Genomic DNA, 126,458 nt, shown 5'->3' with positions numbered 1-126,458 from the left:
CCACTAGGTATATTTCTGCCGATTCTCTACAATCTCTTGGTTTATTTGACAATGTAGTTGCATATCTTGATGGTATGGGTTGGATGGAATTTGTGCATAAGCAGGAGATAGTTTGTCCAACTCTAGTTTTGGAGTTTATTTCTTCATTCTTTGCTACCCTCAAATTGCATGATGTAGACCATAAGCCAATTATGAAATTTAGATGTTTGGGGCAAAATAGAGAGCTGTCATTGGACCAATTTCATACCATTTTTGGTTTTGCAATTGATGGGTTATTTCGAGTGCCACATACTGGAGTAGAGGTAGCAAACAAGGGTATTTGGAATGCTGCACAATTCTGGAGAATCATCACAAACCAACCTCAGACTTTCTCTGCTGGGAGATCCAAAACTTCTCAAATACTAGACCCTGCACTTAGGTTTATTCATAGGCTGATTGCTAGCACCATATTGGGCAGAGGGACTAGTTCTGGTGCTGTGGGGAAATCTAAATTATTTATGTTATGGTGTGCATTTCACAAGGTCAAGGTTTCTCCTGGTTATTTCTTTTGTGAGCATGTGTTGCATATTGCCACTAAATCCATAGGTGACATTGTCCTAGGTGGGCTTATAACAGTTATAGCTAAGCATTTTGGTTTTAATCCTGAAGAGCACCCAATACCAGCACTTGTGGACACTTTATATTTTGATGCTGCACACCTATCTAAAACAGGGTTCAGTTTGCCACATTCTGATATTGCACAACCTGCAGCAGAAACTGAGCCCATTGCACAACCAGAAGCCCAACCTTTCCCATCAGTCCCACAGCACTCTACTGAAACTACCCCACCCCCTCAGCCTGCACAGGACACCCCAGCAGCCTCTGCTCAGCCCATACCTCCTACAGCTGAACCTTCCTCATCCACAGCCCCTCCTGCATTCAACACTAAAGCCTTATTCACCTATCTTGAAAGGCTTAGTAATGATATATACTTTGTGGATAGGAAGCTTGACACTGGTCTTGATACACTCAAGGATCGTCATGATCACCTATTTGACCTTGTCATGGAAACCAGGGACAAGCAGAAAGAATTGAAGGAGATGGTGAAGCAACTCATGATCTTTCTGGGCATGCCACCCCCACCTCCATCACCTCCTCCAGCACCATCATTTCGACAAAGTGACGTGACCACTTCTTAGCAACATCCTTGGACAAGGGCAAAACAATAGAACTAGATTAGTTTTTGTTTTACTTTTGTTCCAACTTGTAGGACTTTTCCTTTGTAAATATGTTCAAACATTTATAGTTTGTTTTGAATTATGTTTGTTTGTTTTGAATTAGTTTATTTTAAATTCCGTTTTTCTTGAAGTCTTATTGGATAGCTATTACATTAGTTTTCTTTGATTTTCATTGCACTTATTGCCCTTTTGTGCATATTTGCCCATACTCTGTATACATTTCAATGCTTCTACTGCTGGTTGTACATTTCCCCTTGCTAATCATCATGCAGCAGCTTTTGTATACACTGCACAGGCTATGAATTTCCTTATGCAAATATTTTGCATAGCCTGTGCAACCCTTTCTGCTACTTATGCAGAACTGCACAGGCTGTATTCCCCTCATGCAAATGTCCTGCATAGCCTATGCAACCCATATTGCCACTCATGCAGAACCGCACGGCTTATGCACCCTACTTATGCACTTGATCTGGACAGCATATTACTCTGCCTAACCTGTGCAGTTTCTTATGCATCCCTTTATATCTTGAATTCTCCTCTGCTCCATACCAGGTAACTCTTTCTCTTTGCTCTTAATTTTCACAATTCCTGGTAAATATTATTTGCTTTGAGTTTTGGTTATCTACTACTTGAGACATTGAGGACAATGTCCAATTTTGAGTTTGGGGGTGCACATTTTGATTTTTGATTACATTTTGATTTTTGCTTCATTTTTCACATTTTGAGTATAGGAGCATCTCATCCCATTCCATTTACATATATTGTAAATATTTACATACACATCCATACATACATATACATTACACATTTACACACACATTTTACACAATTTAGAATTGTACACATTGCACACAAATAGACAAATAGATTTCCTCCATTTAGTTAATGTAATACTCATTTTAGAAATCATGCATCATGCATTAAAATCTTTTGCCAAATCCCTTGAGTTTTGAAAAGTTGCCTATGAGAGTGATTTTACTCACCCTTTAGTTGGGTTTGTGGATTGAAAGTTTCCTAAGAGGTGCAAGGTTTTGAAGTGTCTATCTCTTGCCCATATCTTCTGAGCCAAAAAGCCACCCAACTAGTCATTTGGAGATGGAAGTGTTTAGAGGGAGTTATTGGATATAAGGTAGTCAAATGATGTCTCACCAATTCTAGAACAAATTTTCTAAACCTTTCAATGCGAAATACCAGCTTGTACTTGAAAAGAGAGATGATTAGGCATTCTTTGATTTAAACCTTCTCATTTTAAACCTTTGGCCCTTCTTCCTAATTAAAATTGACCTTTGAAAACCCCTTTGAGCCTTTTTATCCCTAATTTTTCTTGAAATCCTTATTGCTACCTAGCCAATGAACCAAACACTCCAACCCTTTCCATGAGAATAATATTGAATATTAGGTACACTTTCTAAAAAAAAATAAAAATAAAAATAAAAATAAAGAAAAAAATATACAATAAAAGGGAGAAGAAGTGCTTGTCATCTTGTAAAAGTGCTAGTATATGTGCTTTTCACTATTGTCATTCAAATTGAAAGAAATCCACCCAAAGTATTAAAAGGAATGAGTTTGGGGGTGGCAATTTTAGGGACAATCATAAAAAAAAGAAAATGCAAGATACAAGTTTAAAGTATCAAAATGTCCCTCCATTTTTATGTGTTTTGCTAGCACTTGACAATTCTCATTGTGTACTTCTCTCCTCCATATATACAAAAAAAAAAAGAGAAGAAAAAGAAAAAATTATAATAAAATAAGAAGTGTACCTTATGTTGTTAAGATTTGAAATATTCTCATGCTTTGAATCCTTTTTACCCATTCTTCTTAGCCTCATTTTGAATCCCATGGCCCCATTACATCCCTAAAAAGACCTTTGATCTCTTGATAGTATTTGCTACATTAGTGGAGATAGGAATAGGGAATTTGCCTATGGGATTGGAAAATTATCCATTCATTCATTTAATTCCATCATTCTATATAGAGACACTTTGACTATTGATTGTTCTAGAATTCCTTTTGAGCATGACTCTCTCTCTTTTGATTGGTTGGTTTGGGGATTTTGAATGATAATTGACTTGATGGCTAAGCGGTGAAAGCTTGGATAAGCATTAGATTCTTTGCATTTTGAAGGATGGGTATATGGATTGTTGGTATGGCTAAAGGTGTGTTTAGTTACTTTAATAGGTAATTTTCATAGCTCTTTGGATAAGGCACCCCTAAAAATTTTGCATCACATTCTAAAGTTTGCTTGAGGACAAGCAAAAGCTTGAGTTTGGGGATATTTGATGCATACATTTTGCATAGTCATTTAGGTCTAATTTCATAGCTATTTTATTCTATTATTAGTTATTTTTTTAGCTAATTTCATTAGTTAATTAGTTAGTTTTCCATAATTATCGATTTTGGATTAATTTGTATCTTTTACTTTGTTTTGTAAGAAAAATGGTGTTTTTGAAGGACTGAAGAGAAATTTTGCCATTGAGGAGTGACTTCTACAGCCAAAGATGTCAAAAACAAGTTTTCAAGCTGAAATATGCATTGATCAAATTGTGCATAACTTGCCGCATAAGCTATGCAGATCTGCATAAGGAGAAAAATCACTGTTCCAGAACCAACCGAAATGTGCATAAGGAGACTGCATAGCTTATGCACATTCTCGCCTCCCTTATGCACCTTCACGGAATTTTGCATAGCCTATGCACCAAGTCATGCAGTTTCGCATAAGTGAACCAGAATCGTAAGCGCATAAGGGATGCATAACTTATGCGATCCACTTATCTGATCCCATAAAGAGTTCATTAATGAGCTGGCAGAAGATTCCCTCAGATAATTCCTCCTAGAACATACCATTTTAGGGCTCCATGTCAGAAAAATGCTATAAATAGTCTCATTTTCCCATTTTAGGGGAGGAGACAAGGAGCAGAAAAGGAAAGGACAGGAGAGGCAGAATTTAAAGAGTCACTTTCACCTTCCACACCATTTTCAACCAAGATTTGCAGATTTCTTTCTTCCCTTATATTTTTCTATATTTCTAGTATTTAATTTCTTATTCCTTAGCTTAGATTAAAGCTTTATTTCCATTTAAACTCAATATATCTTGTAAGCATTATGGATACTGAGTAGTTTTACCTTTGATTCTGGAGTAAGGGTTGTAATATTTGAGATATTTTGTGGATTTTGATTGGGTAATCCATATTTTGTGGTCTTAATGAGTTTTATTCATTTCTTGTGTGCTTAATGACATGCTTAGTGTAGGATCCCATTTAGTAATGTTCTTAATTCATGGTTGAAGCACCGAAAGGAGAAGGCCTTGTGATAGATAATCAAGAAATTGGATTTAATTAACTTAGACCTAGAAATAGGCTAAGGATTAAGAGGATTCACAGATTAATTAAAGAACTTAATGGGTCTTAATTAATTCTAAGTCCACGAAAGTAGGATTAGATTGATTAAGGCACTCTTTGTCTCACTCGAAAGGGAATTCAAAGGATTTAAGAATTAATCTCCTTAAAACCCATTAGTTTCACAAGATTGAATAACCAATTAAAAATCCCAAAATAGCTCGAATATGAAATCCCGAACTCCGGAATCGCCTTTTTATCATTGCTAATTTTCAATTGAATTTAATTGCTTGCCATTTTAAAATCTTGCCATATTTGAACTTGCTTATTTCAATTTGAAGCAATTTTAGTTTAATTAATACATTGATGAATAGAATATTAATTTTGCACATATAGATTTCACATTCTCAATACCCATTAATTCATTACTTTAATTTCAAAAAAATACTTCGATTTAGTCAACTTTTATATCAAAAATTCAATCATTAACTCAACTCCTCGTGGGAACGATATCTTTACTGTATTACTTGTACGACCCGTGCACTTGCGGTTGGGCCACATCAAAATTTATTATCTTTGTAGCCACATAAACTATCAAATATTAATGAAAGAATAGGCCGTATTACTTGACTTTATTGATAAAAAATTATTATTTATATTTAAAAATTTGGGATGATATATATATATTCAGGGTATTCCCTATCTCACTAGTCTTCTCTCGTGTCAACTCTTGTGTCAAGGTGTGATTATATTAAAGTTCTTTCCATAAATAACAACTCCACTATTCAAATCTACGTCCAAACATGAGGTACAGGCGTAGGATGTTATTTTTATTTATGATTTTTATCATTGGAGTAAAGAGAGGAGGAGAAGGTACAACTAAAATGCCTTGCCTGACTAGCAAAGAGCTGGGTATAAGCCTCATAGAAGCATATGAACAACAGAGCCATATTATAAATTTGTTTGGTTTCCATCAGTGAATGTATGTTAGAAGATTTGATAACAACATATGCTGCCAAAACAATTTTTCTTTTATGGGATTTGAGAACTTTAAATAATTGTTTGTGATGTGTGCCTGTGTCTTGCTCTTTTAGAATTTGATGTCTAGACAAGTACAAGGAAAAAAAATTTAGTTCCTAGAGTTAAAATTATTTTTCAGAGAAAAAGCACCATTTTAAATATTATCAAGAAAAACTAACAAATAATCTCCAACAAAAAGCCAATTATACACTAACAAAAACATCATTGAAACTACTTATCCATGGGGGGCTGACTGGCTGAGGATCAACTCCAGCAGAGTAACTTTAACTTGAGCATTAAAAAGGAAAGGAAAGAGAAGAAAAAGAAAATAATTTAAAAATAAAAAATAGAAGAGAGGAAATTTCTACAAAGAAAGTCCAACCATTGGAATGGGGTCTATACCATGGCAGAATCCAGTTTTGCTTCTCCTGGAAACTCGACTATAATACCAGTAAAAACAGTAAGCCATAAGATCGTTAAGATAAAGTGGCTACACCTAAACTAGCATGGCTCAGTACAGCAAGATAGAAGTATCCGAGCCAGTAGAGACAGTAAGCTACATGGTCTGGTTGTATGATGTAATGAAGACACATTTCGGCCATCTAAGAAGGACCTTGGATTCACACTGCTGTCTTGATGTCGTATTCTTGGAACGATGCTGTCCAAAAGATCACACGGCCTGGCCATGTAAAACGCCACTACAATGTAGACATCAATTGATATGAAGCTTTCCCGTCTAGAAGGTTACATGGCCGTATTGACATCGAGACTTGGTTTTATCTAGTGACTGCTTTACTCCTATTTTGATTAGGAATTGTAATTGTAATGAGTCAGGGCTAAAGAAAGCATAATTGTATTTTGAGACCCTCCCTAGTTATACAAAAGGGCATGGTGTTCTAGTTATATAAAAGGGCATCCATCAACACCATGGTAAGCACCAAGGAGAATATTCCACTTCTTCCACCAAATCATCCAATAAAAGACCTCTGAAACTAATTCTATGAGAGCCTAAGTGAGTCTTAACTAATTATAAGCACTACAATCTCAAGAAAAAGCTTCTTGACGTCAAAAAGGCAGCATAGAGACTACTTGGGACTCGTTTTCAATTGATTTGACATCTAGGACAAGTAGGAATTCATATGGACAACTACAACAGTTTGTGAACAAGAAACAACCAGTAGTAATCAAACTAACAGAAGAAACAGTTCCTAGGGTTTTGTTTGTAGTGCTCGAATCTGTTAACGCTACCCAGACAATGTGTTTTGAGGAAATTAATAACATTTGATTAGGTTTAGACAAAAGGTATTTCAGGCATGAATTGTTATTAAGTTTAATTTATTAATGATTATCACATTCAAGTTTCCTTAGGCATCATATCCACCATTGAATTGCATCAAATAATTCAAAGTAAAATTCCTGCAAACTTCCACTAATTTTTATTCATCAAATCTTATAATAAAGCAGCACAAGCATAGATATGAATAAAATCAAAATAGCTGAACAGAACTTGTACTTCTAATCTTGATTGCACTTGCACTCCAAGTACTAAATTAGGAAGATTGAAATAACTAACTACACATAAAGATCCAATTGAAGTATTGAAAATAAGAATCAATGCATTATGGTCAAGCTGTTCCAGCAAAGTATGGAAATTACCATGATATTCTTAACCCATTGTTTAGAACAAATGAATTCCTTGAAATGTCATAGAACTAATTTATATATCAATCATATATGGAACCTTAAAAAAAAAAATCATTTGACATTTGATGTATTCAATTCCATGGAATTCAATAAGCTTAGAGCAATTCTGCAAAAAAAGGATAAACTTTTTAACTGAATTCCATACCACCAATGGTGGATATATTTTGGGCTAATGGCAAGAGCTCCCGATTAAAATATATAATGCATTTTTTAATCCCCCATTGCTCTAGGAAAAAGGAATATTGAATTCAACAATAAATTTGCTATAAACAGAATTTTCATTTGAAATTTTTATACAGGAAAAAAAAAAAGAATAAATATTAAGTGAATTATATATGAGGGTTCAATAACATATGAAATATATTCTTATTGATTTGCTGCCAAATGAAGTCTAAATCCTAAAGTTATAAAATAAAAAAGGCCAGCAACTGATTTATTAAAACAAGCTTATATAGAGCAGTGTAAAAGGACTAAAGTCTGAAAATTACTCTATAATATCCCAGATCACCAATTAAACCTCAATGTCAAATCTATATCATAAATCTGAGTTCCTTCTTAAAATCATGTTGCTACACCCAGAAGTTTGTGGAAGCAAGAGCACATATAAGCTCTGGAATAAATAGAATCTATTTGATTGTCCATCTCAGCCAAGAAGCTAGGCATACATACTTCTGCATACTAGACAGCACCACATTGTAAGTGTTCCACCCTGAAACAGAAACAACTTTGCCTAGTTTGAACAACCACGATTCGTTTCCATTAACATTCATGAAATCAAAATCCATTTCCATTTTGTGGAATCTAACTAAACTTCACTCATGCACATTATGAAATCCTAAACTAGTTTAAAGCATTGCAATTATACATTTTTGGGCATCCGATAAAACACTAAATCATGCAATTCAGACAAGCCTGCTTCTGCAAGTGGATGAATCAGCGTTAAGGTACCAATCAAATTCAAAACATGCTCCTACTCAATCCACTGAAAGATTCGCTTCAGAAATTTCAAGGAAAGCAACCCTATTTTGGTTGATAAAAGGAGCTAAGTGTTACACTACTTAGTTCAACTAAACTAAGCTTTTATCCGAAAAATTTATTGGGATCAGCTATATGGATTCTTTTTCTCCACTCTAAACGATTTTGTGTTAAATCCCCGGAAATGTGTAATGCTTCTAGGTCATGTTATACTACTCTCCTCCGAGTCAGTTTAGGTCTACCACTTCTTTTCTTTCTATCCTCTAATCCAACGTGCTCTACTTGTCAAACTGGAAACTCCATATATCTACGCTTTACATGACCAAACCACCTCAATCTCCCTCCTCTCAACTTATCCTCAATTAGCACTACTCCTACCTTTTCTCTAATACTCTCATTACGGACTTTATCTAGTCTAGTATGGCCACTCATCCACCTTAACATTCTCATCTCTGCAACTCTCATCTTAAAAAAATGTGACTCCTTCATTGCCCAACACTTACTGGCATATAACATGGCCGGTCGTATGACTGCACGGTAAAATTTTCCTTTCAACTTATTGGAAATCTTACGATTACATAAAACTCCCGTGGCACGTCTCCATTTCAATCATCCGGCTTTAATCCTATGACTAACATCCTCCTCACATCTCTCATCTGCTTGAAGAATTGAGCCGAAATATTTAAAATGATTACTTTGGGGCAATACCACTTCATCTAAACTAACTCATTCCCGATAACCATTTTGGCCTTCAATAAACTTGCAATGCATGTATTCTATCTTCGTTCTACTTAACTTAAAGCCCTTTGACTCTAGAGTACTTCTCCAAAACTCTAACTTTCTATTGACTCCTTCTCGTGTCTCATCTATCAGAACTATATCATCCACAAGCATTATGCACCAAGAGATACTCTCTTGTATATGTTTCGTCAATTTATCCAGAACTAATATAAAAAGGTAAGGGCTCACAGCTGAATCTTGGTGTAATCCAATTAAGATAAGAAAATCTCTTGTGTCGCCTCCCACTGTGCACACAATAGAAGTTGCTCCTTCATACATATCTTTCAATACTTATATGTACCTAATAGATACCCTCTTTTGTTCTAACACTCTCCATAAGACATTTCTTGGGAAATTATTATAAGTCTTTCTCCGAATCGATAAAAATCATATGTAGATTTTTTTTCATATCTCTATATTTCTCCATCAAGCTTCTAATAAGAAAGATTGCTTCCATAGTTGAACGACCCGAAGCCAAATTGATTGGGAGAGATAGAAGTGTGATGACATAGTCGATGTTCCACAACTCTCTCCCGCAACTCTCTCCCTAAGTGTTACACTATTCAAACAATATATCTCATAGGAATGCAGGAAAGAACTTCAATTGCAAAATGTATATGTACCCATGGAGAGGCAGCGAAGAGCGGAGAGTAAGAATGAAGAAAAGACAATAACCAAGAATAATACTAGGATCAGCGAGTGTATTGCTTAGGCAATAGTACTACATATGCTGAAGCATATCCATAGTTTGAGTTTGAGGTCTTCATAAAAGACCAGTAGCATTCCAGATCATTTATGGCACTTGATGTCAGTCCAAAAACTAGAAATTTCTGGACAGTTTCTCCAGAGCATCCATAACCAGAGCAACTCTCAAAATTTAAGTGGTAAGCTCAATGTTTCATGATACGTGTTCCCAGAAGCATGACAATGATATCTGTGGTATCTACAATTCATTTTTTTTCATTTATTTTTGTTTTTATTCAGTGGTCACCAACTATACCTCAAATATATGACATAATTACAAAGGCTAAGATTTTACGATTATTCAGTTGCAAGCAAGAACCGACTACATAAAGAATTCCATAAGGTATGCTTATGTGAATATGTGACCCAGAATACTAACGATTTCCATATGATTGAAAGCCAGGCAGGTTACAGGCATTGAGCCTTCAATAACTTTCTGAAACCTCGCTAGGATTTCAGAATCACTTCATTCCTTTACCATCTATCTCTACTCTGTGGCTCCAATTACATGATAAAACAATTAACATTGTTTTAATAAAGTTAAAAAACCACTCAACTTTAATGCTTAAGCTTATAGGTATAGAGAATGGGTTTTCAATCTTTCTAACACAGCCCATGACAAGAAAGTCCAATTGGACTGAAGAAAGAGTTATTCCCCTAAAAGCTCAAAATTGTGGATGAGGACCCATGAAAGGTTTTAATCTCTCTACCAAGAAAAAAAATTTGAATACCAGATTCTGTAACTACACTCTTATTATCATCATCTTATTCTACAAAAACAGATAAATCTACTGATAAATTAGCATATGATTGTGCTACAGACTCATTAAGTCATTCCACAAGTAGCCTGTTAAATCCTGCTACACAAGACCAACATTCAAGTAACAAGATCACTTCTCACGTTATGCTCTACAAGGAAGAAGGGGGAGGAACAATTAATTTGGTTGCTAGTTACCCAGGATATATCCATATTTCAGATCAAAAGATCATATGGCCATTGTTTGAAATCACATAATGACAAATGAACTTGGGGAAAAAGGGCACACAAGGAACAAAATCTACCATTCATTAACATAAATCACCAGCTAATAACATACAGCCTTAAATTTTCACATGAATCTCAATCTAAGTTGCAAACTCAAAATATCAAAGAATGCTACAACCATACAGAAAACACAAAACTTATTTTAACAGAAAGAAGAGAAACTGAAGCACAACAATCTGTAACCAAGCAGCCAAGTTATTTTATTTGTCAATTGCACGTATAAACCCCACTCTGATAACTGTGACTAACCTCATAAAAGTCTGTTTTACCCTCAGTAGCAGTCCGTAGACAGACCCCAGATAATGAAGTAGTCCCTTGCATGGAAAATTTAACATAACCAAAAGCCTCAATTTCTTCATCACCCTCTCCCTCACTAGAATCGACAGGCATCCTTGCCCTCAACTTCCCAGGAGAATCTTTGAGTGGAATCTCTGGGACATGCCATTTTAATTCTCTCTCAGCCCTATTCAACACAGCTTTAGGAGAAACTTTCAGCAATGTTGGGTCAACTGGTAATTTCAAAATAAATGTTACATCACTAAGTGGCACTTGCAAGTCTGGGTTTGAAGCATACTGAATCATCACCGAAAGTAAAGTCCCACTACGACGCTGTATGAGACGAACTCTCAATGGCAATGGGGTTAATCTAGGCAGCAGACTATACTTCAATATTGGTAAAGGCTCTTCGGATGGTGCAGTCCTCACATGAAACATGCCATTACCCAGGCTGCTAACCTTTGAACTCTGCATAACGAATCTTTTAACTGCACTTGTGTTATCAACCCGAAATGAAAACTCAGTTTCTTTGTCACCAGCAGTTTTTGGCGGCAATGTTCTCAAGTAAACAACACCCATTAATCCAACTCTAGCAAGCAATGACTCCCTAAACTCTGCACTAATTTCTTCAACAATGTACATTTCAGGACCTTTCATTTCGGTTTTCTGAACCAGTTGATTCTCAAGAGGAGTACCTGCTGCTCCACTTGCAGCCTTTGCTGCAGCAGCCTTATCACCACTATCCCCAGTTTGCAGCAATTCAAGTCCACCAAGACCTTGTTGTTTTGGGATTTTCTTTGGTCCAACAAACTCGGAAGCATCCAATCCTCCACCCCAAGCATCACTGAACCCTTCAAAAGTTTCTCCCAAAGAAGCCTGCTCGCCGCTGAACTCAATGCCACCATAATCCCCTTCAAATCCCTCCACGCTTATATGTGTAGCTTGCGTTGCCTCTGCAGGTGGCAAGGTAGTCACTTCCAGCCCCGCCAATGCAACTGATAAATCTGATGACTGATTCTTATCCTTCTTAAATTCACCCACCAAATCTTCCTGCTTGTTTATTGAATCACTTGCCGCAAACGGATCTTTTGGTGCCTCAGGTTCCTCCTGTTTCTCTGGCTTCTGATCCTGCTGCTCACTTGCCACGGGTGCAAGACTTGCCGCAACCTCATCCCCTGCAGCAATCGTCTCCGCTGGCAACTCAAATCTTACACTCGAAAATGCATCTATGCTGGCCTGATGCTCAACAGCGTGCACTTCCACTGCAGGCCAAGTTTCAGCGCCTCGAATTTTATTCTCTGTATCTAAAGCAGAGTGAACCATTTTAGCAATACCATCTCCGTGCATCGACGCGAGCATAGCCGCAAGTCTAATATTACTCACACCACGCAGTACAATATCCAACGCCATGTAGATCTCCGCATATTTTCGATTCAGCTTTTCAGGTGTGACATCTACGCCTCGGCAAGCGGTGACAATGACGCTGACGGATTGATTAACGATGTGGATGCACTCAAATACGTTGATGGAATTGTCCTGATCGGCAGTGGTGATGCCCAGCACGTAGATTCCATTGACTAGGCGGTAAACGACACGGTAACGGCTCTCAACGCCAACAATAAGCTGACCGCTAGAAGCGGCAAGGGGGTCATCGCCGATGGATTCGGCAGCAGAATCATCGGAATAGAGGTGGTTGGGGTTGTTAGGGTTATGTTTGGTGGCGGCAAATGCTAAGCGAGTTTTCCGGAAGGCGGAGGTGGCGACAAGGGCGCGTGCAGGCGGGAACCACTCCCGGGTCTGGATGAGGATGTCGGATCCGTTGGCGGGTTGGAGAGAGAGAGCTAGGCAGGACATAGTGTGGATCTGAAATTGCGAGGTAGGGATGATCCAGAGTGGTTTTGTTCAAGCAATTTGTGGATTTTTGTAGGGATGTCTAGGGTTTGATTAGGCGGAGATCTAGAATTCAGTGTGTGTATTAGTTGTTGCAGGAAGTGACGATTGAAGCTTCCTCCGTAAGAAGAAGAAAGGAATCTCCGGAGAAGGTAACTATGGGCTGAGATCAAAGCTCCGATATGTTCAGCCGGATTCAGTCTCGGATCCGGTCCTTCTTTTTAACGGGAAAACATGATAACTCATTTGATGGTATGTTTACAAGGCCCTAAAGCCCACAATAAAATAAACTTTGCTGCAACACTCACAACCCAGCCCAGGATATAAAAGACCCATATCCAACTATAAAGAAGCCTTAAATCTACACGGGTTATAATTCGAAAGCCAAAAGGCTCATTTTTGCCTTTTAACTATTGTCCGATGGTGAAAAAAAACTTCTAAACTTTTCTTAAGTCCAATTAAGCCCCTAAACTATTTAAAATAGAACATAAAACACCAAATTTAACATCGTTAAATGTCATTGAATGGGAAAGTGGAGTATGACCTGCATAATAACTAGGGCAGTTACAATTCTTGCGTTATATAACTATAATGGCAAAATACCCATTTTACAATAGTAAAAACACAAATCATAGTTTGAAACTTTGAAATTTCTCATCATTATTGCCATTGTTATTGAGGGAAAGAATCATATTGTTGAGAGATGAAGATTGATAGAAGTATAGGATGAGGACGATCGTATCGGTGGCATTATCTTAAAAGGTAAACCCATTTTACATGTACATAATTAGTCATTTTCAAAAGCATGCAAATGTTTTTCTTTGGCTTTTTTACTATGTTGTGTCGAATGACTGAGAAAATTAGTGTACGGGTGTTTATATAGACATGGGTGGAAAGGAATTTATGACATAAACATGTCTCTCTATGGGTATATGGCTATTGGGTTGAATGTGGTCCCTCCTTTGTTTTGGTGTGAGTGAATATTTTAGAATTGGCAGTAAAAAGTGATTAAAAAAGGCTTAACAATGATATAATATTCAAATTTGTTTAATGAAAACTATTTTAAAAATATTATTAATTGATTTTGTGTTTTTTGATTATATGTGTTGCAGAAAGTTAATGGATTTGGGTGTTGATATAATATTTCATCATGGAGGAAAATTTATTGAGAAAGAATATGTTATTGAGTTTGTAGGAGGTGATCTATATATTGTAGATAATTTCTGTAATGGCCCGACCCACTGGCTAGTATTGTCCGCTTTAGCCTAGCCCATACTAGGCCTCACAGATTTGTCCCTTGGACTTTTACACCCAAAAGCACGCTAACTGTTGCACTCATTTCATATAGGCATTTTAGGGTAGTTTTGTATCCATTTTGCCCTTATATTTTAGTATATTTTATGTTTTTAGCTTATTTGTTAACTTTAGTTACTTTATATTTGATTTTTATAATTTTATTATTTTTAATAGGTTTTTGTGGCAAATTGAGGGTCAATGAGTGCATTAGACAGTGATTTGAAGAAATTTAAAGCACCTTGAGCATGGAGAAAAGTTAAAAAAATCAAGCCTTGAAATATCAAGTTAGTCAAAATTTGCTTGAGACTTTGCTTATGATGTTGCATATGATATATCATATTGCTTAACCTTAAGCCTAGTCAAGCCGCAACCCAAGCACAGCTTAAATCCCACACATTCAAGCTTTCATCCCAAAACCTGTCGAGAATTGCTTAAGATCCTGCTTGAGATCCTGCTTAGGGTAAGCAGCAGTGCTTAAGGTGCAGCACAGGTCAAGCTGGGCAACAGTGCTTAAGGTGCAGCACAGGTCAAGCTGGAAGTCAAGCATGAGCAGAAAAACCCATTTTATTCTAAGCCGGCTGAGATTTGCTGAGGGTCTGCTTAACTTTAAGCAGATAGTGCAACTAGAGGCCGAAATTTGCTAAAGAAGCTGCTTAGGGTTAAGCAGTACCCCAAGCAGACTACCCAAAATGTGAATAATGCTGCTGACTTGGATAATTTTACACCTCATTTTCTATCCACTCCTTGGCTCTTATCTATTTTTAGGGCAACCTTTGGGACCATATAAAAGCATCTTTTTTTAGCTTTTGCGATAAGAGGAAACGAAAAGAAACAAAGGAAAGAAAAAAAATTATAAATAGAGAGAGGAGGAGGATGCCATTTTTCTAAGGGAGGAGCTGCTGCAACTAGTGGTGGCCACGGTCTGGTTTGGAATCAGAATCGAACCGAAATCGGACCGGTCAAACCCGGACCAAAACTGGTCAAAACCAAAACCATTATTAAACTGAACCTAAATCGTTCCTCCATGGTTTAGTTCAGGTTCAAGATATTTTAAAACTGTTGAACTGTCGGTTTGATTCGAATTAAAACCATCGGTTTAATTCGAATTAAAACTGTTGGTTTGATTCGAATTATAACTGTCTGTTTGAAATCGAATAGAACTGGCGGTTCGATTAAAATATGCACAGTACACACTGCAGCAGTGCAGCCCAACCGCCCACCTACTCCTGCGCAGGCCCAGCACTCCAAAGCAGCCTACCCCTGCAACCTGCAAATGTCCATTCAAATGTCATTTCTTTTTTTTTTAAAAAAATTATAATCATTTATTAAATTTCAAAATCAATTGTTTTTATTTTTTTAATCTCAAACGGTAAAAATATTTACTGTTACAGTTTTTTTTTTAATTATAAAATTACCTTTTAGTCCCTAATAACAGTAAAAAAAATAGTTACTTTTTGGGGATAATTTTAGAAATAAAAAATTTATAAAAACTCTATAAATACCCCAATTCATCCACTTAATTCATTCACATAACTTTTAAATTCTCTCCAATCTCTTAAATCTCTCAAATTCTCTACACAATTATTCTCAAATCTCACTTTAATTCTCAATATTCTCTAAATTTTTACACTTTATTTTTTTTTTACACTCATAAAAATTTCTTATATCCCATTATTTTATTCAATAACTCTATTATTATTTTTTTATACTATCATTAAAATTTAATATTTTCTTTATTACTCTATTTTTTTATATACTCATAAAAATTTCCACTATCTCTACTTTTTAATTTAAAATTTTACACTATTTTTTTTGTTTGCAAATTTCTTTTTTCTTTTTTTGTTATCTTCTACACTTCTTTTTTCAAATTTCTAGTACCTTCTATTTTTTGTTATCTCTACACGATTTTTTTTTTCAAATTTTATCATAGTATTGTACCTTTTTTTTTTTTTTGAGAAAATGGCAAGTAGTGGATTTGGAAGTTCATCAAGTAGCAAGGGGAAAAGTAAGGTTGGTGAATCAACATACCCAAATCCAAATGAGCTTACTATAGTTGATTTAGACAACATAATGGAGCAAATTGGGGATGATGATAATGATGTTGAAGTTTAAGAGTTATTCCACCACACTCAAGAAAGCCAAAATCAACAAGCTGAGAAAGATGAAGCAAAAAAAGCACTCACATCCGATATTTTCAAAGTCCACTTAATAAAAAAATGAAGATCTGAAAATACATTTGATGTAATTTGCAATTACTGTGGCCAAGTCTACAAGTTCAAAATGGGAGGTGGATATAACACATTCAAAAGGCATTTGGAGCAAAAGCATCCGACCAAAATTGGGTATGATAAGTCTCAAACTCAAATATCCGGGTACACAAATTCTAAATCTCAATATTTATTTCAATATTCTGATCAAAAAAATAAAGAGGAATTAGGAAAAATGATTTGTGTTGAGCATTTATCATTTAATTTTGGTAAAAAACTTGGTTTTATTAATTATTGTCAAAATGTTTTAAATCCTAATGCAAAACGTATTCCTAGAAATACTTTGAAATGGAATGTTTTTTCTTTATTTAAAAAAGGAAAAAAAGAATTGCAAGAAATTTTTTTAAATATGATGTACAAGTTTCTATTTGTAGTAATATTTGGAGTGATCATTGGCAAATGCATTCATATATGAGCATAACATGTCATTGGATTAGTGATAATTGGATCATGCAAAAAAGAATAATTGCATTTTGTATTTTTTTAGAGAGACATACTGCTGATAATATTTATAGGATGATTAAAAATATTTTAGAAGAATATAGATTAGTTTATAAAATTTTTTCAATTGGTTTTGATAATGCTGCTGCAAATTCTGCATCAATTAATGACCTTAAAAAAATTTGCCAACCCAATTTTGGGGAAAATTTTTTCATATTAGGTGTGCATGTCATGTATTAAATTTCTGTGTGCAAGATGGTTTAAGAACCCAAGATGAATTTATTTCTTCCATCAAAAAAGTAATTTCATTTTTATGGGGACATCCTCAAATTATGAAAGAATGGGCTAAATTTTGTAAAATAAATAATAAAAGACCAAAAAGATTTCCAAGAGATGTTCCCACTCATTGGAATTCAACATATGAATTACTAAACGAGTCATTTGGATATAGAGATTTATTATGCATATTTATTAGCAATAATGTGCCACAAGTTCAACTATATCCACAAAATTGGGACATTTGTACAAAACTTTTGAATATTTTAAAAGTTTTTAATGATGCTACATATATATTGAGTGGTGTTTATTATCCTACATCTCATTTATTTATGATTGAATGTCTTAATATTATTGGTGCATTGCAAGACCATGAAAATGATGTTAATTTAAAAGATTGCATTTCTAACATGAAAAAAAAATGGTTGAATTATTTCAAAAATATTCCTCCACTCTATCTTGTTGCTTGTGTTTTTGATCCTAGATGTAAATTAGATGGTTTAAATGATTATTTGTCTCTTTATTATTCATGTTTAAATCTTGATAATGAGATTGATTTTGATGTTCATGCAATAATTGTTGAAATTAGAAAATTAATTTTTGATTTATATAGTGAATTTTGTTCTTCTAGTTAACAATTAGTTTCTCAATATCAGCCTTCTAGTCAAGTTTAGAATGAGCCAACCTCTAGAATAAGCATGGGTGATCGTGCCTTATTACAAAGGCAAAAAAGGCCTAGAGGATCCCTTGGTAATAATTATGAATTTGATATTTATTTAACCACTATTTTCGAATTTTGTGATAGTAGTGCAGGTAAAGAATTTCCAGTACTTGATTGGTGGAGTCGACATACAAATACTTTTCCCACCCTTGCACTAATTGCTAAACAAATCTTAGTAGCACCAGTCTCCACAGTTGCAGTTGAACATGCTTTTAGTGCAGGGGGTAGTATATTAGATAAGACATGATCTAATATAGTTCCTGAATCATTAGAAGCTCAAACATGTTTAGATGATTGGATTAAGGCAGCCTTAAGGCAACAAGAGATCACACGTGAAGGAAATGAAGATTTATATGACATAGGAACTGATAGAACAACAACGGAATCGAGCGGTTGTGGAAGTGATTAGGGTAAGGGGGTTATCTAACTCTAAATAGAAAGTAAGAGAACTATGTGGGCTTTGATTCCTCTAAACCCCAAGAGGATATGTAGGCAACTTAATTTCTATAAAATTAAGTTCAAGCCTTTCTTCCTTTTTTTTTTTAACTAAAATTAATTTAATCTCTTTTCATTTCTATAATTTTTTTAAATTAACTCTACACATTTCTTATTAATTTTTATTACAAATACAAATCATATCATTTTCTTCTTTTTTTTTTCTTTTGAAATATTTATTTTACCAAATTTTTTTCTCTCATTTTTTGATCAAACCGTCCTAAACCATCTCCCAACCTCCTCTTGAACCACTCCAAACCGCCTCTTGAACCACTCCAAACCGCCTCTTGAACCACTCCAAATCGCCCAACTCTAAACCACCTATTAAACCATTTTAAACCGGGGCTCGAACTGAAACCGGCGGTTCACGAACTGCCCTTCAATCCATCTCTTAGCGGTTCGGTTTAGGTTCAATATTTCTCTGAACCTAAACTGGCGGTTCAAGAACCGTAGCTGGTGGTTCCTGAACCGTGGCCACCCCTAGCTGCAACCATCTTTGGGAGCTTCAGAAATCAGAGTTTTGAGTTCTTCCACCTGGATTTTTCTATTTTTATTCCTCTTATCATGTTTTTCTTTACTTTTCCATCAATCTTTCTTGTAAATACCAATATGAGTGAGTAAACTCTTTGGATTTCAGAGTTGAGGAAACATGTTTTAGATTAATTTGTGGATTTGGACTGGTTATTTTCATATTTTATACAAATATGAGTTTTGATTCCTTCCTTGTGTGCTTGATTTACTTACCTAATATTGGTACCCATTAGGTATTGTGTTAATCTTTGATTGAAGGATCGAAAGGTGAAAGTCATTGATAGATAATCAAGGATTGGAACTTAAAATTACCTAGATTTAGAAATAAACTAGGATTTTAAGAGGAATTAATGATTGGTTACAAAACTTAATGGGTTTTAAAGTAATCAAATAACATATGAAAGTAGGTTTGGTTATTTTAGAACATACTTTGGTTTGCTTGAAAAAGATATCAAAGGAATTTAGAGTCAATCACTTTCAAACTCTATTTTTCCCTAAAAATTGGAATACCCAAGACAAATCCCAATTAATTTATGCATAAACCCCCAACTCTGGACTCACTTTTAACATAATTAGATTTTGATTTAAATTACCTGTTATTAATTTAGTTTAATTATAAACTAGATTTAGAATTTATTTGCTTGCTCTTTACCCATTCAAATTAGATTAATCAATTTACTTTGCTTTACATTTACCAATTATTCATTAATCATTAGCCCAAATAATCATTTCATTCATAGTTTGGTACTCAAATGACAAATCCTAGTGGGAACGATACTTAATTCATCACTCTATTACTTGAGATGACTCGTATACTTGCGGATACGCCCATCACCAACCAGTGTTCCAAGACCACCCAATTTAAGTCCAGGATCTCTCCCATGGTTTGCTGATGTGGGATTTGCCTAAGGGACCTTTCTCCCCCCTTTTTGGGACTCAGCGTCCTCGCTGAGGTTTGCCCCACCCTCGCTCAAGAGGTCACGCGAAGTGATCTGATACCAATTGTAATGGCCCAGCCCACTGGCTAGTATTATCCGCTTTGGCCCAGCCCATTGATTTGTCCCTTGGGCTTTTAAATCCAAAAGTGCGCTAACTAGTGTTCTAAGACCACTCAATTTAAGTCCCGGATCTCTCCCATGCTTTGCAGATGTGGGATTTGCCTAAGGGACCTTTCTCCCCCCCTTTTTGGGACTCAGCGTCCTCACTGAGGTTTGCCGACTACTGCCCAAGAGGACACGCGGAGTGCTCTGATACCAATTGTAACGGCTCGGCCCACTGGCCAGTATTGTTCGCTTTGGCCCAGCCCATACTAGGCCTTAGGGATTTGTCCCTTTGGCTTTTACGCCCAAAAGCTCGCTAACCAGTATTCCAAAAGCACCCAATTTAAGTCCAGGATCTCTCTCTTGCTTTGCCGATGTGGGATTTGCTTAAGGGACCTTTCTCTCCTCTTTTTCGGACTCAACGTCTTTGCTAAGGTTTGTCCCACCCTTGCTCAAGAGGCCACGCGGAGTGCTCTGATACCAATTGTAATGGCCCGACCCACTGGCTAGTATTGTCCCTTAGGTAAATCCCACATTGGCAAAGCACGGAAGAGATCCGGGACTTAAATTGGATGGTCTGGTTAGCGCGCTTTTGGGTGTAAGCGCAAGGGACAAATCCGTGAGGCCTTTGGGCTAAAGCGGACAATACTAGCCAGTGGGCCTGACCGTTACAATTTGGTATCAGAGCACTCCACGTGGCCTTTTGGGCAGTGGTAAGGCAAACCGCAGCGAGGTCGCTGAGTCCCGAAAGAGAGGGAGAAAGGTCCCTTAGGCGAATCCCACATCAGCAAAGCACGGGAGAGATCTAGGACTTAAATTGGATGGTCTTGAAATACTGGTTAGCGCTCTTTTGGGTGTAAGCCCAATGGACAAATCCGTGAGGCCTTTAGGCCAAAGCGAACAATACTAGCCAGTGGGCCGGGTCGTTACAATTTCGAGACAAATTATCTAGGATATTTGAACAAAAAGGATACTATTAATGATCACTTGAAATATCCTAGTGTGTGTACTATGTGGATAGTAGAGCCATTTAAGTCTTTAAAGGATGGTTTAATTCTGTTAGGTGATGATAATGCTATAGTGCATATTAGGTAATATTTTGGGACTATTAAAGAACTACACTTTTATGTTGAACATCCTATTGATGAACCTAACTTAAGTTATGATTTGCCTACATTGCCTAGTATTGTGAGTAATATAGATATTGGTTTGAGCATGGAAAATTAGAATCTTAGGGATGGTGAAAGTATGGGGAAAAGGATGTCTAGTCAGGGAATAAGAGAACCTGTTGGTTTTGAAAATGTTTGCGGGACACAGGCTAGTGGGGTTAACTTTGACAATTATGATGGTAATAACTTTACAGAAATAAAGCCATATATGGTAGGTGCATCAAATGGTCTTAAAAGAGGGCAGGACATTAGTCAAGATGAAAACTTACCCATAAACAATAAGGGCACTTTAAGTGATAAGAGGAATACTTTAGGGAAAAAGCTTGAACAAAGGAGAGGTAAGAAGCCATTTTCAAATAGAGCTGAGAAGGATGCAGGGGGATCTGAGTGAGAGCCAGTTGAAGGGAATGGGCAAAGTAGTAATAACAGTGATAGTGATGCTTCAGTAGGAGAGAAAATTAATGATAATAATGAAGAAGATGAGAGTAGCAGTGCAAGTAGTGATAATGACAATATTAGGAGTGAGTATGTATCATCTAATGATCCTCGGTCTTTTGAATCAAATGATGAAGACACTGATGAGGAAAGAGATGAGTTTGTAAAGAGGAAGAGTAAGAGACCTAAGTATGATGGAGAAGCACAACAACCATTTTTTAGTCTAGGGATGGAATTTTCAGATAGAAGTGAGTTTAGGACTGTAATTGCCAATTATTCTGTAAAATTAGGTATGTAAAGAATGAGCTCAATAGAATAAGGGCAATATGTCAAGAGAAGTGTCCATTTCTAATTTTTGTTAGCAGAAAGAATAAGGATGATCCTTTGGTTGTGAAAACACTGCATGCTTCTCATAAATGTTACAGGATATTTAAGAATCCAAGGGTGAGTGCTAGGTATTTAGCAAATCATTTCAAAAGTAGGATTTATCAGAATGTTGACACAAAAATTAGGGAGCTTAAACATTATGCTAAGGTGGAATTAAGGCTGAATGTGAGTTATTCAAAATGCAAGAGAGCCAAAAGACTATTATTGAGAGAGATGGATGGAAGTTACAAACAAGAGTATTAATATATTGAGGCATATACAGCAAAGATTGTAAGATCCAACCATGGATCTATGTGTCATGTGGAGATAAATAAGGAAGGCTTGAGACAAGGTAAGAGGATATTTGATAGGTGTTTTGTATGTGTAGTAACTTGTAAACTGGGATGGCTAAGTGGATATAGACCTATTATTAATATGGATGGGAGTTTCCTAAAAAGGTTGTGTAAAGGGCAGTGTTGTGTACAGTAGGAAAAGATGGTAACAATCATATGTATCCTATCGCATGGGCTATGTGTTTATCAGAAGACCAAGATAATTGGAGGTGGTTTCTCTAGTGGCTGGGTGCATTGCTTGACTTGGGTGATGGTTCAAAAATTACAATTGCTTTAGATATGCAAAAGGTAATATGCTATTAATTATTTGGTAGTTTACTATATTATATAAATTGAATATTATTTATTTTATAATAATAATAGTAATAATAATGTTATAAATATTTTATTTATAGGGATTAATTCCAACAACAGAAGAAGTACTTCCTCAAGCTGAGCACAGATATTGTGCCAGACATATTTATGCCAACTAGTGTAAAAGACTGAGAGGTGGAGAACTGAAAAAGAAATTTCTCTCTTGTGTTTAGAGCTACTATGAGGAAGAATTCAAAGATAATTCAAAAAGATTGGCCACTCATGGTAAGCAATGTGTTGAGGACTTGCTCCATTATCGTCCTCAGCGCTGGGTTAAAGCATATTGTAGATGTAGGTATAAGTCTGACATGGTTGATAATAATGTTTCAGAGACATTTAATTCATGGATCAAAGAAGCAAGAGATAAGCCAATTATCTCCATGCTTGAACAAATTAGGATTCAAGTCATGAATAGAATTATGGAGTATAGGAAGTCTGTGAATAAATGGATCAATCAATGGAGTCTAGAATGCATGAGGAAGTATTAAGAAAACTTGGAAATTTCAAGCCAATGTATAGTTTTTTTCAATGGGGATGATGGGTTTAAGATCACACATAGAGGGGTTAGGCACACTGTGTTCTTGAAAAGCAGGGTTTGTACATGCCAGTTTTGGGATTTAATTGGAATTCCCTGCACACATGCAATATGTGCATTATACCATGATAAAAAGGACCCAAGGCAATTCATTGATCACTGGTATCACAGAGATACTTGAACAGTTATAAGTTTGCTATTCAGCTTGTCAGGGGAAAGCAGTTTTGGAGGGTTGATGAGTTTGAAGCTATAGAGCCACCTACTTACAAGAGGCAACTTAAGAGACCAAAGAAGAAGAGATTGAAAAGCAAGGATGAACCAAAGAAGTTGTCCAGATAAGGCAAGATGTCAAAGAAAGGGATAAAGATGAAGTGTAGCATTTACAAGCAGAGTACTGTTAACAAGGCAACATGTCCTTCAAAGCAATCAATAGAGCATGTTACTGAAGCATCAGCAACTGTCACAGGAGTGCAAGCTTCTAATGCTCAACCAGATTCAACACCAACAGAAAGGATTGATGTTCCTTGTTATGTGCACCAATCTGTATCAAATGAAGCAAGCCCATCTATATCAGCACTAGTTTCAGCTCCAATAAATGTACCACAGTTGAAGAAAAAACTACCTACCAAAAGACAGACTTCAAATTTGGTATGTTTTTAAATTTTTGTATACCATTAATTTTACTTTTCATTTTACATTTGTTGCTATATACAAGTTAGTTTGTATATAATGATGAATGCAAGAAATATTAGTTTTAATTCTAAAAGATATTAATTTTTTCTCAAGAAAAAGGACACACTGAGTCAGCACATGTACTTAATTCACAATAGTATGGCTCAATTTCGCAGCCACTTTTCACTTCCCAAACAAGTAGCCATTCACAATCAAATGTTCCTTCTTCACAACAAGCATCAAATTTGGTAACTTTTTTACTTTTTCTACATATTCATGTTATGGATTAAATGTATATTACTAAGTTTTGACTTCATGTTTCTGATTTTATAGAATGTTAATGACATAACACAAGGTGCTATTACTAAAACCAGGTTTAAGTCTACTGGTAAACCACCACAAAGTAGAAAACTGGTACATTTTGCATGACTTTTCATTTTAGTGTTGTATATGCATTGTCTACATCTTGAATAATTTATATTTTCTGTCTTGATTTAATTTCAGAAAATCAATGAGAATTCTGCTAAGAGCTTTAGTGTCAAATGTTATAGGAAGCCAAGAGGTGCTGATATGGGAATGGGTCTATATTATGATGATTCATCTGGGAGTTTGATTTATAAGGTATTTTCAATCACAAAAATTATATGTAATTAAGTTTATAATTATTTTGTTAACATTCAATATTTCCTAATTGTTACAGCAATCAATGACATCTACCAATGTTATTCATGATGGAGCGGGCAGCAGTTAAAACATTGGTATGCATATTAGGACTAGTCAACAAACTCCAAGCACAAATACATTACCTTCTAGTGGTGTAAGGCAAGTTGGAGTATTCAATGAAAAATCTGTTAGACAGCCTCTAGTCAATTTGGGTTTTAAGGCTGCTGGATTAAAATCGGCAGGACATCTATGTGTCACAAGTAGGCAGTTCAATGAGGAAAAAGAGAAAAAAAAAATTAGACAATCATCTAAGAGGGCCAAGAAGAATGACAATTAAGAAGAACACTTCTTTATGTTTTGGAAGCTAATATTCTAGACAACATCAATTTCTTAATGATATGTTTTTGGGTCCTACAACACTGGACAATCTAAATCTTATGTTAAAATCTTTTTGCTTTGTTTATTTTTTGTTTACTTATGTGTTGGCCAAGCATCAAATAGTATGCTTTTCTGTTGCTGGTACATGTTATTTGTGCAATAGCTTGGTATTTTGTTCTTATGTTAATGTAAACTTTGGCTCAATTAGATCAAATGTACTCCATTTGGCATATTCATATAATGAAGCTTTATTTTAAATTTACAATCCAATTCAATTCCAAGTTTTGCTTCTCTTTAATTTGTTATCAACCATTCTTGTCATTTTTGTACAATGCCTTCTATTACTCATACCTAATTGAGTTTCAATCAATTTTAATAGATCACATAAATGTGTATCCTTCTTGCACATTTTCATAGTTGCAGTAATTCAACCACAAAATACAATGAGATTGAAATTGTAATTGAAAGCAAAGTCTAATTTTAATTGCAAAGCACTGATGTCATTACATACATATCACCTTAAAAACTGATTACAATAATTCATAGCTCTAACAACATATACAAATAAATGAGTTCATGTTAGTTAACTATTGCATCCTCAACTTTTACAAGCAATCCCAAACCACGAAAAACTTTTACAATTATTAGCAAAAAAACTCACATCCTATCCCAAACTACCTTATATACAACAAGAATACAAATATCTCTCATGACATAATTAGTGCCAACAAGTAAATCCTTGCACTCTTATTCTTCTTTGTGTTGCCCTAATCATCTTCATTTCTCTTGCCTTCTTTTAATTATTTCAACTCTGCTCTAACTGCCTCTATTTCATCCATTATCAAATCATCCCAATGCAACTTCCTTAACTCCATCATTTCGGCTGCAATCTTCTTTTTCTCATTTAACAATTCATTAATCAGATTTGTTGCCCAGACTAGAGCTTCTACATCAATCCATTAAAAAAACCCACAACCTCTACATTTCGCATTATGTACTAATATAAAAAAATGAAATTCATAAATTATCCACTCTAATTTCAATCCAACCACATACATTAAAATCAATTACAATAATAACTCTAACTCGCCCAAAAATTTGCACACCTGAAGAACCTTTGGCCAGTATTTATCTCCTTCCATGTTATCCATATTTTTGTTCATACTTGATAGTAGTAACTTACCATAGTCTCATCATCGTCAACTGGTAACCTTCTTCTCAAACTCTTAGCTAAAATAAATGATCTCCCCACAGATGAAGAAGAATCCATTTTTTTTTTCTCGATTATCAGGACTCACGAATGAAGGATGCTAAAATTGAATCCCTAATAAGGTCAATCTTTCTTATTTATCAAATGGAGAGAAGATGATAGTTCATTGGTATTAAATGATTGTTGATCATCCCATTAACTGGTGTTAGATTTTGGTTTAATTTGAACTGAAAATTGTTAAATTTGATGTTTTATATACTATTTTAAATAGTTTAGGGGCTTAGTTAGACCTAAAAAAAGTTTAGGAGTTTTTTTTACTATCGGGCAATAGGTAAAGGGTGAAAATGGGCCTTTTGCCAATATGAAATCTCATCAGTAGCTGCCTTAGTAGAGATGCTTCCACATTTTTTTTAATGCAAAAATAAGGGCTTTCTAGGTATGATGGTCATAGCCTCCTTAGACTCGAGGCCTAGGATCATCGGTTGACATCCTCAATTTAATTCAACCCTATAAGAAGGGACCTACCATCGAACCCGAGGTGGCATCCAATGAGACGAACCATTAGACAACCTATTGCCTCTTCTTATTACACTCCTAAGAAGAGATAATATTTAGTCATCATGCTAATGCAGAGAGTCGAACCGGGATGGAAAAAGGCTATCTCACCAAGTTAACCACCATACTACCACGCTCGGTGGTCCTTCATATACTTCAGTAAAGAAATGTTAATACGTTTTACCATATGTCCTAAAAATTTATTTTAAATACGATAATTATTTTCAAACTCATATACCACTATGATAATTTTTATTATGTTAATTTAACAAGACTTGAATTTATTGCCCTTGATATTACATATAAGAACTATTTTTGATGGATTCTACATTGAATTTAGTAAATTTGATTGCACTTTATTCCTTGAAGTGAAACTACTTTTAGTCCCTCAAATTCATCTATGGTATTGCATGGAAGCATATTTTTGTAACTGGAGCACAAGTGTTACCATGCTAAATCCGGCTGTAAGTGCATATCTCATTCCTTACTACTGCAACTCACATCACTCAAATCTTTTATCATATGATTGATTTTTTTTTTTTTTAATAAGGTAAGAAATCAACTAAAGGAGATTACTTAGGATTTTAACCATTCTTTAGAAAGAGGTGAATAACTACTCTAAACTCCTTAATTTCGAATTTTGTTTTGGCAAATTTGTTAACTTGATTAGTTTATTAGAATATAAAAATTAAATTCAATGTCTTTATTTGATGTATTTGTGCACATTATATGATTGTGTGAATTTGAGCACATTATATAATTGTATTAATTTGAGACAATTTGTTGAGTATCTATTTAATTAATGCATTTTGCAATCTTTATATAAAAATAAAAATAAAAAAGCAAGTATGATGAGGCAAGATGGCCCTGTTTTAGTTGAAGACTACATGATGTTTTGTTGGTTTAATTTGCTGCTGCAGGAAAATATAGTTAATTGATTGGTGATGTCCTTGTATGTAACACCCTAATTTTTAAATTTATTATTTTGTGAGTAATATTAATATTTATTTTATTTAAATTTTAGGAAATTATTTGAAAATTTTCAGATTTTAGAAATCAGGTTCGATTTTTCAAAAATATAAAACTTTGATAATTTTTAAAAATTAATTTAAAGACCACGTGACAAAACTAAAAATATATTTGAACTCTACGAATTTTTATAAGTTTTCTAGAATTTTTTCGGAATTTTTGGGCTTCGTTTTCGATCGCAAGGCAGAGTAAAAATTTAAAATTTTGTATCTTGAATCAGACCGGCCGAATCTAATCGGACCGATCAAATCGGATCGGCCTTTTCTTTTTCTTCTTCTTTCTACCTCACGTGCTCACGATGTCCCTCCTTCCCCTCCCGTTTTCTCTCTTCTCCCTCCTTCTCATGCCGTGCCGCCACCACCCAGCCCTCCCCACCTCGCCGGCGCGCCATTCCAGTGTCTCCCACGGTCGGCCAACATCCCAAGCGGCCGGAAAACGCGTGCGAAAACCCACCTGTGTGCGCCAGCTGTTTTTGCTTCCCGGCCAAAATCTGGCTGATCCGGCCACCGTTTGGGCCGGGTATTGTATCAATCCTCATCTACACCTCGACAGCTTTCCATAGACACTAAAGACACCAAAATCCATCTAGCTGTTTGCCAGATTTTTGTCCGGGAAGTTTTAGTCTATTTTGACTTTTGGACTAGATTTCTCGCAAACCGTGAACCCCACAAGAAAACCGAGAATACCAGAGCGCTCCACTCGTGGAGAGCTTCGCGGCAATATAAATTTCAAAATTTTTCGACACCGTTTTTCGATGGGTCCCACAAAACTTCATAGTATTTTTTCGAGCACTAAATGAGCTTAGAAAATTTCGTAAAAATTATGTACTGACCCTCGTGTTGTGGGCTTCATGTAGGTACCTTTAATTAGAGGAAATTCGACGGTTGCTCGGGTCTGTGAATTTCTGGCTAGACAGATAGGCTACCGAAAAAGTCTTGGAATTGGGTCGAGATTTTGGCTACCCCACCATTGTCAGACGTCCCGAGCACGTCCCCAGAGTTGGAATCGGCATAGGTAAATCCGAACCTTGCTTTTTCTTAATTTTCTAATGCTTGAATTGGATTAAAAATTCATAAATTATTCGTGGTAGCTCAAAAAATTATAATTCCTTTTGCATTAGCTTAGTAATGATGCTAAGGACAGCAGGGCTAAGTTTTAGAATTTTTAGAACTCGTTTGGGTAGTTTTTGCAAAAGGGTTAAATTATAAGGACTAAACTGTAATTTTACATATTGTGATTGATGACTGTTTGGATGGGCTCAGGAGGCGCTATGTGATGTGATTGAGTTGTGGGTGTATAGTTTGTGGTTATAGAAGTGCGTTTTAAGCCCTTTTGTAGGTTGGGTAGGTCCTAGGTATAGGAGAGACTCTGCCGGATTTTCGGTACGACTTAGGACATCTTTGGTCTTTTTCTTAGGTTGTATTGAGTCAAATGTACTAAATAATTGTAATAAAAATTGTCAAGTGAGCCGGGAGAGCCTTTCTCGTCCGCCCACTACAGTGACTGCGATTAAGTCTATAAGTAAAATATTAATTTTAATTGTAATTTTAATATTATTATATGTTCAAGCAAGTCCATGCATCACTTATATGTATGTATCTATGTAGTTAAACACTAGGCACGTTTTACATTGCATTTATAAATGTTGAAGTACCATGGATGTTGTTTGTGGTGATTTGGAGCAGTGTGTGTGCGTTGGCGTATGTGTGATATAGTGTTGGATATGGACAGGACGGGTAGACACGGCTTGAGATTTTCGCTGGGACCAGGTCCTTCTAGGTAGACACGGCTTGAGTTCTTCGCTGGAACCCCGTATTGGTTTATTAAGCGAAAGTCTGGCTTGAGATCTTCGCTGGCAGAGGTTGGATTAAGAGGGCTGTATAGGGGATCAGCTCCCATATATGTATTGTTTGACAGCGTTGGGTGTGTGAGTGCTCCAAATAGCCTTTTTGATGTGATTTGTATGAAATTTATGACGATGTTGCATTTCACTCCATAGGGTGCATTAGCTTTAGATATCTATAGAGATTATGGTTAAAATTGATATTTTACTCTCTGAGTCGAACGCTCACTCCTATTCATTATTTTTTCAGGCTACAGGAGGATTATTGTTGTGGTTAGCCTACTTTTCTTCTTCGCAGGTCGTCTATTAATGTCTATAATATTTGTATAATTCTATTAACTCCTAGAATTTCCTCATGTGTTAGAAATATTTATTTGATTTGGGTCTGTAATATATTTACCATGTTGGACCTGTAAACTTATTATATGCATATATGTTGGACTGGATGAGGGAGCTGAGCTCCGATTGGACTTTATGTTATTATGAGTATGTGGAGGGTAAGCTGAGCTCCCCAATTGATTATATATTGTGTTTACAGGTCGGGTGAGTCAAAAACTCCCCGTTAAAAGGTTAATTTTATGGCCGGACTCTGTCTGGTTGAATTCTTGAAATTAAGCCCAAATGGGCCTTATAGTTGGGTTGAGGAATAGTTATGCTTACTACGGGCCTCGGGGGCTTTAGGCTGGCCCAGTTCCTAGTGCCAGTCTGGCCCATAGGTTGGGTCGTGACAAATGTGGTATCAGAGCTTAGGCTCCAGATTCATAGGGATATTTGTCTAAAGTGTTGGGAAGAGTCTACTAGGAGTTACATGCAGAAAATAGGGTCCACATTCGTCTTGCATTGTCATCTTTGCTTCTAGTTTCTGCTTTATATAATTGTGTGTAAATATGAGTCTATAGAGCTGTGTAACATGCAGTTTTGAATTTTGTGGGCTAATGCTGTTGAATTTCAGGAAAATGCGTGGAAGCAGAAGAGCTGCCACTGCACCAGAACCAGATGTGCCTGATGAGGTGTAGGCACAAGATGAGGCGCCTGCCCCGAGGAGGCGGGGTAGGAGGCCCAGAGCTGCTTAAGTAGAAGAGCAACTGCCACCAGTTTAGGATCAGTCTTTTATGGCACAGGGTCCCATGGACCCAATGGTAGCTACTCTAGCTGGTTTGCAGAGAACCATCGATATAATGGCACAGTATATGGTCCACCCTCCCCAACAGCAGCAGTCCACGGCATTACGAGGGGAAGCTTACAAACAAATAATTAATTTCAAGAAGTTGGTGCTAGGTACTTATGATGTGTCAGACGATGTCTATCGGTTTTTGGATTACTACAAACAGGCAGGGATGGAGTTGCAGCTGACTGATAGGAGACTTATAGAGTGTGTGCAGCGTGTCATGGGGCCTATGCCTAGACAATGGATGAATGACTACATATTACCTCGGATGGAAGGTTTGTCATGGACCGAGTTTATGGAACTGTTTATCAACAGATTTGTACCAGAAAGTTTTAGAGATCAAAAACAATGGGCCATTGAGGCCTTAAGGCAGAATGGCAGGTCTATAGATGAATATGCTACAGAATTTATGGAACTGAGCAGATATGCCCCTACAGCAGTGGCTACAGAAAGTATGAAGGTAAAAAGGTTCCTAAAGGGGCTGGACAGGAGATATGCAAACCTGGCCATGATGTCTGATCAGTCTTTTGATGTGGCACTTGATCGAGCCCAACAGATTGAGATTAGCTATACAAGAGATGACAGTGGAAGGGAAAAGAAAAATAGAGCAGAGGGTTCTTCAGGTATTCCCCACTGGGTATTACAGATAGCGGAGGCCAAAGTCATTATAGAGGAAGAAGTAGGAACAAGAAGAGTGGTTTTAGACACAAATCTCAAAGATTTAGACTAGGGTACGGATCCAGCAGTGGTCACAGTTCAGGGTACAGCAGTTCTGGGTCTGGTTCAGGATCCTCCTTTGCACCTTGTGCACAGTGTGAAAGAGGACATTCAGGACCTTGTATGATGGGTTCAGGAGTATGCTTCAGGTATGACCAACCAGGTCACTTTGCTAGGGAATGCCCCATGTTCAGTGAGCCACAGATGGGGTCACAGGGTTCTGTTGCTAATGTTCCTCGTCAGTTGTATCCTAGTACTTCCAGCATGGCAGGCAATCAGTTCAGTGGCCAACAGGGCTGAGGACAAGGGGGACGTGGATTTGGAGGCAGATCAGGAGGTAAAAGTCAGTATCAGGGTTTTGCAACCCAGGGTAAGGGTCAAGCTCGGGTTTTCACCTTGACCCACTAGGATGCTCAGGCTTCCAATGCAGTTGTGGCAGGTATTCTTCTAGTCTGTTCCTATGAGGCTCGTGTTTTGATAGATCTGGGTGCTACGCACTCATTTATCTCCCCAGTGTTTGCCATGAGATTGGGTAGGAACCCTATAACTTTAGAATACCCTTTGTCTGTAGCTACCCCACTTAGTGATAACATAGATGTAGATATGGTTTTTCCAGGTAGCCCAATAGTAGTGGATGGAAGAATCTTTCCAGCAGACTTGGTTCCTCTACCAATAATGGATTTCGATATAATTTTGGGAATGGATTGGTTGGCAACTCATTATACCACTTTAGACTATAGGAACAAAAAGGTGTATTTTCACATACCTGGTGTGGAAGAGTTTAGCTTTGATGGTGACCGAAGTGTGGCTCCATATAATTTGGTGTCAGCAATTAGTGCTAGGAAAATGTTGAGGTGTGGATGTCAAGGGTATTTGGCATTGGTGAGAGATACATCTATAGAAGGTGTTAACGTTGAAAATGTTCCTGTTGTCAGAGAATTCATGGATATCTTCCCTGAGGAGCTTCCAAGGTTGCCACCTGGAAGAGAAATAGAGTTCTGCATTGATGTTGTTCTGGGTATAAACCCCATATCAATGCCACCTTATAGGATGGCACCAGCATAATTGAAAGAGTTAAAGGAGCAACTATAGGAGCTTTTGGAAAAGGGTTTCATACGTCCGAGCACTTCACCTTGGGGTGCTCCTGTTCTATTTGTGAGAAAGAAAGATGGGTTATTGAGGTTGTGTATTGACTATAGACAGCTGAACAAGGTGACTGTGAAAAATAAGTATCCACTTCCTCGGATTGATAATCTGTTTGATCAGCTCCAAGGGGCTACATTCTTTTCCAAAATAGACCTACGATCAGGTTACCATCAGTTGAGAATCAGGAATGAGGATGTGTCCAAAACAGCATTCAGGACAAGATATGGTCATTATGAGTTCTTGGTGATCTTTTTTGGACTCACTAATGCACCAGCGGCCTTCATGGACTTGATGAACAGGGTGTTCTGGCCATTCCTAGACCATTTTGTCATCATATTCATAGATGACATTTTGGTATACTCTCGGACCGAGGAAGAACATGTGTGGCACTTAAGGATGGTGTTGCAGACTTTGAGGGAGCACCAGCTATATGCCAAATTTTTAAAATGTGAATTTTGGCTAGAAAGCGTCTCATTCTTGGGACACGCGATTTTTAATAAAGGCATTCAAGTGGATCCCAAGAAAATTAAGGCTATAAATGATTGGCTTAGGCCTACAATAGTTATTGACGTGCGAAGTTTTCTGAGCCTAGCTGGCTACTATAGGCGTTTTGTGCAGGATTTTTCCAGGATAGCAGCTCCCCTAACTAAGTTAACTCGGAAGAATGTTCCATTCATTTGGACAAATGACTGTGAGGAGAGTTTCCAGAAGCTTAAGGAGTGTCTAACCACCACCCCTGTGTTGACACTACTGACGAGTGGTGAAGGATATACCGTGTACTGTGACGCCTCCAGAGTTGGCTTAGGGTATGTTTTGATGTAGAATGAAAAAGTAGTGGCTTATGCTTCACGGCAGCTGAAGAGGCATGAGCAAAACTACCCCACCGATGATTTGGAAATGGTGGCTATAGTCTTTGCACTAAAGATCTGGAGACACTACCTGTATGGTGAAGTGTGTGAGATATACACCGACCACAAGAGTTTGAAGTACATCTGAGATAGAGGAGATGGATGGAGCTTATGAAGGACTATGATTGTACCATCCAATACCACCCTGGGAAGGCTAATGTAGTAGTAGATGCTTTGCGCAGAAAATCTTCTGGCAGCTTGGCGCACATATCAGCGAAGAAGAGACCGTTGATTCAGGAAGTACATGAGTTAATGGATCAAGGTCTGATCTTAGATCTTTCAGATTAGGGGGTATTGTTGGCTCATTTTTTAGTGAGACCAGACCTGCGAGACAGAGTTAGAGTTTCCCAGCACAGAGACCAACAATTGATGAAGATCATAGAAAGAGTACAGCAGGGTGAAGGTGGTGAGTTTGGATTTGCCAATGATGGCGCCCTTATGCAAGGTTCCAGGATATGTGTGCCCAATGTGGACAATCTCATAAATGAAATCATGCGAGAGGCACACTATACACTATACCATGTCCACCCAGGCTCCACCAAGATGTACCATGATGTGAAAGATAGCTATTGGTGGAATGGCATGAAGAGAGACATAGCAGACTTTGTGTCCAAGTGCTTGACTTGTCAGAATGTGAAGTTTGAACACCAGAGGCCATCAGGAAAGCTGCAAGAGCTCCCTATCCCAGAATGGAAGTGGGAAATGATTACTATAGATTTTGTGACTGGGTTGCCTCATACCATGCTAGGGTATGATTTGATATGGGTAATTGTAGACCGCCAAACTAAATCAGCTAATTTCTTGCCTGTGAAGATCACATATTTTGTTGCACAGTACGCCCAGCTCTATATTCAGGAAATAGTCAGATTGTATGGAGTTCCTGCTTCCATAATATCTGATAGAGGGCCCCAGTTCACTTCTCGATTTTGGAGGAAGTTGCAGGAGGCACTTGGCACACAGTTGAACTTTAGTACCACTTTCCACCCTCAGATTGACGGGCAGTCCGAAAGGACAATCCAAACGCTAGAAGACATGCTTCGCATGTGTGTTTTAGATTTTGGAGGTCAATGGGATGATCAGCTACCTTTGGTAGAGTTTGCCTACAACAACAGTTATCATTCCAGCATAGGGATGGCACCCTATGAGGCACTATATGGCAGAAAGTGTAGGTCTCCTCTGTGTTAGATGGAAATGGGAGAAGCGAAGGTGCATGATGTAGACCTAGTACAGTACACTTCAGAGATAGTTTATTTAATCAGGGAATGATTGAAAACAGCTTTCAGTAGGCAGAAGAGTTATGCAGACCCCATACGGGGGGATGTAGAGTTTGCAGTAGGCGACTATGTATTCTTGAAGGTTTCTCCGATGAAGGGAGTCATGAGATTTGGAAAGAAGGGCAAGTTCGCACCTCGATATATTGGACCTTTTGAGGTTACTGATAGAGTTGGAGCAGTTGCCTACCGGTTGGAGTTACCACTCAACATTTCTCACGTTCATCCTGTATTTCACATCTCTATGCTCAGGAAATACATACCTGATCCTTCTCATGTGCTACAGCCAGATATAGTATAGCTGAAAGAAAACGTTTGAGGAGCAACCTATAGCCATAATGAACTACCAAGTGAGGCAGCTAAGATCAAAACAGATCCCTATGATTAAGGTTTTGTGGAGGAGCCAGTCAGTGAAAGGTGCACATGGGAATCAGAGCGGGACATGCGTAGCAAATACCCTTATCTATTCAATGTGTAATTCTGTACTTTATTCTGCCTTGTATAAAATTCGAGGATGAATTTTCTATAAGGGGAGAAGAATATAACATCCCTAATTTTTAAATTTATTATTTTGTGAGTAATATTAATATTTTATTTTATTTAAATTTTAGGAAATTATTTGAAATTTTTCGAATTTTAGAAATCGGGTTCGATTTTCTGAAAATATAAAACTTTGATGATTTTTAAAAATTAATTTAAAGACCACGTGGTAAAACTAAAAATATATTTGGTCTCTATGAATTTTTCTGAGTTTTCTAGAATTTTTTCGGAATTTTTGGGTCTCGTTTTCGGTCCCAACGCAGAGTAAAAATTCAAAATTTTGTATCTTGAATCGGACCGGTCGAATCGGACGGACCTTTTCTTTTTCTTCTTCTTTCTCCCTCGCGCGTGCCCCACGTCCCTCCTTCCCCTCTCGTTTTCTCTCTCCTCCCTCCTCCCCACTCCGCACTGCCACCACCCAGCCCTCCCCACCTCGTCGGCGCGCTGCCCCAGTGCCTCCCCACGGTCGCCTAACGTCCCAGGCGGCCGCAAAATGCGCCCAAAAACCCACCTGCTCCCGCGCGTCATTTCGGCTTTCCAGCCAAAATTTGGCAGATCCGACCACCATTTGGGCCAGGTCTTGTGTCAATCCTCATCTATACCTCGAGAGCTTTCTATAGACACCAAAAACACCAAAATCCATTGAGCGGTTTGCCCAATTTTTATTCGGGAAGTTTTAGCCCATTTTGACTTTTGGGCTAGATTTCTCGCAAACCGTGAACCCCACGAGAAAACCGAGAGTACCAAAGCGCTCCACTCGTGGAGAGCTTCCCGGAAATATAAATTTCAAAATTTTTCGACACCATTTTTCGATGGGTCCCACGAAACTTAGTAGTATTTTTCCGAGCACTAAATGAGCTTAGAAAATTTCGTAAAAATTATGTACTAACCCCCGTGTTGTGGGCTTCGTGTGGGTACCTTTAATTAGAGGAAATTCGACGGTTGCCCAGGTCTGTGAATTTCTGGCCAGACAGATAGGCTACCTAAAAAGTCTTGGAATTGGGTCGAGATTTTGGCTACCCTACCATTGTCAAATGTCTCGAGCGCGTCCCCAGAGTTGGAATCGGCATAGGTAAATCCAAACTTTGCTTTTTCTTAATTTTCTAGTGCTTGAATTGGATTAAAAATTCATAAAATATTCATGATAGCTCAGAAAATTATAATTCCTTTTGCATTAGCTTAGTAATGATGCTAAGGACCGTGGGGCAAAGTTTTAGAATTTTTAGAACTCATTTGGGTAGTTTTTGCAAAAGGGTTAAATTATAAGGACTAAACTGTAATTTTACATATTGTGATTGATGACTGTTTGGATGGGCCCAGGAGGGGCTGTGTGATGTGATTGAGTTGTGGGTGTATAGTTTGTGGATATAGAAGTATGTTTTAAGCTCTTTTGCAGGTTGGGTAGGTCCTAGGTATAAGAGAGACTCTATCGGATTTTCGGCACGACTTAGAACATCTTTGGTATTTTTCTTAGTTTGTATTGAGTCAAATGTACTAAATAATTATAATAAAAATTGTCAGGTGAGCCGGGATAGCCTTCCTCGTCCGCCCAATCGCCACAGTGACTGCGGTTAAGTCTGTGAGTTAAATATTAATTTTAATTGTAATTTCGATATTATTATATGTTCAAGCATGTCCATGCATCACTTATATGTATGTATCTATGTAGTTAAACACTAGGCACGTTTTACATTGCATTTATAAATGTTGAAGTGCCATGGATATTGTTTGTGATGATTTGGAGCAGTGTGTGTGCGTTGGCATGTGCGTGGTATAGTGTTGGATATGGACAGGATGGGTAGACACGGCTTTAGATCTTCGTTGGGACCTGGTCCTTCGGGGTAGACACGGCTTGAGTTCTTTGCTGAGACCCCGTATTGGTTTATTAAGGGAAAGTTCGACTTGAGATCTTCGCTAGCAAAGGTTGGACTAAGAGGGCTATATAGGGGATCAGCTCCCATATATGTATTGTTTGACAGTGTTGGGTGTGTGAGTGCTCCAAATTGCCTTTTTGATGTGATTTGTATGAAATTTATGACGATGTTGCATTTCACTCCACATGGTGCATTAGCTTTAGATAGCTATAGAGATTATGGTTAAAATTGATATTTTACTCTCTGAGTCGAATGCTCACTTATGTTCATTATTTTTCTAGGCTACAGGAAGATTATTGTTGCGGTTAACCTGCTTTTCTTCTTCGCAGGTCGTCTATTAATGTCTGTAATATTTATATAATTCTGTTAACTCCTAGAATTTTCGCATGTGTTAGAAATATTTATTTGATTTGAGTCTGTAATATATTTATCATGTTGGACTTGTAAACTTATTATATGCATGTATGTTGGACTGGATGAGGGAGCTGAGCTCCCATTGGACTTTATGTTATTATGAGTATGTGGAGGGTGAGCTGAGCTTCCAAATTGATTATATATTGTGTTTACAGGTCGGGTGAGTCAAAAACTCTCCGTTAAAAGGTCAATTTTATGGTCGAACTCTGTTCGGTTGAATTCTTGAAATTGGGCCCAAATGGGCCTTATAGTTGGGTTGAGAAATAATTAGACTTACTACGGGCCTCAGAGGCTTTAGACTGTCCCAGGTCTTAGTGCCGGTCCGGCCCATAAATTGGGTTATGACACTGTAATTGTAAACTTTTTTTTAGATAGTGGAATTAGTATTTGTTTGCATTAAGGTTAAAGGTTTAAAACTACTTTTCATAAAAAAAAAACATCATTTTAATATCATTGAGAAAAACAATTTAAAAAAAATATTTTATTATTTTAATATTTTTATAATTAAAATTTATTAAATTATTTTTTACTACTGTCTCAGTATATTTTAAAAAATATTTTTGTTTTCAATAACTCTAATGATAATATTAAATAGACTTTTAGTTCATTTAATTGGTATTTTAATATTATTATTATTATTATTGTTATTGCAGTTGCTGTTGCTGGTGGTGGATACATCACGCAGGCCCGTTGTAATTGTTCTGGATCCAATGCTAGAAAGCTCTTATCATGAAACTGCAGACCAAGTTTAGAACTCATTATTCGAACTTAATCCAATGTTATTGGGGCTTGCCTGCCTTTGAAAATGTGGAAAGCTAAATTTGCAAAACTAAAAATAAATTTGGATGCTTCTTTATTCATCTTATTTTAGGCATGCTTTTCTGGTTTCTCTCAGGCAATACTATATTTTTAATTCTTTTATTTAATTTAATTTAAAAATTTTAATTTAAACTCAATTTAATTTAAAAGTAAAAAAAAAAATAAATCTTCTTAATTTTTAGGTTTAAATTAATAAATTAAAAAATTTAGTTTCAAAATTAAAAAATTTAACTTTTTAATTTTTTATTTAAATGATAAAATCAAGAAATTTAACTTATAAAATTTAATTTTTAAGTTAAATCGAACTTAAGTTGAAATTTATAAACTAATTTGAATAAAAAGTTAAAATAGCTTAAATTTAATTTGAATAATGTTATTTTTTTAATTAATTAATTAATTTATTTTTTTAACTAATAATATTAGTATCTTCTTTTGTAATTAGATTCTGTAATTAAATATTTTGATTATCGTATTTGATAAAGTGATTAAAGGTATAAATGTGAGATTTTAGTTCTCATTTTTTCAATCCCTTATAAAAAAATATTTTAATCAATGTATTATAATAAATAAATAACAAATTTTATATTATTAATATTAATATGCACATAATTAATATATTAAAATTTTATTTTAATCAAATTAGTTAATAATTTTAATAATTATTGATAAATAATTTTTTTTTATAAAATATAAATAGAATATTTTATATTATTAAAAAACATAATTAGATATATTTTTAATATGAATATTTTTTTTTATTAATTGCATTAAAATTGCGCGGGACATTAGAGCTCCTAAAACTCTTGACTAAATAAGTAATATTAGTAAATTCTATATTACAACCCGAAGTTCCCTCAGCATTCCCTCTTAACTCTCTTAGGGCCTGTTTGGATTAACGGTTGAATACAACTGATAGCTGTTAGCTGATAACTGTTACTGTCAGCTGATAACTGATAACTGATAGCTGATGATAGCTGTTTTATATTAAGTGTTTGGTAAAATTATATTTAGCTGTTGCTATTAATACGTGAAATGACTAATAAGGGTATATATTATATAATTTATTATATTATTTAAATAAATATAAAATTATAAATTTATTATATTATATTATTTATTTTATTATTAAATTAAATACATAATTATTAAATTAATATATTATATTATTTAAATAAATATATAATTATTAATCTTTTATATTATATCATTTATTTTATTATTAAAATAAAAAAATAATTATTTTTTAAGATAATTAAATAATTTTAAAAATATAAATAAAATAATAAAATAATTATTATTATTAATAGAAAAATTTATAATTAATTTTAAGTTTTTAGATATAAATAAATATTTTATATTTTATGTTATTAATAAAAAATATTTTAACAAAGTTGAAATACATTAATTAAAATATTAAAATTATAAATAAAAAATAAAAATATTAATAATATTAATTTTTAAGTTAAATAAAAAAAGGATAATATGATCAAAATAAAAAATAAAATCAGATCAGCTATCAACTGATGAGAAACAGCTCTAAAAATAAAAATAGAGCTGATATAACACATGCTATTGGCGAATAACATCGGGATCGCCTTTGCTCGGTCCACGAACTCGACCCCAAGTATGCATGGAGAATCATCCATAGAGACAACAAAGAAATCTAAGGTACCATGCCAGTCTCCAATGCGTACCTTAGTGTCTCGGGCTACACCGTGTATCAGGTTGGGTGTGGAGTTGACTGCCTTCAACCATCCCATCTCTCTCTCATACGGGATGCCCAACCTCTTAGCTTCCTCCACCGTCAGGAAGTTGTGGGATGCCCCGGTGTCCAACAATGCCCGCAGCTTTTGTCCTCCCACCTGGATTTGGACAAAAGGTCGCCCCTTCTCCACATTCATGGTCCCTCTCTCCTGGACCTTCAGGGCACTCAGCTGCAAGGATCCCATGGTCGCCTCCCTGGGTTGGAAAGGTCTCTCCTCCCTTTCCTCGACCAACGCCGAGAGCTTGCTCTTCTTTGGGCACTCTCGCGCTCTGTGGGGTCCATCACAAAGAAAGCACGAAAGAGGAGGGCGTTGCATACCTCGGTCTTCCCTCTGACTCTTAGGATGCACCTCCTTCGGCTGGTGGGATTTGGAGCTTCCATCCTTGCCTTGGCTGTTGCCTCCCTCGCTCCTGTCATACGTGGGTGGTTCTGCTCCTTTCACTCCTCTGGAACTCCACGAGGGATTCAGCAATGGAGATGGCGGTAGCTAGATCTCGTGCTCCACGCCTCTCAATCTCCATTCGGGCCCAAGTCTGTAGGCCATCGGTAAAGGCAAAGAGAGCTTCCGCATCGGGGTAGTCCGGGATCTCCAACAAAGTCTCCATAAATTCCTTCACATACTCCCGAATACTTCCCCTATGTGACAGACGCCTCAATCTGGCCCTTGCTTCGTGCGCGGCATTCTCCGGGTAAAACTGCCTCTTGAGCTCCCTCTTGAACTCATCCCATGAGGCAATGGTGCAAAGCCCTTTCTCCATGTCGCCGTGCCTCCGTCTCCACCAAACCATAGCAGTATCCACCAAATACAAGGGCGCATGGTCCACCTTCTTGGCATCATCCGTTATGCCAATCGCCCTAAAATACTGCTCCAAGCTCCACAAGAAGTTGTCAATCTCCTTCGCATTCCTAGCGCCACTGTACACACTTGGCTTCGGAACCTCCACACGCGAAGGGATAACAAGACTAGCCCCGGAAGTAGTGGCAACTCCACCACGTGCCACAGCCATAGCAACAAGAGACACTTGCTGCTCTACTTCCTTCAACTTCCCCATGGCCCATTCCAACTGTTCCTTTAGGGACCTATTCTCATCCCTTAAGGCAGCAATTTCCCCCATTTGAGAAAGGCGTAGGGACTCACCTTCACTAGCCAGCTTGTCGAATGCAGCGTTCAAGGCACCCTGCATGTCCCCTCGAAGCTCTTCCATCCTCTCATCGAGCTCCATCAAGCGGGTGTCCACCTCCTCGAACCTTTCCTCTCCATCCACGAGGTGCAATTCGACCTTGGCGAGACGTTTCTCCAAGTCCCCCAAGTCCTCCCTTGACCGGCTAGGATCCCTTGACTTACCACGGCCTTTTCTCCTGCCGCCTTCATGCTCCACAACCGTAGGAGCAACACCCACACCAAGGGTGATCTCACTCTGGTCCGCCATTGTCACCTTCAATATCAAACCAATGCTCTGATACCACCTGTCACGGAGTAAGAAGTCTGCTCACCTCAAACTTACTTCAAACCGTGCGGCCTTAGTCTTCCCCCAAGACTAAGTCAGCCTTCCCAAACTCAAAGTCTATATAGATAGACTAATAAGGGTGACAAAGGGAAAAATGGTGAGAGAGTGAGTGAAACACAAGGAACAACTTTGGCAAAGGGAAAGTAACTTTACTACTCAATAAAAATAGCTTTACAAGCCTAAGGCTCACAAGAGAGCAATAAAGTGGGCTAAATACACAAAAATACACTTGGAAGCTTTGGTATGGCTTGAGAGCATGTGGAGACTCTTGGTTGCCCAAATGAAGGCCAAAAACCCCTATTTATAGCCTTCATGCCGACTTGGAGTGATTTGGGCGGCCAAAATTGGCGGGTTGGCAAATGCGGCGGAACCTCGTTTGGCGCCGGCCGGGGTGAACCTCGTTTGGGCTGGCAGCCAGCGCAGCGCTCGCGCGCCTCGCTCCCGCGCGCGAACCTCGTTCGCTGCGCGCGCGCTCTCGAGCGCTTCGGAAGCTTGGCGGGCTGAACCTCGTTTGCCCGCGCCGGCGTTCCGCGCGCTTTGAACCTCGCCTGCGCGTTCGGCCTCCGCGCGCTCGTCTTCCGCGCGCGTTTGAACTCGTTTCCGTCTGCGTCCCGCGCGCCGGCCTTTCCGCGCGCCGCTCCCGCGCGATGAACCTCGTTTCGCGCGCCTGCGTCGCTCGCTGCTCCCACGCGCCCGCACGCCCGACGGGCCCATGCGCCAGACTTGGCCCGTGAACCTCGTTTTGGGCCTCCCATCGCCCGGCTTGCCCAGCAAGCGCCCAGCACGCCTCCAGCCCCTCTGAACCTCATTTTGGCGTGCAGTAGGCAGACTTAACCTCATTTTGGCCTGCACCTCTCGGCAACTCTCCTGCTTGCCCGGTTGGCCTGTTTGCCCCGAAAATCAACTCCCGCAAACATTGCCTCCCAGCAATGCACCTTCCCTTCGCCCCACAAGGATTTACACCTACTGAACCTCCCTCTGTAGGCAACCTCGCGGAAAAAAATTGGACTTCTCCGGGAGACCAAATTTGTGGGGTGACATTCTCCCCCACTCAATCCGCACGACGCCCTCGTCGTTTGGACCTCCTCCCATGCCTCCCGGCATGCACCGCTGTGTTGCCGGCTTGCTTCAATCGTGCTCGCAGCACTCCCTCGTCCCTGTGGCTAAGTGCACTAGCTCTTCCCTCGGCTTTGCACTTCCGCCGGCTCTTCCTCGAGCGATGACGCCTCGGACCCTCCTGCCTCGGCGAAGACTCCTTACTTGGACTTCTGGCTACTGCATCTCCCTTGGCACAGTCCACCTTCTCCCTTGGTGGATGCCCCTTCCGCAACTTCGGAGTGTGTCCCCTCTTACACTCCTTCCGATCCTTCTTCGGAGTACCACCTCCTTTCCCATGCTGCTTCTCTCCCTGAGCAGCTGACGAAGGATCATGCATCTCAACATGCATGGTTGCAAGGGTGTTGGACGCCTTCCCTCGCAACAACGGCACCACACATGTACCACCTCCCTCCGTGATACACATGCTATTGGCGAATAACATCGGGATCGCCTTTGCTCGGTCCACGAACTCGACCCCAAGTATGCATGGAGAATCATCCATAGAGACAACAAAGAAATCTAAGGTACCATGCCAGTCTCCAATGCGTACCTTAGTGTCTCGGGCTACACCGTGTATCAGGTTGGGTGTGGAGTTGACTGCCTTCAACCATCCCATCTCTCTCTCATACGGGATGCCCAACCTCTTAGCTTCCTCCACCGTCAGGAAGTTGTGGGATGCCCCGGTGTCCAACAATGCCCGCAGCTTTTGTCCTCCCACCTGGATTTGGACAAAAGGTCGCCCCTTCTCCACATTCATGGTCCCTCTCTCCTGGACCTTCAGGGCACTCAGCTGCAAGGATCCCATGGTCGCCTCCCTGGGTTGGAAAGGTCTCTCCTCCCTTTCCTCGACCAACGCCGAGAGCTTGCTCTTCTTTGGGCACTCTCGCGCTCTGTGGGGTCCATCACAAAGAAAGCACGAAAGAGGAGGGCGTTGCATACCTCGGTCTTCCCTCTGACTCTTAGGATGCACCTCCTTCGGCTGGTGGGATTTGGAGCTTCCATCCTTGCCTTGGCTGTAGCCTCCCTCGCTCCTGTCCTTCTGTGGACTGGTTCTGCTCCTTTCACTCCTCTGGAACTCCACGAGGGATTCAGCAATGGAGATGGCGGTAGCTAGATCTCGTGCTCCACGCCTCTCAATCTCCATTCGGGCCCAAGTCTGTAGGCCATCGGTAAAGGCAAAGAGAGCTTCCGCATCGGGGTAGTCCGGGATCTCCAACAAAGTCTCCATAAATTCCTTCACATACTCCCGAATACTTCCCCTATGTGACAGACGCCTCAATCTGGCCCTTGCTTCGTGCGCGGCATTCTCCGGGTAAAACTGCCTCTTGAGCTCCCTCTTGAACTCATCCCATGAGGCAATGGTGCAAAGCCCTTTCTCCATGTCGCCGTGCCTCCGTCTCCACCAAACCATAGCAGTATCCACCAAATACAAGGGCGCATGGTCCACCTTCTTGGCATCATCCGTTATGCCAATCGCCCTAAAATACTGCTCCAAGCTCCACAAGAAGTTGTCAATCTCCTTCGCATTCCTAGCGCCACTGTACACACTTGGCTTCGGAACCTCCACACGCGAAGGGATAACAAGACTAGCCCCGGAAGTAGTGGCAACTCCACCACGTGCCACAGCCATAGCAACAAGAGACACTTGCTGCTCTACTTCCTTCAACTTCCCCATGGCCCATTCCAACTGTTCCTTTAGGGACCTATTCTCATCCCTTAAGGCAGCAATTTCCCCCATTTGAGAAAGGCGTAGGGACTCACCTTCACTAGCCAGCTTGTCGAATGCAGCGTTCAAGGCACCCTGCATGTCCCCTCGAAGCTCTTCCATCCTCTCATCGAGCTCCATCAAGCGGGTGTCCATCTCCTCGAACCTTTCCTCTCCATCCACGAGGTGCAATTCGACCTTGGCGAGACGTTTCTCCAAGTCCCCCAAGTCCTCCCTTGACCGGCTAGGATCCCTTGACTTACCACGGCCTTTTCTCCTGCCGCCTTCATGCTCCACAACCGTAGGAGCAACACCCACACCAAGGGTGATCTCACTCTGGTCCGCCATTGTCACCTCTAATATCAAACCAATGCTCTGATACCACCTGTCACGGACTGAGAGTTGATCAACCCCAAACTCAAACAACCCGTGATATGATGGTATCATATCAGTTACCCATCAGCTATCAACTCCATTTTTTAAGCTTATCAAACACCACAATTTACAATTTAAGTATTTAATGTCTATCGACTATCACTGAACCCACCCAACACATAAACCAAACACTCCCTTGCTCTCAAGCACACGCCGCCCCCCATCTCCCTCTCTGAACCTTCTGGATTCCCTCCCTCACGGCCTCACTCTCTGTTACAGACCTGGAACTCCTCTCTGTCAGGCGCTCTCTCGGCTGTTAGGAAGTATCTGGAAGGCCTTTCCCTTAGCATCTCTCTCGGCCGCTGCTCAGGAGTCGGGACAACGTGGCAGGTTAGTTTCAAAATGGAACTTTTGTGCATTTATATTGGCTCTATTTTTTTTAGATTTTTTTTCCTATGAAATGGCTTATCTGGTTTCAATTTGTTGATTATAGTTGTTCTTAAGCTAAAAGGAATTGAGTGATTATCAATCATGTTTTCCTGGTCTTGTTTTTCACAGTATGTTTGTTGAACACATGAATTCTTGTTTTACTTATTTTGAGCATTAATATTTCTTTAAGGTTATATTTCTGCTTCATGTGATGACTTTTCTCGTTCTTAATTTGTATTTAGTATATTTAAGATAACAACATTAAATAGCAATGAAGCTGTGGAGAGTTGTAAAGATACCACTACTATTTTTTCAAATAGCAATGCTCCTTATTTTTGTAATTATGTTTGCTAATGTTGTTCATGTTTCATGATTATGATAATGTTGATGAACTTGATAAACTTGGATTGATTATGTTTCATTTTAATTAGTTAATATTGTTTGTTTCATTTATTTTTAACTTTATTTATAAATTTCTTTTATGATTTAATTCATGAAATCAATGTATGAAATGAAATTATAGTATTATTTTTATTTAATTTTTAAAAATTTTAAATTTTTTCATATATATATATTTTTTATTTTTTGGGTTCAGGTTCTGCTATGGGTATTTGACCCATGAATCTATCATAGATTAAAATTTCAGCAAAACTATTTTTAAAAAAATCAGGTTCGGGTATTATGTGGGTAATGATAAACGGGGTTTGGGATGGGTACAAGTAGTGAAAGGTCATTTCTAATAGGGTTTTGAACGGTTTTGTATATTATAAATATATTTGGGTTTGGGTACCCTGAATTTTGCAGGTACACTACCCGGTAGTACCTGCACAGTTCAACATTGGTTCTGCTGGTTCATGCATACAAGTAACTGTGTGTGCAGTTTTTCAAAAGTTGGAGAATCGCCTTCTTGACAACATTTTGTTGCTCCATTTAGTTGTTTTAGCAGTTTAAAAATTCTAAGAAGTCTTTTTCCAGAAAATTCTAAGAAATAAAGTCAACAAAAGCAAGTATAATTGACAAAAAATTTGGGAATTTATCAATTACATAGTGATTGTTCCAAGTTGTTTGAGCTCAAGGTCCTAATTATGTTATTTGGCTAGGTGGTATTTGAGGTTTAGCAATCTCAATGTTCATTAGCTTATAATTGAACTGTGCACTTATTGATTGTAGGTTTTAGCTAGCATATTTGATACATTCTGTTCATTGTGGTACTTCAAGTATAAAGTTGGGCTAGACCCATAATTAACTTTAAAAGTTTTTAATATCACAAACTGAAAATTCTGTTTAAATTCAGTTAACCAATATGTGTTTAACTGAGAGAAGCTTCAGCTTTGGTTTTGTAGTTTGCCATAGTGAAAGGGATTGGTTCAGTCTGAAAAATGTGCCTATAAATAAACTATTGGCACCTCAATTGGTTATGATCAAGAAATTTATGAATTTATCAATTGGCATATGTTCTTAGTTTCGAATCCATTAGTCATAGCTAGCTAGTTTTCTTTAACCAAGTTTTAGTTCAATGTATGCCTTTCAACAATTTCAAAAAGTTGCTACCTTATTAGCTTTATTGTTGTATCTGCTTGAATTTGTCAAATTTCTTTGATAACTTAGGAATTGATGGTCACACGAGGTATTTACAAGTGGCTAATGGGTTTGGGACAATATGAATGGATGTGTATTCTTTGGCTTAGTACGACTACTTGGCTGTGGAACAATTTCACAATAGCTTTCCCTAGGGAGAATTCTATTGGAACATGATGAAAGCTAAGTAAAAATTTGCCCTTCCTGTTATGGGGACTTGTATTTACAGAGTTGGACAACCAATGTTTATGTGACACGCGTAAATCCACTACAAGTGGGCTGTCTAAATCAATGACATCTATTTCAAAGTTCAATCAGGTTATCTTTAAAGTAATAATAGCTATGACATATAGAAGCCGACAATAGCTATGGATGATTAGTCAGACTGACATAGTAGATAGTCCATTCGACCTGCTCATTTGAGGTAAGCGACTATGCCGACTTGTTGGCGGGAGATATTTTGACCTAAACCAGTTGGATGGAAATAGAACTTGGATTCGAACTCCACTTTTATCTCTGATCATACTTCCTCAAGTCATGTGTTGGTCTTTTTAATGAATCCCCTGACTTTACTAGGGCGTCGTATCCTAGATCAGATAAGTCTTCTGTTGTTCCAAGTTCTTTGCATCAAGGCTACCTTGTAGGGCTTATCTATTTTAAGGTGAAGGAATGCTGTAAATACTATTTATCAGGAATAGGGCTTGTGATTCTCTCCGTTCTTTGGCTCACTAGGGCATTATTAACATTAAGGCAAGTTAGGTGCCCTCATTTGATTCAGGGTTGAAGGTGAAATCTGGCCTAGGGTGGCCGTATTATAGATTGGGCCTAAGGTTTAGGTCGGGCAGAAGTTACACGACCCCTTTTATGACCTATGATCATGATACAACCTCATCCGTCGGTTGTTTAGAGTGCAAGCGATCTCTTCGTAAGGGTATGCATACTTCTTATTCATAACCCCTTCACATCATGAACATTTCCGACTTCCTGTATACATGATACATTTGTCTTTCATCTAGGGGCCCGTTTATTTTATAGTGTATCACTGTTGACTGGACTTATTTTATTTGTCAGCTTAGCCTACCACATGTGAGTTTAATTAGTGGTGTGAATTTAAATTTCATTAATTCACAAATGCCTTGCTATTTTAATTTTTTCTATCATATATATATATATATATATATATATATATATATATATACACACACACACATTATTATGCTATTAGAAAGTTAGCAACTTATGTTTAATCCAAATTTTGTAACTAGGATCCAACTGTAAGGGGAAAAGATCTAGTCATCAGAAGTTCAGTGGAGGTGCATTTTACAAAGCAATAAGGTTCTTCAGCGCAATTTTATACTATGTACTATGATTCATATATTTCTCATTTGTACATTAGACGTGGGTTATCCATGGATTTCAAGGTTTAAAATTGTGTAGTAATGTAGTATACTCATTCTTATCCTTATGTTGTCCCATTGCAGTGCAACTGTATCAGCTTGGGCCTTACTGTAGGAGCCATTGCTGTTGTTCTCTCACACAAGGACCTTGTAGCTTCTGTCCTCTTCTTTCTTTATCTTAAACATAAGCAGGTGTTTTTCTGTTTCCTTTCAATCTGCTTGCTTTAGTTTTGCACCTAGAAAAGAAAAAATTGCTGCACTTTTAGCTCTTTATTGTCATTAGTTGATCATGGATTTATAGTTCTATTTTGCAACCATTATAATTTTTGGATAGAAATTTATCCTTCTTTCTGTTATTGAATTGTTTTATTAATTTTGATGCAAATCCAAATATTTTCAGCTTTATGGATTTCACAAAACTAAGTAACAAGTACTAGTTTCACAAATTTCATCTTGAGAGCAGAAATTACTGTGTAAGAGGGCTAAGCCATGATCCATATTTGTCAACTCTTGTGGGATTTCATGATGGTGTATAGTTTAGGATCAGTTTTTGCTAAAACAATCCTTGATCTTTTAAATTTTGCACTTCTGCATTGAATTGCTGCAGTTTAATATTTAAATCGTACTGTTTTGCATCTTCATTTCTGCACTTTTAGGTTAAAATCCTGCAGTTTTGCCTTGACTTGATTTCTTAAGTTGCTTTGATTGAGTAGAAATCATTGATTGATTTCTCTGGCCACCAGATTATTGGAGAACGGAATTATATCCAATTTAGCTGTTGCATCCATAGTTACAATTGATTTCTTTTATATTTTGTCTATTTCTTGTTTGTTTATGTCTAAACCTAGAATTCCAAATTAGAAGTGGAAGTAGCTATGGCTGATGAGCAGCCGAAGCGAAAGCGGAAGGAGGAAGAGGATGGGGAGAAGGCGGAGAAAAAGGTGAAGAGTGAGAGTGGGATTATGAGTGTAGAGTCCTTTGACTCTTTAGGATTATCTGAACCTACTCTCAAGGCTATTCAGGAGATGGGATTTCAGTATTTGACTAAGGTATTTGTTTCCTTTTCTCTCATTTTGAATGACTGATTTGATTTTTGAAGATTGAGATTATGCTTACTTTAGCTGGCTGTGTCTAATGAGGTCTATCATCAGTTTAATTCTCTGATTACTTGATGGGAAAATTTCTTTGGGAGAGAAAGGAGAGGGTGTTGGAATGAAACTTTTGAATATCTGAGGAATGCCAAAGTTATTTGCCTAGGGAAGTTTTCTAGAAATTTTGATGCCTCATTCAGTTTGAACTTGGAAGTTTTACTGATAACCATGTAGGCCTTCCTATTTAGATAAGAAAGCAATCAATGCAAAGAGATCTCATTCAATTTGATGTTATTTGAATTTCTGATGAGCCAGATTTATATGCACTATGTTGGTTATAGCATGTCCGCTTTGGAGATTTTATTGTTCATATATTGTCTCTAGGTTTATATGGACATCTCTTGGAGAATAATGTGATTCATTTTATTTTTGAATTTTAAACTTGGAATTAGATTTGCGTTTTGCAAAGGTGTGACTGCTAAGTTTCTTTTTCCATCATCTAGATCTCTTCTGTCCTGTGTGTAGTATATGAACTTGCTTACAATATCAATCTGTGATGCACACATTTTGCATAGTCATTTAGGTCTAATTTCATAATCATTTTATTTGGTTATTAGTCATTTTTTTAGCTAATTTCATTAGTTAATTAGTTAGTTTTCCATAGTTGTCAATTTTGCACTAATTTGTAATTTTTACTTTGTTTTGTAGGAAAAATGGTGTTTTTGAAGGACTAAAGAGAATTTTGCCATTGAGGAGTGTCTTCTACAGCAAAAAGATGCCAAAAAAACAAGTTTTCAAGCTGAAATATGCATTGACCAAACTGTGCATAACTTGCCGCATAAGCTATGCGATTCGCATAAGGAGGAAGAACACTGCTTCCAGAACCACCGAAATGTGCATAAGGAGATCAGACTTATGCACATTCTCACCTCCCTTATGCAGATTCACGAAATTGTGCATAACCTATGCACCAAGTCATGCGACCGCATAAGTAACCCGAGAATCAGTAGAAATGTGCATAAGGGACTGCATAACTTATGCGATCCACTTATCTGATCCATAAAGAGTTCATTAATGAGTCAGAAGATTCCCTTATTGTATTCCTCCTAGAACATACTATTTTAGGGCTCCATGTCAGAAAAATGCTATAAATAGTCCCATTTTCTCATTTTAGAAGAGGAGAAAAAGGAGCAAAGGAAGAAAGGAGGAGGCTAAGCAGAATTTGAGGAGTCATTTCACCTTCCACACCATTTTCAACTAAGATTTGCATTTCTTTCTTTCTTTACACTTTTCTACATTTCTAGTGTTTAATTACTTACTTCTTAGCTTAGATTAAAGCTTTATTTCCATTTAAACTCATCATATCTTGTAAGCATTATGGATAGTGAGTAGTTTACTTTTGATTCTGGAGTAAGGGTTGTAATATTTGAGATATTTTGTGGATTTTGATTGGGTAATCTATATTTTGTGGTCTTAATGAGTTTTATTCATTTCTTGTATGCTTAATGACATGCTTAATGTAGGATCCCATTGAGTAATGTTCTTAATCCATGGTTGAAGCAGAAAGGAGAAGGACTTGTGATAGATAATCAGTAAATTGGACTTAATTAACTTAGACCTAGAAATAGGCTAAGGATTAAGAGGATTCATAGATTAATTAAAGAACTTAATGGGTCTTAATTAATTCTAACTCCACGAAAGTAGGATTAGTTTGATTAAGGCACTCTTTGTCTCACTCGAAAGGGAATTCAAAGGATTTAAGAATTAATCTCCTTAAAACCCATTAGTATCACAAGATTGGATAACCAATTTAAAATCCCAAAATAGCTCGAATATGAAATCCGAACTCCTAATCGCTTTTACCATTGTTAATTTCTAATCGAATTTAATCATTTGCCAATTTAAATATTGCCATATTTGAACTTGCTTATTTCTATTTGATGCAATTTTAGTTTAATTAATACATTGTTGAATAGAATATTAATTTTGCACATTTAGATTTCACACCCCATTACCCATTAATTCATCATTTTAATCTCGGAAATACTTCAATTTAGTCAACTTTTATATCGAAAATTCAATCATTAACACAACTCCTCGTGGGATCGATATTTTTCTATACTACTTGTACGACCCGTGCACTTGCGGTTGGGACGCATCAAGTTTTTGGCGCCGTTGCCGGGGAGTTGTTTGTTTAAGATTGAATTCTTGATTATTTTAGTTGTTTTTAGTTTTATCTTTGTTATCTTTTCATTTTGTGTTTGTTTGTTCTTTTTCAGGTACTTTAATCTTTTATGAGAAGAGCTAGAAGCTCAAGTGACACAACCTTACTTTTCAATCCTGAAATTGAGAAATTTTGCAAGGCCAACAAGAAAGAAACCAGAAAAAGGAAGGAAGCTGAGAGAGAAACCGAAATTGAAGCAAATATGGCTGATGAAAGAATTAGAATTGGTGTTGGTAATGCTGGAAATGGTCAAAACAATGAAAATGAAGCCCAAGGAGAAGAAGTTGTTAATGCAAACGTGCCTAGGGGAAGTATGATGGATCATGCTTTTCCTCGTTTTGATGACTTGAGAGAGAGCATAGCAAGACCAAGGATTGATGCGAACAGTTACAAAATGGATTTTGGAGTTCTTCAAATGATCCAAAACTCTCAATTTGGAGGACATCCTTCTGAAAATCCACACACACACCTGAAGAAGTTTGCTATGATTTGCGACATGCAAAAACAACCTGGAGTGTCTGATGATGCAGCAAGATTGAAGCTATTCCCATTCTCTTTGAAAGATAGAGCATTGGATTGGCTTGATTCTTTACCTCACAACTCCATTACAAATTGGGAGCAACTAACTGATGCATTTCTTGCACAATATTTTCCACCTGGAAAAACTCAAGAGCTGAGGAATCAAATGACATCTTTCAGACCAAGAGAAGATGAAACTCTCTATGAATCATGGATGAGATGGAAGGAATTGGAAAGATTATGCCCACATCATGCCATTCCAAAATGGATGATAAATCAGAATTTCTACACAAATGTCACTCCTGCAATCAGAGGAATTATTGATGCTCAAACAGGAGGAGAATTCATCATTAAGCATGAAGATGAAGCTTATGAGTTATTAGAGAAAATTGCAAAGAATACTCATCTTTGGAGTAGTCCAAGAGGACCAGCTCCAACTCAGAAAAGGCAAGCTGCTGGGATGTATGATCTTGATCCATTCAACATGATTAATGCAAAGTTTGATGCACTTACAAATGTCCTTGCTAAGAAGATGGAAGATTTGAGTATGTTGGTTAGTTCAACATCATCAGCTGGAAGTTCACAACAAGTGGCTTATGCAGAGGAAACTACCAGCTGTGGAGTAGATTATGGAGAACAAGCGGCATATGTTGGTAATTATGGAAACAAGCAAATGGGGAATCCTTATTCTCAAACTTATAATCCAAATTGGAGGAATCATCCCAACTTTTCATGGGGCAATCAGCAAAATCAAGTTCAAAATCAGAATTTTCAACCACAACAAAGAAAGTCACGTTCCATATCAACAATATAGGCAACCATTGCCCTATTTTCAGAAAAATATGAACCCCCACCAAAACAAAGAAGAACGAAATTCCACCATCAAGCTTTATTGCAATGATTCTTGCCAATCAAAATAAGCATGATGAGGAGATGAGAGAGGTGAAAGCAAGGTGGAACAAATGCAAACACACAATGTAATCTTTGGAAAACCAGATTGCACAACAAGCATCTTCCTCAAGTGCCAAATCTTTTGGAAAGCTTCCAAGTCAACCAGAAAATCCAAGAGAGCATTGTCAAGCTATTACTTTAAGAAGTGGTAAAGTTATAAATGATGAGAAGAGTGAAAACAGTGAGAAGAGAGAAAATGAGAAAGGAACTGATGAGAGTGGAAAACAAGAGAGTGCAGAAAAATGTAAGGAGAAATTTGAAGAAAAAGAAGAGAAGTATATACCTCCTGAGCCCTACAAGCCACAACTTCCCTTTCCTCAAAGATTTCACAAAGCCAAGCTTGATAGGCAATTTGGGAAGTTCTTAGAGGTTTTGAAGAAACTTTACATAAATGTGCCTTTTGTTGATGCTCTTTCACAAATGCCCTCTTATGCAAAATTCTTGAAAGAAATTCTCTCAAATAAGAGAAAACTTGAAGATGATGAAACTGTAGCTTTGACAGAAGAATGTAGTGCTATCCTCCAGAGGAAACTTCCTCCAAAGCTTAAGGATCCAGGGAGTTTTTCAATTCCATGCCACATTGGAGAGTCTTGTTCTACAAAAGCTCTATGTGATTTAGGGGCCAGCGTTAGCCTTATGCCCCTTTCTATCTATGAAAAGCTCAACATGGGAGATCTAAAGCCAACCCACATTTCTCTTCAGTTAGCTGACAGAACAATCAAGTATCATGAAGGGATTTTGGAGAATGTGCCTCAAGGTTGGAAAGTTCTATATACCGTTGACTTTGTCATCTTGGACATGGAGGAAGATTCTAATATTCCAATTATCTTGGGAGACCCTTTCTAGCTACAAATAGGAGCATTGATTGATGTGAAAGGAGAAAAGCTTACTCTTAGAGTTGGTGAAGAGCAGTTAATTTTCAATATCAATAACACTATGAAAAAGCATCATTCTGAAGCTGATACTTGCTTGAGAGTTGATATTATTGATGAGCTGGTTGAAGAACACTTCAGAAAGAAATATCCAGAAGATCCACTTGAAAATTGTTTGGTTCATGGAGGAGGCATAGACTATGACAACCCTCATGTAGCTGCATATACTCAACACTTAGAGGGAAGTCCACCATTCATTTCTGCTCCAGTTTTTCAACTCACACAAAAGGAAAAAGCTGAATTTAAGCAATCATCATTCAAGGAAGAAGATGCACCTAAGGTAGAACTTAAGCAACTTCCTTCTCAGCTCAGGTATGAATTTCTTGGCACTAATAACACTTATCCAGGAATTGTAAATGCAAACTTGAGTACTTTAGAGGTGATAAGTTGTTAAGAGTGTTGAGAAAATTTAGGAAAGTTTTGGGATACACCATAGATGACATTAAAGGAATAAGCCCACATTTTTGCATGCATAGAATCAGTTTGGAAGAAAATTGTAAACCATCTATTGAACATCAAAGGAGGTTGAACCCAAATATGAAAGAAGTTGTTAAAAAGGAGATTTTGAAGTTGCTTGATGCAGGGATCATATATCCCATCTCGCATAAAGACTTTGGGTAAGCCGGTACATATTGTCACAAAGAAGGGTGGAATGACAGTGGTCAAAAATGAAAATAATGAATTAATTCCCACTAGAACGGTGACTAGTTGGCGAATGTGCATAGATTACAGAAAATTAAATGTTGCCACTAGAAAAGATCATTTTCCACTTCCCTTCATTGATCAAATGTTGGAAAGACTAGCTAGGCATTCTTACTTTTGCTATTTAGATGGATATTCGTGTTTTTTCAAATCCCTATCCATCCAAATGATCAAGAGAAAACCACTTTTACTTGTCCATATGGAACCTTTGCTTATAGAAGGATGCCATTTGGGTTGTGTAATGCACCAGCCACTTTTCAGAGGTGCATGATGGCAATCTTCTCAGATTTCATTGAAGACATAATGGAGGTTTTTATGGACGATTTTTCTGTTTATGGATCTTCTTTTGATATATGCTTAGCTAACCTTTCTAAAATTTTGCAGCGATGTGCAGATACTGACCTTGTGTTAAACTGGGAAAAGTGTCATTTCATGGTTCAGGAAGGGATAGTGCTTGGACATTTGGTGTCTAACAGAGGAATAGAGGTTGATAAAGCCAAAGTTGAAGTGATAGAGAAGATGGCTCCTCCTACCAATGTCAAGGGAATTCGAAGTTTCCTAGGACACGCCGGGTTCTACAGACGCTTTATTAAGGATTTTTCTAAAATAGCTAAACCTTTGTCTAATTTGTTAAGTAATGACACACCATTTGAATTTGACCAAGAGTGTTTGGATGCCTTTTGCAGGTTGAAGCAAGCTCTCATCACTGCACCAATCATGCAACCACCTGATTGGAGCCTACCTTTTGAAATTATGTGTGATGCTAGCAACTATGCAATTGGGGTTGTTCTTGGTCAAAGAAAGGACAAAAGGCTTATGCTATTTATTATGCTAGTAGAACCTTTGGATGAGGCTCAAACAAATTATGCAACAATGAAAAGGAATTTTTGGCAATTGTCTTTGCATTGGAAAAGTTCGACCTTACATTATTGACTCAAAGGTGGTTATATTTTCAGATCATGCAGCCATCAGGTATTTGCTCCGTAAAAAGGAGGCCAAACCGAGGCTCATTAGGTGGATTCTGATGCTACAAGAATTTGATTTGGAGATTAGAGATAAGAAAGGAGCTGAAAATGTAGTTGCTGACAATCTTAGTCGGTTGAAACTGGATGGTGAAGAATTGGATGAAATCCCTATTGATGAGTTTTTCTTGGATGAACAACTTTTCTCTCTTGTTGCTAAACTACCTTGGTATGCAGATTTTGTGAATTATCTATCTTGTGGAATATTACCTCTAGGTATGACATGGCAACAAAAGAAAAAGTTCTTGCATGAAGTGAAGTTTTATAGATGGGATGATCCTTTACTCTTTAGGAGATGTTGTGATGGTCTAATTAGAAGATGTATTCCAAGAGGAAATCCAGAGTATTTTGCATCATTGCCATGCTTCGATTATGGAGGACATTTTGGCATCTCTAAGACACTAGTAAAATTTTGCAAGCTGGTTTCTTTTGGCCAAATCTTTTTAAGGATGTGAGGAAATTTGTGTTGGATTGTGATAAATGTCAAAGGAGTGGAAATTTGTCAAAAAGAGATCAAATGCCCCTAAATAATATTCTTGAAGTGGAATTATTTGATGTTTGGGAATAGATTTTATGGGGCCATTCCCTCCTTCATATGGTAATAGATACATCTTAGTTGGGGTTGACTATGTGTCAAAGTGGGTGGAAGCTATTGCAACTCCAACTAATGATGCTAGAGTGGTAGTAAAATTTTGAAAAAATTTGTCTTGAGCATTTGGAGCTCCTAGGGCTATAATTAGTGATGGGGCTCCCATTTTTGTAATAAGCAATTTGAGAGCTTAATGAGGAAGTATGGTGTAGTGCACAAGATAGCTACCCCATACCATCCTCAAACTTCGTGACAAGTTGAAATTTCTAACAGAGAGCTCAAGCATATTTTGGAGAAAACATGAACAATTCTAGGAAAGATTGGTCTATCAAACTAGATGATGCTTTATGGGCATATAGGATCGCTACAAAACACCTATAGGAACTACTCCCTTTAGGTTGGTGTATGGTAAGTCTTGTCATTTACCCGTGGAGCTAGAACATAGAGCATATTGGGCCATTCGGACCTTGAATTTTGATCTTAAGCAATTTGGTGAGAAAAGGTTGTTACAACTTAATGAGCTTGAGGAATTGAGGATGGATGCCTATGAAAGTGCCCGTATTTACAAAGAAAGAACTAAAGTTTGGCATGATAAGCATCTGAGGAAAAAGGAATTCAAAGAAGGTGATTCAGTTTTGTTGTTCAACTCAAGATTGAAATTGTTCCCTGGAAAACTCAAGTCAAGGTGGACTGGTCCATATAGAGTTTCTAAGGTTTTCCCTTATGGAGCAATAGAAATTTGGAGTGAAAAATCTGGGAATTTTAAGGTCAATGGGCATAGATTGAAGCATTAAATAACGAGACCCAATACTAGGAGCAAGTTACAAGCTCTCCAATCCTCACCTCTTTTGTGAAATTCATGAAAAGTCCAGCTAAGGACTATAAATTAGCCCTCTTGGGAGGCATCCCAAGTCCTTTTATTTTGCTTTTGTTGATTTACTTTCATTTTCATTAATTTTGTTTTTATCTTAAATCTCCCCAAATTCAATTTTTGACATTGTTAAATTTTGTCTCTTGTAGATGTAATTCAATGAAGAAGGGCTGGTGAACTATTGGGGAAGTAATTCTTAACTTGACAAATTTAGTCCTTCAAAAGAACTGATAAGCTTTTGCTGCATAATCTGTGCAGGAGCTGCAATCTAGTTCATGCAGAGGAAATGTACATTCTGCAGCAAAAAGGGGTGTCTGCAGCAAAATGGCTCATGTTTTGATGAAGTTGGATGTATATCAATGGAGAAAGGTTGGTGAACTGCTGAAATTGCTATCTGGTTTATGCAGAACAGAACAATAGAATCTGCAGCAGATTACATGTGTTTTTGGTGAGGTTGGGTGGGTAATTTTCTAATATTTGTGCTTATAATGATATTATGGTGGTAAGTGAGTCATTTTTGCAGTTTTGAGCTTCTTTGGGTTGTAGGATTCAAAGTAGAAATGTTGAATTTTCTTGGCAAATCTTGGAGATTTCATTTCTCATTTGTGGTTTGATGCAACTTTATACAGATTTTTATGGAGTTTTATGTGCTAAATGTTGATTTGCAGAATTTGAGTCAAAATGGCATAGCTCTCAAAGGTCTTTTATGTAGGATCCATTTTTACATGCTTATGTGATGCACTTTTGATGAATTTTGAATATATTGATGTGTTTTTGGTGAAAATTTCTCATGGTTTGTGCTTCATAGAATTATATTTCATCATTCCAGGGTATCTTTCAAACTTGCTATCCATGTTCTATTGCATTCTTGATCTTGTTAAACTTGTGCATAAGCAACTGCATAGCTTATGCAATCCTGCATGACCAAAATTCTTGCCATTTTTCACCTTTATTGCAAGTGCATAAGGAGAGTGCATAGCTTATGCAACCCTGCATAACCTCATTTTGTCAAAATTCATATCTGTCAAAACTTGCATAAGGTGAGTGCATGACCTATGCACAATTGCATAACTTCAAATCCTTCATTTTCTCTCTCGAAGTTTGCATAAGCAATGTGCATAGCCTATGCACTTCTGCATAACCAAAATTCCACAGCTCCAATTCTGCCGAAGGTTGCATAAGCAGAGTGCATAACCTATGCACTTCTGCATGACCAAAAACCCAGAAAAATCATTCTTGCCGAGGGATGCATAAGGAAGGTGCATAGCCTATGCACCTCTGCATAACCAAGATCTCCAAAAAATCAATTCAGCCGAAAAGTGCATAAGCAGAGTGCATAGCCTATGCACTCCTGCATAACCGTAAAAACAAAACCCCAAAAGTTACCGAGACCTGCATAAGCAATGTGCATAGCCTATGCACTTCTGCATAACCAAAATTCCAAAATCCCAAAAATTGCCGCAGAGTGCATAAGCAGAGTGCATAGCCTATGCACATCTGCATGACCCAAGTTTCTGAAAAACAATTCTTGCCGAGAGATGCATAAGGGGAGTGCATAGCTTATGCACTCCCGCATGACTTCGCTCCTCACCATTTCAGGGTCACCGAAACATGCATAAGGACAGTGCATAACCTATGCACTTGTGCATAAGCACTTTTCTGAAATATAAATCCTTTTTGAAACACGCACAAGTTATGCATAAATCATTTTTTCCTTATGCAATCTCCTACAACCCGATTCAAATTCATTTTCAGCAAAGGCCATTCCCACCTCCTCCACTTCCCGACTCTTGAACCCCACGACCGCCCTTCATCCTCCATTTCTTCCGTCATTCTCGCCATCTCTCTCCCATCTTCTCCATCCGCTCTCATCACGAAACCCTAAATCCCCCTACATTTACATCTCTTCGCCAATCGACCATGTTTTCCCCTCAACATTCCGGCCCGGCCTATCCTCTTTAAGTCACTCCATTGTCTTCGATACATCCCCCTTCCAATCCTCCACCACAAACGACACCACCACCACCTCCATCAACAACATACAAACGCAAAATCCGATCCAAATCCGTGCGACCCATGTCCTCTGCTCCTCTGTCCAAACGCAAAGACCCACCCACCCCATTTTCGGAGCCACCTCCTAAAAGCCAAAAGCTCCACCTCTACACCTTCTTCCAAAGAAAAGGATTTAAAGAACCCCATTTGTATCAAAGCTACCTGGCCTCTCCTCGATACAATTCAAAAGTCGCTTTCAAAAGACTCAAAGATAGAAGGGTACAACCTACTAGGTATATATCTGTGATGCTCTACAATCTCTGGGTTTATTTGATAATGTAGTTGCATTTCTTGTGGTATGGGTTGGATGGAATTTGTGCATAAGAAAGAGGTAGTTTATCCACTTCTAGTTTTGGAGTTTATTTCTTCATTCTCTGCTACCCTCAACTTGCATGATGTAGACCATAAGACAATTATGACATTTATCTGCTTGGGGCAAAATAGAGAGCATCATTGGATCAATTTCATAGCATTTTGGTTTTGCAATTGATGGGTTCTTTAGAGTACCACATCTTGGAGTAGAGGTAGCCAATAAGGGCATCCGAATCTGCCCAATTTTGGAGAATCATAACAAACCAACCCCAAACCTTCTCTGTGGTAGGTCCAAAACATCCCAAATCCTTGACCACTGTACTTAGGTTTATTCATAGGTTGATGGCTAGCACCATATTGGGCGAGAGGACTAGTTACAGTCTTTGTGGGCAAATCTGAACTTTTTATGTTATGGTGTGCATTTCACAAAGTTAAGGTGTCTCCAGGTTACTTCTTTTGCGAACATGTGCTGCATATTGCCACCAAATCCATTGGTGACATTGTTTTGGGTGGACTCATCACTGTCATAGCCAAACATTTTGGCTTTAATCCTGCAGAGCACTCAATCCCAAAGACTTGAGGACACTTCCTATTTTGATCTGCACACTTAACCAAAACAGGGGTTCCATTTATCATATTTTGATGACACTGGCCACCCTGCAGCCGAAACTGAGCCTATTACACAACCAGAAACCCAACCTTTCACACCAGCCCCACAGCACCCTACTACCCCTACCCCACCCCCTCAGCCTACTCAGGACACTCCAGCTACCTCTGCTCAGCCCCATCCTCCTACAGCTGAACCAACCACATCCACACCACCACCGCCAATCAACACAAAAGCCATATTCACCTACCTCGACGGGCTTAGTGATGATATCTACTTTGTGGATAGGAAGCTTGTGATGGTCTTGATACACTAAAGGATCGCCATGAGCAAGCTGTTTGACCTTGTCATGGAAACCGAGGACAAGCAGAAAGAATCAAGGAAATGGTGAAGCAACTCATGATCTTCTGGGCATGCCACCCCCACCTCCATCACCTCCTCCTGCACCATCATTTCGACAGTGGCGACCACCATTATAGCAACATCCTTGGACAAAGGAAAAACAATAGACATAGATTAGTGTTTAGTTTACTTTTGTTCAATCTTGTAGGACCTTTTCTTTGTAAATATGTTCAAACATTTATACTTTGTTTTGGATTTTGTTGATTTGTTCTGAATTAGTTTCTTTTAAATTCTGTTTCCTTTGAAGTTTTATTGAATAGCTATTACATTTGTCTTCTTTGATTTTTATTGCACTTATTGCCTTTTTGTACATATTTGCCCATACTCTGTCTATATTTCCATACTTTTCTCTTTGGTTGTACATTTCCCCTTGCCAATTCCCATGCAGCAGTTTCTGTATACACTGCATAGCTATGAATTTCCTCATGCATAACCTTTGCATAGCCTGTGCAACCCTTTCTGCTACTTCTGCAGAACTGCACAGGTTGTCTTTCCCTTATGCAACTGTCCTGCATAGCCTATGCCACATCTATTGCCTCTTATGCAGCACTGCATGGCTTATGCACCTTACCTATGCACATGTTTTGGACAGCACTTAACTCCGCATAACCTGTGCAGCTTCTTATGCATCCCTTTACCTTGAATTCTCATACCAGGTAACTCTTTCTTTTTGTTCTTATTTTTACAATATTATTTGCTTTGAGTTTTGGATATCTACTATTTGAGACATTGAGGACAATGTCCAATTTTGAGTTTGGGGGTGCACATTTTGATTTTTAGCTTTATTTTTTACATTTTGAGTATAAGAGCATCTCATCCCATTTCATTTACATATATTGTAAATATTTTACATATACATCCATCCATACATATTCATTACACATTTACACACACATTATACATCACTTAGAAATTGTACAAATTTCATACAAATAGACTTCCTCCATTTAGTTCATGCATTACTCATTTTAGGAATCAAACACCATGCATTAAAATCTTTTGCCAAATCCCTTGAGTATTGAAAATGTGCCTATGAAAGTGATTTGACTCACCTTTTAGTTGGGTTTGTGGATTGAAAGTTTCCTAAAAGGTGCAAGGTTTTGAAGTGTCTATCCCTTGCCTATATCTTCTTAGCCAAAAAGCCACCCAACTAGTCATTTGGAGATGGAAGTGTTTAGAGGGAATTATTGGATATAAGGTAGTCAAATGATGTCTCACCAATCCTAGAACAAATTTTCTAAACCTTTCAAGGCGAAATACCAGCTTGTACTTGAAAAGAGAGATGATTAGGCATTCATTGATTTAAACCTTCTCATTTTAAACCTTTGGCCCTTTTCCTAACTAAAATTTATCCTTGCAAACCCCTTTGAGCCTTTTTACCCCTAATTTTTCTTGAAACCCTTATTATTACCTAGCCAATGAACCAAACACTCCAACCCTTTTCATGAGAATAATTATTTACAATATTAGGTACATAAAAAAAAAGAGAAAAAGAAAAGAAAAGAAAAAAATACAATAAAAGGGAGAAGAAATACTTGTCACCTTGTAAAAGTGCTAGTATATGTGCTTTTCACTATTGCCATTCAAAATGAAAGAAATCCACCCAAAGTATCAAAAGAAATGAGTTTGGGGGTGGCAATTTTAGGGACAATCATCAAAAGAAAATACAAAATACAAGTTAAAGTATCAAAATGTCCCTCCATTTTATGTGTTTTGTAAACTATGCTAGCACTTGACAATCCTCATTGTGTATTCTTCTCTCCCATATAAAAAATATATATATATATAATAAAGTGTACCTTATGTTTCAAAATTGAAAATATTCTCATGCTTTGAATCCTTTTTACCTATCTTTCTTCTTAGTCTCATTTTGAACCCCATGGCCCCACTACATCCCTAAAAAGACCTTTGATCTCTTGATAGTACTTGCTACATTAGTGGAGATAGGAGTAGGGAATTTGCCTATGGGATTGGAAAACTATTCATCTATTCATTCAATTCTATCATTCCATGTTGAGATACTTTGGTTATCAATTGTCCTAGAATTCCTTTTGAGCATGACTCTCTCTTTTGATTAGTTGGTTTGGGGATTTGAATGATAATTGACTTGATGGCTAAGCGGTGAAAGCTTGGATAAGCATTAAATTCTTTGCATTTTGAAGGATGGGTATATGGATTGTTGGTATGGCTAAAGGTGTGTTAAGTTACCTTAATGAGTGATTTTCATAACTCTTTGGATAAGGCACCCCTAAAAACTTTGCATCACATTTTAAAGTTTGCTTGAGGACAAGCAAAAGCTTGAGTTTGGGGGTATTTGATGCACACATTTTGCATAGTCATTTAGGTCTAATTTCATAATCATTTTATTTGGTTATTAGTCATTTTTAGCTAATTTCATTAGTTAATTAGTTAGTTTTTCATAGTTGTCAATTTTGCACTAATTTGTAATTTTTACTTTGTTTTGTAGGAAAAATGGTGTTTTTGAAGGACTAAAGAGAATTTTGCCATTGAGGAGTGTCTTCTACAGCAAAAAGATGCCAAAAAAACAAGTTTTCAAGCTGAAATATGCATTGACCAAACTGTGCATAACTTGCCGCATAAGCTATGCAGTTCTGCATAAGGAGGAAGAACACTGTTCCAGAACCAGCCGAAATGTGCATAAGGAGACTGCACAGCTTATGCACATTCTCACCTCCCTTATGCAGATTCACGAAATTGTGCATAACCTATGCACCAAGTCATGCAGCTTCGCATAAGTGACGAGAATCGTAGAAATGTGCATAAGGAATTTGCATAACTTATGCGATCCACTTATCTGATCCATAAAGAGTTCATTAATGAGCTGGCAGAAGATTCCCTTAATGTATTCCTCCTAGAACATACTATTTTAGGGCTCCATGTCAGAAAAATGCTATAAATAGTCCCATTTTCTCATTTTAGAAAAGGAGAAAAAGGAGCAAAGGAAGAAAGGAGGAGGCTAAGCAGAATTTGAGGAGTCATTTCACCTTCCACACCATTTTCAACTAAGATTTGCAGATTTCTTTCTTTCTTTACACTTTTCTACATTTCTAGTGTTTAATTACTTACTTCTTAGCTTAGATTAAAGCTTTATTTCCATTTAAACTCATCATATCTTGTAAGCATTATGGATAGTGAGTAGTTTACTTTTGATTCTGGAGTAAGGGTTGTAATATTTGAGATATTTTGTGGATTTTGATTGGGTAATCTATATTTTGTGGTCTTAATGAGTTTTATTCATTTCTTGTATGCTTAATGACATGCTTAATGTAGGATCCCATTGAGTAATGTTCTTAATCCATGGTTGAAGCACCGAAAGGAGAAGGCCTTGTGATAGATAATCAGGAAATTGGACTTAATTAACTTAGACCTAGAAATAGGCTAAGGATTAAGAGGATTCATAGATTAATTAAAGAACTTAATGGGTCTTAATTAATTCTAACTCCACGAAAGTAGGATTAGTTTGATTAAGGCACTCTTTGTCTCACTCGAAAGGGAATTCAAAGGATTTAAGAATTAATCTCCTTAAAACCCATTAGTATCACAAGATTGGATAACCAATTTAAAATCCCAAAATAGCTCGAATATGAAATCCCGAACTCCGGAATCGCCTTTTTACCATTGTTAATTTCTAATCGAATTTAATCATTTGCCAATTTAAATATTGCCATATTTGAACTTGCTTATTTCTATTTGATGCAATTTTAGTTTAATTAATACATTGTTGAATAGAATATTAATTTTGCACATTTAGATTTCACACCCCATTACCCATTAATTCATCATTTTAATCTCGTAAATACTTCAATTTAGTCAACTTTTATATCGAAAATTCAATCATTAACACAACTCCTCGTGGGATCGATATTTTTCTATACTACTTGTACGACCCGTGCACTTGCGGTTGGGACGCATCAATCTGCAAGAAGGCCATAAAAGAGATAACAATAAAATTGCCTGTATGGGATCAAATTAGGTTTGATTAATATTCTAGAAATTGTTTCCAACAACTGGGAGTTTATAAATACTTTATGAGATTTCTGCTTGATTCATGATGTTTATTTACCTTGTTGGATATCCTGTACATAACTATTTTGGCAAAAATTTGTATAACTTTGTGTAGAGGAAGACTCCATGGTAATTTCATGTGCAAAGCAGGATTATGAAATTTATAATTGTACAATTTTTTTTTTCCATTCATGCCTAGTGTTTATATAAGTTTCTTGAAATTGACATTTCATTGCAATTGCAGATACAAGCTGGAGCAATTCCACCCCTTCTAATCGGCAAAGATGTTCTTGGTGCTGCAAGGACAGGTTCTGGGAAAACACTTGCTTTCTTAATACCGGCTGTGGAGTTGTTATATAATGTCAGTTTCACTCCTCGCAATGGAACAGGCGTTGTTGTCATTTGCCCAACAAGGGAACTTGCCATACAGGTGAAATTATTGTTATAACCTTTTGGCATAATGATTTTGTAATTTTTTTTCCTGTGAATTTGCACTTCTTCCAGTCTAGTAGTTAGTCATGTATTGGCTTCCATTCCATGCAATAATTACTTATCAACTAGAGTGTCCACATGAATTATCTTTAGGCAAGCGGTATTATTACTCTTTTAGTTTAGTATTGTAAACTAAAAGCTGCGCACGTTCATTTTGTGTGATCTTCTCAGTGTTTCCTATTAAATACTAGAAAACCATTTATAGCTACAATGTCATTGAAAGTTTGCAAATAGTTTGAGGTCCCTGTCGTTGAAGGCCTACATTTAAGATTACTGACATTACGAAGAAGTAGAAACTGACCATTATTGATCAAAGCAAAGTTAGAATCCAAACAAGGATAAGCAGAGAAAAAATAAATTTAATCATGTGTCATATGGGATGTTGTAGTTGTGCCGGGACGGATGAATTCAGGGAGGATGAGGATGGGCTGCAGTGTCTGAGTTTAAAAATTTTCAGTTAGCATGTATGACTTTGATAAACTCTACCCTTTTCCTAACTTAACATGTATGGTTGATATTTCCTGCCTTTTCTTCATTTTGGTTTTAAAAAGTGAAATTAATAACTGGAGCTAGCTTGCTTTTTGGATTCTTGAAGTTTATTTTCCTCTTAAAACCTACTCATGATTAGGGCATGTTGATTGCTGTACTCTAAGTGGTATGTACTCTTCCTATGCAAAAGCTATAAGATTTCCCAAATTATCATTTAGTTTTAAAGTTTAATTAGTTTGCTGAAGATATCCCTTGATAGTTGATTGATTGATTTTCCCTTGCAATTTGATGTTGTGAACTTGTGATTAACGGTAATTGATCTTAGTGGGATGAGAAGGCTGTGATGTGATTTCTTATTGGCAGCATGCTTTAATTTGCAAATTAACTTGTTGAAGATGATAACAAGAAATTGAAAGAAAAAATTTTGGCATATTTATAGGGAAGGGGAATTTTGGCTTTGGAAGAATGGAGTCAAATTGTTCAAGTATAAACTTAGTGAAAAAATAGCTGCAAATTGCATTAGCAGTATGGTAGCGGTAGACACCATTGCAACCTGGAGGTGTCCCATGATCAAAATCTAGCAGTGACATAATTATATATATAGTCCTCATATCTTTACATATACATCTGTACTTCACATGAGTTTGTTAATATTCCTATCCATATGCTATCTACTGCTATTCCAGAATATTTTTACATTTTGGTCTTTCAGCTTTTTCTTATCATTTCATCCTTTAAGATGTACTTATTTTGTAAAAAGATAATATAAGCAGAGAAGCGCAATTATTTGTGAAATTAGCAAAATAAAATGACCATAGCTGTTGAATGTTACGTTGCCTTGGAGTTTCACCTCTTACACTCTTCTACTTATTTCAAGTTTTCAACATTCAAATGCTTCAGACTCATGCTGTTGCAAAGGACCTTCTCAAATATCACTCGCAAACTCTTGGCTTGGTCATAGGGGGTTCTGCTAGAAAAGGAGAAGCAGAACGCATCGTTAAAGGGGTAAATTTATTGGTTGCAACCCCTGGTCGACTTCTTGATCATCTTCAAAATACAAAGGGATTTATATACAAGAACTTGAAGGTAGTATATCTACATTCTTTAACCTTGTGATATTAAATGATTTACATTTTATGTTATTTTTCAAAAAATATTATTGTTTGCTTAATAGCTTATGTATATAGTGTTGAGAAGAAATTGATTTAAATGAAAAAACTCAATCGATCTAATTTGGTTTCAGTTATCATTTTAAGAAATTTCATTTTTTTGGTTCGGTTAGTTCAATGAAAAAAACCAAACTAACCAAACCAACCAAAATTTTTAAAGGCTTGAACATGTTGCTGTCGTTTTGAGAGATTGAATGTATCATTTTCATTTCATTGTTTATAAATTCCTAACCTTAAAATTAGATCGCTTGTTTCTCTCACTCATTTCATTCTTTTAGCTCTCGCTGCCTCTATCGCTCTCTCTTGTCTCAACTCCAGTCCTTCTCCTCCCCTTGCCAGTCACCACCACCATTTCTCACTTTGAAATTTCACTTCTCTTGACTCCCTTGTCACCATGTCTTTCACCATTTCTCTTGACTCCTCACTGTGTCAGCTTGCAACTGCGAGTTGCGCCTCCTTTGCTCTGATTCTCTTGAATTTGAATACTTACCCAAAGGACTCTGCTGGTATTTGTTGGAAGCTTGAGGGACTTTGCTGTTGAAGAATTTCTTGCTTTATGTTTGGTTTTTGCCTCTTCTGTTGAGAAATCTATTGCGTTTTTCTTTTTCCAAAACTTGGTCCATTTCTCCATTTTCAGGGTTGCAGAATTCCACTCTCGGTGTCTCAGTCCTCTTATTTCTGTGTTCTTTCTTCTCTCTTAGTCACCCTCAGTTCCTCACTCCTCCACAAGTTTGCTGACTTGCTGTTGTTCATTCCTTGAGGAAGAATTGGGCATTTTTGTATGGTTTATGTAACTTTTGAATTGTACAGCAGGCTCAAATGGATAAATGCTGGCTTAAATTTGGCTCAAATGTATAAATGGAGGCTTAAATTTGTTCTTTTTTACTTACCTTTTTGAATTAGAAAAGGCCCTACAAATCAGGCCTGAAATTGGCCCAAACCACCAAATCAAACTGAACCGAAGTTTCAATTTGGTTTGATTTTGCCTTAAACTTTGGCTCAGTTTGATTTTCCTTTTTTTTTTTTCCATTTCAGTTATTTGGTTATTTCGATTCGGTTTGAACTGAATCCACTGAATACACAACCCTATTTAATTAAGTATATCAGTTGCTATGATTAAACAATTGTAGTAATGCTGATATGTTTGAGACCATTCTTTTTCTCAGAAACTGTACGTAGTTCTTTGAGTCATATAGCTATGTTCTGATATGATTATTAACAAAAATCAACTTGTAGTGCCCGCCTCTTGACCATTTTTTCTTCTCAAAAACTACAAGTAGTTGTTTGAGACATATAACTATGTTCTGATATTGTCAAAAAATCAATTTGTAGTGCCTCATGATTGATGAAGCGGATAGGATATTGGAGGCCAACTTTGAGGAAGAAATGAAACAAATTATCAAGCTTCTTCCAAAGGTAAGCAATTAGCAATATCTACTCTTTCATATAGTGTATTTTCTCTCAAAGAATGGTATAAATACAACTACGTGGAGCCAATGATAGCAGCGGTGGTGAACTAGGTTGGTAAAGTGTTGTCATATTGCTGATTGTTGTCACATTAAGTAGGTTGCCTCAACTTGTGACAGTTTTATTCAAGGACAACAGTGGTTCAGTGATTTTTAAAAATTTTTTCTTGATTTGTTGATCTAGCTGAAACTTGAGTTTGGTTGATGATGATTTTTATTAAATTCAACACTATGCTTTGATTGACAGTAGTCTCTTCCTGTCTGCTTTTGCAATGATAGTTTAGTTTTGTATTTGCCTATTTGGTAATATTTGTTGTTTTGTAGCTGATGAGGTTGTTAATTAATGTGCAGAGTAGGCAAACTGCTTTATTTTCAGCGACTCAAACTAAGAAGGTTTGTACCCAGAATCTTTGTTTTGGGCTCAAATTTATTTTCTGCAGTAGATCACTTACCCATGTTTGCGTTAAATGAATCAACTAGTTCGTTTTCTGCAGATATATTTAATAATCCAATACAAAATTTAGACTTTCCTCTTTTCTATTGTGAAATTTAGTGTCTTGTTTTCTAGTTGACCTTGCTGATATAGTGGTTGTTTTATTAACTCGCAGGTTGAGGATCTTGCCTGCTTGTCATTTCAGACTACTCCTATCTATGTTGATGTGGATGATGGAAGAACTAAGGTAGGTATACTATTGGTCATTTGGGTTGTCGTCTGTAATGAATGCATACCTTATATATGCATGCTTGCAAGCACAAAAATCTGCCATTAAAAGATGTTGGGCATTGTAGGTCACAAATGAAGGGTTGCAGCAAGGCTATTGTGTAGTGCATTGTGCCAAGAGATTTATTCTTCTCTACTCATTTCTGAAGAGGAATTTATCGAAGAAAGTGATGGTCTTCTTCTCTTCATGTAACTCGGTCAAGTTCCACTCTGAACTTCTCAGATACATTCAGGTTGAATGCCTTGATATCCATGGAAAACAAAAGCAGCAGAAACGGACCTCTACCTTTTTTGATTTCTGCAAAGCAGAGAAGGGGATCTTGCTATGTACTGATGTTGCTGCTCGTGGACTTGATATTCCTGCTGTGGTATGCATCTTTCTTCAAGAGTTCAAGTGATTCATGACTTGCTATTCTGGCTATGATTCTTATGCTTTTAATGTTCTCTCTTGTAACTGTTGTAATGGTGACCTCAGTATACTACATTTGGTAAATTTGGTGTTTCTTTTTGTTGGCGTTTGTTATTGAATCGTTTTAGTCAGTATTTTCAATATTGTATTTTTATATATTTGCATACATGCAATTTGTGTTGCTCATTGCAGAAGCCAAACTGCTTCTTCTGCCTCCTAAGTCACTCTCTAGAGAAGTTTAATAACATTAATGTAGGAATTTAGACTTGTAGTTGCAATATGTTTCTTAAATAATGGAGAAATTTGTCAATCAGTAGGAATTCAGTGCAGAAGGCAAGGGATAGGGATTTTGAAATTAATGAAATTAGAGCATGTTTGTAATGAATGGAGCATAACACTGTGATGCAGTAGTTGTATTACAGTATGGAAATGTGCGCTTAGTATTTTCTTTCCTCTAGTGGACATATGCTGTTACATTGAAAACCAATGAACTAAAGTTTTTGGCAATTAGTTACAACTTACAAATCTAGAGCAGCTTTTGGGAAAGTTTGGAAAATTATTTGCCTTAAAATTTTGAACATGGAGTTCTGTCAGAGGCTATGCATTCCCCCTTGTATTGTTATTAGAGGGCAAACATCTAATCTAGCATTAGCTGGCCTACTTAAAAAAGATTCAGAACAGTAGGTTAGTCTAGCATTTTGTTATGAACCATCTTTACAAAGATGGATTGAGGGTAAGATAGATTTGAGTTTTACTAGCAGAGGTCCTTATCAAGAAAACTAGTCTAATTAATCTCGGCTAGAAGCATACCATGAGAGTTATCTTTATCAGTTGGTTAACGTTGAATCTCTTTCTCTTCCTCCTTTCATGTAGGACTGGATAGTGCAGTATGATCCTCCTGATGAACCCAAGGTTCCTTCCTAAGCTTTCCTGGTTAACATGTTTTAAGTGTTTGCCTTAATGTCATTTTGATTCACGTGTGCATTAATATATAGATTGAAATTACCACTTTCAGGAGTACATTCATAGGGTTGGCCGTACAGCCCGTGGAGAAGGTGCGAAAGGAAATGCCCTGCTTTTTCTGATTCCAGAAGAGCTGCTGTTTCTGCGCTATCTGAAGGTATAGTAAAATCCTAGCAGGGGTGCTGATTTGCATCTCCCTATTTTTTTATTTAGTGGACACCTCCTTAAATGATTATTTGATTTATTTTTCAATAAGTGCTATAGAGGATGTCTTGTCATTAGGACCATAATGCTTTCTTGGGGGTTTTGCCTCCTGAATTAAAAAGCAAACAAGTGAGCTTGAAGTCTGGTAACCATTAGATTGAAGAGGAAAATAATTAATGAATTTAAGTTTGCTATTATAATTGCTTGTTCCATATTCTAACTGCGTACGTACTTCCAGGCAGCAAAAGTCCCCGTTAAAGAATATGAATTTGATAATAAGAAGCTGGCAAACGTTCAGTCTCATCTGGTATTTTTCTTGCTTTCCTTGACACCTTATCTTTTCCTAATAACTGGGAGCAAAGGAGCTTAAACAAGACTATTGGATTGATGCAGGAGAAGTTGGTGGCAAACAACTATTATTTGAACAAATCTGCTAAAGATGCATATCGATCCTACGTATTGGCCTACAATTCACACTCTATGAAAGACATATTTAATGTCCACCGCCTTGATCTACAGGTATCATTTCTACACTCTGTCCTTACATTCTAAATGCAATTGTGTTTGAGAATGAATTTATCTTAAGTGGGATAACGTGTGGAGTGAGTTTGTCCAGTAATTTTGCTTCACGGACAACAAAGTTTAGATCCAAAATTAACTATTTATTAATTATTATGAGAAAACTTTGCTACGAACGACTTAAATTGTGAGATCATTTTTTACGAAAACTGATGCAATTTGCGTGTCTGTTATTTCCTGTGTGATCAAGGAAATTGTAAAGGGAAATTTGATTGCAAGACCCTGTCTTTAGAAGATATATGCGGCCATAGCTTCCAATTAGTGTATCCTTGGTAACATTACCAGATCATACTCTGACATACAATAAAATGGCTAATGTTGTTGGATTTTAACAGGCGGTTGCAGCTTCATTTTGCTTTTCTTGTCCACCAAAGGTGAATCTGAACATAGACAGTAATGCTTCCAAATTTAGAAAGAAAAAGCATAAAGGGAGTAAAAATGGGTTCAATGAGAGCAACCCTTATGGAAGGCAGAGTGATGGAGATGATAAACGACAATTTGTGAGACATTAGCAGGAATGTTGTCAGCAGGTAACAATTTTGTGTAAAATTATGCTTTTTTTTAAAAAAAAAAACATAGAAACCCTGACTTTGCAATGATCATGGAGAGGCTGCAATTTGTGCCTGTTGGAGCAGATTAGAGGTTGAACACCCGAGTGCGAAATTTTGCTTTGAGGATTAATTAGGTTGAAAATCCCTATTTATTTTGTGGTACTGATTACTGTACCATTTAGAAATTAGGGTGAATTACCCTTGACATATTTTGGTTTTCTCATTATTTGTCGGTTTGTCTGTTCTTATATATTGATATTTCTATTAAAAATAATTTAAATTTAATTTTATCTATTAAGCTACTGTTTATACTGTTCTGTTCGGTGGTATAATATTTATATTAGTATTTATAAGTGAAGTGGTTCATAAAAAGTTACCCTTCCTAACTTTTAGACGTTAATGGAGCATTTTGATTAGTCAATAAAATTAAATGATTATTTTTACATTTAACAGTTATTTTTACCTAACACTTCTGTTTTAACAACTATGCTAATATCTAACAGCAAGTAAAATAGTTGATGATTACTAAAATAGTTAATAGCTATTAAGTAGCTAATAGTTACTAGAACAATTAATATTGTCAAACAGTACATAAGTAGTTTATTAATTTAAATTTTTATGAATTAAATCTCTAAAAGAAAATTTTCTAATTTTAATTTTATTTTGATCTCTAAATCACTCTTTCATTTTAGGATAGCAATCTTGCGAAAATTGCCATATTCAAATTTAAACTCTATTAATGTTATCAATATATGAATTCGTTTTAAACCTCATTAAAATTTATTATTAACTATTTGAATTCATCGTAAATTTAATTATCATTACACGAAAAATATTTAAATTCATTTAATTATATATATATATATATTTTATTAATAATTTATATTTTAAAATTTTAATTATCCTATAAAATACTTAAATTATATTTATTTAAAATATGATTTATAAAAATTTATAAATATTACTATAAAAATATATATTTTATAAGGGTAACAAATTTTCAACATAGAAAATTTGAGATTAATTTGTGATTTAAATTCAAAACGCATATTATTCTTCAAACTCTAATTCATTTCAAACCTAATTACATACTATTTATTCCTATTAAGTTTTGTTTTGGTTGTAAGGAAAAGATAGTCTCATTAAGAAAAATCACAGGCTAGTGCATCACGATTCATTAAGAAACATCATAGGCTAGTACATCGGTTTCGAATTTGAGATCTTGAGAGTTGTTGGACAGGCTTTGGGAAGGCGTTTCAAGTGAGAAAGAAAGGAAGTGATTGTGCAAGTGGTGATGGGTTTTATGCAATGAAAGTGATCAAGAAGGATATTATTATCAAAAAGAATCATTTCGATTACATGAAGGCTTAGAGGGAAATCCTCACCAAAATTGTGTATCCCTTTATTGTTCAGCTTCATTACTCTTTCCAAGTTCTTTTTGCTCTCTCCGAGATTTTGGATTATGTCCACCGAGAGAGAGAAAGAGGCGTTTGGATGTCTAGAAAGTGCTGGGATTTTCTGGGAAAATATTGGTGTTAAAGAAGAATTGGATTTTTAAGTGAGGGTTTATATTTTCTCAACTTGCACTATTATCATTTACTCAAATAGTTAACTAGAAAGTTTATTTCTTTTTTTTTTTTTTTTAAATTATCTATAAGTCATGTGAGTTCTACTTTTTATTTTAATATTATACTCTTATTTAAAAAATAAATATAAATTAAATAGGAGCACTTTAAATATTTAATAGAAAATTTCATTAAATAAATTGAATTCTGGCCAGACATGCACTTTTTATATGAAAATCATTTCTTTTAAATTGACTTATTTTCTAATTAAAAAAAATGAATTATAGCAAATTTTAAAGATTGAGAATTAATAAAAAAAAATTCAATTCAATTGTGTTCTTTTATTTTCTAACTTTCCAAACACCTCCATTTTATTTTTAAATAAATCATATGCAAATAAAAGAATTGAATTGAATATCCATATAATCATATAACTTACTTTTAACCTGATTTATATTTTTTTAAAAATTATTTTTTTTAAATTAAAAAAATTGAATTTTTTTCCATACATTTCTAAACACAAAAATTAACAAAAAAAAAATCTATTAAATTGAATTCTTATAAATTTCTAATTTCTTGATAAACCGTGAAGGAATAAAGAGAAAAAAATTGTAAAATATGCTTTTACTATTATACCATCATCACGCAACCTTTTATTATTCATATGTTAGAGTATATTTGTAATTTCAGCACTTATAATCTATAATTTTTTCATTTTTCTCCTCTTCACTTTAAATTAAAATTTTTTTTAAATGTAAATAAAAAAATCTAAATTTCATTTTTAATGCTAAAAATATAAAAATAACATTTTTCATTTCAATCCATTTCCCACCAAACAAAGCATAAAAAAGGCGAAATCTCCTTTTAAATCATTAAAAATTGACCAGTGCTTATTTAAAACCTCGTCAAGTTAACTGATTTATTTAAATTCTTCCCCACGGTAGCTGAAGCCATTTGAAGCCGTCGTTCACCTTCGCATTGCGGCCGTTCACCATTGCTTCTCAATCACGATTTTTCAAATGGCCAATTTCTCCACTACCCCTTCAGTAAAAGGACCCATCACTCACGTAATCTTCGACATGGATGGTCTCTTACTCGGTAATTTCATCGAATACTTCCTCTTCATTCATTGGACTGCCTCTTTATGTGCATTTCATCACTCGTGTCATCTTCGATTGGCATTTTTACTGCTCTGTTTATGCAATAATCCCTCAACACTCTTGGATTATTTCGGGGTGAAAAATACAATACTGTTATAATATCTTCTAACTACAATAAGAACGATTTAGTATAGAATGTGTTGCAAGCTTCTATATTTTTGGAGGGGCAAGGGGTTATGGAGGATGTGGTGGGGAGTAGAGGGAATCACATGCAAGGACATAGAACTCATGAAGAAAAAGACAGCTTGGATTTCTGAGGTTACCCATTGAGCTATTAGGCACTGTGCTATTCCTCTCTGTGTGCCTGGTGGAATTGAAGTGAATTGATGGATGCAAGGAACCTCAAAAATTTAGATTAAGCTCACAACTTTTCGAGGAAAGGATAATTTTCAACTTTGCTAACTTTGTTAAGGGTTAAGAATAAAAGGTTTGAATGTTTGTATTTTGTTGTATTTTTTCTTTTTTGTGTGAACAATATTGCAAATGGCTCCTACTGTACCATGGGTGTTCTTTTTCGGCACATTTCAGTTCTCAATCAACATTTTTTAGGTGCAATGTTATGGGTTTCTTGGTTGTTTATTTTTGTGCCAATGTAATTTGTATGATAATTAGTTCACAAGTCCTTTTGAGAAATTAATTACAAGCTCATTTGTTTATTTTTTGAGTATTTTATAATGTTTATGCCAAATTGTTGCTCTTTAAAATGTTGAACAAAAAAAACTCCTTAAGGTTCAGCTAATATTCTATAGGAATATATAGATTGTGGAAACAAGTCCCACATCAACAGTCTACTATAAAATAAAGAACACGTAATTGTTGGCAAACCAAACCATAATGGCTTAAGCCATTTTGGTGATGGAGAGCCCAGTTTCAAACCCAGATCAACATGGAGACTAAGCCTATTTATTAATCCACACACCTTGACCCTTGATTTCAACATATACTATATTTTTTCTTCCTATTTTAAATAATTATGGTAAGCTTTAAATAATTATGGTAAGCCCTTATACAGTAATACATTACTTGTTTCAATAAAAACTGCACTGTTTTGGACCCCTTTATGGTGAATTCTGGACTAGCATTGAATCTTATAGTTTCTTTAAAAAGAGAGGACAGAATTATTAATTACACCAAGCCAATGATAGGTTGGGAGGTTGGTGATATACATCTAATTAGTGAATCTTGTGTTTGCCAAATTCCTAATCTGACAGACCTAATCTATAATTAATCATCTAAAGATTTATTCCCTTGTTGTTCTGTATCTCTTTATTAGGAAATGATTAAATGAACTATATGTCTAATCAGTATACTGTTCCATATATCAGACACAGAGAAATTTTATACTGAAGTCCAGCAAATCATACTTGCTAGATACAATAAAACCTTTGATTGGTCTCTCAAGGCAAAAATGATGGGGAGGAAAGCAATAGAAGCAGCTCAGGTTTTTGTTCAGGAGACTGGGATAAGTGACTCTCTTTCAGCTGAGGACTTTCTTGTAGAAAGAGAGGAGATGCTGCAACACATGTTTCCAACAAGTGAGCTTTTGCCAGGTATTGTTTATTGCAGCAATTATGTATTCATTTTACCTTTTTAGTCTTTGTCTGCTAAATTATCCTCTTTTTTTTTTTTTTCGTGCGGGGGGGGGTGGGGGCTTGGGGCGGCGCATGTGGTTGTTGTGGGAGAGGGGAGGGAGGGTAAGATTAATAGTTAGTCCAAATGCTCGGAACATTGTTCTTTTGTGATGCTCATTTATGGAAGATTTCAAAATTTTCTTTCTGCAATTGATCTAGGAAAACAAAAATGACAATGTCAGTAAATATTTGCTACCTTTAATTATTAATGAAAACTTTAGTATCAAATATGTGTTAATGGTACAAATGTCATAAAACTAGTTTTAAGTGGCAAAAAAAAATCATAAATTATAATGTTATAAGTTATAATATAAGATTTAAAACCTTGTAGATCTAAAAATTAAATTACTTTTTAGTATAAAATTTATAATCCTTAAGTTTTCTTTTTAAAAACATATATGTACCCTAATGATAGTTAGATCCTCTTTGTCATGTTATAATTTTGTGCTAATGCTAAGTTATTAACTAATGCTAATGCTGGTAATATATGTACTAATGATTTTCTTTACTCAATTAGCAAATTTGTCAACGTCCATTTTTTATATTATTTTGTTGTTGGCTAATTTTTTCTTTTCACTATACCTTATTCTTGAATATTTTTTTTGATATCACATAGAAACATATTTACATTATGAGATTGATGCATGGTTGACAAAGAAATAACATATGGAACTAATAATATATATATATATATATATATATATATATATATATATATATATATATATATTACCTCATTTTATTGGATGAAACAAACTCAACCCTTCCCTTCCCCCCTATAAAAACGAAGTCATTTTTGAGAGTGACTTGATCTAAAATATCTTTTATTAGCCAAATCAATATTTGTCTCAATTTTTTTTTTTTTAAATTCAACCTGATAGGTGAGCTTATCCTCCCTCGAATAACCACAAACAAGTTAAGGCACTTAAATAAGATGACTTTGAAGTAATGCTCACCTTCTCAAATACTTGTAGGCAATCACCTTCTGTTGGTTTCAAATTGTGTTTGCAAAAAGCTTCAATTTGACATTAGTACCACAAGGTGACTTTAAAAGTTTTATTAAATAATCTTTTACTCTTGTGTTATTTAAGATCAATCGCAGTCACATATTTGATTCTTATTTTAGGAGCTAGCCATTTGGTCAGGCATCTCCATGCAAAAGGGATACCAATTTGCGTGGCAACTGGGTATGTTTCATTGTGTTTCATTCCTTGTAGTTTTTCATTTGTTATTGTTTTATTCAATTAGAGTTCAGGATTAGTTTATCTCAGTTTGTTATTTACTAAATAGGATCTATTTTTCAGATCTCACAGGCGGCATTTTGAATTGAAAACACAAAGACATGGTGAGCTTTTTTCCTTGATGCATCATGTTGTTCTTGGAGATGACCCAGAAGTTAAAAAAGGCAAGCCATCACCAGATATATTCCTTGCTGCAGCTGGGAGATTTGAGGTAACTATGCTAGAGTTTTTTCAGTTACTGTAACTGATGGCAGTAAATTCAGCTGGGATATAGTCTTTAGTTGATTCAGTTGATTGCTTTTTTCCCCCAAATTTAGCCTTAAAAATGTTTGATGTCAAGAACAAGCAGTTTTAACAGTTTATGAATACCTGTGACTACAGGGCAGCCCAGTAGATCCAAAGAAGATTCTTGTTTTTGAAGATGCGCCCTCAGGTGTTCTTGCAGCTAAGAATGCTGGAATGTAAGTGCATTGCCAGGATTCCTTCAACGTATATTGGGTATTGATTAGGATTTTCTCAATCATATTTAATATTTCATTTTGTATCCTACATATGTCATAATTTCTTTAATGAGGTTTTGTTCTAGTTAACATGGTTTTAAATCACGGTCATTGTCGCGTTGCGTTTGCGGTTGTGGTTGTCGGTAACAAAAATAGGCCTATAACTGCCTTAGTGTAACGGTTACAACCTAGTGCTGCACAATTTTTTTTTTTTTACTTTGCGAAGTTCATGAAATGAGTAGATATTGGTACATACAAGTAAAACTTAGACGCATAACTATGTGAGCATAAATAAATCAAATTAGCTGTTATTTCGTTATTAATCATGTATTTTAGTTAAATTAATGCTGAACAATTTTTCAAATTAGAAAAAAAATATATAAACCTATAGATTGGGCAAACTAACGCTTTATACTATAAATTTAACGATAGATCTAACATCAAACAAAATTTATGCAAAAAACATCAAATAATACTCGCCTTTTCCAAGAAGTAGTTATGGATAATAGAAATATTTATGATGATCTTAGCTTAAAAAAGAATAAGGGAGATATTTGTAAAAGAAAGAGAAGTTTATGTGAAATTTTGACGGAGAATGTAATAGAAACAATAGTTGCAAGGCTGGAACATGTAGAGAATGAAAACAAAATTGAATAAAACACTACTTGTATGTGTTTTTTATCAGCTAAATTATTGAGGTAATGGCCGTTTTGATTACTTAAACAGTAAATAATGGTTGTTCCCATTAAGTAGCAGTGATAACCGATCGTTACCAATGCAACTTAGAATATGCATTTACATAACAAGTAAAGGGTAACAACTATTTAAAAAACTTATAAATAGTGGCTGTTACGAACGCAACGGCCTATTCTTTAACCATGCTAGTTAATGAGTAGATTTTGATATGAATAGACTATCAACTGGGTAGAATGCGTTGAAACCTAATATTTTATATCACATGTAATTAAAGAATGTGAACATGGTTAAATTTATCCAAGTCTCTAGCAAATATTAAAAAGTGAGAAAGGAGAGTAGCAAGATTTAGTGCATTATGGAATTCGACCATGTTATGTCAACTCAATACTACTTATGCATGTTTAGGTTTGAACATTCATTGGTTTTTAATTGAAAAACAAATTGAGTTATCAGCTTTTCAGTTTGGTTATTCGGTAACTCGGTTTGGTCTCACTCTCAGCCATGCTTTCTCCTCTCCTTCTCTTGCAACTAACTCTCTCCCCTCACCCTGCGCATCTGCCATCCACCTAGCTAGTGCACAGTAGCCCCTCCTCTCATGAAACACAACCACTTTACTCTCCTACTCAGTTTCTCAATTCATCATTTTCTCTCTTTCAAAGTCCAAACAATCGCTCATACCTCACCATGCCTTTACTTGAAATGCTTTTCGTTAGATGGGTATTGTGATATGCTTTTTGTTAAATGGGTATTGTGATTGATGTGCTTGAGATTGAGATGTGTATTTAGATTGTACATTTGTACCATAATTTGCATAATATAGTTGATCATTGTATTGTTTGCATAATATGATGTGCTTGAGATTGATATATGTATTTGGATTGAACTATAATTTGCATAATTTAGTATAGTATAAATCAAATAAGGTATATATATATATATATATATATATATATATATATATATATATATATAATTTAGGCTATAGCCTCGCCTATTGCCTCTCACCTAGAGTAACTTGTCGCCTTAGCGTCACCTCTCGCTTTAATAACACTGGTGTCTACTTTGTGAGGTCAGCTCGTGGTTGTTACTGCTCCTAGTCTAAGTAGAAGTTGCCTTATAATTATCACTTTGTGAGATTTGCTACTCTTCTTAGGTTATTTTCATGAAGACTAGATAAAATCCGTAATGAGAGTATTAGAGAAAAGGTAGGAGTGGTGCCAATTGAAGATAAGTTGAGAGAAGGGAGATTGAGGTGGTTTGGTCATGTGAAGCATAGATATATGGAGGCTCCAGTTAGACAAGTAGAGCATATTAGATTAGAGGATAGAAAGAAAAGAAGGGGTAGACCTAAATTGATTTGGAGGAGAGTAGTACAATATGACCTAGAAGCATTACACATTTCTGAGGATTTAACCCAAAATCGTTTAGAATGGAGAAAGAGAATCCATATAGCTGATCCCAAATTCTTGGGATAAAAGCTTAGTTGAGTTGAGTTGAGTTGAGTTGAGTTGAGTTTATTTGTTTATAATATTATGTCTATAAATTAAATGGATGACAAGAGTAAAAAATTAATAAATTAATAGTTAAAATTTTTTAATACTATTTAAAGACAAAGTTAGTTATTAAAAATTTTAATATTCAATGATACAATTATTTATTGATGTTAAAAAATTAATCTAAAAATTACATTTAATAATTAAAGTTGGAAATAATAAAAAGAAATTTTATATGTGATGTGTTAGTGTAAATATATTGTGAAATATGGGAGTAAAGTTGGAGTTGGTCATAATCATGGGTATGCATGGAGAAGAGAATTGATAGTGGCTGGTGAGAAAAGATGGTAAAATTACATCGGGATTTGAAATGCATTGGTTTTGTTTGGGAAAGGTGAAACCGGGAGAGATGGGAGGAGAGATTTTTTTTTTTTTTTTTAATTTAATTTGTGATGCTTGCCATGTTGACAGGGTAACTTACAAACTTGCAATACCTGGTTACAGGACTTTAGGTTTACTCAAACTGAAGTTGAGGGATTTTTAAGTTGCAAATTAAAGTTGAGACTTGAGAGACAATAATGAAACGAACACCCAAGTTGAGTGATGAATCGATGGGTGAAATTTACCCCAAATTGTAAGTTGTAAAATTTTCAAACCACATTCATTTGTTCTGCGTATAGACAACAAACCATAGCAGAATTTGAGGTTTGGGTTTTATATGGTTTTTGCCAAATAAGTTCATTTCTTTGATGCAACAAAAGCTGCTAAAGCTCATTAGTCTTTAGGTATTTTGGTCATGCTAATGTCAAAAATCACTTGCTATATATATTTGTGTTCGTGTATAAACAATTGAAACATTATAATTATTATATGCAAATAAAATTTATGGATTGGTTCAATTTCAAAACTGAACTGTAAAAACTTTTTTATTTCTTCTGATAGAACTATTTTCCCAAAGGGACAAAACTGAAAGCATCTAGTTGAGGTCTGTGTGATGCAACTGTTTCAACTGAATAATGCTCCCTATTTTACCTATGTAACGCTTGGTTACACGCGCGCGTGCACGCGCACATACTACTTCAAACTTAAGGTGGGTTAACTTGTTTTTAGCTAGACATAAAATACCCTTCGACTTTCTTTCTGTCATCTATTTAAATGAGGATGAAATGGACATTGAAAGGTCATGTAAAATTGGGGGAAAGAAGAGAACAAATAAAGCTCCTTTTATCTCAAAACCCCACTCACTGCGCCCCCGCGACACCCCCCCCCCCCCCCCCCCCCCAACACAACCGCGGCCCCCTCTCATTGATATCAACAAACATTTGACATAGATTTTTGGTCAATCAAGAATCTGTTTGAAAGGGAGCAACACAAGTGTGGATTCCTGGGTGAAAAAGCTGAATTTGTTGGACATTGGGTTTACTCATAGTGCCCAACAGTAGACTTGCATGGCATAGCTTGGTTTAAGCCGCATAACTGTAATCCACAAAGAGAGAGAGAGATGTTGATATATATATGTATTTGCTATATTTGTGCTTGGGTATTTTGATTAACTAAGTTAAAAAGGGAGAGAGAGAGAAGAAAACAACAACAACAACAAAGGAGCCACACTAACACTGTTGTGTTTGAGTTGACCCAAACATTGCAGTCCCCTTCCAACACAATTTTGACAGCCAACTTTTATTACCTATCTTTGTTGTGATTGCACTTTATTCCTTTAAGTAAACTACTGTTAGTCCCTCAAATTCTCAAGTTTTGCATGTATGGTAGTACATGCATGCATATTTTTGAAGCAACTGGAGCTCATGTGTTATCATGCTAAATCTTAGGGTGTTTCGTATTTGGAGGCTTTAAATAGGAGGTTGCGATCCATGTTTACGTTTTTTACATTCCAATGTCTCTATCTCCTTGTTCATCATCTTTTTTTTCTTTTTTTTTTTTAAATCTTTTTTTCCTATCGTGGACATATCCTACTTTTCGAATAAAGTGGTGGGAGTTCAAAGGAGTAAAGCAAGTGAAGTTCAAAAATGAGCTTCTCGAGTCCGAAGTATGGAAGCTGGATATTGAGGCCAATGATATGTAGATACAGATGGCATCAAAGATTAGAGAAGTAGCTAGAAAAGTACTTGGAGAGTCTAAAGGACATGGACCACCCTCAAAAGAGAGATGGTGGTGGAATGAGGAAGCACAAAAGGCAGTGAAGAGAAAAAGGGAATGGTATAACAAATTACCTAAATGTGATAATAATGAGGCATATGAACAGTACAAGATAATAAAGAAGAGAGGCAAAAAAAGCAGTTAGTCAAGCAAGGGCACAGGCCTTTGAAAAGTTACATGAGAAATTTGAAACTAAAGAAGGGGAGAAAGATATTTATAGATTAGCAAGGAGGAGAGAAAGGAAATGTCAAGATCTCAATCAAGTTAGGTGCATTAAGGATAAAGAAGGAAAAGTATTGGTGAAAGATGAGGACATTAAAGAAATATGGAGAAATTATTTTAATGATCTCTTTAATAATAGTCAAAATGGTAATAGCGTGAATATAGATTATAGAACAATAGAAAAGAATGTGAATTATACTAGAAGGATTAGATTTTTAGAAGTAAAGGAAGCACTTAAGAGAATGAAAGTGGGTAAAGCCTGTGGACCCGATGAAATACCAATTGAAGTGTGGAAGTATTTGGGAGATATGGGAGTGGCATGGTTAATTAAATTATTTAATAAGATTCTAAACTCAAAGAAAATGCCTGATGAATGGAGGAAGCGTATTTTAGTACCTATTTTTAAAAATAAGGGAGACATACAGAATTGCTCAAACTATAGGGGAATTAAACTCATGAGCCATACTATGAAGTTGTGGGAGAGAGTTGTGGAGCATCGACTACGTCATGATACTTCTATCTCTCTCAATCAATTTGGTTTCATGCCCGGTCGTTCAACTATGGAAGCGATCTTTCTCATTAGAAGCTTGATGGAAAAATACAGAGATGTGAAGAAAGATCTACACATGGTTCTTATTGATTTGGAGAAGGCTTATGATAATGTTCCAAGAGAGGTCTTATGGAATGTGTTAGAACAAAAGAGGGTATCTATTAGGTACATATAAGTATTGAAAGATATGTATGAAAGAGCAACTACTATTGTGCGTACAGTGGGAGGGGATACAAGAGATTTTCCGATCTCAATTGGATTACACCAAGGATCAGCCATAAGCCCTTACCTTTTTACATTAGTTTTAGATGAACTGACGAAACATATACAAGAGAGTATTCCTTGGTGCATGATGTTTGCGGATGATATTGTTCTGATAGATGAGACACGAGAAGGAGTCAATAGAAAGCTAGAACTTTGGAGAAGTACTCTAGAGTCAAAGGGTTTTAAGTTAAGTAGAACGAAGACAGAATACATGCATTGCAAGTTCAGTGAAGGCCAAACTGGTGATAGGGAAGGAGTTAGTTTGAATGGAGTGGTACTGTCCCAAAATAATCACTTTAAATATCTAGGCTCAGTCCTTCAAGTAGATGGGGGATGTGAGGAGGATGTTAGTCATAGGATTAAAGCTGGATGATTAAAGTGGAGACGTGCCACGGGAGTTTTATGTGATCGTAAGATTCCCAATAAATTGAAAGGAAAATTTTACCGTACAGCCATACGACCGGCTATGTTATATGGTAGTGAGTGTTGGGCACTGAAAGAGTCGTATGCATCTAAGATAAGAGTTGCAGAGATAAGAATGTTAAGGTGGATGAGTGGCCATACTAGACTAGATAAAGTCCGTAATGAGAGTATTAGAGAAAAGGTAGGAGTGGTGCCAATTGAAGATAAGTTGAGAGAAGGGAGATTGAGGTGGTTTGGTCATGTGAAGCGTAGACATACGGAGGCTCCAGTTAGACAAGTAGAGCACATTAGGTTAGAACATAGAAAAAAAAGAGGGGTAGACCTAAATTGACTTGGAGGAGAGTAGTACAACATGACATAGAAGCATTACACATTTATGAGGATTTAACCCAAAATCGTTCAGAGTGGAGAAAGCGAATCCATATAGCCGACCCCAAATTTTCGGGATAAAAGCTTAGTTAAGTTGAGTTGAGTATGGACATATCCTACTTTCTTATTACTTGCATTATCAAATTTGGTAGGGTTCATGATGATATTATAGTCTATAGACTCCCTATGTTGATTTCAGATTCTGGTCATCATATAACTAATAGCTGTTATTAACTGAAATTTGAGGAACTGTCATCATGAACCCTTATAAATTATGAGTAGAAAAGAATTTAATTATCAAGGTATAAAATCATGTGTCCTTTCTAATTCTGGCTGTAAATGCAGATCTCATCTCACATCACTCAAATCTTTTATCATATAATATTTTTTACTGTTTTCACTTTGTAATAAGGTGAGAAATTAACTAAAGGAGAGTACTTAGGATTTTAAACTGTTTCTCAGAAAGAGGTGAATAACTACTCTAAACTCTTTAATATTTAATTTTTTTTTGTCAAATTTGTTGTATCTTGCGTCAGTTTATTAGAATATAAATCTTGAATTCTATGTCTTTATTTGACGTATTTTGTGCGCATTATATAGTTGTATATTAATTTGAGACAATTTGTTGAATATCTATTTAATTTGTTGGATACATCACGCAGGCACGTTGTAATGGTTCCAGATCCAAGGCTAGATATCTCTCATCATGAAACTGCAGATCAAATTTTGAGCTCATTACTGGAATTTGATCCAGTTTATTGGGGCTTGCCTGCCTTTGAAAATGTGGAAAGCTAAAGTTGCAACATTAGAAAAAAAAAACTTCAGCTGCTCCTTTATTCATCTTATTTTAGGCATTCCCTTTGTGGTTGCACTTGGGCAATAATATCTTACGCAATTTCTCATGGTTTGTTTGCCATATTACATTTCTGGGAAGTATTGTTCAACTTTGATCAGATTGCTATTCTTGCAAGGGCAGAAGCCTACATTACAGTAAACTTTCCTAGTTATTGGAAACTTTTCTTAAGTTATTGAATAGCTCGGATTGTTTGAAACACTTTCCTTTCCTAGTTATTTCTTTCTTTTTTCTTTAATTAATTATCTTGTGTTTTTTTTTTTAATTTAAAATTTTGTAATCTTTGGAAATTTTTAAAATTTTGAAAATTGCAATTATATTATAAAAAAGAAAAGTATTTTTTGCAGACGAATTCGGTCTTCTGCACTGTTTGCTTTACTGGAGCCATTACAATGTTCATGCAAATTAAGAAGGGAGAAAGAAATTAGTAATTGCTGGTGTTGGAAGCAATGAAGACAATTTACTAAAAGATGTTCACAATTTAAGGAAACTGTTAAGGATGAGAGCAACGATGTGATAAAGGATACAAACAGTGACTTTGACTTCGCCATTTGCCACATGCAAAATCCCTAATTTTAAAGTCTAGCTAAAATTATACTAAAATATAAAATTAAATCAAATTAATAAAAAAAAATTAGCCAAAATTAATTATTAAGCCTAAAATAAATATAAATTTAACCTATAATAAATTGGACATATGGTATAGATTGAATTCATCATTATTCTAAAAAGAATATATTTATATAAAATTAAAAATATGCATAATTTGATCAATCTGATTTCATCAATTCAATGAAACAAATAATTCGAATGAACCCACAATCTAAAATAATTTAATTTAAATTCATGTTAAAAAATAAATAACTAACCTAGCTAAATTCAATCCATTTACCACGTTATGCTACATCCCTTTCCCTATTAGCCATACATAAGGATTACTTCCATTGAATATATCTAAGATTAATTGTACTAGTATTTAGGCAAGCTACATGGGCTTTATAGGTGTCTGTACATCGTGAAGTCTCAAGTGTTGGAAGTCATCCCTTGTGCAGGAAAAAGTAGTTGCTTCATTGCTTTCCTTCAATTAAATTAAATATATGCCAAGCATGCTTATTGAAAGAGGGACCAACCCTCTAATCTACCTTTAATTATGTTTAATATGAAATTAGAACTAGCCTTGCTTATGCATTTTATGCTTTGAAATTGTAGGATTAGGAAGCAACCAAGCTAGCCTATCTCCTACCTTATCTAATTCTAATTCTAGTTAGGCTGCTGGCTTCAACAAACTACCTTTTTGAAGGTTGCTAAATAAATACATCAACATCATTGATCTGCCCAAAACACACTATATCAGAATGGATCAGATGTTCTATTGTAGAAATGGCTTGGTCCGAGTTTGGATTGGGAATCGGTAGGATAAATTTCAATAATTGTCCCTAAACTTATATAGTTATAATATTACAGTCTTTCAACTTTAAAATGTAATATAAAAATTTCTCAATTTTCAAATTTTGCACAATAAAATTCTTTTGAGTTTCAATTACTGATTTTCAAAGTAGATGTGAAAAACTCTAGAATGGTGCTTAATCGGCATTTTTCTCTCCTCTCTTATGCAAAGTGTAAAATTATTCTCTTTACATATAAAAAACTATTCTCTATACAGAGAGGAAAATGATTCAATTTACAAGTGGCTTGAAAGATGAAAGAGAAATAGAGGAATTTTACTGTATAAAATTTGAAAGTTAATAAGATTTTATGTTATATTTTTAAGTTAAGAAATTGTGGTGTTACAACTATATAAGTTCAGTGATGATTGTTAAAATTTCTCCAAAATGGGTCAAACCTAAATTTAATTATAATTATTTTCAATTGCACTATAGTGAAATTAAATCAATTCGTTTCAATTTCAATTAAAAATTGAATTCTTTTTTACTTTTTAAAATTAAAAAAAAATAAAAATTTTAGTTGTCAAATTTGATCAAATTAGATTGAATTAAATTAAATTGAATTTAAATTAAACAAATACTAAACCGAAATGAATCGAAATCAAAATTAAAATCGGGAGAAGCTACTCCATCCTATTTTTATTCTCCATCTCTTAACATTGGAACCTCCAATTCTAATTCAAAACATAACTGCATACATATTTATTCTATAGTTTGCCATTTAGTGGTGACATTAGAGGCTAATTTTTATTAGCTATCCCTTAATTTTAGAGTTTATTGCCCTTTCATGCTATTTTCATTTTGTCACTATAAAATCTCTTAACTTAAAAAACGTTACATAAAAGTCTATCATTATAAAATCTCATCGTATTTTCGACTAATTTGGTACATGATAATACCACGCTATAAAATAAATAGAAATTAGAGAAATTAAAATATTACATATAAAATTCATATTAGTCTATCATACAATTTCTATCTCATGTCTATTAATTCTCCTCAAGAGTAAATAAATTTTATTTCTTACTCAATTAAGGATTGGGATTTCATACCGCTCAAAATAGCCACAACAATTGAAATACTGTAATTTTATATCTAAACACATAAATGAGGTATATTTAGTATAATAAATCATTCTACTAAAAAACATTCAGTTTTAAAATCAAAAAACCTGTAACACCCCAAATTTTATTATTTATGAGTATTTTTGATATTTTAATTTTATTTAAATTTTAGGAATTTTTTTGAGATTTTTCAGATTTTAAAAATCGGGTTCGATTTTTCGAAAATATAAACTTTGATGATTTTTAAAAATTAATTTAAAGACCACGTGGCAAAACTAAAAATATATTTGGAGTCTACGTATTTTTCTGAGTTTTACGGAATTTTTTCGGAATTTTTGGACCTCGTTTTCGGTCCCGAGGCAGAGTAAAAATTCAAAATTTTGTATTTCGAATCGAACCGGCCGAATCGAACCGGCTCCCTTTCCTTTTTCTTCTCCCGCGCGCGTCGTCCCTCTCTTTTCTCTTTCTTTTCTCTCTCCTCCCCTCCTAAGCGCCCGCGCGTCGCTACAGTTTCTCCTGCCAAATCCGTCCGATCAGGCCACCTATTGGACCGGGACTAGTGACTAAAATCATCTACTCGTCTAGAGCTTTCCATAGACACCAAGAACGCCGAAATACATAGAGAGGTTTGTACGATTTTTGATCGGGAATATTTTAGCCCATTTGAATTTTGGGCTAGATTTCTCAACCGTGAATCCACGAGGAAACCGAGGCCACCAAAGACGCTCCATTCGTCGAGAGCTTCGCAACGACATAAATTTCGAATTTTTCCGACACCGTTTTTCGATGGGTCCCACGGAACTTCGCAGTGTAATTTCGAGCATTAAATGAGCTTAGAAAATTCTGAAAAATTTATGTGCTAACCCCCGTGTTATGGGCTTCGTGTAGGTATCCTCGATTCGCGGAAATTCGACGATTGGCCAGATGCGTAAATTTGGGCGAACGGACCGTTACCGGAAAAGTCTCCGAATTGGGCCGAGGTTTTGGCTAGCCCCCCATTGTCAGACGTCCTGAGCGCGTTCCCGAAGTCGGAATCGGCAAAGGTAAACCCGAACCTTGTTTTTACGTAATTTTCTAGTGCTTAAATAGGATTAAAAATCCATAAAATATTCGTGGTAGCTTAGAAAATTACGATTCTTTTTGCAATAGCTTAGTAATATTGCTAAGGACCGCGGGGCAAAGTTTTATAATTTTTAGAGCTTGTTTGGGCAGTTTTTGCAAAAATGATCAATAATAAGGACTAAATTGAAATTTTGCGTATTGTGATGGATGATTGATTTGATGGGCCCAGGAGGGGCTGTGTGATATGATTGAACTGTTGATGTATGGATTGTGAGTATAGAAGTGCGTTTTTAGCCCTTTTGCAGGTTGGGTAGGTCCTAGGTATAGGGGAGACTCTGTCGGATTTTTCGCACGACTTAGGACGTAATTGGTCTTTTTCTTTATTTGTATTGAGTCAGATTGTATTAAATAAATGTAATATGATTGTCAGGTGAGCCGGGACAGCCTTCTTCCTCCGCCCAGCCGCCACAGTAATTTGTCGTCAAGTCTGTGAGTAGAATATTAATTTTAATTATAATTTCGATATTATTATATGTTCAGCATGCCCATGCATCACTTATATGCATATATTTATGTAGTTAAATTCTAGGCACGATATATGTTTCATTCATAACTGTTGATGTGCCATGGATGTTGCTGTGGTAATTTGGAGCAGTGTGCGTGCGTTGGCGTGCGTGTGATGTGGTGTGGACTATGGATAGGACGGGGTAGTCACGGCTTGAGTAATTCGCTGGGACCCGTTCCTTCGAGGGGTAGTCACGGCTTGAGTAATTCGCTGGGACCCTTGATTTGGTTATTAAGTGGAAGTCCGAGCTTGAGTAATTCGCTGGCACCAGGTTGGATTTAAGAGAGCTGTATAGGGGATCAGCTCCCATATGTTATGATTGATACTACAGGGTGTGTGAGTGCTCCAAATTACCTTTTTGATGTTATGATGTGAAAATGTTGTGTATGTTGCATTTCACTCTACAGGTTGCATTAGTTTCAGATAGTTATAGAGATTATAGTTAAGATTGATATTTTACTCTCTGAGTCGAACGCTCACTCCTGTTCAAAAATTTTACAGCCACGGGAGGATATTTTGTTAGGTTAACTCGCCTTTTTACCTCGCAGGTTGTTTATCAATATTGTGTAATTTTAATTACTCCTAGAATTTCCGCATGTGTTAGCAGTAATTATTTGAAATTGGTCTGTAATATTATATTCATGTTGGACCTGTAAACTTAATATTTTAAGTCTGTTTGATGGATTGGATGAGGGAGCTGAGCTCCCATTTATTTATTATGTTGATAAGTATGTGGAGGGTGAGCTGAGCTCCCCAATGGATTGTTTATTGTGTTTACAGGTCGGGTGAGTCGAAAACTCCCCGTTGGAAAGTCCATTTTATGGCCGGACTCTGTCCGTTTGTTTTCTTGATATTGGGCCCAAATGGGCCTTAGAGTTGGGTTAATGAATAGTTAAGGCTTACTACGGGCCTCGGGGGCTTTAGGCTGGCCCAGGTCCTAGTGCCGGTCCGGCCCATAGGTTGGGTCGTGACAAATGTGGTATCAGAGTTTAGGCTCCAGATTCTTAGGGAATGTTGTCTAAGGTGATGGGAAAAGTCTAATAGGAGTCACATGCGGAAAAATAGGGTCCACATTCGTCTTGCATTGTCATCTTTGCTTCTAGTTTCTGCTCCATATGTTATGTATAAATATGAGTCTATAGAGCTGTATAATGTGCAGTTTTGAATTTTGTGGGCTAATGCTGCTGAATTTCAGGAAAATGCGTAGAAGCAGGAGAGCTGCCACTGCACCAGAACCAGATGTGCCCGACGAGGTGTCGGCACAGGATGAGGCGCCTGCCCCGAGGAGGCGGGGTAGGAGGCCTAGAGCTGCTCAAGTAGAGGAGCAGCCAACCCCAGTACAGGAACAGTCCTTTATGGCACAGGGTCCCATGGACCCCATGGCAGCTACTCTAGCTGATGCGAGAGAACCATCGACATGATGGCTCAGTATATGGTCCATCCTCCACAGCAGCAGCAGTCCACCGCACCAAGAGAGGAATCTTACAAACAGATCATAAACTTCAAGAAGTTGGTGCCCGGTACTTATGATGTGTCAGACGACGCATATCGGTTTTTGGATTCCTGCAGACAGGCAGGAACAGAATTACAGTTGACTGATAGAAGATTGATAGAATGTATGCAGCACGTCATGGGGCCCATGCCTAGGCAATGGATGAATGACTACGTGTTACCCCGGATGGAGGGTTTGACATGGGCTCAGTTTGTGGAACTTTTTATCAATCGGTTTGTGCCAGAAAGCTTCAGAGATCAGAAGCAGTGGGCCTTTGAGGCCTTAAGACAGAATGGCAGGTCTGTAGATGAATATGCTACAGAATTTCTGGAATTGAGCAGATATGCCCCTACAGCAGTAGCTACAGAAACTATGAAGGTGAAGAGGTTCCTAAAGGGGCTTGACAGGAGGTATGCGAACCTGGCCATGATGTCGGATCAGTCTTTCGATGTGGTGGTTGATCGAGCTAGACAGATTGAGATCAGTTATGCTGTGGATGACAGCGGAAGAGCAAAGAAAAACAGAGCAGAGGGTTCCTCAGGTGTCCCTTCCATGGGTACTCCGGACAGTGGTGGCCAGGGTAATTACAGAGGAAAGGGTAGGAGCAAGAGAAGTGGTTTTAGACACAGACCACGAGGATTGCACCGAGTGCGGATCCAGCGGTGGTAGCGATTCAGTACAGCGATTCTGGTGCAGTTCAGATCCTCCTTGGCACCTTGTGCACAGTGTGGAAGAGGACATTCGGGACCTTGTTTGATGGGATCAGGAGTATGCTTCAGGTGTGGCCAACCAGGTCACTTTGCTAGAGAATGCCCCATGTTGGCCGAGCCACGGATGGGGTCACGAGGTTACATTGCGAATGTTCCTCGGCAGTTGTATCCGGTGCTTCCAACATGGCGGCGATCGATTCGATGGCCAACAGGCCGAGGACAAGGGGCGTGGATTTGGAGGCGGATCGGAGGTAGAAGTCGATGTCGAGTTACGCCACTCGGGGTAGAGTCAAGCTCGGGTTTTCACCACGACCCACCAGGATGCTCAAGCTTCAAATGCGGTTGTGGGGTATTCTTCAGTGCATTCTTATGAGGCTCGTGTTTTGATAGATCCGGGTGCTACGCACTCATTTGTCTCCCCTGTGTTTGCCATGAGGTTGGGTAGAAACCCTACAATCTTAGAATGCCCTTTGTCGGTAGCTACCCCACTTAGTGACAACATAGATGTAGACATGGTATTTCCGGGTAGCCCAGTGGTAGTGGATGGAAAGATCCTCCCAGCAGACTTGGTTCCTCTACCAGTAATGGATTTCGATGTAATCCTGGGGATGGACTGGTTGGCAACTCATTATGCCACCTTAGACTGCAGGAACAAAAAGGTATACTTCCACATACCTGGTGTGGAAGAGTTTAGCTTTGATGGTGACAGGAGCGTGGCTCCATATAATTTGGTGTCAGCAATTAGTGCCAGAAAAATGTTGAGGCGTGGATGCCAAGGGTATTTGGCATTGGTGAGAGATACATCTGTAGAAGGTGTCAGCATGGAAAATGTTCCTGTTGTCAGAGAATTCATGGATGTCTTCCCTGAAGAGCTTCCAGGGTTGCCACCAGAAAGGGGAATAGAGTTCTGCATTGATGTTATTCCGGGTACAAACCCCATATCGATGCCACCTTACAGGATGGCACCAGCAGAATTGAAAGAGCTGAAGGAGCAACTACAGGAGCTTTTGGACAAGGGTTTCATACGTCCGAGCACTTCACCCTGGGGTGCTCCTGTTCTATTTGTGAAAAAGAAGGATGGGTCATTGAGGTTGTGTATCGACTACAGACAGCTGAACAAGGTGACTGTGAAGAACAAGTATCCACTTCCTCGGATCGATGATTTGTTTGATCAGCTCCAAGGAGCTAGATTCTTTTCCAAGATAGACCTGCGGTCGAGCTACCATCAATTGAGAATCGGGAATGAGGACGTGTCCAAAGCGGCTTCGGGACAAGATATGGTCATTATGAGTTCTTGGTGATGTCTTTTGGACTCACTAATGCACCAGCAGCCTTCATGAACTTGATGAACAGGGTGTTCAAGCCATTTTTGGACCGTTTTGTCATCGTATTCATAGATGACATTCTAGTATACTCTCGGACCGAGGAAGAACACGTGTGGCACTTGAGGATGGTGTTGCAGACTTTGAGGGAGCACCAGCTATACGCCAAATTTTCGAAATGTGAATTTTGGCTAGAAAGCATCTCATTCTTGGGACACGTGGTTTCTAGAGACGGTATTCAAGTGGATCCCAAGAAAATTGAAGTCAGAATCGATTGGCTTAGGCCTACAACGATCCGAGGTGCGAAGTTTTACGGGTTTACTGGTTACTACAGCGTTTTGTACAAGATTTCTCGAATAGCGGCTCCCTAACTAAGTTGACCGGGAAGAATGTTCCATTCATTTGGAATGGATATTTGTGAGGAGAGTTTCCAAAAGCTTAAGGAGTGTCTAACCACTGCCCCTGTGTTGACACTACCTGTGAGTGGTGAAGGATACACCGTGTATTGTGACGCCTCCAGAGTTGGCCTAGGGTGCGTTTTGATGCAGAATGGAAAGGTAGTGGCTTATGCTTCAAGGCAACTGAAGAGGCATGAGCAGAACTACCCCACCCATGATTTGGAAATGGCGGCTGTAGTCTTTGCACTAAAAATCTGGAGACACTACCTGTATGGGGAAGTGTGCGAGATATACACCGACCATAAGAGTTTGAAATACATCTTCCAACAGAGGGACTTGAACTTGAGACAGAGGAGATGGATGGAGCTTCTGAAAGACTATGATTGCACCATCCAGTACCACCCTGGGAAGGCCAATGTTGTAGCAGATGCCTTGAGCAGAAAATCTTCTGGCAGTTTGGCGCACATTTCAGTAGAGAAGAGACCATTGATTCAGGAGGTACATGAGTTGATGGATCAAGGTTTAATCCTAGATCTTTCAGATGAGGGGGTATTGTTGGCTCACTTTTCAGTGAGGCCAGACTTGAGGGATAGAGTTAGAGTTTCCCAGCACAGAGACCAACAATTGATGAAGATCATAGAAAGAGTACAGCAAGGTGAAGGTGGTGAGTTTGGGTTTGCCAATGATGGCGCCCTAGTGCAAGGTTCTAGGATATGTGTGCCCGATGTGGACAACCTCAGGAATGAAATCATGCGAGAGGCACACTATACACTGTCTGATATCCACCTGATTCCACCAAGATGTACCATGATGTGAAAGATAGCTACTGGTGGAATGGCATGAAGAGAGACATAGCAGACTTTGTGTCCAAGTGCTTGACTTGTCAGAAGGTGAAGTTTGAACACCAGAGACCGTCAGGGAAGCTGCAAGAGCTCCCTATCCCAGAATGGAAGTGGGAAATGATTACTATGGATTTTGTGACTGGGTTGCCTCGTACCACGCGAGGATATGACTCGATATGGGTAATTGTAGACCGCTTGACCAAATCAGCTCACTTCTTACCAGAAGACTACATACTACGTGGCACGGTATGCGGCTCTACATTCGAGAAATAGTCGGATTGCATGGAGTTTCGACTTCCATAATATCGGCGAGAGGGCCTGATTCACTTCTCGGTTTTGGAGAAAGTTGCAGGAGGCACTTGGCACCTGATTGAACTTGATCTGACCTTCCACCTCGCAGACGGACAGTTCGAAAGGACGATCCAAACACTGGAAGACATGCTTCGCATGAGTGTCTTGGATTTTGGAGGTCAGTGGGATGAGCAGCTAGCTCTGGTGGAGTTTGCCTACAACAACAGTTATCACTCCAGCATAGGGTTGGCACCCTATGAGGCATTATATGGAAGAAAGTGTAGGTCTCCTCTGTGTTGGACAGAAATGGGGGAAGCGAAAGTGCATGATGTAGACCTAGTGCAGTACACTTCAGAGGTAGTTCCTTTAATCAGGGAACATCGAGGGCGGCTTTCGATGGCGAGAAGAGTTATGCGGACCCAGACGGAGGATGTGGAGTTTGCGATGGGCGACTATGTATTCTGAAGGTTTCTCCAATAAAGGAGTCATGAGATTTGGAAAGATGGGCAAGTTGGCACCTGGTTATATCGGACATTTTGAGTTTACTGATAGAGTTGGAGCGATTGCCTACGGTTGGAGCTACCACCCAACCGTTCTCACGTTCATCCGTGTTTCACATCTCCATGCTCAGAAATACATTCTGATCCTTCTCATGTCTTCGCTAGGATGTGATAGAGCTAAAAGAGAACTTGACCTTTGAGGAGCGACTGAGCCATAGTGGACTACCAAGTGAGACAGCTGAGAACCAATCAGATCCCTTTGGTTAAGGTTTTGTGGAGGAGTCAGTCAGTGGAAGAGTGCACCTGGGAGTCAGAGCGGGACATGCGTAGCAAGTACCCTTACTTGTTCAATGCATAATCATGTGTTTTATTCTGCCTTGTGTAAAAATTCGAGGACGAATTTTACGTAAGAGGAAGAATGTAACACCCCAAATTTTATTATTTATGAGTATTTTTGATATTTTAATTTTATTTAAATTTTAGGAATTTTTTGAGATTTTTGGATTTTAAAAATCGGGTTCGATTTTCGAAAATATAAACTTTGATGATTTTTAAAAAATTAATTTAAAGACCACGTGGCAAAACTAAAAATATATTTGGAGTCTACGTATTTTTCTGAGTTTTACGGAATTTTTTCGGAATTTTTGGACCTCGTTTTCGGTCCCGAGGCAGAGTAAAAATTTAAAATTTTGTATTTCGAATCGAATCGGCCGAATCGAACCGGATCGGATCGGACCGGTCGAATCGAACCGGCTCCCTTTCCTTTTTCTTCTCCCGCGCGCGTCGTCCCTCTCTTTTCTCTTTCTTTTCTCTCTCCTCCCCTCCCCTGCGCGCGCGCGTCGCTCCAGTTTCTCCGGCCAAATCCGCACGATCCGGCCACCGATAGGACCGGGTCTACTGTCTAAAATCAACTACTCGTGAGCTTTCCATAGACACCAAGAACGCGAAATCCATCGAGCGGTTTGTCCGATTTTTGCTCGGTATGATTTTAGAACATTTCGACTTTTGGGCTAGATTTCTCGAAAACCGTGAATCCCACGAGGAAACCGAGGCCACCAGCACGCTCCATTCGTCGAGAGCTTTGCAACGACATAAATTTCGAATTTTTCCGACACCGTTTTTCGGTGGGTCCCACGGAACTTCGCAGTGTAATTTCGAGCATTAAATGAGCTTAGAAAATTCTGAAAAATTTATGTGCTAACCCCCGTGTTATGGGCTTCGTGTAGGTATCCTCGATTCGCGAAAATTCGACAGTTGACCGGGTCTGCAAATTTCGGGCCAGACAGACCCATGACCGGAAAAGTCTCCGAATTGGGCCGAGGTTTTGGCTAGCCCCCCATTGTCAGACGTCCCGAGCGCGTTCCTGAAGTCGGAATCGGAAAAGGTAAACCCGAACCTTGTTTTTACGTAATTTTCTAGTGCTTAAATAGGATTAAAAATCCATAAAATGTTCGTGGTAGCTTAGAAAATTAGGATTCTTTTTGCAATAGCTTAGTAATATTGCTAAGGACCGCGGGGCAAAGTTTTATAATTTTTAGAGCTTGTTTGGGCAGTTTTTGCAAAAATGATCAATAATAAGGACTAAATTGAAATTTTGCGTATTGTGATGGATGATTGATTTGATGGGCCCAGGAGGGGCTGTGTGATATGATTGAACTGTTGATGTATGGATTGTGAGTATAGAAGTGCGTTTTTAGCCCTTTTGCAGGTTGGGTAGGTCCTAGGTATAGGGGAGACTCTGCCGGATTTTCGGCACGACTTAGGACGTAATTGGTCTTTTTCTTTATTTGTATTGAGTCAGATTGTATTAAATAAATGTAATATGATTGTCAGGTGAGTAGATGACCTTCTTCCTCCGCCCGGCCGCCACGATAATTTGTCGTCAAGTCTGTGAGTAGAATATTAATTTTAATTATAATTTCGATATTATTATATGTTCAGCATGCCCATGCATCACTTATATGCATATATTTATGTAGTTAAATTCTAGGCACGATATATGTTGCATTCATAACTGTTGATGTGCCATGGATGTTGTTGTGGTAATTTGGAGCAGTGTGCGTGCGTTGGCGTGCGTGTGATGTGGTGTGGACTATGGATAGGACGGGGCAGTCACGGCTTGAGTAATTGTTTGGGACGTTCCTTCGAGGGGTAGTCACGGCTTGAGTAATTCATTTGGGACCCTCGATTTGGTTATTAAGTGGAAGTCCGAGCTTGAGTAATTCGGCACCAAAGTTGGATTTAAGAGAGCTGTATAGGGGATCAGCTCCCATATGTTATGATTGATACTACAGGGTGTGTGAGTGCTCCAAATTACCTTTTTGATGTTATGATGTGAAAATATTGTGTATGTTGCATTTCACTCTACAGGTTGCATTAGTTTCAGATAGTTATAGAGATTATAGTTAAGATTGATATTTTACTCTCTGAGTCGAACGCTCACTCCTGTTCAAAAATTTTTACAGGCCACAGGATGATATTTTGTTCTGGGTTAACCTGCCTTTTTACCTCGCAGGTTGTTTATCAATATTGTGTAATTTTAATTACTCCTAGAATTTCCGCATGTGTTAGCAGTAATTATTTGAAATTGGTCTGTAATATTATATTCATGTTGGACCTGTAAACTTAATATTTTAAGTCTGTTTGATGGATTGGATGAGGGAGCTGAGCTCCCATTTATTTATTATGTTGATGAGTATGTGGAGGGTGAGCTGAGCTCCCCAATGGATTGTTTATTGTGTTTACAGGTCGGGTGAGTCGAAAACTCCCCGTTGGAAAGTCCATTTTATGGCCGGACTCTGTCCGTTTGTTTTCTTGATATTGGGCCCAAATGGGCCTTAGAGTTGGGTTAATGAATAGTTAAGGCTTACTACGGGCCTCGGGGGCTTTAGGCTGGCCCAGGTCCTAGTGCCGGTCCGGCCCATAGGTTGGGTCGTGACAAAACCCATCTAATATACTAATCCATATTTTGTACACCCAAAAAATATCTTCCTTTTCATTTATAGTGTGGCACTACAAGTATCAGATTGGTAAAAAGGAGATATGATGGAATTCTGATATGAGCAATTTTTATATAATTTTTTTAAATTTAGGGATTTTATAATAACAAAATAAAGATAAAATAAAGTGAAACTAACTCTATAACTAAGGGACGATTGATACAAATTAGCTTAGAATTACGTTCATAAAAAAAAAAACCCCCAGAAACTAACATACACCAAAAGGATTAAATCTAAACTTTTTAATTGAAAAAAGTTCAAATTTATCAAATGAAAAATTATCATAAAATTTTCATCCAATTAATAACATCAGCTGCATAATCTCTTCATTATATGCCATTATATTTTCTAATAATTCAGGAATTATATTAATTTGGGGTGGATTTGTTTTTAATCTTTGTGATTAATTATGGTTCAAATTCTAAATTGGATTAAAATACACAAAAGATAATATATTATATATCAAAACACAAACTCAAACGGGCATTAGAAAAGTATATAAAAAAAAGAAAAGAAGCAATATTGGTTGTTGGGAAGAGGTAGGAACATAAGTGAAAATAAAGCTAAAGAAGCTTAGCTCCTTTATCCAATGCTTGGCCTCAGCAAGTGTTGGATCCCAAGAAGTAAACAGATGGTTACATGCTGCAAAAACAAGTTGTCCGTAAGCATTACGAAACACAATATCCAACCCCACTTACACTTTTCTCCATTTTTAGGTTTACAAGATTGGTTATGTCTATTTCTTTATGGAAAAAAAAATTAAATAAGCCTTTATACTTTTAGTAGATGACATTAAATTTATAATTAAATTTTGAGTTAAATGAATTTTATATTTTTTTAATTAAGATTAAATAAATAATTATTGTGTAATAAAATATTATTTTTTTAATTTTAAATATTAAAAATTATTTATTATTTTTAATTAAAATAAAATTTATATAAAAAATTAAAGAACATAATAAACAAAATTATTCAATATTAAAATTATTATTTTAATATTTTATTATTAAAAAATAAAAAAAATAATTTTTTTATTAAAAAATAAATATATTCGACCTTAATTATAAAATTTTATCCTTATTTAACAATTGACTGAAAATATAAGACTTATTTGATCTCTTTTCCATTTCATTATCTTTGAACTCCAAACATACGAACACTAAACAATCGTCTTTCTTCTTCGAGAAGAGAATGGAGAGTTCATATTATTTCATTTCTCACTTTTTTTCAAACGGGTTTAAATTTAATCATTTTAAATTACCCATTAAATATTTATGTAAAAAAATAATAAATTTAAATTTGAGTATTTTAAATCAATGTTAATCTTCTTCAAAAAAAAATTAATATTGTTTATTTAATTTTTCAAATTGATTGAGTCAAATCTTGAATTAAGTAATATGAGACACTAATTGATGCTTAATTTATAAATTGTTTTAAATGAAATATAAATTTAAAGAAATTACAGGTTATTTAATTAAATTAGATAAATTCATATTTAAAAATTAATACCTCTAACTACATCATGTCAAAAATTGAGGCCTCTAATTACATCTCATTTTCAAAACTCCCTTATGGAAAAAGGTGAAGTAAAGAAACTAAACATTAAATAAAATTTACAAGTTAGAGATACACAAAGTCACAAACATGTTTCATAGAGATGCCCATGTGTTTGTGCATTTAAGGTAGAGTGATGATAGGCATACGCTAAGCAAAAAAATTAAAAAAATAGGAGCCTTGTAACGCGTGTAAGCTCAAAGTTCATTAAACTAAGTCTGTTAAAGTTTATATATGAGTCTCGAGCTTAAATTTAATATCAAGTTGAATACTATTGAATTCTAGTTAAGCTTATTTATTAAATAAGGTTAAAAAACAAATCAAACTTTCATTGAATAGAATATCACGAGTAGCTTAATTTATTTACGCCTCCAAGAAAACTCCCATCAGCGATTTTGATAAAAGCCTTTCCATCCTTATTTTGTAAGGATGCATAATCAAATTAATTGAGTATATATTAAATGAAAAATATACCTATACTTAAGCATATAGGTCCGTCTAATTAATAAATATCATACTATCTAAAATTATAATAAATTTTATATATAGACACCTATTATAAACTTTCTACTAGTAGTAGGATGTATAAACACTCATGTACCATAAAGATAAAATTATTTTTAAGATTTCTATTTATAAGTTAAATTTAAAGTCGTAATTTAAATTTAAAATCGTATTTTTTTTATATATATATGGTATTAGAATTTCTTATATCAAAAAGTTTAATTTTAACCACATCAATTTATTAATTAAATATTTTAAATATATAAAATAAAATAAATTTTTTTTTTCTATTTAAGTATTTGATATTCTCACACTCGAGCCGAATTGCTATTTAGGTAGTAAAGACAACTTTAAGATTCAAACCCTAATTTTGTAAATAAAATCTGCTTGAAATTAGTTTTATATCACTGATCTAGCCGCTTGTGATAAATGGTTTATATTTTTTTATGTTTCAAGTTACACATGAAATCATATTAGAAATGTAAAATTATTTTTAAATTCTTTTTTATAAATTTAAAATTTTGAATTGAATAATTTCTTAACGATAGATTTAAAGAAATTATGATTTTAAGATAAATATGAAAGAGGTAGAAGAAGGAAGTCTAATTTGTTATATTAAAAGATAAGAACATGCTAAATAATGATTTTACACGTATGGAATTACAAGACTGCATATCTTTCCAAAGACTAGACTGGCTGGCTGGCTGGCTAGCCAGGTTATTTTCCACAGCTAGCAAGACAAAAACTGTTTAATATTAATTAATTTTCTTGATTTCAACAGACCTATGCCCCTCCTCTTCTCTTCCTTGAATTCCCCTTAACAGGCAATATTCTAATCCTCTTAGCCACACGTACAAAATCCCTATCCACACATAAATGGTAAATTCCGATTAGTACAAACATATAACTATTTAATATATATATATATATAGCACTAGTAAATAATAACGTACATACTTCCAGTTAAGGTCGCCGGCGAGGAGGAGATCATTTTCCATGTCTTCATATGCAATGAGGTGACCAGGAACTGCATTTGTTAGATCAAGATCGGTGGTCTCTGCTACGTCACCACCAGCGCCATCCACAAACATTTGCCGGAGAGCCTTAGCAAGGCTATGGTAGCTTCCGTGCTTATGGAGGCTGATCCTTTGGCAGATTGAACGGCCCTCCAGGACAACTGTCACCGGAGGAACAACGGCTGAAACGAGATCATCATTGTCAAGGCTAGGGAAGCTTTTTGAGTGAGCCATGAAGGGAAGAGAAGAAGGTGGCCTAGGGCTGATGTTTGAGATCAGTCTTTTCTCTTGCCATCTTCTTTTCAAGGATTGTTCTTGCCTTTCCTGAGGATCAAAACTATTCATGTTTGTTCTTCTTATATGCAAGAGAGAGAGAGAGAGAGAGAGAGAGAGAGAGAACTGTTTAGTGAAGAAACTGAAGAGACTTTGGTCTTTGGTGGTGAGGGAGAGAAGACAGAAGTGTATGGTGAAACCTCTGGGTAGGGATTGTGGGTGCTTTTTGTGCGTGTTTGATGAGGTTTTGGTGAGATTATATAAATGAATGAGAGAGAGAAAAAATGATATATATATATATATAGCACTAAAAAATAGTAATAATCTCTTAATTATTTTAATTGAATAATTTATAAAATTAAGAGACAATTTAATGATTCATATAATTTGATCTAAAATTAATTTATTTTAAATTTAGTCTTAATAACTTTAATTTAATTGATTAAAAAATAAACGAATATAATTAATTTTCAAATTAATTATTTTAAAATATTTTAATCGACAACTCATAATTTATAAATGAATTATTTAAAATAAAATTTATATAGTAATTTAATAAATAATTCAAATAAATTCACTGTTTAAAAGAAGTGAGATTTGAAACAATTAACTTATAATTAAAATAACCCAAATCAATCCCATACTTAGCTAGAAGTACTAAACTACTACTACAATTAGTTGTTCCATATGGTTGAAGGGGATGTTTGCTTGCAAAGGCAAAAGGGGTTGTCCAAAAAATATTAAAATACTCCGATTAAATAAATAGAGCACGTTATGTTAGTGGATATAAAGAAAAAAAAATAATAAATTTAAATTAACTTGAAGAAAAGTAGTACAATATAATTTAAAAATATTAGATATTTCTAAAAATTTAACATATTTCTAAGGACTTCAAAATTTTGAGATAAAAATTTAGTTAAATCGAGTTGAGTTGAGTTTTATTATTTTAATTATTATTTTAATTATTATTTTAATCTAAAATCCATAAAATAAGAATTATGTGTATGTATTGCATGGGGATGATAATATAATGCGTGTAGAAAAAGCAAAGCTTGGAAGAAAAATGTACTTGAAAAACAACAAATCAATTAAAAATAAAAAATACATCTTGTAAATTGAAATGCATGGGCTGCGGAGACGACCGCGCTGCGGTCGCCGAACACTTCGCTTCTTTGACTCTTGGGCGGTCGGAGACTCCACATTTCTCAAAGACTCTTCCAAAATTATATATATATATGGAATGAACTGATTGCATAATTTGTAAAATAATTTAGTAAACAGAACATCAATATACTATTTTTGAGTATATCAAAAATAATTGATAAAATTAAGTTGCATGAATTATATAATTAAAAATAATTAATTAACTTTGTAAGTAAAATTAAATTGATTGAATGGTATCTAACTAAAGAATTTTTATGAAAATTAATTGTTTGATCAACTCCTACAATCAGTTGTAATTGAACATTGAAGGGATAATGTGAAAAAAAAAATCTCAAAATTTGCAAGTTTTTATAATTGCAACAAAAATACTTTGAATTGTTGACTATTTTACAGTTAATTCTAACAAGTTATGGCACGTAGCATGTTTATAACGAGAAAATGTCTAAAAAAATCTTGAATTTTGCCTTCTTTTCATGATTGTATTCTATAATTTTTTTTTTAATAATTATACCCTAAAGTTTGAATTTCATTAAAATTGAATTCCACCATTAGTTGTCTCGTTAAATATGAACAGAAGTGCCTTATCAACACTATAATTAATCAAAATTTATTTTATTATAAATTAAGTTTAAGTAGTTTTAGTTTAGGGGATTAGAAGTGTTGACTTTACACCTCTATTAAAATTTAATGGTCAACTAACGATATGTTTAACTGTAGTGAATTTCAAAGCTTATGATATATTTATTTAAAAAAATTATGGTACAATTATTTAAAAAGAAAAAGTAAAGTTTGATATTTTTGGCAGTAGCAGATGCATCATTTTTCAATATTAGCTCCACTTGAAACCTTGTATTAGGAAATTGATGTCCTTGATTTTGTTGGATAATTGGACTTGCCCATGAATCTGTTCCTGACTTACTGGATTTCCTTCAACCATTTACACCATGAAGACTGTTAATATACCTATTTACGCCATGAAGGACAGTTTGCCTGCCTTTCTCAGTTTCAAATTCCCCAGCTTATGCCTATGATATGTACAGATACGTTTGTATTAAGTGGAAGACCTATTTTCTATTTCTTCAGAAAACTTTTAAGTCACTCTTGGCGGTGACAGATGAAGTTTGAAGGTGGAAATCCTAGATTCCTCTATCTCATCACCATTAGTTTTCTGGGAAAATCGGGAATGACCCTGTAGTGACAGAAGAAAGGTATTAAAGGAAATCATCAAATTGGATGGAGTAAACTAACGATATGTTCAAATTTAATGGTCAACTAACGATATGTTCAACTGTAGTGAATTTCAAAGCTTATGATATATTTGTTTAAAAAAGTTATGGTGCAATTATTTGAAAGAAAAAGTAAAGTTTTATATTTTTTTTGCACATTTTCTCTAGCTGACATGACAAAGAATATTAGAATTCACAGTAGAATAGAAAATAAGGCATAAACAATTGCAAAATTTAGCTTTCTTTTTTCTTTTTTTTACATTGTTCTAGATTGAAATTGACGTTGTCCTTTCTGAATCTAAGATGGATAACGGATTCTCAAGTCAACAAAATGAGGCCTAGTGGCTATTTGACATTTTTTTTTGGACATTTTCTCTATATTGATATGGCAAAGCATATTAGAATTAATAGTAGAATAGATAGTAGTGCGCGCATAGCAAAATGCAAAATTTGGCTTTTTTTTTTTTTTCATTATTCTAGATTGAAATTGATATTGTCATGACTTTTTAAATCCAAGATGGATGTCGAATTCTCAGGTTGCCTATAACTAAAGAACAAAATGAGGCCTAGTGACTTTTTGATAGTCACCTCGACGTTCAAGAAAGTAATTGAGTTTTTTTTTTTTAAATAATGGAATAATTGTTTTTTTAAATAATTGTAAAGACGTACCTAGGCCCTTGAAACCTATTTATATAAGGATGAGAAATAATCACTATAAACCTCGACTAAATCTTTTACTATTTTCTAATTTGTATGCAACAGCATGCACCTCGATTAACTTGCTTGATTATAGCTACGAGTTTTAGCATGATCTCTAGTAATTTCAATCTCAAATCAAGTATGTTGATCTCCCTAATTACTATTATATTTTATTCCGAACTCGCAGAGATAACCTTCTTGTTTGGGATCGCTTCTAACTCCTCTCGTTAGTTGATTTTGATCCATGAAAACTTACTGGGCTCGGTTAAACCTAACCCGTGGAGATCAGTTTTTGGGCTTGACTGTATCAAAAATGTAAAATTAAAAGTTGTTTTCTCAACTAAAGGTCACTTGCTCTATGTGATAAATAGCATATCAATATCCTATGAATTAAATTTTAACTTCAATATAATATAAATTCATAGTGTTTTAAACAATGTTGGAAAAAAGTTTATATAAGTGATTCTAATTAATTTAATATTTATTATTTCAAAAAAATTAATTTAATATGAAAATTCAATTTTTTTTTGTTGTTTTTTTTCTCAATATATATAAGTTACTTTTTGAGGCACGAAATAAATTGCGTGTCTTTTGAAGAAAAGTTATTTTTATTTTTTTTATTATATATCCTCTAATATTTTTATGTATATTTAATGAATGGGCTTTTAAATTATTTTGAATTATGAAATAATTCGTGTTGAATCAATTCGTAGATTGTGGATCACATCAAATCAAAGCATTAGCTTTTATTAATTTATATTTAAATGAATTTAAACGAATTAATTTTAAAATAAATTGTATAGATTATCAAATTAATTTTTAAATTTTATGAATTATTTAATTATGTATCATTTTATATAAATTAAAAAATTATAAATTATTTTAGATTCAACATATTCTAACATGTGTTAGAAAAATAATAATAATAATAATAGGTTTAACCGTGTAGTCACTCTCTTTGAGAGAATTATGCTCCCACTATGATGTTGTCAAGTAATTTGGATAAATCTCTTTAAGATAATAAAGTCAAAATAAAATGTTAGACAATAATTTTAAAATATTTTCAATATTAAATTAAAAATAACAATATTAATTATAAGTAGAAATAAAAAAAGAAATAAAAAAAGAAAAAGTAAATAAATTAAATTACTATTTACAAAGCACTTATACCTTTTAAGACAGATATGATAATTCATTTTGTATCCATTAAAATAATTATATCTATTTACTTGCACTTTTTAAAATAGATATAATAATTCATTTTTAACTCGAAGAGTTTCTTTTTTTTTATTTTCTAAAAAAAAACTAATAAATGGTTTCTTATTCCCCTCAAAAGAAGGTTGTGTACCTAAATAATCCTTTAGAGTAGACAAAAGAAAGTTGTGGATTCACACTATACATAGAAATGGAATATAAATTAATCTCATCAACTAACAACTTAAAAACTGAATTTATTTCATGTTACTAATAATCAAAACAATAATTATAATAAATAAATATTAGTAAATCAATATATATATATAAATATAATAATTAAATTTTTTATAATATATAAAAAATAATTTAATCGATTAAAATTTATTTAATTAATGTTAAATGAAAAATAAAAATTTAAATTATTATTACACAACATGCTAATGAATGATCTATTAAAATATAATTTAAAGAATTTGAGAAGGTCAGAGATTAAATTATTAGCACATGCAAATTTCTTCTCAATCTGAATCTTTTTCCATTATTAAAAAAAAAAAAAATTCCACACCATTTGCATGGTTTCATATGTTTTTTAGGGTAATTAATTGAAGGGAAGACAGCATCAATAGCATGTCAACTTTTTTTTTTTTTTTTTTTTTTTAAGTGGAACACAGATGGTTCCTCTACTCCTGCTCCCAACGGCATTGGAGGGGTTCTAAGCGACGAAAATGGTGCTGTTGCTTCACCAAAGGATACAATGCCTTCGGTTGAGCTTAATTCTAAGCTGGCTGTCTCCATTATCTTATGCATTGCTTGTTATCCAACAATGATTGCCATTAATCAAACTGAAATGTATATAAATATGCTCCACTAAATCTTCTTTGTGTTCTTTTTTATTTACCTTAAGGCTCCTGTTCTAGGCAATGTCTCCTAATTGTTAATTAGCTGAATTCCAGACCAGCCGAGTCTTTCACCAATATAAGTGTGAGAGTGAGACCATAGTTCTAGTTACTTGCCAAAAATAGTTGTATCCTAATCTTGCTTACTTGTCTTAGCAGTAGCAGATGCATCATTTTTCAATATTAGCTCCACTTGAAACCCTGTATTAGGAAATTGATGTCCTTGATTTTGTTGGATAATTGGACTTGCCCATGAATCTGTTCCTGACTTACTGGATTTTCTTCAACCATTTACATCATGAAGACTGTTAATATACCTATTTACACCATGAAGGACAGTTTGCCTGCCTTTCTCAGTTTCAAACTCCCCAGCTTATGCCTATGATATGTACAGATACGTTTGTATTAAGTGGAAGACCTATTTTCTATAGCTTCAGAAAACTTTTAAGTCGCTCTTGGCGCTGACAGATGAAGTTTGAAGGTGGAAATCCTAGATTCCTCTATCTCATCACCATTAGTTTTCTGGGAAAATCGGGAATGACCCTGTAGAGACAGAAGAAAGGTATTAAAGGAAATCATCAAATTGGATGGAGTAAACTCTGAGCCTCAACAATCTTCCATTAGCAAATAGGAATTCACCAATCAAAAACCAAACACGCAGAGACAGAAGAAAAATGTAGAATAGTGGTTATTTATTTGGAGATATAGTAAGTTGGTTGACATAATATGATAGCTTGTTAAGCTTACTCAGGTTCGGTACCAGTTCCGAGTCCGAATCCCATTTTTAGTAAAGGACCATAACAATCTAAAACTGTAAAATAATTTAATACAATTCTGATCGATTTGCTACGATTGTTCCATTCGGTTCGAGATCTCACGTGTCCATGGACACCCCAAAATGCCACAAATAATCAGTGAATCACAAAATGCTTTTGTCGAAGGTATTTCTGTCAATGGAGAAGATTTCTCTATTTCTCATCTCCAATTTGCCGATTGTTGTCCCAAAATAGTCCAAGAGGGGGGTGAATTGGACTTTAACAATTTTTCGGCCCTTATTTGTAGCCTAATGAAAAATTGTGGCTTTGTTCAACTAGATGCTTTTCTATACAAAATGATAGTGATATGTGCTTCAACAATAAGTTCCTAAGTTGCAATTCAAGCCTCAATCAATGTATATGGCAATATCTAACAAAACATGCATCATACAATATACAACTAATTTCTCATGTCACTCAATATATTCTCAAGTTTGTCAATTCAATCTATTTGACCAACATTTAATATCATGTATAACAAGAAAAATTTAAATTGCACAAGAGTAAGGAGTTCAAGGTTAGAGAGATCAAACACAATAATTTTTATAGTGGTTCGGCTTAACTAGCCTACATCCACTCTCTCAAAGAACCCTCTTTGAGTATTGTCTCCACTATTTGCTCTTTTGAAGGCAAGAGACCAAAAGCCCTTTACAACTTTTCAACACCAAGCTTTCACCAAGGTAGCTTGAAACCTTTACAAGTGCTATCACAAGCACTTTCTCTCTCAAGCTTCAATAGGTGCTTGTACAACCTCTCTTAAATGCAATTCAATGTTGTAACACTCACTCTTACTCAATACAAATCAAACTATAAAGAAGAGATGAGTTGATTTGCCAATGGTAGCTCAAAATCTTTAAAGCTCTTAAATGAAAGCAATAAATGAAAAATCAAGATTGGAGTTCAAATGTAAGCTTTCATCAAGTGTAAATAAAGTAAAGAATGTGTATTTATAGTCCCAAATCATTTTAGACCGTTTGAAACCCTTTTGGAACGTTATACACACTACCCAAGACAAAATAACCGTTATTTTGTCCTTTTGTGCGAAGTTGAGCAGCTCTGATAAATTAGCAAACTAATAAAATTTTAGGAGCAGTCAGTAAACTGGTTAGTAAACTAACTTTTTTAGCAAACTCATTAGCAAACTAAAAAATTAGCAAACCAGTTAGCAAACTAAGTCAACAGCTGCATGTCTCAACTTGCAATGTAAAATGATTTAGACCTTAAAAAATATTTCAATGGTAGTATCCAAGGTCATGATGAGAAAAAGTAATCAGAAAATAAAATTTCATTTTTGAGCTCCATATAACTAAATTCTCATCCATTCTTTTCACAAAAGACCTAAGACTCACTCTTTAATACTATGCCTTTCATACATTTTCTTTGAGTCTTGGCTTCCATAGTCTTATTCTTTTCTCATTTTGGATTTGTCTTGAAATGCCTTTGAGTATCCTTTCTCCTTAGATGTAACTTCAAAAGTTCTTTAGCAATAAGACAAAGAATCTACACATCACTTTAAAGTTAGGTTAGATAGATTCCCTTTGAGTTTTGTTATCATCAAAATCAATGCTCATTTTGAGCTACACGGGGTCAACAATCTCCCCCTTTTTGATGATGACAAAACTCAACTGAATCAATAATAAAAAATAAAAGTGTGTGAAAGTTTATGTGAGTATGTGAATCCAAGCAGTATAGTATACCGAAAATGCTCCCCCTAAATATATGCACATAATTTCCAAGAAATCTATTCTCTGTACACAAGCTCCCCCTGAGTTTATGCTATAAAGCATATTCACAGTTTCTCAAAAAAAAATTTCACAAATATTAACACAAGTTTGAACACATATCCATCAATACAAGTATCAACACATTCATATACATCAACACAAGTATCAACACATTCATATCCATTTTATAAACACATATTCACACACATATTCATATGTTCATATCCATCATATCCATCCTATTTGTATCAACACATTCTATTCTCCCCCTTTTTGTCATTAATCAAAAAGGAAACAGGGGAAAAGAACCCAAAAAGAATCATGTTAGCCCAAATGTGAACGCAGTAAAGTGAACAGTAGCAAACTAAAAACCAATATTAGCAAACAGACTAGTAAACTAAATATGCAAATAGGAAACTAAAAAATCCAGATTAGATGGGAATCATTTAAGTCTTTTGCTCCTTCGAGTGGACTTGGAAGGCACCAACTTCTTCCTGGTTGGTTTAGCAGCAGGTGGCTGAGTTCCTTGGTCAGCCACTTGATCACCCTTCTGTGCCTCATCTTCATCAGAAGGTGGTTGAAGAGTAGCAGCTAGAGTTTGGTATGGATTTGACACGGTGTATTTAGTCCTTTTTCTCCCTTTCTACGGGGCAAAGAATCGCAGATAGCTGAGTGGGAGCACTCTCTTGGTGATCCTTGAGAGAAGCTTCCTTCTGCTGTGTAGGGGCAGCAGCATTTTCAATAGCAGTTTCAACCACTTTTTCAAATTCTAGGACCCTTTCACCATCCTTTGGTAGCTCACCTTCAGTTTCTACAATTTTTTCACCATCATGCTCAGTAGGTATATCAGTTGCAAGGCCAATTTCAGGTTCAATGACCTGTTCAGTAGCATGTTCAACAGGGGCTTCTACTGCAGGTTCAAGCTCAGGTTCAGCTACATGGTCACTTTCATGTGCCATAGCAGCAGGAGACTCACCAACCTTATTGCTTTCACCCTTATCAGCAGAGACTTGAGTAGCAGCCTCAACTTTAGTTGGAACACCAGTTTCTTTGGCCTGCTGAAGATCCATAATTAGTCTTTTCAATTCCTCATTTTGAGTGAGCAGGTGACTCACTTTGTAGTCAACCACATCCACATATTTTCTCAGAATGTCAAGGGACTGATTGGTTGAACTAAATTGTTCATTGACAATAGCTTTTATCCCTTGAATTTCACTCAAAAACTCACTAGCAGAATCAGAACCAGCCTTAGCAGAGGAGGAACCACCCTTTTCAAATCTTTTCTTTCTCCCATCAGTGTCAGAGTGTATTTCTCTTAGCATAATTAAGTCAGCTCTAGAGCTTTCCTTAGAGACATTCACATTTAGCTCTTTAAACACAGCAGTCAAAAGATGTGCATAAGGCAGTTTTCCAATCCCATAAGCCTTGCACATGTTCTTGAAAATTAAGTAAGCCAAATTCATCCTAACTTTATTCACAATGTGCCACATAATACACATGTCTAAGTGACTCAAATAACCATAGCTACCTGATTTAGGACAGAAAATGTAGTTCACCATACTGTGAATGATTTTGATATGTTGAAGGGCTTTTGTACTGGTGGACTTTTCATTTGCAGCAGTGTTAACAGGGAACACCTCATTTTCAAACTCAACCAAATAGAATCCTGCCACCCTAGCAACATCCTTATGTGTGGAAATTTTATTTCCATCATTGGGTAATTTCAAAGCCGTAGCTATCAGTTCAACAGAAACATCATATATACTGTTATTCAAAATCACTTCAAATCTGTCCTCATCATCAACTGTTCTCATAGTTCTATAAAATTCTTGAACAAGCCTAGGGTAATACTCATTCGCACATTCACACACATCCAACCAACCTTGAAACTCAAAAAGCTCTTTCAATTGAAAGTTTACCTGATTAAAATGCTCCCATTTGATAAATTTGCAATCCAACAGTGCTTTATCCACTGAGCCCGAAGATTTCACGGCACGCATTTTTCGCTGGGTATCAATCCCTTGCTTTTGTCCCTTCTTTTTCTTTTCTGGCGTAGATATAGGGGGTTCGACACCCTTGGAGGGATTTGAAGACTCACTTGCTGATTTCGAGACAGGTAAGGTTTTCTTCCCTTTCAATTTCTTTCGCAATGTGGCGACAGGGGCATCGTCGGAGGCCGAAGACGAAGTAGCCGCAGCAACAGGGGACTTTCGTTTGGTGCGAACCATAAAAAAAAATGAAATTTTATAATGGCTTTTTGGTGAATGAAGAGTGGAGGAGGAAAGGAGAGTCGAGATATTTGATGGGTTAGGGTATTTTCGCCGAAAAGAGAGAATGGGTTTGGTTTGGGAGGAGTCGGGAATCGATGCAAAGGAGAGAGAGAGAGAGCGTGGGTGTTTCGTGTGGCAGAGGGTTTAAGTCCTCTTGAGTCCCGCGCTTTTCAGTGTCACTGTACTTTCAACTGAACCAGTTTTCTTACTTTTTATTTTATTTTATTTTATATTTCAAACAAGTCTATCTATCCCTATATGCACAAATAAACATTTCTACATGTCTGACACAGCACTGAGAATGTGATATCAAATGTGAAAAGATAAATGCATTGCTAGACACGCAGAAAATTTCAAGAACAATCACCTTTTGGTTTGCAATTTGAACAGTACATGATATAGCAAACTAATTTTAGTCACGCAATATTAGCATACAACTTAGTAAACTAATTTCACGAGTACACAAACAAGTTAGCTAATATTCTTTAAAGATTTCTTAGCAAACTTATATTACAGCAGATCACTCACATATTAAATAAAATGTAAAACATGAAATTATTATGAAATAAATTTCAAACAAATGGTTCACACATACCAATTTCCCTTCTAATTCTGCAAAATGTTTCTTCATTAAGAGGTTTTGTAAAAATGTCAGCAAGTTGATTTTCAGAGGCAACAAACTCGATTTTGATATTTCCATTTTGAACATGATCTCTAATAAAATGATGTCTGATCTCAATGTGTTTAGTTCTTGAATGTTGGACTGGATTTTTTATCAAGTTTATGGCACTTGTGTTGTCATACCTAATTGGAACAAGATTATATTTTAAACCAAAATCTTCCAATTGTTGTTTCATCCATAAGATTTGAGCAACACAACTACCAGCAGCTATATATTCTGCCTCAGCTGTAGATAAAGCTACTGAAGTTTGTTTCTTACTGTGCCAAGAAACTAGTGCAAGACCAAGAAATTGACAAGTACCTGAAGTACTTTTTCTATCCAGTTTACTTCCTGCAAAATTAGAATCACTATAACCAACAAGATTGAATGATTCACATTTTGGATACCATAAACCAATTGAGTATGTGCCAATGAGATATCTAAAGATCCTTTTAACTGCACTTAGATGAGATTCTTTTGGACATGATTGAAATCTTGCACACAAGCAAACACTAAAGTTTATGTCTGGTCTAGATGCTGTAAGATACAAAAGAGAGCTAATCATACCTCTATAAAGCTTTGTATCCACTTCTTTACCTTTTTCATCATTGTCCATTTTAATTGTTGAACTCATAGTAGTGCCCATGCTCTTCAAATCTTCCAATTTAAATTTCTTTAGCATATCCTTCATATACTTTGATTGATTTATGAAGATGCCATCTTTCATTTACTTAATTTGAAGTCCAAGGAAAAATGTGAGCTCACCCATCATGCTCATTTCAAATTCATTCTGCATAATCTTTGAAAATTTCTTGCAAAGAGATTCGTTAGTAGCACCAAAAATTATATCATCAACATAAATTTGCACAATGAGCATATCATTATGATGCTTCTTAACAAAAAGTGTTGTATCCACTTTGCCTCTTTGAAAATCATTTTGTAAAAGGAATTTACTAAGCCTTTCATACCATGCTCTAGGAGCTTGCTTTAAACCATATAAAGCTTTAGTAAGTCTATAAACATTGGATGCTCATGATTTTCAAAGCCTGGAGGTTGTGCAACATACACTTCCTCATCAATATAACCATTTAAAAATGCACTCTTGACATCCATTTAATAAAGCATAAAATCCTTGTAACATGCAAAGGCACACAACATTCTAATAGCTTCAATTCTAGCAACCAGAGCAAAGGTTTCATCAAAATCAATCCCTTCCTCTTGGTTGTAGCCTTGAGCCACTAGTCTAGCTTTGTTCCTAACAACATTGCCTTTTTCATCCATTTTGTTTCTAAAAACCCATTTAGTACCAATAATTGAATGATCTTTTGGTTTAGGCACTAAATTTCAAACTTTATTTCTCTCAAATTGATTTAGTTCTTCTTGCATGGCAAGAATCCAACTTTCATCATTTTGAGCATCTTCAAAGCATTTAGGTTCAATTTGTGAAACAAAAGCAACATTACCAACATATCTTCTCAATTGTGCTCTAGTCATCATCCTCTGAGATGGATCATCAATAATGTCTTCTTGGGGATGATTTCTATGGAATCTCCATTCTTTAGGTAAATCTTCATGTTCGGGCTCATTTCTTGTAATTCTTCCAAATTTGGCATTTCTTCATTGATTTGATCTTCATTGGTATCATGGACATCTATTGTAGTTTCTCCTTGAGTTTCTTCATCTTTGTCATCAATTTGTTCCATTTCTTGACTTGATATTATATTTTCTTTTCCAAAAACTTGCTCATTATTATCATCACAAACATTTTTCCCTCTAATAGAAGGGTTAGTCTCATCAAACAAAACATGAATAGTTTCCTCAATAACCAAAGTTCTTCTATTGAACACTCTATAGGCTTTACTCTTTGTTGAATACCCAATAAAGATTCCTTCATCGGATTTAGCATCAAATTTCTTCAAGTTATCCTTCTTGTTATTTAAAATGTAGCACTTACAACCAAATGCTTTGAAATATGAGATATTTGGTTTCCTTCCTTTCCATAGCTCATAAGGGGTCTTTTTCAAAATTGGTCTAATCAAAACTCTATTCAACACATAGCAAGATGTATTAACAGCTTCATCCCAAAAGTATTTTGGCAAATTATTTTCACTCAACATAGTTCTAGTCATTTCTTGCAAAGTCCTATTTTTCCTTTCCACTACCCCATTTTGTTGTGGTGTTCTAGGAGCTGAAAAATTATGATTGATTCCATGTTTATCACAATATTTCTCAAACAAATGATTTTCAAATTCAGTTCCATGGTCACTTCTTATAGATGAGATGCAAAAGCCTTTTTCATTTTGAACCATTTTACTAAAAGAGGTGAATTTTTCAAAAGTTTCATCTTTATGAGCAAGGAAAAATGTCCATGTATATCTTGAATAGTCATCAACAATAACTAAAGCATATGACTTTCCACCAAGACTAGAAGGAGTTACGGGTCCAAATAAATCAAGATGAAGCAATTCTAATGGCCTAGTGGTAGACACAATATTTTTAGATTTAAAAGATGCTCTAGTATGCTTTCCTAGTGCACATGCTCTACATTGAAATTCATTTTCATAATTAATCTTAGGAAAACCATTAACAAGTTCTTTCTTAGACAATTTTGAGAGTGTATGCATGCTTGCATGACCTAGTCTTCTATGCCACAAATAACTGGAGTTATCAAGAGATACTAGACATGTACCATGATTAGTTTCAAAATCATTCATGTCAAGCAAGTAAACATTATTGGATCTATTTGCAATGAACAATGTGTCATTATTTAAGTTATTGATTGTACATAGAGAAGAAGTAAACTTTACCTCAAAACCTTTATCACACAGTTGGCTTACACTTAGCAGGTTGTATTTCAAACCTTCAACAAGCGATACATCTTCAATACAAGGTTTGGTTCCTATTGTGCCATTTCCAATTATTTTTCCTTTCCCTTTATCTCCAAATTTTATGTATCCTCCATCTTTCATTGTAATTTTTGAAAACTTGTCCTTTTCACCAGTCATGTGCTTTGAACAACCACTATCTATGTACCATTTTTCACTTTCCTTCATCCCTTTGAAACAAACCTGAAATTTAATCATTGAACTTTAGGTACCCAAGCAACTTTGGGTCCTTGGGGGTTAGTGACCTTAGGTAAGGTTCCCTTTGGTACCCATACCTTCTTTACCTTAAGATGACCTTTCCTAAGTGCACAAGAACTAATCATATGACCTCTTTTATTGCAATAATAACATGTAACATTAGGCAAGGAGGATGTAGATGCTTTAATGAAATGATTCTTGTACTTGTCATAGTTCATGAAACCATCAAAACCAATTCCATATTTCTCATTTGAAATTCTTTGGTTTCCAAGAAGTACATCTAGAGTTTCTTTTCCTTTTGTAAATTTTGCCAAATCATTTGTCAAAGACTCTACTTTAGCTTCAAGAACTTTATTTTTCTCAATGAGCATTTCACAAGTTTCTTTTGAGGTTTTTAACTCTAAGTCTAGTTCTTTAAACAAAGCAATTTGTCCTTTGTAAAATTCATTTTCTTTATACACATCGGACATGGCAATATTTTGTGATCTCAATGATTCAATCTCTAAATTCATTTTACTGCATTTTCTCTTATAATTTCTATACTCATCATATACTCTAGCAAATGCAAGTTCAAGTTCTTCTACATTAGGAGATTCATAAGAATTTACCTCATTGTCACTTTCTTCTTCCTTTTGTGAACTCTCGATTTTCTCTTCAAGTTCCATCATACAAAGAAGAGCAGTCTCTTTGTCACTTGATTCATCATTTGAAGATTCTTCACTGTTGCTCCATACTACTTTCATAGCTTTCTTGCTCCTATCTTCTTTTCCTTTCTTCTTTTTGAGTAATGGACATTTGGGCTTGATATGTCCAGGTTTGTGACACTCATAACATACAACTTCTTCTTTTGAATCTCTGAAATGTTTATCCTTGGGAGTATACTTTTTCAAGAATTTCTTGTATTTGCTTCCTCCCTTCTTGAAAGCTCTTTTAAATTTTCATGCAAGCATAGCCATTTCATCATCATCTTCACTTGAAGCACTTGAGTTGTTACTAAAATCAACTTTGAATGCAACTCCTTTCTTCTTATCTTCATCTATGTTTGACTTGAGAGCAATACTTCTCTTCTTCTTTTGCTCAATTTCAACTTCATCCTTTTTATATACCATCTCATGTGCAATGAGAGAACCAATGAGTTCATCATAGGTGAAAGTTTTAAAATCTTTGGTATCTTGGATAACTGTTGTCTTTGCTTCCCAAGACTTTGGAAGTGATCTAAGAATTTTCTTCACAAGTTCAGCTTCCTCAAATCTTTTACCAAGTGCTTTGAGAAGATTTACAAGATCAGTAAACCTTGTACTCATATCCGCAATTGACTCCCATGGCCTCATCTCAAACAGCTCATAATCTCAAATAAGAAGGTTTGCTTTGGACCCTTTAACAACATCAGTTCCTTCATAAGTCACTTCAAGCTTATCCCAAATTTCCTTAGCAGATTGACATCCTGAAACACGATTGTATTCATTAAGGTCAAGTGAGCAATGCAAAATATTAATAGCTTTAGCATTTATAGAGATTTTCTTCCAATCATTGTCATCATATTCATCTTCAAGTTTTGGAACCTTTGTAGTTCCTGAACCATTCTTTTGAGGGACATGTGGACCATTTTTAATAATTCTCCATGCATCAATATCTACAGATTGTATGAAATTTCTCATTCTTACTTTCCAAAATGAATAATTAGTGCCATTGAAGAGTGGTGGTCTAGTGATTGAGTAGCCTTCAACTAATGGTGCGGGTATACTGCGTAATTACTAGATAAACTAGCCATTGTGGATCACTCTAAGGTTGTAAGACCCTAAGCAAGAGAGACAAGCTCTGATACCAATTTGTTGTCCCAAAATAGTCCAAGAGGGGGGTGAATTGGACTTTAACAATTTTTCGGCCCTTGCTTGTAGCCTAATGAAAAATTGTGGCTTTGTTCAACTAGATGCTTTTCTATACAAAATGATAGTAATATGTACTTCAACAATAAGTTCCTAAGTTGCAATTCAAGCCTCAATCAATGTATATGGCAATATCTAACAAAACATGCATCATACAATATACAACTAATTTCTCATGTCACTCAATATATTCTCAAGTTTGTCAATTCAATCTATTTGACCAACATTTAATATCATGTATAACAAGAAAAATTTAAATTACACAAGAGTAAGGAGTTCAAGGTTAGAGAGATCAAACACAATGATTTTTATAGTGGTTCGGCTTAACTAGCCTACATCCACTCTCTCAAAGAACCCTCTTTGAGTCTTGTCTCCACTATTTGCTCTTTTGAAGGCAAGAGACCAAAAGCCCTTTACAACTTTTCAACACCAAGCTTTCACCAAGGTAGCTTGAAACCTTTACAAGTGCTATCACAAGCACTTTCTCTCTCAAGCTTCAATAGGTGCTTGTACAACCTCTCTTAAATGCAATTCAATGTTGTAACACTCACTCTTACTCAATACAAATCAAACTATAAAGAAGAGATGAGTTGATTTACCAATGGTAGCTCAAAATCTTTAAAGCTCTTGAATGAAAGCAATAAATAAAAAATCAATATTGGAGTTCAAATGTAAGCTTTCATCAAGTGTAAATGAAGTAAAGAATGTGTATTTATATTCCCAAATCATTTTAGACCGTTTGAAACCCTTTTCGAACGTTATACACACTGCCCAAGACAAAATAGCCGTTATTTTGTCCTTTTGTGCGAAGTTGAGCAGCTCTGATAAATTAGCAAACTAATAAAATTTTAGGAGCAACAAGAATCAAGTTAGTAAACTAACTTTTTTAGCAAACTCATTAGCAAACTAAAAAATTAGCAAACCAGTTAGCAAACTAAGTCAACAGCTGCATGTCTCAACTTGCAATGTAAAATGATTTAGACCTTAAAAAATATTTCAATGGTAGTATCCAAGGTCATGATGAGAAAAAGTAATCAGAAAATAAAATTTCATTTTTGAGCTCCATATAACTAAATTCTCATCCATTCTTTTCACAAAAGACCTAAGACTCACTCTTTAATACTATGCCTTTCATACATTTTCTTTGAGTCTTGGCTTCCATAGTCTTATTCTTTTCTCATTTTGGATTTGTCTTGAAATGCCTTTGAGTATCCTTTCTCCTTAGATGTAACTTCAAAAGTTCTTTAGCAATAAGACAAAGAATCTACACATCACTTTAAAGTTAGGTTAGATAGATTCCTTTTGAGTTTTGTTATCATCAAAATCAATGCTCATTTTGAGTTACACGGGGTCAACACCGATGACATGCTGATTTTTTGCAAAGCAGAGGCAGATTATCTTTCAAAGCAAAGATTACCCAGATCGTTAATTTGCTCTCACTTTCTTGACAAATATATCATCATTTCTAATAAGGGTTTTTGGAATGTGATTATTTTGGGTTTGGGGCTTTAATTGGTGTCAACCTCTTTTTTTACTTGGAACAAGAACTTGTTATTCATGGAGCCCTCCCCATTTTTAAGAGAAAATTTATTATTTAATCCCTCTATTTTTATAAAATTAATTAATTAATTTGTATATTTTAAAAAAAAATTAATTAGTGTAATATTTATTCCCTCTATCCATTTTAAATTAATTTTTTTGTTAGTCTATATTTAAAAAAAAAAAGAGAAATTATCATTTTAGGGACTAAATAAATTATAACTAATGTTAGAATTGGAGATAAAAATTTTGCATTAACAATAATTTTATTGCTTATTTATTCCCTCAATCCAAGTTCTCACACCCGTAGAGTTGCAAGTCCCATAAACAAGTGGTTCATAGTAGCAGCACCTTTGAAGCATGTTCCAACTTCTAACGAGAAATACAAAGGGAAGAAGCAATGTTGTCATGACCAATGATCATTAATATCTGCAGACTTGGTTGCCAAATTTAAATATATACACATTATGTATGTGTGTGTGTGTGTATATATATATATATATATATATATATATATATATATATATAATTTTCAACCAAGCCTGTTCATTGTAGATGGTTTTTGGTAGTTTTTTTTTTTTTTAAATGCTATTCAGTGTATTAAACAAGGCCCATTGGATAAAAACATCAACATCTGATTATAAAGAGAGTAAAAAGGCCCAAAATCAACTCCACACAGAAAATCAAACCCAAACCCATAACCCAATAAAACCCAGCAAAACAATCCAAACCACTCTATACACAAGAACAAAAACTACCATAGCCACTGCAAAGTCTCGCCGGACGAAGCTAGTGCAACAAAGCAGGGAGAAACAAACAGAGGCAACAAAGACAAACTACTTCCTCCGACAGTCAAGATCAAGAAACCCATCACTACTAAACCATCAACCTAGGAGAAGAAAATTAGGTATGACAACGAGTAGGATACCTTGATTTTATCATATTAAATCAGATTAGACTTAACAACAACCTGTACGTTATTAGTTGTTAGTTGTTTCCAACAAGAACAATAAGAGAAAAGGCATGAAGGATGAAAGACAATTAATCAAAATGGTGCGTTGTGGTTTTAAGTGAAACGAAGCACTGTGGGCATTTAGTAACGTGGTGTGTTTTGCTAACCCAAAATCTCTAAACAGAGCTCCAACCAAAAGCATCAAAGGTATAGCAGATGAAGAGAAGAAATCTCTTAAGTTAGTACCAGAAGGCGGGAAAACCAATCTAAATAGCTGGCAGTTGCTTCTAGATTATTATTAACTTTGTAATTCATTTGTAGATATGTATATAAAGGAGACGGTTGCTTGTTATAGAGCATGAATGGAAATTATGTTCATTTTCCAATTTTCTTCCTCCGTAAGATTTACAGTTACTTGATCAATTTTATTTTTCTTCACTCGCAAAAATCACCTTAACTAAATACGAACATGATTAACATTCTTCAAACCTAACCTGTCTTAAATTCAACTAAAATCTAGACCTTGAATAAGTCTGCATTTATGTTGTTAAGTTTTCTGATTTTTTTTTCCATGAAATTGACCCTGGCCAAGGGCACACCCAAGTTATACAATATTTTATTAAAATCTTAACTCTGTAATCAGGGTTAAGAAAAGTCAACCCTTGGTTCTCCAAATATTTTATTATTTCAAATATTAATCTTTTTATAAATAGTATTAATTCTTATTAATTTATAATAATATATAGTAAGTTCTTATTGATAAAGCATACCCAATGGAAAAATATATTAAATGATTACAGTAAAATTTAGAGATGATTCATGAGAGTGACGTTTGAATGACTTAAACTCTCCATCTTATTGGAGCTATGATTGAATTTTATCATTGTTCAAAAAATAAATATATTGAAATTAATTATTCAAAGGAATAATAATAATAATAAATTTGGGTGAGCTACCTACCACCACGAAAGCAGGAGCACGTGTAATAAATGTGGAAAGAGCAGCTGACCTACCAAAATTCAAATGCCCAACGTCTCCAATTTTTCTCAACAACCTCAAAATTCCTCTCTGTGGGTAGCCCACAGTTTTTTAATAGGTCAGCTTTCGTCTATTATTGTCCTTTATTTCTGGCCATATTTGGTGGTGCTCAGTCGCCCTTGCCGACAAATTGTCCCGGTAAGATAAATTATTTATTAAACTGTTGGCGTGGTAGGATGATAGTAGCATTGATAATAATAATAGCAATTATAAAAATATTTAATTATTTTTAAATTATACAAATTATCTCTTCTAAAAATATTTAAATGCCTTAACAATGAATTTTATAAGAATGTTTACGTAACAAACATTAAATATGAAATAAGAGAATCTTGAAAGAATCTTGATTAAGATGGTTTAATCACCTCCATTAATAAAAAAAATTATAATTCTAAAATGTAAAGTGGTTCTTATTTTTCTTAAAATTATTATTTTATGGAAAAAATTTTAATTATTTATGAAGGCGAAACTTAATGAAAACAAAGAATTTACTTATTTTATTATATGTATTAACGTCTTCCATTAATTAAATAAATTTATATTTAATAAGTACAAATAAAAAAAATTGAGATATTTAAATAGTCAGAAATAAAAATTTAAGATGTTATTTGACTTGTTCAGTCTAGGTGAGAGAATTTATATATTTCACATTCAATTGGCAACTTGCATTTCAATCAAATCTCAGTTTATTGGCATTGAGATCAAAGGACAACTTTTTTTAAATAATAACACTATTGTTAAAAAAATAATTTAGAAAAAATTATTTTATTATTTTAATATTTTTTATAATTAAAAATTATTAAATTTAATTTTAAATTATTATTTTATATTCTCTAATTAATATATTTAAATATTTTCCTGGATAACAGCTCAACAGTATTGTCTAAATCTTGTAAAATTAATAAACAGGTAAATAAAAATTAAACTAAAATTTAATTATATAGTGTTATATATCACTTGAAAGTCATAATTATCCATTCAAACAAATTACATATAAGTTCTCTCATTTGAACCATTGTTGGTTCATCCAAGAAAATTACAACTGATAAGGTAAGCATGCTCAAAAATTATTATACTTTTGTATACATAAATTACATTAAAAGAAAAGAATTCCTTGATATAGGAACCATAAAAAGAATCACAAGTGAATTGTTGCAACTTGTTTGCTTGTGCTTTTCAAAGGCAGCTATCTCATAAATTTCCTTCATCCCAACCAGCCTTCACTATGTATATTATAGCTGGTATGTTTCAATATTATCTGCCTTACCCTGAGGCTCAGTCTTGGAAGTTTCATCACCATACATCACGCAGATACCTGCCGGTCGTTTGTAGATTCTTCACCATGCTCTCAGCTTTCGAACTGTCGAGAGATCCCTGAAACAACAAACAAGAACCCTTGATCAATGACAAGGATCCAAAGTGTTGGGGACAGCCATGAAAGAGACAGCTTTCCATTAAAAATAATAAAGATCCGGAATGTGGGATATTCGATCGTGCAAAAGAACAAGAAAATAATGCCAAAAGAAAATCTCAATAATTAAAATAGAGCGGAGTATCAGGCCCGCCTACTGGTGGTTCCCTGTTGGCATTTCCATTTTTTAAAATTTTGACCTCTTTTTACATACTTTCGTCTGCAAAATGTAATATGTGGCTAACTTTTAAGCACATTTTGATTATAACAGGTAGGTGGTAACTCAACTGTCAACATGTGAAAAGCAGCTATTATAGTACCAAAACTCCAATTGTTAGCATACCTGCTCTTGCACAATGGTGTGAAGCGTTCTGTGGACATCTCTAGCCATGCCTTTGGCATCACCGCAAACATATATATATCCTCCCTGAGAAATTATGTTCCAGATTTCTGAAGCCTGGGTACATAGAAAAAATCAGATACAGTGAATATGAACTTAATGCTTCACTTGATTAGTAATCAATCAATTGAAAACAAGATCTCCCATCAAGGTGGTAGGTGAAACAGATCCAATACCTTCTCCAACATTTTATGCTGCACATATTGCTTGGTAGGTCCCTCACGTGAAAAAGCAACAATCAACTCAGAAAGTGCACCACTTTCAACAAAGTTGTTGAGCTCATCTTTATAGATGTAATCCTGTAAAGTTTTTCATGTTAAATTATTGAAATTCAACTGCAGCATAGCCCTTCACCAACTCATCTACCAACCACAGAGCATTCTAGAACTGAAACAGGACACAACTCACCATCTTACTGTTCCTGCAACCAAAGAATAATATAGAGGATCCCAATTCTGCTCCAGCTTCTTTCAGGGCTAACCTTTCCTGCAGAAGGAAATACAAAAATCACAGATGATTGGCTTAGATATGTCCACACACATAAGCATGACAAACAGATGACTGAAGTCTGCAAGTTGAACCTGCAAAAAGCCCCTGAAAGGAGCCAAACCAGTCCCAGGGCCAATCATAATGATGGGTACTTGGGTGTCTTTAGGAAGCTTAAAGTTTGATTGCCGGACAAAAATGGGTGCCCAACTGCACTCATGGCTTTTCTCCAAAGGCACAGAATTCTGCAGGATGATGGGTTAAGACATTTAATTCCTAGAGGAAATAATTTGAGGTACAAAATATTAAATAAAATTCTGAAACTGAAATACATTTGTGAGACAAAAAATACATCAAAGAATAGAATAGAAGTCAAGGAATAAAGCAATATAATTACAACAGTACACATGCCCACGGATAGTGCTTACCCAATAGTTGGAGAATGTAACTTATGCAGCATGTAGACTAAGCAATTCTTTTACACAAACAAGCATACACATAAAAGAATGCAGGAAAGAGGGCTTGTCATTTTTCTAGAGTTGGCAGTAACTAAATCCCTAAGAATAATACTTCAACCACTTAGCTCCAACTGGGTGTGGCAAGGCCACCCAGAAAGGAGAAACAAATAGCAAAGCAAAGAAATCAAAAACATACCTTCATCCAAGTTGAGCACACTCCTTTATGTAGCCGTCCCCCTGGTGTTTTCTCAAGAACCAGTGCACAAGTAACATGAATTCTAGATGGTGCCATCCTGCAGAGCATAATTTCAAATGGTAAACACGCAATGTTCTAGATAAGAAAATACATTAAAGCATAAATAGAGAATGCCAAAGCAAATATGATATCATTCTCCCTCAAAAGGTTCCTCGGTAGCAAATGAAGCGGTGACAATTTTCTTTTTCCACCCAATAGATGAGCCTCACTACAGTAAATTCCCGTCTAACAAGATTCCCCTGAAGGGCTCCCCAATAAAACATCCAAGCTCTTATAGCTTGAATAATAAATGGAGGTAATGGTTTGGTCTTAATGCAGATATGCCTTAAGTGCATTGAATCCTAGTACGTATTTCCATTATATCAGATTATTCTCAAGTAAAAAACACTCCAGCACTAATGCTAAAATTTTCCCGAAAGAGGAGTAATAAAATATTCACCTTGGGGATGATGAGATAGAATAATATCTAGGCTGCAAGCGAGGAGCGACTGCAGCAAAGAAGACACCAAGTGGGGGCCTGGCTGATTGAAATTCAGCCATAACCTCAAGGAGGCTTTTCTGATTGGCAACTATCCATTGTGCATATTCATCCTGTATTAAGTGCAAAAGAAAGAAGTTATATCCACATGAGAAAAATTATGATAATGAGACAAAAGTGACACCAAAATACTCTGCATAGATTCACAACCTTTCCAGCAGGGGAAGCAAGATGCGTTAGTCTATCAGCGTCAGTTGGATGAGTGGCATGAGCTGCTAAAGCGAGTAAAGCAGACTGAAAACCAGAAGAATTGGAACAATCAATTAATCAGAACATAAAAATAAATAAAATAATATATAATTTAACAAATCATGGTAAGAATAATTTTAAGTAAAAAAGACAAATATGCAACACAGATTCACTAGACTCAAGAAAACGCCTAACCTTTTTGGGTGAACTCAAAAGATCAGCATATCGAGTGAGAGCTGTTCGTAAGGAGCATGGTGGGAAAGGAGGCAGCAAGGAGCTTCCACTAAGTGGAGTGCCGTCCTCTTTGTCAGAATGGATAGAGAAATAAGTATCTGGTGACAAATTCAACAATTGCAGTGCCTCCTCCACAACTTCATCAAGATTTTCACAGTATACGCCGACATGATCACCAGTTTCATATCTGAAAAGAGAAACAGTTGAGTACGTGCAAAGCATTCACTGATAAGTGAAAACCAGAACACAATTTTTTCATGAAGGATGCCATTTTGGAATAAATATTAATCTAAAAACTTACGTGAGTCCAGTGCTAGCTATGTCAAACTCCAAATGGGTGCAAGAACGATCAGATGCAGGTGTATGAAGCTCTTTTCTCACAGCAACATTAGACCTTAGTAGCAAACATAATAGATTTAGATGAAAAGAGCTAAATAGCCACCAGAAAATACACAAGGTACTTATTTTTTGTAGTACCTGCATGGATGTTGAGCATCATGGATAGCATGTCCATTTGCATTACTCCAGTTCTTATCCTCTAAAGGTGCATTTTCAGGATCATAAAATGCAACCCGATATTCCAACACAGCAGCTGTATAGGGAGTAGAAACAGCTGTTGCATCATGCTCATCCCGGAGCAGCTGATCCAACTCAGGCCACACTGATTCTCTCCTGAAATATCAAGTAGAAAATAAGCAGGGTAAATAGGAATCTCTCTTATAGGAAAATCATGCTGTTAATGCAGGATATAGATTCAAAATCTTAATACCAAGCAGTGAAGTCATCTTCTATGCATTGATCATCATCTCCAAGACCCAAAGGAACAAGACGCTTTGCACCTGCAAATGCAAGGGGCAATCTTATTACTGAAAAGAACACCATGGCATGGATAACAAAACAACATCAATTAGCACCACATGGCACTTGATCAATCAGCACATGGTCATTGCTGAAGAGTAACAGCTAAATCCTGGCACCTAGAGCATTTTTTTTTTTTAATTATTTGCAATTATAAGACACCTATTTTGGCAGCATAAAAATGTCATTTCAAAATCAGATTAAGACATCACAATGCAAGCATAAAATCTTCATTTTGCCATATTACATCACGCGTGCCAAGAAGATACGGTAACAATGAGAGAGCCTAATGAAGCATCAAATAAAATTCCAACAGAATTTTTTGGCCGGATAATGCATTTCATCTATCCATAGTTTCTAACTAAAGTATGCACAAATGAAAAGCATAGAATGATATTCTACAGAAAGTCAACAAGGGAATCACATAAAGGACACTATTTTGTTTGTCTGTTTTTATTACTATTTTTGCACATATTTTTCCATATGAACAGAAGCTCATAAAATTATACTGAATCAAATTATTCTTGTCTAAGAAGCCCGCTCTACTTACAATGCCTAGCTTACAAATTGAAATTCATGAAGCATCAACACTCCAATAAGCAACATCTCAAAATCCACAAAAACAGAGTAAACGGAAACAGAAAAACATACCCTGCTGTTCAAGGGTCTCATCCAACACTTTAGCAATCTGTTTAATGATGACAAAGAAATGAACAATATATTAATCAACAGAATCAACCAGCTAGGAGAAAAAAAAACCTTACTGGATCACATTCCATACCTTATTAAAATGTTCATATTGCTTGTTGCCAAGGCCAAACACCCCAAACTTAACGTTCTGAAGCCATTCCCCTCTCTCATTACCCTGCTTGTGTAACCACATACTTAATCAATCAACCAAGAATCCATGATCTCATTCGGGACGATCCAAAACGAAGATTTCACAAAACACCTAACTCTTTTAAAGTTTACCTCTGTAAACCATTTATAGAACCTCGCAGCATTATCTGTTGGCTCACCATCTCCATATCTAAAACCCCATAAACACAATAGATTAAAATATATATATATATATATATATATATATATATGAAAAAAAAAGGGGGAACAATCAAACTTAAGAAACAACAGAACAGAGACGCTGTGAGAAAACTAAGCAATTATATACTCACGTAGCCACAAAGAACAAAACCAAAGACTCTTTCTTGAGTTTCTCTTCGTACTCATCATCATCAGCCGCATAATCATCCTTTAAACAATCCATTCCTCAAAATCAACATCAAAATTGACAATCCAAAAAATACAGTAAGCCCATAACATAATTCTGCCAAAAAGTAAAAAGTCAAAACTTACCAAATCAATAATTTTAAATGTGGCCTTTTCATACCGCGCTTTTCCCTCTTCGGCCAAAGCCTATTACAATTTCAAATGAAACCGAGCTAAGCGAGTCATGACTCGTTACTCAAAATCATGCAAAAAAATTATAAAATAATATAATAAGAGTTGAACCTTAGCGAATCCTTCAGCTGTACCAGTCTGAGTACCGAAAAGGATGGTAACCTTTTTATGGCCGTCATCAGGCTCAGGCTCTAGCTCCTTAACTATCAACGGCTTAGGAGGTTCAAAGGCAGAGGACTTAGATTTCTG

General features: G+C 35.9%; 6 protein-coding genes and 1 non-coding gene across 9 annotated transcripts in view; 3 read left to right on the top strand and 4 right to left on the bottom strand.

Annotated features, from left to right (window-relative positions):
• Window positions 1-10,821: 10,821 nt before the first annotated feature.
• LOC110647772 (uncharacterized) lies at window positions 10,822-13,205 on the bottom strand. Its single transcript, XM_021801745.2, has one exon. The coding sequence runs from the start codon at window positions 12,948-12,950 to the stop codon at window positions 11,028-11,030; it is 1,923 nt and encodes a 640-aa protein (XP_021657437.2). The 5' UTR covers window positions 12,951-13,205; the 3' UTR covers window positions 10,822-11,027.
• A 31,903-nt stretch (window positions 13,206-45,108) lies between these two features.
• On the top strand, window positions 45,109-71,968 carry LOC110647773 (DEAD-box ATP-dependent RNA helicase 27). The gene is made up of 14 exons (XM_021801749.2): window positions 45,109-45,313; window positions 48,412-48,519; window positions 49,176-49,376; window positions 64,872-65,057; window positions 66,509-66,694; window positions 68,110-68,193; window positions 68,595-68,636; window positions 68,852-68,923; window positions 69,033-69,332; window positions 70,247-70,285; window positions 70,389-70,493; window positions 70,779-70,847; window positions 70,934-71,059; window positions 71,455-71,968. The coding sequence occupies exons 3-14, from the start codon at window positions 49,203-49,205 to the stop codon at window positions 71,629-71,631; spliced, it is 1,560 nt and encodes a 519-aa protein (XP_021657441.2). The 5' UTR covers window positions 45,109-45,313; window positions 48,412-48,519; window positions 49,176-49,202; the 3' UTR covers window positions 71,632-71,968.
• Window positions 52,313-52,419, bottom strand: LOC131175656 (small nucleolar RNA R71). Its single transcript, XR_009145848.1, has one exon. It is a non-coding gene; the product is annotated as a small nucleolar RNA R71 (small nucleolar RNA).
• Window positions 71,969-74,098: 2,130 nt separating the features above from the next.
• On the top strand, window positions 74,099-84,995 carry LOC110647769 ((DL)-glycerol-3-phosphatase 2). Of its 2 annotated transcripts, none has more exons than XM_058139836.1 (6): window positions 74,099-74,333; window positions 75,721-75,945; window positions 77,153-77,213; window positions 77,331-77,478; window positions 77,649-77,765; window positions 84,604-84,743. In XM_058139836.1, the coding sequence occupies exons 1-5, from the start codon at window positions 74,255-74,257 to the stop codon at window positions 77,730-77,732; spliced, it is 597 nt and encodes a 198-aa protein (XP_057995819.1). In that variant the 5' UTR covers window positions 74,099-74,254; the 3' UTR covers window positions 77,733-77,765; window positions 84,604-84,743. The 2 variants fall into 2 exon arrangements, with proteins under 2 accessions (XP_057995819.1, XP_021657434.2); XM_021801742.2 differs by having other exon boundaries at window positions 74,102-74,333; window positions 77,649-77,728; window positions 84,604-84,995.
• Window positions 84,996-88,403: 3,408 nt separating this feature from the next.
• On the top strand, window positions 88,404-91,091 carry LOC131175303 (uncharacterized). Its single transcript, XM_058139030.1, has 2 exons — window positions 88,404-88,854; window positions 90,126-91,091. Exon 2 carries the CDS (start codon window positions 90,348-90,350, stop codon window positions 91,089-91,091), a length of 744 nt encoding a protein of 247 aa, XP_057995013.1. The 5' UTR covers window positions 88,404-88,854; window positions 90,126-90,347.
• Window positions 91,092-100,130: 9,039 nt separating this feature from the next.
• LOC110647774 (auxin-responsive protein IAA33) lies at window positions 100,131-101,066 on the bottom strand. Of its 2 annotated transcripts, none has more exons than XM_058139679.1 (2): window positions 100,496-101,066; window positions 100,131-100,404 (listed from the first exon to the last, which is right to left on the bottom strand). In XM_058139679.1, exons 1-2 carry the CDS (start codon window positions 100,901-100,903, stop codon window positions 100,384-100,386), a joined length of 429 nt encoding a protein of 142 aa, XP_057995662.1. In that variant the 5' UTR covers window positions 100,904-101,066; the 3' UTR covers window positions 100,131-100,383. The 2 variants fall into 2 exon arrangements, with proteins under 2 accessions (XP_057995662.1, XP_021657443.1); XM_021801751.2 differs by having other exon boundaries at window positions 100,500-101,063.
• A 19,835-nt stretch (window positions 101,067-120,901) lies between these two features.
• The window catches only part of LOC110647771 (NADPH--cytochrome P450 reductase), a 5,931-nt gene continuing 374 nt past the window's right edge, over window positions 120,902-126,458 (bottom strand). Inside the window, exons 1-18 of the mRNA XM_021801743.2 lie at window positions 126,321-126,458; window positions 126,165-126,224; window positions 125,984-126,060; window positions 125,784-125,841; window positions 125,593-125,676; window positions 125,463-125,499; window positions 124,723-124,792; window positions 124,431-124,625; window positions 124,255-124,347; window positions 123,915-124,140; window positions 123,681-123,764; window positions 123,432-123,583; window positions 122,933-123,029; window positions 122,374-122,523; window positions 122,201-122,278; window positions 121,969-122,091; window positions 121,736-121,849; window positions 120,902-121,355 (exon numbers count right to left, since the gene is read on the bottom strand). The exon at window positions 126,321-126,458 is cut by the window's right edge and continues 374 nt beyond it. Coding sequence (XP_021657435.2) covers window positions 121,275-121,355; window positions 121,736-121,849; window positions 121,969-122,091; window positions 122,201-122,278; window positions 122,374-122,523; window positions 122,933-123,029; window positions 123,432-123,583; window positions 123,681-123,764; window positions 123,915-124,140; window positions 124,255-124,347; window positions 124,431-124,625; window positions 124,723-124,792; window positions 125,463-125,499; window positions 125,593-125,676; window positions 125,784-125,841; window positions 125,984-126,060; window positions 126,165-126,224; window positions 126,321-126,458 — 1,917 coding nt within the window. The 3' untranslated portion in view covers window positions 120,902-121,274. The remainder of the gene's footprint in view (window positions 121,356-121,735; window positions 121,850-121,968; window positions 122,092-122,200; window positions 122,279-122,373; window positions 122,524-122,932; window positions 123,030-123,431; window positions 123,584-123,680; window positions 123,765-123,914; window positions 124,141-124,254; window positions 124,348-124,430; window positions 124,626-124,722; window positions 124,793-125,462; window positions 125,500-125,592; window positions 125,677-125,783; window positions 125,842-125,983; window positions 126,061-126,164; window positions 126,225-126,320) is intronic.

Source organism: Hevea brasiliensis, chromosome 17, assembly GCF_030052815.1.
Source record: "Hevea brasiliensis isolate MT/VB/25A 57/8 chromosome 17, ASM3005281v1, whole genome shotgun sequence".
NCBI lineage: Eukaryota > Viridiplantae > Streptophyta > Magnoliopsida > Malpighiales > Euphorbiaceae > Hevea > Hevea brasiliensis.
Note: the sequence above shows the minus strand (reverse complement) of the source record. Positions and strands in the feature narration are given on the sequence as shown.

Bases quoted from the DNA above. Each gene is read 5' to 3' on its own strand.
- LOC110647772 (XM_021801745.2), bottom strand. From the start codon at position 12,950: ATGTCCTGCCTAGCTCTCTCTCTCCAACCCGCCAACGGATCCGACATC.
- LOC110647773 (XM_021801749.2), top strand. From the start codon at position 49,203: ATGGCTGATGAGCAGCCGAAGCGAAAGCGGAAGGAGGAAGAGGATGGG. The intron at 69,333-70,246 runs GTATGCATCTTT...CCTTTCATGTAG, and splicing joins GACTTGATATTCCTGCTGTG to GACTGGATAGTGCAGTATGA. The intron at 71,060-71,454 runs GTATCATTTCTA...GGATTTTAACAG, and splicing joins TCCACCGCCTTGATCTACAG to GCGGTTGCAGCTTCATTTTG.
- LOC110647769 (XM_021801742.2), top strand. From the start codon at position 74,255: ATGGCCAATTTCTCCACTACCCCTTCAGTAAAAGGACCCATCACTCAC. The intron at 77,214-77,330 runs GTATGTTTCATT...TCTATTTTTCAG, and splicing joins CCAATTTGCGTGGCAACTGG to ATCTCACAGGCGGCATTTTG. The intron at 77,479-77,648 runs GTAACTATGCTA...CTGTGACTACAG, and splicing joins CTGCAGCTGGGAGATTTGAG to GGCAGCCCAGTAGATCCAAA.
- LOC131175303 (XM_058139030.1), top strand. From the start codon at position 90,348: ATGATGGCTCAGTATATGGTCCATCCTCCACAGCAGCAGCAGTCCACC.
- LOC110647774 (XM_021801751.2), bottom strand. From the start codon at position 100,903: ATGAATAGTTTTGATCCTCAGGAAAGGCAAGAACAATCCTTGAAAAGA. The intron at 100,405-100,499 runs GTATGTACGTTA...ATGTGTGGATAG, and splicing joins GCCGGCGACCTTAACTGGAA to GGATTTTGTACGTGTGGCTA.